Below are 144,179 nucleotides of genomic sequence, written 5' to 3'. Positions count from 1 at the left end.
ACACGTGTTGTTTCTTGTGTTACTGATTTTAGCCATTCTGACTGGTGTGAGGTGATGTCATTGCAGTTTTGAGTTGCATTTTCCTGATGATGAATGATGTTGAGCATCTTTTCATGTGTCGGCCATCTGGATGTCTTTTTTTTTTTTTTAAGATTTTATTTATTTATTCGACAGAGAGAGACACAAAAAGAAAGGGAACACAAGCAGGGGCAGTGGGAGAGGGAGAAGCAGGCTTCCTGGTGAGCAGGGAGCCCGATGCAGAGCTTGATCCCAGGACCCTGGGATTATGACCTGAGCTGAAGGCAGGTGCTTAACCGACTGAGCCACCCAAGCGCCCCTGGATGTCTTTTTTGGAAAAATGTCTGTGCATGTCTTCTGCCCATTTTTAATTGGATTATTTGGCTTTTGGGTGTTGAGTTGTAGCAGTTCTTTATATATTTTGGATACTAACCGTTTACCAGATATGTCATTTGCAAATATCTTCTTCCATTCAGTAGGTTGTCTTTTATGTTTTGTTGATTGTTTACTTTGCTCTGCAGAAGCTTTTTATTTTGATATAGTCCCAATACTTTGTTTTTGGTTTTATTTCACCTGAGATGGTATTTTAAAAAGAGAAGAGAGGCTTTTTTGAAATACAGACTGCTAAAAGTGCTGTTATGCCCAGACTAGCAGCTCTGATAAGAAGCCAGTATGTCCCAAAAAGTTCACCTTGAAGAAAACTTGGATTCTTCCTCTGTCTCTGTGATGTAAATTTTCTACCCCCATCTTCTCTGGGACCTAAAAGCCATTCTTTGAAATACAAGTTTAAAGAAGTTTCTCATCAGAAAAACAAAAAAAGAGAGGTTGGAAATCAGGCCTATAATGTCCTCACCACAAATATTAGTAAAAACAAAAGCTGTAAGATTTTTATTTGTATCTGTCTGTCTGTATGTCTATCTATCTAGCCAAAATTAGTTTTTTTTTTAAGATTTTATTTATTTATTTGAGAGAGAGAGAGAATGAGAGAGAGCACATGAGAGGGGGGAGGGTCAGAGGGAGAAGCAGACTCCCTGCCGAGCAGGGAGCCCGATGCGGGACTCGATCCAGGGACTCCAGGATCATGACCTGAGCCGAAGGCAGTCGCTTAACCAACTGAGCCACCCAGGCGCCCTAGCCAAAATTAGTTTGTAAAAGAGCTCTATTTAGTTGGTTTGAAGGCAAGCCCTCATAAGCATTGGGCATTCTAAAACTCTTAGAAAGAAACTAACCCAGATGTTTTTCAAGTTCTGAAAAACAGATGATCTGAAAAAATATTCTGTATTGAAGCTAATTTAAGGTTGCTGGTTTAAAATAGACGTGTTTTTAACGTTACCAGCATTAAAATTAAAACTTTTATTCTGCGTGGGTTTACTTAGAGTCAAATAAGCTGATGTTATCTGTTACAAAATGTTTAAAAAAATAATCATCATAGCTTGGGAGGATGACTGACTTTGCTATCTCTTGAAGTTTTTATGGGTGACTTAAGCATACTTGTTAAGAACAAGTAAATTGAATAGATGTAAATAAGAAAAAAGTTTTTAGGTCAACTTTCTAAACAGTTTCCCCCAGATCTTTTTGGTAACCCTGAAACTTTGAAGTTTTGCTAAGTTTAAGTGATGAATTATGTTGAATTCATTGAATATCTAGGTCATTTCCAAATTAAACAAAATAAGAAACATTAATTACTAAGCATAAGTTTATCTACTTTTGGCTTCCTTATTACAGAGAAACTAAAAATCAATTTGGGTCTGTTAGTAAACATGTTTTGTGCTTTATTAAAAGATTACACTATGAAGAAACTCATGTTCCTAGAAATTATAAAATGCATTCATAAATTTGCCAGTGTAAAAATTACTGGTGTAACAGTAATTCACAATTGCTTACTAGTTTTCCCTAGAAATTAAATTTTCTAAGGGTGAGGAATTCTAATATGTGGTATTAAATGTACTAGAAATAAGAGAAACAACTCTGTATGCAAGGAAAGTAAGATACATGTTTTTGGTAAGAAAAAGTATGAAATATAAAAAATACATTTTCGTTGAGGGAAAAGAAAAGAATTTTGTCCTAAAGTGAGGCTAATTATTTGAAGATGGAAAACTTAGGACAAAATCTGAATGTAAAAAAAGTTGTAGAAGGTTCATAGCAAAGGAGCCTTTGGAAAGGAATTTTATTCGTGGTCATTACTGGCTAAGATTAAATTTATTTAAGAATGAGTTTTATCAAAAGTACACTAGTACAAAATTAGAATTTGGTTTTTTTTTTTTTCTGTTAAAAGGAAAACATTTTCTTAGGTTATTGATTTGCTTTTTATAAGAGTTTGTAAACAGTTTTCCTTTACCTTTCATGTAAGCTGCCTAGAAACACAAAGATGCTATGTTTTGTCTCTGTTGGGTCTTTATCTAAAAAACCTGAGCCTTCTTGCTCACAACTATATAACCTTCTGTACTTGCTTTTGAAATCTTTTATCACTTTGGTTAAATAGATAAGTATTGTTTCAGAATGATCTGTGAGCCCATTTAATCAAATGTTCAAACCTTTTGATATTTTTTGAGAAACCTGCCAAATTCAAAGTCTAAAATGAAATCTTTTAACCACACTCTGGAATATTCCAGAGGGCCAATGGAACATTTCAAAAGATTTGTTCTCCTTATACAAAGGGAGGTATATTACACTCATTAGGCTTGTTATGTTCAATTACATGGGAAGCATTGGCAATAAGTGATACTAAACACTCTTAAATTATATTTCTATAGTTATGTTATTAAAATAAGTGTTTAGAAAATTGTATGAGATCTGATACGTCCTAGTATGTTGTTATCTCAGTGTTTTATGTGTCACAGAAACAACCAAATTTACTTGTCCACTGCATTATAATTCATTCTAATCAGCTATATCACTGTGGCCATTTTTAAGTCTTTAATCATTTACAGACACATATACTTTTACTCAGATGCTTTCACAAAAGCTTCCCTGCAGATGTGTTTCATCTTCAGTGAGACTCGTGGAAGGAACTCTGAGTACAGGTTTCTTTTGATGACCTTGATTATAAAACTGAACGGGGTAAGAATTTCTGAAACTAGTGGAAAAACTAGATTCAAGCAGAACAAGAATTAGTAACATGGGACTGAATGAACTGAAGAGGATGATTATAATTTCTGTGACATTTCTGTTGTAACCATTAATGATTTTTTTTAATATTTTGGTTTTTTTTCAGATTTAAGGGAAAGTTTTTCTCTTATGCTATGACTTACAGCAATTTGATAAATATTTCAATTTGTTCAAAGGTATATTTTACCTTTTTCTCCCTACCTGATCTTTCCAGAATTCCTAAACTTTCAGTGAGTATTCTTACATTTTCATAACAATTTTTTATTTGCATAAGTTCAATAAAAATTTGTTCTCCTTGTAACAGGACACAATTGGAAACACTGGTTATATTACCACGGTTTTCACCGGAATATTGTATTTGAGGGAGACATGAATAGACTCAGACATGGCCACACAACTTTAAGGTTGACTTTATGGAAAGTCTTGCTTACAGGGATCCAAGCAGACTTACTAGGTGAGTAAGCATGGTCACTACATTGTGGGTACAAGAACTTCAGGATATTCTGAGGACCTCAAGAAGAGAGGAATTAACCCCAACTATAGGTATTATAGGCAAAGTCTCATGGCAAGTATTTGGCTTGGCTTCTGAACTTCAGAGGCTATTAAAAATTCAGTCAGAAGATTCCTTACAAAAAGTTCAAGCAAAGCAGATTTAAAAGAGCCTTTAGGATCAATCACTATTCTTGCTGTACTTATATAAAATAATCAGGCCAAGTTTATTATTTATTTTGCAAACAAATTAGCCTTAATCTGGCTATCTTTGGTAAAAATAGGGGTGATTATAGAGAGAAAAATTTTGTTTCACTAACACACCTTTGTGGATATTAGATTCTAACACAGTTCATTATAAACTGGACTAGATCCTGATTTTAGTTTCCTCCAATGCCTGGCTACAACTCTCCAAATGAACATCTTTGATTTCTTTGCCATTCTTTTGACTTGCAATCATTTGAGAACTAAAACTGGCCTTTTTCCTGAAGCCCTGCAAACTGAATATGAACAACTTGGTGTAAAATTCAGAGAAATCACCACAACAGCTCATTTACAGACAATCTTCATGCCTGTTCTATGGGCCACTCAAAACGATCACCAGAAATACCCAAACTACAAAGAAAATCTGTCAGATTGCCATCACCACCCCTAAAAGCACTTATCTGAAGATGCTCTAACCCTGCATCTAGAAGTCCTCTCGACTAGCTACCCTCAGTACTCAGAAACTGGTTTATAAATTTGATCCAGTCCTTAACCATTGTTTTTTTTTATTTCCATAGAAATGCCTCTTACCTGATTATTTGAACCATAGGCTTAACTTTGAGAAGACACCTACATTACTATGTCCTGAAATGAGTTTAACTGAATTGACCTATTGTCAGAACTCAGAGATTCAACAAGAAGGAACAATCTACAGCTCAGTTTGTAATATGTGAAACTTCCAGGAAAGCTTCCGTGGTAGGGACTGTAGAGGCCAAGGGCAGGCCACCCCAAAATGTCCCCTTTGGCATATTGATTATTTTAAATAAAAGTTACTTAAGAGACAGACTATACAAGAGGGACACTCAGATCCCCTTCTGTCTTCCTGAAAGCAGGAAATAAATCTCCCATGTGAAAAGGTACTCTTTCTATACCACAAGGTAAAGAGACATCGTAACCAGAGATAGGAAATTTAAGAGCTAAGATGGTTACATAGACAACCCTGGTTACTTGTTATTAATTTACTACCTCAGTCCAGATTCTGTTTAGAATTCCTTACTAATTGAGGCTCCCAAAGTTAAGTTTTCTTTGTCCTGCCAATTCCTTATAGATTTATACTCTGTTTATAAAGTATAAAAACTGCCTGCCTTGGTCATTTCTTTGGGTCTCAACTGCATTATTAGGCCTCTCTGGTTTTTTTTCTCCTGTTAATCTGTCTCATATCAATTAAAGTCTTAGACCAGATGGAAGAACCTTGATGGGTAGAAGAAAATTTGAATTCCTCCCCTACAAATGATACGAATTTTGAAAGGCAAATGATGGCCACGTTTCCTGGATCACTTCTTCTTGCCTTGGGGAGGTACTCTACTGAATTTGATTATGGTACATACTGTGTTTACTTTTATAAATTAATTTAGGGCAATACTGGGTGCAAACTGTTAGAATTTCAGTTACATCACTATTCCATTTGCAGACACTTGGCTTTATCCATGAAGCACTATATTTTTATTTATAAAATTCGAATTAAGCAATATTAAGAGTTAATTTTATTCAGTTTAGCACAAATTTTGCAAATGTATACAAATCTCTACAAACACACTGAACACATTTTATATAGAAATGCAAACATTTATTTAAAAGTAGATATCAAAAAAGAATACTTGCTTGGAATGATAAGAAATAGTAAAGTTCCTCTAAACTGATAACATTTTCCCTACAATTTGCTTTCATTGCGATATATTATCTTTTTTACATCCTAAGTAGAAGGAATTTAGCAATAGAAAATGGTTGGTTGCACTACGTTCACAGTAATGAGAAATACAGAGGTGAGACCATCAATTTTTTTGTTTTGCTAAACACTTATTGATCCAATTACAGCATACACTAACTGAGTGTTTTTTACATTTTAGGGCTGAAACCCTGAGAAACCCGTGGAGGAAACTGTTTAGCACTGAGCAGAGTTCAGTGTATGCCTATGTTCCCAGAATTAAAGCATCTTTTAATTTTTGAGTATTGTAATTGCAGGCTTTCTCAAATATTAGACTACCTTATACCTTACTTATTTTACCAGAGTAATTATTTAGGCTATTAAGTATAGTCATTTTGTTTAGAATTTGGTATAAGCAGATTCTTTTTTCTTTTCAGAAATTATTAAGCTCTGTTGGTGCCACAGCTGACCCTTCCTCAGTTCCGGAGGCTTCTTCTGGCGTCTGTAGCTCTTGACAGTGGTACTTCACTTTAAGTGGTTTACCAGGGTACCAGACCAAGTGAATACGACAGGGAATGATTTCCTAGAAAATAAGAGTTCTAAAATATTATGATCTGCAGAAATTTCTGGTGAACACAGTTCTGTACTGTAGGAGTGCTGGCCATACTGACTCAGCCTCTGGCCCTCTGTCTTGTTCACGTCCGGGCGGTGACCTCCCTCAGGAACACGTTCCAGGCCCCTCGGAGGTAATGTGTGCCCTGTCCCGAATGCAGGGAGGCTTGTTTTGATCACTAGTAGAGATCTCCCCAACCCCGCACAGATGGTGCCATGGGGTCTGTTAAAATATCAGACCCCTGACCTCACCACAGTGACCGCTGCACATCCCCTTGTTCTATCAGATCTGTGAATGAACAGTCTGGACTTTGCAGAGAAGAGCTATGCAGCGCCTCGATCCCTGCCTGCCGACCCCCCTTGGCAACAAGTTACCCTGAATCAAACTCTATGTGAATGTGGAGCTGCCTGCTTCGCTTTTTGGTCTCAAGGGGCCTTCTCAGTTTGGACCATACTTTACTGCCCCCCCACCCCCCCGTAACATACATTCCATTTTGTTTTACCTGTGTCGAGAATTCATGGAGTAGAACGGTATAATCAAAATCAATTGCATCATCATTTGTTTTCTAGAGAAAGAAAAAAAGAGTGGGTGTAATAAATAGGGTAGATTTATATTAGTTCAGAGTTTGGAAGGCTTATATCTTAAATTCCTATTTGGATGAGTGCCTTGAATCTCCTGCTGCCTCTTCAATTTGAGCCTCAGTTCCTCTGGTAGAAGCCTGCATTGAGATATGAAAGTCATGGATTCTCACTGTTTTGTCACCGAGTTAGATGAAAATCTAGTTGAATATCTTTCCATCACTTTTGCTCTCTAATAAGTATGGTTTTGGTAGAGGCTAAGTTCTGTGGGAATAGGGAGAATCTTTTGACAACCTATGGAATCTAGATACTGTCTATGCACCTCCATTTGATATGTTAGCCCTGACATATATATATGTGTTTAAAAATTGGTTTTACTTATAAACTTGAAGTGTTTTTTTCAGGAGAGTGCCTTCTTACTCTGTTTTTGAAAATAGCATTTCTGGAGGAAATCATAGCAGTCCCTAGATTTTAGGCAAAAAAGAGGAAATCCTGAAACAAATGATGGGTTTCCAACTCCATTTGATAAACTACTTTGCTAAGTACACTGAGTGTTACATATTTTTTAATACAAAAACTTGGGTTATTATAATGTTTGTAAACCCTGTGCCATTTAATTAAGACCTTCCTCAATAACATTATTAAACCTTTCCATTTTTGTTTTTATAGATTCTTCCTCTTCCAGGAGGAAGCGCCCTTACACCAACCCAAAAAGCAGGGTTTATTACAAAACTGCAGCAGGGGACACTGCACACTCCGGCCTGGCAAAGTAGCCCAGGCTTGGGCTGCCCTCACCAACGCAAGCTCTGCCAAGTAGTAATTATTTTTAATGTTATTCAGAAATAATCTCCTTGGCTTCTGTTCAAATTATCACCAGTGCCAAATCCTTATAATCCAAATTGATGATTTACTGTTACATTTTCCAGTAACTCAGCACTTTAATCTTCCTAGAGACAGACTAGAAGTGTTTTGTTTGTGCCCTTTTATTACTCATGATCCCCACCAGAACCCGTGTGGTTTTAGTAGAGAGTAAGCAGGCTTAAATTATTAATATATACCATCCAAAGTAGACTTCCTAGTCGAATAAATAATAAGGTTGGTAAGAAGCCTTCTATAATGCACTGTTGGCGGCAGGGGGGGCCCTCCAGGCAGGGTAAGGCCTCAGGCTGATTGCTACAGGGTAATTTGGGGTGCTGACAGTGTCTGGTATTGATTCTTAAGAGTTGAAACAATGCTCACTTTTACTTTTCTCAATTCATATTAAAGGCTAAGGGTGTGAGGAAAGTCCTCATCTGTTTTTGTTTTTGTTTTTGTTTTCTCTCGCCAGCAAATATCTCCCTTGCCCTTGGTACAGTCCTCATGGCATTAGGAATGGCATCTATCTTCAGTTCTAAAGTGATAATTGTGCCGGTCAGTATTTTAGTCTTGTTTCTCCCAGGCCTTGTTCATTTGGAGCTATGAGTTTGTAACCCCGCCCTTCCTTACATTATTGCATTAAAAGGGGACTTTAACCCTGAGTGTAAAGAAAGTAATTCCCACTGAAAAAGTTTTTGGAAAAACTAATCTTTATACTTTCCTGAGCCACCTTGAGCCACAGAGCACCTCCCGTCACTTCCTGCTTCTGTACTGTCTTGGCTTTATCAGCCCTACTATCCTGTATCTAGTCTTCTAGAACAGTATATAGATCTGATCTTAGTGACTGACTTTTTAAACATAGTTTCTTGTTTTGCTTGTTGCTGGTTGCTTCTTTTGCTGAAAGATCATGCAAATCCTTAGTGGCTACACAGTAGCAGAATCCAGAAACCTATGTGGATATGTGCATAATTTTCTTTAAGGAAACTCTAAATTGTATCAACTTTGAGACCAAATTTACCAATTGCTTCAGTGATTTAGATTTATGTTAATTTCAAGGACTTCATTAAGTTTCTTAATCCTCATTTAATAGGCCCTAAGAGATGAAGTGATTTGCCTTAGGTGGCCCAGCAAGCCAGTTGTATATTCAATTTTTATTTATCTAAAACCCAAATTTCACAGGGTAAAAAAAGCTAAAGCTTCTACTTAAGTGACCATACTCCCTCTGCATTTTTGTTTTCTTAACTCTACAATTACTTTTATACCAATTTTCCCACTTGTAGGTTGGGTGAGTGATATTGATGGACAGATGAGAGACATCAAAGACTGGCTAGAACAAGACAGAAATGGAGCTGCTGTATTTGGACCATACTATGTCCTGGTGGTTGTTGGTTTGGTAATGTGTCATGTACAATTGCAAATGAAAAGAAAGCACTGACGTTAAGAGATCCTAAGGAGTAGGAAGAAGGAACAATAGGAAGATCCCAAGCTCATCTCATTCCGTGGACACAATGAAGCAACAACTGCATGGATTGCAACTAACTCTGAAAACAACCTGAAGACTGGCAGAGATCGTTGACAGCTGGTTGTAGAGAGAAGGCCACATCAGAAAGAGGTGGAGACACGGTGGAGAACCAGACCCCTGACAATGCCTAATCACAAATGGGAATGATATCACAAGCACAGAAGAGTGAGAGGATCAGACCTCACACCAGACCCCCTGGCCCTGGGGATCCACCCTGGAAAGAAGAGTCCCCATAATATTTAGCTATGAAATCAGTGGGGCTTAGCTCTGAGAGAGATGGAGGGCTACAGGAAATGAAGCCCTTCAAGAGCCAGGACACTAAATAATAAGGTCCAAGACAGCGCAGAAGGAGCACTTTGCAAAACACCTGGGGTATACTTGAAGGGGATTTAGTGACTAATTTTAGGACATGTGCCAAAGGGACAGGGATCTACAGGAGATTTCTCCAGGAACAAAAGTGGTGGATGCCATTTTCTTGCCCTCCCCAGCCTAGGTAGCCAGATGCTTATGGGAGCCAGTTCTAATACTTTCCATCTACCTTGCTAGGACCCTGTGCCCACCCTGGAGTTCCCCTGCAGACCCACCATACCCAGCAGGCAACACTGGTAAGAACTGGTGCCCCTCCTAAGCAACCCCTGCCCTGGGGACAGGAGGCAGAGATAACCCTACAAACCAGCATGCCCACAGTTCTTGGGGCTGGGCCTCTTTGCTGACTGTGCAGGGAGAAGGCCCTGTACTTTGGGGTGCCCACAGCTTTTGCAATGGCTAACTGCATCCAGCCATGCTGAGGACAGGCCCTGCCCACCAGTGATCCCACAGCTGCTGTAGACAGGACCCTCAACAGCACGGAGAGCAAATCCTGCCCTGTATGCCTGCAACAGATGCGCTGAGGGCCATCTGAGGGCCAACCAGTGGCATGCCCACAGCAATCACACCTTATCAAAAACAGGAGCGTACATGCAGCCCACACAGGGGACATCCCTGGAGCACCCAGTTCTGAAGACTCGGGTGGGGGGATTGTGTACAGGACACCACAGGACTGCTTCTGCACAAGGCCACTAATTTCAAGACCAGAAGACTTAGACAAAATGAGGAGACAGAGGAATATATCCCAAATGTAAGAAGAAGACAAAATCACAGAAAAAGAGATCAAAGTAATGGCCATAAAGAAACTCACTGTACTTGAAAAAAGTGGATGAACTCACTCAGTGAGAACTTCAACAAAAATGACAGAAAATATAAAAAAGAACCAGTCAGTCAGAGATGAAGAATTCAATACCTGAAATGAAAAATACCCTAAAGGGAAACAGCAGACTAGAGGAGGCAGAAGAACAGATCAGTGACCTGGAAGACCAGGTAATGGGAAGTACCCAAGCTGAACAGCAAAAAGAAAAAAAGACTAAAAAATAAGAGTAGGTTAAGGGACCTCTGTGACCTCATCAGGCATAATTACATTGGCATCACAGGGATCCCAGAAGGAGAAGAGAGGGAAAAGGGGGTAGAAAACTTATGAAAATAGCTGAAAACCTCCCTAATCTGAGGAAACAGACATCCAAATCCAGAAATCACAGAGAGCCCTAAATAAGATGAACAAAGAATGTCCACACCAAGACTCATAATAATTACAATGACAAAAAGTAATGATTAAGAGAATTTTTAAGGCAGCAAGAGAAAACAAATAGTTACACACAAGGAAAACCCCATTAGGCTGTCAGCTAATATTTCAGCAGGAACTTCGCAGACCAGAAGATGGTATGATGCACTGAACTGCTGAAAGGAAAAAAAAAAAAAAACCTATAACTAAGAATACCTGACAAGGTCATCATTCAGAATTGAAGGAAAGATAAAGAGTTTCCCGGACAAACAAAAATCAAAGGATTTCATTACCACTAGCCAGCCTTACAAAAAATGTTAAAGGGAATTCTTTAAAAAGAAAAGGCCATAACTAGGAGAAAATGATGAAAATTTCACTGGTAAAAACAAATAGTAAAGGTAATAGATTAGTCACTAATAAAACCAGTATGGAAGTTAAAATGCAGAAGTAGTAAATTCAATTTATCTACAAAAGTTAGTCAAGAGATACTAAAAAATATGCAAAATAAGAGTAAAAATTTAGTGCTTTTAGAATGTGTTCAAACTTAAGTGACCATCTACTTAATATAGATTGCTATACACATAGGATGTTATACATGAATACCATGGTAACCACATATCAAAAACCTGTAATAGATACACAAAATGTAGAGAGAAAGCAATTCAAGAATAACACTAAGGAAAGCCATTAAGCCACAGGGGAAGAGAGCAAGAAAAGGAAGGAACCCAGAGAACTGCAAAAATAACCAGAAAAAAAATTAACAAAATAGCAATAAGTATATGCCTATCAATAATTACTTTAAATTTAAACGCTCTAAAGGCTCCAGTCAAAAGGCAGAGGGTTACTGATGGATAAAAAAAACAAGACCCATCTATATGCTGCCTACAAGAGACTTGCTTCACACCTAAAGACACACGCAGACTGAAACTGAAGGAATGGAAAAAGACATTGCATGCAAATGGAAGTAACAAAAAAGCCAGGGTAGCAATACTTAGACAAGATAGACTTTAAAACAAAGACTGTAGCAAGAGACAAAGAAGGGCATTACATAATGATAAATCAATTCCACAAGAGCACAGAACATTGTAAACATCTATGCAACTAATATAGGAGCACATAAATACATGAAGCAAATATTAGCAGACATAAAGGGAGAAACACAATAATAGTAGGGAACTTTAACACCCCACTTACATCAATGAATGTATCATTCAGACAGAAAATCAATTAAGGAAACAAGGTTTTGATTAACATATTAGACCAGATGGGACTTAAATTTGTTGAAACCTGTTTTGTAGCCTAAAATGTGGTCTATCCTGGAGAATGTTTCATGCACCCCTTGAAAAATGTGTATTCTGCTGTTTTTGGATGGAATATACTTGTGTATACAGAACAAAGCTCAAAGTCATTAGAAGGAAATAAAGATTAGACAGAAATAAGACCAAAAAAAAAAAAAAAACCCCACCAAAACATAGAAAAGATCAATGAAGCCAAGACCTGGTTCTTTGAAAAGATAAAATTCATTAACCTTTAGCCAGACTCATTAACAAGGAGAGAAGACGCAAATAAAATTAGAAATGAAAGAGGAGAAATAACAACTGACACCACAGAAATACAAAGGTTTATAAGAGATAAGAAAAATTAAATGCCAACAAATTGGACAACCTAAATGTGCAAATTCCTAGAAAAATACAATCTCGCAAAACTGAATCAAAGAAAGAGAAATCAGAAGAGGCTGATTACCAGTAACAAAATTGAATCAGTTAAAAAAAAAAATCTCCCCACAAGCAAAAGTCCAGGACCAGAAGCCTTCACAGATGAATTCTACCAAACATTTAAAGAAGAATTAATATGAATTCTTTTCAAACTATTAAAAAAATAGAAGGGGAAGGAAAATTAGCAAGTTCACCTGAGTCCAGAATTACCCTGATGCCAAAACCAAAGGCACTACAAGAAAACTATATGCCAATATGCCTAATAAATATAGATGTGAAAATACTCAACAAAATATTAGCAAACTAAATTCAGCAATACATTAAAAGGATCATTCATCACAATCAAGTGGGATTTATTCCAGGGATGCAAGGGTGATTCAATATTTGCAAATCAATGTGATACCTCACATTAACATGAGGAAGGATAAAAACCATATGATCAGTTTAATAGATGCAGAGAAGATACTTAGTAAATTCAACATCTGGTCATGATAAAAAACTCTCAACAAAGTAGGCTTAAAGGGAATATATCTCAACATAATAAAGGCCACATATGAAAAACCCACAGCAAACATCAAACTGAATATTGAAAAACTGAAAAATTTTTCTTTAAGATCAGGAACAAGACAAGGATATGCAGTCTCACCACTTTTATTCAACATAAAGTCATATGAAGTCCTAGCTGCAGCAGTCAGAAAAGAAAAAAGAATAAAAGGCATCCAACTTAGTAAGGAGGAAGCAAAACTTTATACATTTTCAGGTGACATGATACTCTATATAATAAACCCTAAAGACGCCACCAAAAAACTATTGAACTTATAAATGACTTCAGTAAATTTGCAGGATACAAAAGTAATATACAGAAATATGTTGCATTTCTATACACTAATAATTAGCAGAAAGCAAAATTAAAACATTCCATCCAGTAAAAGAATAAAGTACCTAGGAATTGATTTAAACAAGGAAGTTAAAGATGTATAGTCTGAAATCTACAAGATATTGATGAAAGAAGTTGAAGATGACACAAATGGAAAGGTATACCATCCTCATGAATATTGGAAGAATGAGTATCATTAAAATGTCCCTACTACCCAAAGCAATCTACAAAATCAGTGCAATCCCTATCAAAATGCCAACAGTATTTTTCATAGTAGTAGACCAAATAATCTTAAATTTTGTTTGGAACTACAAAGGACTCCAAATAGCCAAAGCAGTCTTGAGAAAGAACAAAGCTGGAAGTATCCCAATTCCAGATTTCATGATATACTACAAAGCCATAGTATTCAAAACAGTATGATACTAGCACAAATATAGACAAATACATTGGTGGAATAGGATAAAGAGCCCAGAAATAAACCCACACTTCTATGGTCAATCTACAACAAAGAAAGCAAGAATATACAATGGGGAAAGAGAGTCTTTTCAAGAAGTGATGCTGGGAAAACGGAATAGCTACATGCAAAAGAATGAAACCTGGACTTTTTTACACCATAAACAAAAATAAACTCAAAATGGATTAAAGAGCCAAAAATGTGAGATGTTAAATCATAAAACTACTAAAAGAAAACATAACCATCAACAAAATGAAAAGGCAACTTACTGAATGGGAAAAGATATTTCTAAATGATTTATCCAATAAGGGGTTAATATCTAAAATATATAAAGGACTCATTCAATTCAACACCAAAACAACAACAACAACAGCAACAACAACAAAACAAAGATACCTCCAACAACCCAGTTAAAAAAATGGGCAGAGGACGTGAATAAACATTTTGCAAATAAGACCTATAGATGGCCAATGGACACACAAAAAGATGGTCAACATCACTAATCATCAGGGAAATGCAAATCAAAAGCACAATGAGACATCACCTCACACCTGTCAGAATGGCTAGTATCAAAATGACAAGTGTTGGCTAATATGTAAAGAAAAGGGAACCCTTGCACACTGTTGATGGGAATGTAAATTGGTGCAACCACTGTGGAAAACAGTATGGAAGTTCCTCAAAAAATTAAAAACAGAAATACCATAAGATCCAATAATTGCACTACCAGGTATTTACTTGAAGAATATGAAAACATTAATTTGAAAAGATGAATGTACCCCTATATTCATTACAGCATTATTTACAATAGCAAAGATATGGATTCAACCTAAACATCAATTTATAGATGAGTGGATAATAAAGATGTAGTGTATATATACCAGGAAGTTTTACTCAGCCGTAAAAAAGAATGCAATTGCCATTTGTAACAACATGGATGAGTCTAGAAGAGTACTATTTAAATAAGTCAGGCAGAGAAGGACACATACCATATGATTTCACTTATATATGGAATATAAAAAACAAAACAGACTCATAAAAACAGAACACACTGCTCATTGCTAGAGGGGAGGGAGGTGGGAAGGATGGGGAGGTGAGGAGGATTAAGTGGTACAAACTTCCAGTTATAAAATAAATAAGTCACAGAAATGGAAAATAGAGCATAAGCAATATAGTCAATAATATTAAATAATGTATTGTGAAGTGGTGACTATACTGTGATGAGCACTAATGTACAGTCTTGTTGAATCACTATATTGTTTACCTGAAACCAATGTAACATATTATGTCAACTATACTTGAATAATAAGATAAATCAATAAAATAATTAAAACAAAAAGTGTTTGAAAAAAATCCATTTTTTTCCTCTGTTGTGTCTGTATTGCTGTATTCTTACTGTGTTTTTCTCTCACATTCATTACAATTAGTTCTAAATTATCTTGACATCATTTTCTACACTGTAAACCAAGTTTCCCCTAAACTTTCAGTTAAGGTAAAAGTCTCTTGTGGATGTAATCATCTTGGTGGATAAAAGAGAGAGCCAGAAAGAGGTAGAGAAAGTTTTATGTGACATCCTGACTTGAACAATCTATTGTTCAACAAGTAACAATCAATTAAATGGTAGTTTCCAGGGGCGCCTGGGTGGCTCAGTCGTTAAGTGTCTGCCTTCGGCTCAGGTCATGATCCCAGTGTCCTGGGATCAAGCCCCGCATCGGGTTCCCTGCTCTGCGGGAAGCCTGCTTCTCCCTCTCCCACTCCCCCTGCTTGTGTTCCCTCTCTCACTGTGTCTCTCTCTGTCAAATAAATAAATAAAATCTTCAAAAAAAAAATAAAAAATAGGGGCACCTGGGTGGCTCAGCGGTTAAGCGTCTGCCTTCGGCTCAGGTCATGATCCCAGGGTCCTGGGATCGAGCCCCGCATCGGGCCCCCTGCTCAGCCAGGAGCCTGCTTCTCCCTCTCCTGCTCCCCCTGCTTGTATTCCCTCTCTAGCTGTCTCTCTCTCTGTGTCAAATAAATAAAATCTTTAAAAAAATTAAAAAATAAAATAAAAAATAAAATAAATGGTAGTTTCCATTAAAAGCATTCTATAAAGGGAAAGTAATGTGTTCATTTTGATAATTAATAAAAACCTATATTTCTCAGGGCGCCTAGGTGGCTCAGTTGTTAAGCATCTGCCTTCGGCTCAGGTCATGATCCCAGCGTCCTGGGATCGAGCCCCACATTGGGCTCCCTGCTCCACGGGGAAGCCTGCTTCACCCTCTCCTACTCCCCCTGCTTGTGTTCCCTCTCTCGCTGTGTCTCTCTCTGTCAAAAACCTATATTTCTCATCTATTTTACAAGTGGCTTTTGAACAACACACCAAACTTATTGGCATTAATAATGCTTACTTGACATGGTGTGAAGGTCAGAGACCCTGAACTCACCTCCTCCGTGGATACACTGAGTCAACACCTCCATATAGAACAGTTCCTCTTGGGCACCTGGGTGGCTCAGTTGGTTAAGCGACTGCCTTCGGCTCAGGTCATGATCCTGGAGTCCCTGGATCGAGTCCCGCATCGGGCTCCCTGCTCGGCAGGGAGCCTGCTTCTCCCTCTGACCCTCCCCCCTCTCATGTGCTCTCTCTCTCTCTCTCTCATTCTGTCTCAAATAAATAAATAAAATCTTTAAAAAAAAAAAAAAAAGAACAGTTCCTCTTAAAGAACTTTGAGAGCTGACTGAAAAGCTTCGGAATAACAAAGGATAAAGGGGTCACAGAGAGAATAGCAGGAAAGATGGAGACACAGTAACCGTGGGAACCCCAGCCTCAAGGCTGCAAAGTGCAGTGAGGCGGATGATACTGAGGGACTGGGAACAAATTCAGGTGCCCTGGGCCACAGAAAAACCACGGTTTAAAAGGACAACTAGAATTTAAAGAAACTAGCTCTTGAGTGTCTTCCAAACATCAGGGAACCCCTGGAATATTCTCTGGGGTTGGAGAGGTTGGTGAGAGTCATTTAGGCCCCCCCCCCCACCTTGATAGTGCAGATGGGAGTACTGTCCAGCACCCTAGTTGGCTGCACCATTGCAATCCCTCTGCCCGGTTGACAGAAAAAAAAGCCATGGATTAAAAAAACAAAAGAGTATAAAGGAAACTGCCCTAGAGGAGCTGCAGGAATGCTCTCCAGGGTCAGAGGGACTGGCACACACTAAAGTTTATATCCCCCCCCGCCCCCCGCCTTCCACCTTGATCATGGAAGGATGGGAGCAGGGTACAGTAACCCTGGCCAGCTGACTGCCTTTACTGAGCCCAGGGCTCCTAGCCACACCAGCCCCAGCTGTCCCCCCAAACAGGCTCCCCCCAACAGCCTGAGCTCCAGCCATCCCACCATGATGGCCCCAGTATAGCACATACCAGACACCTCAGGACAGCACCCACCACAGCTCCAGCCATATCACCAAGGTGACAAGGTGCAAAACACCCTGAAACATGCCAGGCCTGCACCTGCTTTGGCTCCAGATGACTTACTAGGGAACCCCTTGTGTAGAGCACCCACAGAACACACTGGCATGTGCCCCATCTTGGCTCTAGCCACCCAGCCAGAGCATTCCCTGCATGTAGCACCCTGGGACACCCTGGCCCACACCTACCTCAATTTCAGCTGCCCTGCCCGGGTGCCCTATGCTGAGCACCCTGGGACCACCCCCTGGCTTGTACCCACTTCATCTACAGCTGTCCTGCCAGGATGCCTTCTGTGCAGAAAGCCACTCCCCCTCCACTCCAGCTTGTCCCCAATTCAGCTGTAGGTGACCTGCCAGGGCACCCTCTCTGCAAAGAGCCCTGGGACCTCTCCAGCCCATGCCCACTTCAGCTCCAGCCATCCCACCAGGACAGCCTCAGCACAAAGGGCCTCACACCACAGTTCTAGCTGGCCAGCCAAAGTCACCAGGTACACAGTCTACACAGGGGAAGACCATATACAAGACTATCCCTTAAAGTTTAGAAGTAGCTGTTCTGACTAATTCACAGAAGCAAACACAGGAAGTCAAGCAAAATGGGAAGACAAAGGAATATACTCCAAATGAAAGAACAAGATAAAACCTCAGAAAAAGGACCAAATAAAATGGAGATAAGCATTCTATCTGATAAAGAGTTCAAAGTAATGATCATAAAGATGCTCGCCAGACTGAGGAGTGGATGAACTTAGTGAGATCTTCAACAAATAGAAAATATAAAAATAGAACAAATCATAGTTGAAGAATACAATAACTGAAATGAAAAATACACTAAAGAGAATCAACATTAGATTAGCAGATGCAGAAAAATGGATTGGTGACCTGGAAGACACAGAAATGGAAAGCATCTAAGCGAAACAGCAAAAAGAAAAAAGAATGAAAATAAAATCAGGATAGGTTAAGGGATTTCTGGGACAACATCAAGTATATTAACATTAGCATTATAGGGATTCCAGAAAAAGAAGACAGAGAATGGGGCAGAAAACTTATCTGAAGAAATAACAGGTGAAAACTTTGGTAATTTGAGAAAGGAAATGGATACCTAGTTCCAGGAAGCACAGAAAGACCAAAACAGGACGAAGCCAAGGAGGTACACCAAAACAAATAATTAAAATATCAAAGATTAAAGATAGAGAATCTTAAAAGCAGCAGGAGAAAAGGAACTAGTTATGTCCAAAGGAAATCCCATAAGGCTTCAGCAGAAAATTTGCAGGCCAGAAGGGAATGGGATGATATATTCAAAGTCCTGGAAAAAATACCTACAACAAAGAATACTCTATCTGGCAAGGTCACCAATCAGAATTAAAGGAGAAATAAACAGTTTTCCAAACAAAAATTAAAAGAGCTAAACCACTAAACTGGCCTTACAGGAAATGCTAAAGGGACTTCCTTAAGTGGAAAAGAAAAGGTCATAAGAAAAAAAGAAAAGAAAAGAAAAGAAAAAAGAGAAAATGTCATAAGTAGAAGAAAAAAATGAAAGGAAATATTTCATGATCAAAAGCAAACTTACAATATAGTAGACCAATCACATGTAGCACTAGTATGAAGGTTAAAAGAACAGTAGTAAAATTAATTACATCAAAAAAATTAGTTAAGGGACTCATAAAATAAAAACGTAAATTATGGCAACATATACATAAAATGTGGGGGGAGTAAAAATATAGTACTTTTAGAATGTGTAAGAAATAAACTGACCATCAACTAAATACAGACTGCTATATATTCAGATTATTATATACGAACTACATGGTAACCATACATGAAAAACCTATACTAGATAACCAAAAAAATAAAGAAAAAGGAATCCAAGCATAACAGTAAAGAAAGTTATCACAAAGGGAAAGAAAAAGACGAAGGAACGGAGAAGAAATATAAAACAACCAGTAAACAATTAACAAAATTGCAGTAAGTACATACCAATCAATAATAGCTTTAAATGTAAATGGTCTAATTGCTCCAAACAAAAGACACAGGATGAATAAATGGATTAAAAAAAAAAAAAAAGGGCGCCTGGGTGGCTCAGTTGGTTGGGCGACTGCCTTCAGCTCAGGTCATGATCCTGGAGTCCCAGGATCGAGTCCCGCATCGGGCTCCCTGCTCGGCGGGGAGTCTGCTTCTCCCTCTGACCCTCCTCCCTCTCATGCTCTCTGTCTCTCATTCTCTCTCTCTCAAGTAAATAAATAAAAAAATCTTAAAAAAAAAAAAAAAAAAAAAAGACCCATCTATATGTTGCCTATAAGAGACTCAATTCAGACCTAAAGACACATATAGACTGAAAGTGAAGGGATCAAAAAAAGATACTCCATGCAAATGGAAATAACAAAAAAGCCAGGGTAGCAATACTTTTATCAGACAAAATAGACTTTAAAACAAAGACTGTATAGCAAGAGACAAAGAAGGGCACAACATAATGACAAAGCGATCAATCATACAAGAGGAGATAATAATTATAAACACCTATGCAACACAGGACCATTTAAATACATTAAATATTAACAGACATAGAGGGAGAAACTGACAAATATTTAGATATAAGGTTAGAAATGCAATAACAGTTGGCCTGAGACACAACACAGAATCTGCAGTTTGAAAAGTCCCTGGAGCATATGTGAAAAACATTTATTTACTAATCCAAGAAAATGTCCTGGAGGAATAGGGATCTTCAAGAGATTTCTCCAGAAACAAAAGTGCTGGTGGGTGCCATTTCTCTTGCCCTCCCCCAGCCTAGACGGTTGGACACGTGGAAACCAGTGTTAGCACTCTCCATCTATCTGGCTAGCACGACAGGCCCTGCCCCATCCAAACACCTGCATCAGCAGGTGTCCCTCCAAAGCAGGTCTTGTCCTAACACACTCTGCAAGCAACTCTGAGCAGGGATGGGTATCACTCCAAAGTGACTCCTGCCTTGGAGAGGTGGGAGATAACCCCACAAACCTGCAAGCCCACAGTTCCTGCAGCCAATCCTTTTTGTTACCTGCCCAGGGATCAAATCTTGCCATGCTGGGTGTGCCTGCAGGTGTGACAGAAGCAGATTGCAGAGACCTAGTCTGACTGCTGGCCCCATTCATCAATATGCCTGTAGTGGCCTCAGAGAAGCCTCTCAACAGTACAGGAACTAAACCTTGTCCATAGCTGGCAAGGCAGGACATTGTAGTTGACTGGACTGAAGGCAAATGGGGTTCAGCCACGACACAGAGCCCTCATAAGGGACACTCCTGGAGTGCCTGATTCTGGTGACCGGGGGGGACTGCACTACAGGGCACCTAACATGTTCTACACAAGACCACTACTTTCAAAACTAGGAGATGTAGCTCACCTCCCTTCTACAGAAACAAGCACAGAGAGACAATGAGGGGACAGAAAAATATGTTCCAAAGGAAAGAACAACACGATCAAGGAAAAAAAGCTAAATAAAACAGAGATAAGTAATATGCCTGAAAAAGAATTTAAAGTAATGGTCATAAAGATTATTCACTGTTCTTGAGAAAAGAGTGGATAAAACGTCAACAAAGAGATAGAAAATATAAAAAAAGAACCAGTCAAGAGATGAAGAATTCAATGACAAAAAATAGACTAGTGGGAATCAACAGCAGATCAGAGAATGCAGAAGAATGTATCAACATTCTGGAAGACAGGGTAATGGAAAGCAAACAAGCAAAACAACAAAAAGAAAAAGAACAGTGAAAAATGAGAATAGGTTAAGGGGACTAAGTGACATCATTGAGCATACTACTTGCATTAAAGGGATCCCAGAAGGAGAAGACAGGATGAAAAGAGCAAAAAAATTTATTTGAAGAAATAATAGCTGAAAACTTCCCTAATCTAGGAAAAGAACTATATCTAGATAGAGGAAGCAGGAAGAACACTTAATAAGATGAATCTAAGGAGGTCCCCACCAAGATACATAACTACAATGCCAAAAAGTAATGATAAAGAGAGAATTTTAAAAACAGCAAGAGAAAAGAGTTACATACAAGGGAAACCCCATAAGGCGCTCTGCTGATTTTTCAGCACAAACTTTGTGGGCCACAGGGTGGTGGCATGATATATTCAAAGGGCTGAAAGGAAAAAATCTGCTACCAAGAATACTCTACTCAGCAATGTTATTGTTCAGAATAGGAGAGAGAGAATTTCCCAAACAAAAGTCAAAGGAGTTCATGACCACTAAACTAGCCTTACAAAAAAAGAAAAAAGTTAAAGAGGAAAAAAAGGCCATAACTAGAGTTAAGAAAATTATGAAAGGAAAAAAAAATTACAGGTAAAAATACAAAGAGTAAAGGTAGTAGATTAATTACTTAAAAAGCCACTATGGAGGTTAAAACACAAACATAGTAAAATCCATTATATCTGCAAAAATTAGTTGAGGGATACACAAAAATATGTAAAATATGACCTTAAGTACATAGAATGTGGAGAGGGGAGAAAAAAAAGTAGTGCTTTTAGGATGTGTTTGAACTTAAGTGACCATCAATTTAATATAGACTGAGAAACACAGAGGATTTTATATATGAACCAAACACTAACCACACATCAAAACCTATCATGGATACACAAAAAATAAACAGAAAGGAATCCAAGCGAACACTAAAGAAAGCCATCAAACCAGAAAGTAAGGGAACAAGCACAGAATAAAGGAACAGAGAGGAACTACAAAAACAACCAGACAACAGTTAACAAATGGCAATAAGTACATACTTCTTAATAATTACCTTAAATGTAAATGGACTAAATGTTCCACTCAAAAGACACTGGTTGAGTGGGTTTAAAAAAAAAAAAAAGAAAAGACCCATCTATATCCTAAAAAAGACTCACTTTAGACCTAAAGACACATAAAGACAATGTGAAGGGATGGAAAAACATTTCCAATTCAAATGGAAGCAAAAAAAAATGAAATAAAATAACAACAGCAATACTTAGACAAAAAAGACGTTAAAACAAAGACTTTAGTAAGAGACAAAGAAGGGCACTACAAAATGATAAAGAGATTGATCCCATAAGAGTAGATAAAAATTGTAAACATCTATGTACCCAACACAGGAGCACCTAAATACATAAAGCAAATATTAACAGACATAAAGGGAGAAATGGATAACAATAAAATAATAGTAGAGGACTTTTAACAGCTCACCTACATCCAAGAATAGTTCATAAAGACAGAAAATCAAGAAGGAAACAGTGGCTTCGAACAACACATTAGACTAGATGGATCTAACAGGTAAGTACAGAACATTCCATCCAAAAAGAGCAGAAAACACATTCTTTTCAAAGTGAACATGGAACATTCTCCAGGTCAGAACACATGTTAGGCCACAAAACAAGTGTCAATAAATTTAAGAAGACTGAAATCATATTAATTATCTTTTCTAACCACAATGGTATGAAATTAGAAATCAATACTAAGAAAAAAAAAAAACTGGAAAAAACCCACAAACAGAGAGAGGCTAAACAACATGCTATTAAAAAACCAGTCAATAAAGAAATCAAAACAAACCAACAACAAAAAAAACATATGGAGACAAATGAAAGTGAAAACACAATAGCCCAAATCTTTGGGACCCAGCAATAACAGTTCAAAGAGAGAAGTTTATAGTGATACAGGCCTACCTCAAGAAATAAGAAAAATCTTGGGACTTCTGGAAAAGATGGCAGAGTAGAAGGATCCTTAAGCTCAACTCATCCCAGGGATATAACACCCACATTAGTATAAATAACCCAGAAAATGACCTAAAGACTGGCAGAAGAGACTTTCCACAGCTAAATGTAGAGAACAGACTACACTGAGAGTAGAAAAGGTGGAGATGAGGTGCGGAGTCACACCCATGGGACTGTCCATGGGGAGGTATGCAGTGGACACGGAGAGGAGAGAGGAGTGGAGCAGATCCCCACACCAGGCACCCCAGGCATGGGGGACCCTCACAAGGAAGATGGATTCTCATAACATTTGGCTTTGAAAACTAGAGGGGCCTAAAAATTAGTGGGGCTTAAGACCTGGAACTTTAAAAATCAGCAGGCTTGGCTCTGGGAGAACTGGGAGGGTGGAGTCCCGGCCCTTAAAGAGACACCACAACAAACAGCCCCACTGCGATACGGCATGGAAGCAACAGTTTGAAAAATGCCTGGGGTATATGGGAAGAAGTATTTGCTAATCTCAGAACATGTGCTGGAGATGCAGGGATCACGGGGAGACTTCTCCAAGAAGAAAAGAGCTGGCAGGCACCATATCCCTCTCCTGCCCCCTAGCCTAGATATACAGACACCTGTGGGAACCAGCATAGTGCCAACACTCTCCATCTAGTTTGTTAACAGCACATCCCACTACCACATGTCTCCATGCATCTGCCCCCTCCAGCCAGGCTGGGCTCAGCAGGGGTTTTTACAGGTGGCTGCAAGACCCCGTCCACAGAACCACACAGACCTGGCTGGCACTGCATACCCTCATCCATGTTTTCTTGCAGACCTACCCCATCCAATGCGCCCTTTGCCAGAGCCCATCCAAAGTGGTGCCACAAGTCTGGCAGTGTGCAAGCAGCCCTCACAGGGGCCAGCACCACTCCAAGGTGACTCCTACCCTGGGAGGGAGGGGAAGATAACCACACACACCAGTCCAACTGCAGCCCCAGCAGCGGACTGGGGGCAGACATATGGTCTGACTACAGACCCCACCCACCAATGAAAGCTTCCCAGGGGACATCACAGGGAGTGCCCTGCAGTTCAGTGCTACTGCATCTTTGGTAAATGCCTGATCAGACTCAACTCAAGCCCACTAACAACACAGGGACAAAACCCTGCCCACAAACTGGCAAAGAGAGCTGTTGCATGATGTAACTGACTGGCAAGATGTAGCTGACTTTCCTAACATAAAAACAGAGAGTTAGACAAAATGAGAAGACAAGGAATAGGTCCCAAATGAAAGAATAGGACAAAATCACAGCAAAAGAGGTAAATGAAATGGAGATAAGTAATATGCCTCATAGAGAATTTAAAGTAATGGTCATAAAGATACTCACTGGACTTGAGAAAAGAGTGAAGAACCTCAATAAGACCTTCAACAAAAAGATAGGAAACATAAAAAAGAACCAGAGATGAAGAACTCAATAACTGATATTAAGAATACACTAGACAGAATAAATAGTAGACAAGAAGAAGCAGAAAAATGGATCAGCTCTGGAGGATGGAGTAATGGAAAGCAATCAAGCCTAACAGGAGAGAGAAAAAATAATAATAATAAATGAAAATAGACTTAGGGAACTCAGCGACACCATCTAGTATAGTAACATTTGCTTTATAGGGATCCTAGAAGAAGAAGAGAGAGAAAAGGGGGCAGAAAATTTATTTCAAGAAATAATAGGTGAAAACGTCCCTAATCTGGGGAAGGAAAAAGAAATCCAGATCTAGTAGGCACACAGAGCCTCTAACAATAACAACCCAAGGAGGTCCATGCCAAGACACATAGTAATTAAAATGGCAATAAGTAGTAAATAAGAGAGAATTTTAAAAGCAGCAATTAAAAAGAAAATAGTTATGTACAAGGGAAACTCCACAAGGGTATCAACTGAGTTTTTAGCAGAAACTCTGTAGGCCAGAACAGAGTGGCATGATGTATTCCAAATGCTGATGGAAAGAAACCTGCAAGCAAAGTACTCTATCCATGGGCGCCTGGGTGGCACAGTCAGTTGAGCATCTGATTCTTGGTTTTGGCTCAGGTCATGATCTCAGGGTAGTGAGATCGAGCCCCACCTTGGGCTCCACGCTCAGCCCGGAGTCCGCTTGGGATTCTCTCTCCCTCTCCCTCTCCCCACTGTGCACTCTCGCTCTCTCAAATAAATAAATAAATCTTTAAAAAATATATACTCTATCCAGCAAGGCTTTCATTCAGAATGAAGGAGAGATAAAGAGATAAAGAGTTTCCCAGACAAACAAAAGTCAAAGAAAAATCCATCACCATTAAACCAGCCCTATAGAAAATGTTAAAGGGGACACTTTGTGTAGAAAGGAAAGACCATAAGTAGGAGTAACAAAAGTAGGAAGCACAAAAGTGGTATTAAGTATATCTATAAAAATCAGTCAAGGATTCACAAAATAAAAGGATGTAAAATGTGACACCACATACCTAAAACGTGGGGGAAGAGGAGTAAAGAATGGGTTCAAACTTAAGTGACCATCAACTTAATATAGTAACCACTTAATATGGTAACCACAAATCAAAAATCAGTAATAGATATGCAAAAAATAAGGAGAAAGGAATCCAAGTATATCACCAAAGAGCAATGAGAGAAGAGATCAAGAGAAAAAAAAGGAACATAGACAAAATACAAAAACCATAGAGCAACAAAACAATAAGTACATACTTCAATAATCAATAATACTATGAATGTAAATAGAGTAAATACTCTAATCAAAAGACATCGGGTGATGGATGAATAAAAAAGCAAGACCCATCTCTATGCTGCCTACAAGGGGTTAGTTTCAGTCCTAGACAAAGGCAGACTGAAAGTGAAGATATAAAAAAAGTATCATACAAATGGAGGGGAAAAGAAAGCAGGATAGCAATACTTATATCAGACAAAATATATTTGAAAGCAAAGACTAACAGAGACAAAGAAGGACAGTATGTAATCATCGAGTGAACAATCCAACAGGAAGTATAAAAATTGTAAATATTTATGCACCAAACATGGGAGCACCAAAATACATAAACCAGCTAATAACAAACATAAAGGAAGTAATCGATAGTAATACAATAATAGTAGGGGACTTTAACATCTAACTTACATAAATGGATAGGTCATCCAAACAGATAACCAACAAGGAAACAGTGGCTTTGAATGATTCATTGAACCAGATGAATCTAACACATACATCCAGAGTATTTCATCAAAAACAGCAGAATACACATTCTTTTCAAGTACATTCTCCAGAATAGATTACATAATAGGCCACAAAACAAGTCTCAACAAATTCAAAAAGATCAAGGCCATACCATACATCTTTTCTGACCACAATGTTATGAAACTAGAAATCAATCATAAGAAAAATCTAGAAAGAGCACAAATACATGGAGGTTAGAGAACATGCTCCTAAACAACGAATGGGTTAATCAAGAAACCAAAGAGGAAATAAAAAAAATACATGGAGACAAATGAAAATGAAAACACAACAGTCCAGTATCTTTGGGATGCAGCAAAAGCTGTTCTAAGAGGGAATTTTATTGCTATACAGGCCCACCTCAAGAAGCAATAAAAATCTCAAACAACCTAACCTTACATCTAAAGAGCAAGAAAAAGAACAAAACCAAAAAACAGTAGAAGGAAGGAAATTATAAAGATTAGAGCAGAAATAAACAAAGTAGAAACTAAAAAAAACAATAGAACAGATCAATGAAACCAGAGCTGGTTCTTTGAAAAGATCAACAAAATTGATAAATCTTTAGTCAGACTCATTAAGAAAGAGAGAGAGAGATTGAGGGAGATTGAGAGAGATATATATATAGGACTCAAACAAAATGAAAACTGAAAGAGGAGGAATAACAACCGACACTACAGAAAGACAAGGATTGTAAGAGAATATTACGAAAAATTATATGCCAACAAATTGGACAACCTAGAATTAAATTCCTAGAAACAGAGAACCTCCCAAAACTGAATCAGGAAGAAATAGAAAATTTGAACAGACTGACCACCAGCAATGAAATCCAATCAGTGGTCAAAAAACTCCCAACAAACAGAAGTTCAGGACCAGAAGACTTCACAGGTGAATTCTACCAAACATTTAGAAGAGTTTATACCTATTCTTCTCCAACTATTCTGAAAAAACAGAAGGAAAGAAAGCTTATAAATTCATTTTATGAGCATTACCCTGATACCAAAACCAGATAAAGACACTACAAAGAAAGAGAACTACAGTAATACCTTTTAAAAAGCATTCATCACGATCAAGTGGGATTTATTCCTGGGATGTAAGGGTGGTTCAATATTTGCAAGTCAATCAAACTGATTCATTATATCAATAAGAGAAAGGACAAAAACTGTACGATCATTTCAATAGGTACAGAAAAAACATTTGACAAAGTACAACATCCATTCATGATTTAAAAAAACAAAACACCTCAACAAAGTAGGTTTACAGGGAATACACTGCAACATAATAAAGGCCATAAATGAAAACTCACAGTTAACATCATACTCAATGGTGAAAACCTGAGAGCTTTCCTCTTATGGTCAGGAATAAGACAGATGTCCACTATAACCACTTTCTTCAACATAGTACTGGAAGACCTAGCTGCAGCAATCAGACAAGAAATAAAAGGCACTCAAACTGGTAAGGAAGAAGTACAATGTTCACAATCTGCAGATGACATGATACTATATACACAGAAAATCCTAAAGCCTCCACCAAAAAAAAACTACCAGAACTGATAAATTAATGCCATAAGGCCACAGGATACAAAAATCAATGTACAGAAATCTGTTGCAGGGGCGCCTGGGTGGCTCAGATTGTTAAGCATCTGCCTTCGGCTCGGGTCATGATCCCAGGGTCCTGGGATTGAGCCCCACGGCCAGCTCCTGGCTCAGCGGGGAGCCTGCTTCTCCCTCTGCCTCTCCCCCTGCTCGTGCTCTCTCTCTCTCTGTATCTCTGTGTCTTGAATGAATAAATAAAATCTTAAAAAAAAAAAAATCTGTTGCATTTCTATACACTAATAATGAGGCAGCACAAAGAGAAATTAAGAAAACAATCCCATTCATAATTGCACCAAAAAGTATAAAATACCTAAGAATAAAGTTAATCAAGGACGGTAAAAGTCCTATTCTCTGAAAACTATAAAGAATAAGTGAATGAAATTGAGGACGCCAGATACAAAAGTAAGGATATTCCATGCTCACAGATTGGAAGAAACAATATTGTTGAAACGTCTATACTACCCACAGCAATCTACACACTTAATGCAACCCCTATCACAATACCAACAGCATTTTTCACAGAACTAGAACAAACAATCCTAAAATTTGTATGGAACTAAAAAAAAAAAAAAAAAAAAGACCTTGGATAGGCAAAGCAATCTTGGGGGAAAAAAAAAAACAAAACTGGAGGTATCACACTCCCATATTTCAAGATATACTACAAAGCTGTAGTAATCAAAACAGTATGGTATTGACACAAAAATAGACACATAAATCAATGGAACAGAACAGAGAGCCCAGAAATAAGCCCATGATTATATGGTCAATTAATCTTTTATAAAGGAGGCAAGAATATACAATGGGAAAAAGGCAGTTTCTTCAACAAATGGTGTTGGGAAAACTGGACAGCTATAGATAAGAAAGAAACTGGACCACTTTCTCACACTATACACAAAAGTAAATTAAAAATGGATTAAAGACCTAAATGTGAGACCTGAAACTATAAAAATCCTAGAAGAGAACACAGGCAGTAATCTCTGATGTTGGTTATAGCAACATATTTACGGGTATGTCTCCTGAGGCCAGGGAAACAAAAGCAACAATAAACTACTGGGACTACTTCAGAATAAAAAGCTTCTGCACAGTAAAGGAATCAATAAAACTAAAAGATAACTGAATGGGAGAAGATATTTGCAAATGACATATCTGACAAAGGGTTAGTATCAAAAATATATAAAGAACTTCTACAACTCAACACAAAAAAACAAACAATCCAGTTAAAAATGGGCAGAAAACATGAACAGACATTTCTCCAAAAAAGACACCCAGATGACCAACAGACACATGAAAAGATGTTCAACATCGGTAATTATCAGGGAAATGCTAATCAAAACCATAATGAGATGTTGCCTAATAACACCTCTCAGAATGGCTAAAATCAAAACGCCAAGAAACAACAAGTGTTGGCGAGCATGTGGAGAAAAGGAACTCTTGAGCACTATTGGTGGGAATGCAAACTGGTACAGCCACTATGGAAAACAGTATGCAGGTTCCTCAAAACGTTAAAAATAAAATTACCATATGATCCAGTAATTCCACTACTGGGGATTTACTCAAGAAATACAAAAAAACAACTAATTAAAAAAGATATATGCACCACTATGTTTACTGAAGCATTATTTACAATAGCCAAATTATATAAGCAGCCCAAGTGTCCATCAATAGATGAATGGTATATATACACAGTGGAGTATTATTCAGCCATAAAAAGGAATGAAATCTTGCCATTTGTAACAACATGGATAGACCTACAGGGTATAATGCTAAGTGAAGTAAGTCAATCAGAGAAAGACAAATACCATATAATTTCACTCATTTGTAGAATTTAAGACAAAGCAAAGGACCAAAAAATAAAATAGATGCACCAAAAATAAGACTCTTAACTCTAGAGAACAAAGTCATGGTTACCAGAGGGGAGGTGGGTGGGGGTGGGTGAAATAGGTGATGGGGATTAAGAGTATACTTATCATGATAAGCACTGAGTAATGTATAGAATTGTTGAATCACTACATTTTATACCTGAAACTCATATAACACTGTTAATTATACTAAAATTATAATTTAAAAAATACAAAGAGCTTTCAGAGTAAGCTAACTACAAAGAATACCTGCATAAACAAATATCTGAGATAAATTCAATTGGTATCTCTTGAGTAACTTCTCCTGAAAGAAATGATTTATTTTGGGGGTTAATAAAGATAAGTCTGTTTAGTGTTGTTATTAAATGGCATAAAGGAAATAACAAAATGACTGTACAAGGGAATGTCACACATTCTTTAAAAAGTTTTATTAAGTTTTATGACTCAATTTCCTACTGTCAATAAAATAACAGACCATCCTTTTTGATAAAAAAAGGAAATTCATATGGAAAATAATTTTTAAAACAATGATAAAAAAATAAGAAAAATCATAAACAACAAGCTTACCCCTACAGGAGCTAGAAAAAGAACAAACAGGGGCACCTGGGTGGCTCAGTCATTAAGCATCGGCCTTCAGCTCAGGTCATGATCCCAGGGTCCTGGGATCGAGTCCCACATCGGGCTCCCTGCTCAGCAGGAAGCCTGCTTCTCCCTCTCCCACTCCCCCTGCTTGTGTTCCTGCTCTCGCTATCTCTCTCTGTCAAATAAATAAATAAAATCTTCAAAAAAATTTTAAAAAAAGAAAAAGAACAAACAAAGCCAAAGCTAATAGAAGAAATAATAAGGATTAGAGCAGAAGGAAATGAAATAGAGACTAAAAGAAAAGCCCAGTGAAACCAAGGGCTGGTTCTTTGAAAAGATAAACAAAATTGATAACTCTTTAGATAAAGTTATCAATAGAGGACTCAAATAAATAAAACAAGAATAAAAATGTAAATTATTGCTGTAATAAATAAATAAATAAAACCAGAAATGAAGCAGAAACACTACTGACACCACAAAAACACAAAGAAATAGAAGAGAATATTACGAAAAAGTATGTGCCAAATATTAGACAACCTAGAAAAAATGGATAAATTTTTAGAAACATACAATCCTTCAAAACTGAACCAGGAAGAAACAGAAAATTTGAACAGACCAATTACTAGTAATAAAATTGAATCAGTAGTAATAAAAACTCCCTACAAAAGTCAGAACCAGGCCAGCATTACCCTGATGCCAAAACCAGATAAAGACTGTACAAAAAAAGAAAACCACAGGCCAATATTTCTAGTAAATATACATGCAAAAATAGTTAACAAAATATTAGCAAACTGGTATCAACTATATATTAAAAGGATCATTCAACATAATCAAGTGAGATTTATTCCAGGGATGCAACAGTGGTTCAACATTTGCAAATCAATCAACGTGATACATCATATCAACAAGGGAAAGGATAAAAACCATATGATCATCTCTGTAGATGTAGAAAAAGCATCCTACAAAATACAACATCCATTCATGATAAAAACTCTCAACAAAGTGGGTTTAGAGGAAATATCCCTTAAAAAAATCCACAGCTAACATCATACTCAATGGTGAAAAACTGAAATATTTTCTGTAAGATCAAGAGAAAGACAAGAATGTCTACTCTCACCACTTTTATTCAACATAGTACTGGAAGCTTTACTTGTAGCAATCAGACAAGAAATAAAATCATCCAAATTGGTAAGGAAGAAGTGAAACTTTCATTATTTGCAGATGACATGATACGATATATAGAAAACCCTAAAGATTCCACCAAAAAATGATTGGAATAAATGAATTCAGTAAATTTCCAGGATACAGAATTGATAGACAGAAATCTGTTGCATTTCTATACACTTATAATGGAGTAGCATAAAGAGAAATTTAAAAAACAATCCCATTAACAATTGTACCAAAAAGAATAAAATACCTAGGAATATATTTAACCAAGGATGTGAAAGACCTATACACTGAAATCTACAAGACACTGATGAAGGAAATTAAGGACAGCACAAACAAATGGAAAGGTATACCATGTTTCTGAATTGGAAGAATACTGTTAAAATGTCCCTACTGCCCAAAGCAATCTGCAGATTTAATGTAATCTCTATCAAAATACCAATAGACTTTTTCACAGAACTAGAACAAATAATCCTAAATTTCTATGGAACCACAAAAGACTTCAAATAGCCAAAGCAATCTTGACAAAGAAAAACAAAACTGAAGTATTACAATTCCAGATCTCAATATATACTACAAAGCTGTAGTAATCAGAACAGTATGGTACTGGCACAGAAATATAGACACATAGAGAATGAAACAAAATAGAGAGCCCAGTAATAAACCCATGCCTATATGGTCAGTTAATCTATGACAAAGGAATCAAGAATATACAATGGGGAAAAGGCAGTTTCTTCAACAAATGGTGTTGGGAAAACTGGACAGCTACATACAAGAAAGAAACTGGACCACTTTCTTACACCACACACAAAAATAAACTCAAAATAGATTAAAGACCTAAATGTGAGACCTGAAACCATGAAACTTCTAAAAAAAACATGGGCAGTATGTTTTGCACACTGCTTTTAGCAACATACTTATGGATATGTCTCCTGAGGCATGGGAAACAAAAGCAAAAACAAACTATTGGGACTACACCAATATAAAAAGGTTTTACACGGCAAAGGAAAACATCAACAAGACAAAAAGTCAACCTATGAATGGGAGAAGATGTTTAAAAATAATTTCTCAGATAAGAGGTTAATATCCAAAATGTATGAAGGATTCATTCAACTCAACACACACACACACACACACACACACACACACAATCTGGTTAAAATTGGACCTGAATAGACATTTCTTCAAAGAAGACATAACAGATGGCCAACAGACATTCAACATCACTAATCATCAGGGAAGTGCAAATCAAAACCACAATGAAATATCACCTTACAGCAGTCAGAATGACTAAAATGACTAAAATGACTAAAATCAAAAAGACAGGAAATAACATGGGCTGGCAAGGATGTGGAGAAAAGGGACCCCCACTGCTGGTGGGGGAATGTCAACTGGTGCAACCACTGTGGAAAACAGTATGGAGGTTCTTCAAAAAATTCAAAATAGAAATACCACACAATCCAGTAATCTCATTATTCCGTATTTACCCAGAGAAAATGAAAACACAAAGTGGAAAAGATAAACACACCTTTTGTTCACTGCAGCATAATTTACAATTAACCAAGATATGGAAGCCATCTAAGTGTCCATCAGTAGATGAATGGATAAGAAATATATGGCATGGAGTGGAATGGAATATTACTCAGCTATAAAAAAGAAGAAGATCTTGCCATTTACAACAACATGGATGAATCTAGAGGGTGCTACAATAAATGAAATAAGCCAGGCAGAGAAAGACACATATGATTTCACTTATACGTAGAATATAAAAAACAAAACAAACAAAACAGACTCATAAATCCAGATGGCTGATGTTTATCAGAGGGGGGAAATAGGGGAAATGGGTGAGTTAGGTGAAGGCAATTAAGAGGTACAAACTTCCAGTTATAATATAAATAAACCATGGAGATGAAAAGTACAGCACACGGCATATAGTGAATAATACTGTATTCACGTTGCACAGTGATGGATGATAACAACAGTTTTTGGTGAGCACTGGCTAATGTATAGAAGTGTCCAAGCACTATGTTGTGCATCTGAAACTAATATAACATTGACTATCAACTATACTTAAAGAATAAATTTTTTTTTTAAAAAAGTGATTACTTGATGATGGGCAAATCTTTGTACTCAGAAGATATTCACTAATGATCCATCCACAGGTGAATCCACTGTTTCACCCAACCATGAAGAAAACAGATTTTAGAAATTTGTACTTAAGGTTCTCTTAGAGCAATTGACTTTGTTTCCTGTGGAAATGCCCCTCTCTCTCTACATAATACTTTTCCTGACAAGAACCCCAACTTGGGCTACGTCCACCTCTCTGCCTACTCCACCCACACCCAGACAGCTTAGCATGACTGGTCCTCCTCTGTATACACAAGCACAGCTCCTTCTGGGAGGCTGCAGGGCTGCACAATGCCAGGTCCATGCACCCCCCCACACTTCCAACAGCTCCGCTCTTATCCTTACTCCCACATGATGACTTGGTCTTATTCTTCACTGAGAACACAGAAGCAGTGAGAACTTGCATGCCTCCTGTTGGCATCTGGGCCACTGCCCCACCATCTGGATGAACTCTCCATGTTCCTGTCTAAGAGCATCTCCTGGATGGATCCTATCCTTTTGCCTACTCAAAGATACGAGCTCCAGCAGTTCTTCCTTTGCTTTCCTACAAGTCCTCCTTTGCCCCTCTCTACTGGATTTTTCTCATCAACATATAAATATGCTGTTAAACCTTCCAACCTAAAAATACAACAGCAAACCAACTCTCTTTCAACACTGTGCTCACCCATCCTGCAGCTACAGCCCCTTACTTTCTTGTACTCCTCTTTACAGCTCAATTCCTTGAAAGAGATGGAGTGTCCACTTCCCTTCTCCCAGTCTTTCCCAACATACTTCACTCAGGTGTTTGCCCACACTGTACCAGTGAGACAGCTCTGGACAAGCTCTCCAGTGACTTCCAACCATCCTAAGCCAAATGCTCAATCTCAGGCCTCTTCGTACGTGATTCTCTGGCAGCACTGGATACAGTCAAGCTTCATCCTTGAAATACCTTCTTTTCTCATATCTGCAACCTCTGGAGTTACAAGTGTTGCAGGACTCCATACAGAACTTCTTTTCTCTATCTACACATTCTCTGTGATGTCATCCACTCTTGTGGCTTTAAATACCATCTACATGGTAATTTAGTAGAATTTAGTCTGCCCCAAATCAAGCTCATGTCTTCCCAAATCTGTTCCCCCCTGGAGTCTTCCCCAATCAGTAAATGAAAACTCTATCCTTCCAGTTACTCAGGTCAGAATCCTAAGATTCATCCCTGACTTTTCTCCTTCTTGGATAGATCTACATCCAACCCATCAACAAACAGTGTTGGTCTGACTTCAAACTATATGAAGATTGCAAACACTTCTCACCACCTCCACTTCTACCACCGGTCCCAGTCACCCCCAGGCCTTGTCTAGATTATTGCAACACTTCCCTGGTCTCCCTGCTTCCACTGTTGTCTCTCTCTGGTCTGTTCTCAAAACAGCAGCCAGAATGATGGTATTTTAAGTCAGATCATGTCACTCCTGTGCTAAAAACCCTCTAAAGAGTAAAAGACAAGGTTCTTCTACTGGCCTGTGAGGCCTTACAGGAACTGGTCCTCTCCATTTGATTTCATCTTCTGGTGCACTCCCCTTGCTGACTCTGTTCCGGTCACAGTAGCCCTATACCCCACTACTATTTCTCCAACCCATCAGCCACACTGCTGTCCTCAATTCCTTTTGCCTGAAATTGTCTTCCCTCATGGAGGAAGGGCTCACTCACTTCCCCTAGGTCTCTGCTCCACTGCCACCCCTGCTCAAATGAAAGGGGCCTTACCTGAGAAAATATAAGTAGCAATTCTATCAATCCTTTGCATTCCCTTCTCCCTGATTTTTTCCATAGCACTTACTACCACCATTTGATACCTATTAACTATTTATTAGTCCACTGTCTTTATCTTCTCTCACCAGAATTAATTTCAGTGAGGGCAGCTACACTGTGTTTTTTGTTCACTGCTAGGTCCACAGTCTCTAAAACTATACCTGGTCCATTGCAGGCATGGACATATTTACTGAATGAATGAAATGCAAGTAAAACTGTTTCCATAAAACTAAGAAATTCACATTAATTTACTCTTAGAACACTGCAATGGTTGTATCTCTTATGACATAAATTGACTTTCGGGGTTTTCTCTTACCCATTGGTTAACACTGCTGATCTGTGCCATGTAGTAGTGTAAAAACTGGGTTGTCTTTTCCCACATCACGTAAGAGCTGCCAAGAAAAGCCAAATCCCAAATGGGTCTCAGAGAGGGATCAATATGTCCATGACTGTCTGAGAGGAAGAAAAAAAAAAGGACATTTTCATTATGGCATTTTGGAGACACAATTTCGTATGTTTCAGGAACATAAGCTCAGCCACATCAGTCCTCTCTTACAGCAAGCCTTGTGCTGGACACGATTTGTTCTTATCTGTTTCTACATCATATGCTGATTTATGTGCTTCAACGTGTCCTGCTGAGTAAAGCTACTATAAAAAAAATTAAGGGCTCTTTGCTGTACCATATTAACGCAAAGTAACAGCTATAATGATACTCAAAGTTAATCTAAAGTCTTGTTAGTTGAGAAGCATTTTAAAATTAGGTTGAAAAGTCTATCAATTCTCTTCTCCACATTACCTTCTGGTCCGGGTCTGCAGTCCTTGCAATGGTCTTTACCAATTGCCAAATGTCTGTCCTTCTCTGATCATTGGCTTTAAAGCTAATCAATGAATTGGCAGTATCTCTGTTACTGATTTTGAACACATGAAGAAATCAAGTGAGTTTTTTCTGTGGTATTGTTTTTGGAACTGCAATCTTTTTATTTCAGCATACATTCATAAAAACCTACTTCATATCAGACACTGCTAGAGGTAGGGATACAATAATAAGAAATTACCTTTTGTGACTTTTAGGAACTCAAATTTTAGCACATAATTAATTTATGAGATAACTGTTCATGGACCATCATCATTTTATGCAATTTGGTGGAGATATCCTTAGTTTGTTTGTTTATTTATTTATTTATTTATTTATTTATTTATTTATTTTTATTTTTAAAGATTTTATTTATTTATTTGACAGAGAGAGACACAGTGAGAGAGGGAACACAAGCAGGGGGAGTGGGAGAGGGAGAAGCAGGCCTCCCGCCGAGCAGGGAGCCCGATGCGGGGCTCGATCCCAGGACCCTGGGATTATGACCTGAGCCGAAGGCAGACGCTTAACGACTGAGCCACCCAGGCGCCCCGTGAGCCACCCAGGTGCCCCGTGATATCCTTAGTTTAAATAAAGGCTAAATAATAGTATAATATGTGAAGAATAGGAACAAACTTATTAGGAAACTAATCCTTCTCAGAAAAATAATCTTTGGCACAAATTCTTCTCTGTACTGGTGGAACTTGACTTGGCTGGCTTATAATGATGGTCGATTCAAGGTGCCGCAAGAGACCCGAAGATGGGTCCCTACCCTCCACTTGTTGACACTGCAGAAACACAGCTGATACCTTCCTCAAGAGGAGAAGGATCAAAATGCTGACAGAGCACAGGGAAGGGAGAGGTTTCTTTGGGCTGGAGAAGTCTGGGGAAAGCTTCAGAGAGAGGAGGTTTGAGCTGAGCCTCGGACTCGTGTGGTGTATGAGAGGGTGGGAGTGAGAGAGAGTGAGAGCTTCCTTCATCCAGCTACCCATCACGGGCTTCACCTTACATGCCACTGTGAGCTCAACAAAGCCCACTGCTAGCAGGCGAATTCGTTACATGAAATGCTGGGAATAACGGGGACAGCTGAACGTAAAAATGTGGGCAGCACTGCTAGAGAATCACTCAGGTGGCTGGACTTGGGCTGGTTCTTCCCAGGTCTTCAGTCTTTTCCTCTGTAGTGTACTTGGGCTCATCTAAAGGAGGCTTGTAAATTCATTAGAAAAGTGAAAATTGTACTCATCATAAAAACCAAATGACCACTTTTTTAGGGGAAAAACAGTGTGGAGCAAGGATATCCTGAAACGGATTAAATGGTCTCACCTATCAATTGTAGAGAACGCTGCCCTACAGAGCCCAGAGCCCCAGACTGACTACATGCTGAACTGAGGCTGCTGAGATCCGAACTGGCCAATCCAAGGACAGCTCCACAGTTCCGACTCACTTTTGTCTAAAACCAAACCTTTCCAGTTTTAATAATTTTGTGTACACAGGCTATAAATAGTACCATTATATGCCTCCACTGAACTTAAAGTGACAACAGAACTTGTAAATTGTTAATAAAAAGGTGTCCTCTATTAAAGAAATTTTTGGAACTTCATGCCACACTAAGTTAGATTGTTACAGAATGATCCTTGTGGGCATGTAGGACTTACTAACTGAACATAAGGCAGTTTACCTTCACTATTAAAAAGTGTCCAAAATCTTGTGATCCTAAAGCAAATATTCAAAGAAAAGGTCTTATACAATTTCTAAATTTGTGTTTTAAGGAGACTATATAAAATCTTATTTCCCCAGCTAATGCAAAAGGGGGAAAAATTCCTAAATAACTGTAGATTGTAAGCATCAGTCATTATCCCATTTATTTCAGACAGTACTAAATATAAGCAAATTCTACTACAACGTAAGATTTTGAATTATCCCTCATAATTCTTTGGAACAGGATTTAAGCTGAGTTGTCAGAGAATTACTATGAGAAACATCCAAGCTTCTGAATTCTAGAAAGGCAAGGAGCAGTATTCTGCCTGCAGGTTTTTAAGACTACTTAGTCTCGACAAATGGAGGGGGCACAGATGCACTCAGGAGTGGAGACCACAGGTCCCGCCCTGTGGACATGGGTCCGTTACAGTCACTGGCAAACGTCCCTCGCAAATGAGGGAGCTGGAGAGAGTGTGGGATGTGGAGTGCTACAGTGGCCAGATGTCAAGTTTAATACCCAAGCACAAGTCCAGAGATGACTTTTGTGGTTTTGCAAATTGGATTTGCCAGTAAGTGCTGAGTCTCACTCTGCCCACACACGCACTCAATAGTACTGAGCATCAGAAAAAATGAGCCCTGCTTCACTTCAGCTGAGTCACTTGGGAGGACAGGGCTCATTTCTTATTAAAGACGGCACTGCTGCCCATTAGCTCTTGACCTAAATGAGACAAACTTGATTCCGCGGCAGCCTCCCAGCAAGGCCCCGAGACAGCTGGCTCGCCCAGCCCTGCACCCAAGTCTGCAGTGGGCCCCGTGGGGGTCTGGCGATGGTGTCTCATCACGTAAGTTTCCAAGGCCAACACCACAAATCTTTAGAAATGTCGCCTCAGGCTCTGGACTCAGCCCTGAAAACTGCCCCCCCTCCCCCGCCACGTTCTTATCCTGTGGCAACTCTACCTCTTCTTTGAAGGTTGAGCTCTTGCCCTGACCCTTGTCTGGGATGGGAAGTGGGGAGATTAAAAGGGCACAGAGAGCTCTTGATGGAGTTACCATACTGTCCTGGAGATGAAGAACAGGAAAATGAGACTTCTGAGTTCTGTTTGAATAATGAGGTGTACCGCACCGCATTCTATAGATGAATTAAAGTGCCACTTTGGGGATAAAAATGTAAATGATAATTCTATTTAAGATTCAGTCATTACATACATTTCCTAATACAGAAATTCCAGACACTAGTTCGTACCAGGTATGCTGACTACATCCAACGGGGTTTTAAGTTGCTTCATGTGCGTGTAAAGCAGGTAATCCTCTTGTTGTCTTTTGTTCTTCTCGATGAGCCGTGTACAAGTTACATTAATGGCCGGTCTGGGTTTCTGATTCCTGAAAAACACTCGAGCAGAACATTTCCCCAAACGTTCCTCACCATCCTGAAATAAAGATTTTGGAATTAAACAGAATGGCTACTTATCACTCCCCACCGACCCCAATTACATAGGTACACACAGGATTGAGAAGTTCCTCGTATGTGGCAGGATGCATTGGCATCAATAGAGAGGCAGTGGTCTTGGCTTTGTGGAAAGTGATTTTTGTGCTCACAGCTGAACACAACAGTCCTTCACTATTTGCTGTCATTTAAACTCCTGCTTTCTGACGATGCCCTTATACAGTAACGCTGGGCATATTCGAAAGAAAGATAAGATTGTTGATGTCTGTTGAGTACTGCTTGGTTCAAACCTCAAGGACAGTAGGTACTTTACTCTCTGCTGTGGACCAACATAATGCTCCGCTGGACCTCAAACTTGCTAACTTGAACCAAAAGATGAAGCTGGTTCCCATTAACAAAAGTGACAACATCCTCATACTGCCTTATGAATTCAGTTCTCTTATACCAACTTTACAGATTAAGATACTGAAGTCTAAAGAGGAACTTACTCCAAGGTCTCACAGCTAGTAAACGCTAAGCCAGGAATTGAGCTCACGTCTGTCTGATGCCAAAGCCCTGGCTCTATACTAACTCCATCTCTCTACTCCAAGATCTCATCTGGAAGGAATGGAGGCAGATGTCACCCAAAATAGACCAATCCAAGGGATGTTTGTTTGCATTTGTATTTAAATGCAGACATACTGAGTATTCTGGGATCACCCTCACTTTTCTTCCAATCCAGAGACACCTGGAGGTAGACAGCTGGATGCTTCAAGTAAACATTAAATGCATGACTCAACCATAGGATAGTGCTTCTCCATCCTCATAGGTCACAAATTCCTTACCCCAACAACAACAACAAAAAGCCAGAATCTATTCCCAGAAAGGCGCACGTATGCTCAGACCCTCACCACTGAGCCTAGAATTGGCGGAAGTTCGTGGGCCTCTAGTCATGGCCCCACCCAAACCCATCCATGGGCCCCTAGTTAAGAACTCCTGTTACCAAGTGGTTGATTGAGCAGTTCAGTTCTTTTCACTTTTACAGTCATTGAAACTGGATGACAACAACCAAAAAGAAACTTTAAACAAAAAAGCCCACAAGGAAACAAATTTTAATGAAAGTTGGATCTGCTTAGTAAGTCCATGTCTAGCACTAACTCAAAAAACTGAAGTATGCTTTCCAACGGGAGGCTCTTCCTCCTGTGAGTGCTACTTGGAATGAGAGGAAATTTCAGTAGTGCATTAAAATCCCAATTATCGGCCGCAACAAAGAAGGTGAAGGGTGCATCCCAGAAGAGGCTTTATCAAAGGCAGAATAGAGAGCTGGCACACAATCTCCTTTGATGTCTAAGCCGTTTCCAGGAAAGAGAAAAGGAACTGGGTATTGTCCCCTTTTGTTTTCCTTCCTTTTTGCCCCCCCACCCCAAAACAGCTCCGCAGAATCAAAGCAAAGCACTCTCCTCATCCTCTGAAATGGAACATTTCAATTAGCTAGCTGTGCTCTTCACAGAAACAGTTAGTCAAAATAATCTAGTAATTGTTTTCCCTTTAGCTTTAATCTAACACTTTCAGTCTGTAACACTAGAAATCAAAGGGGTCTTCCTTATGCTTTAAGAAAATGTTTAATTCTTAGGTGAAGTAGCAAAGTCAGAATACACCATTATCTTGTTAGCACTTGTTTCTGTGTACTGGTAAGCATTCTTCCAGAAGCCTCCCTCTGGGCTGGGGGGTGGGGGTCATGCCTTCCCCTCGGAAGCTCTGCCCCCCGAGATACTTGAATGCGATGCTGCCTGCTTTGACTCATGCACCACACAAAGAGCATCTGGGCTGCTCTCCACCCAGGTTCCAGCTACTGACTCCCAACTCAGCCCAGCACACGGCAGTTCATCTGGCTCTAATTTGTGTATGAGTCTTCTCTTTACTCTCTTCCTGAGAACGGGTAAAGGAAACTTGACAACCATGACCTGGCTTGGTCAGGATCGTAGAGACATTAATAATGCCTGTGGCATACATTGGTACTGCTCTGTGTTTTACAGAATACTTTTGTACGGGAGCTCCTGGAATCGGCCTCATAGGATGCCAGCCTGCTAACGAGAAATGTCAACAGCTGACAGGAAGAGGAACGGGTTGACATTTGGGAATGAGTCATTTTAAGCATTCAGAGGTGCTAGAAGGGGTACCAAAGGGACTGTGAAATTCCCTCCCAGGGACAAAGGAAGGAGGGGACGGTGGCTCTGGGGACTGTTTTAAATGCAACCCTGCATAAGGCCATGAAGTTGAAGGAGTTCCATCGTGGGTTCCTGTTAGTTCTGTTCTTCAAGTCTTGAGAAGAGAAAACAAAGCATAAAAAAACCAAACCAGAAGCTAACCTCCAGGTCACTATATATTCAGATTTTCACTTTTAAAAAAAATAAATCCACATGAGCTGCTAATTTGGATACTTCACCAATTATGGCAGCTTACCTCCGGGTTATAGTGATCTGTGGTAAACACCAGGTCAACTTGACATTCCTTCTTTGGATTAACCTGAGACATAGAAACAGAATCTTAGCCTAGTAGAAGCTCTGTTAACATCATCCTATTGAAGAATCACTCTCGTGGCATAGCATGGCATGCAAATGGTGGCTGTAGCATTTATACCGGAATAAAAGCAGTTCTTTTTTGCAAGGAGAAAAGATCTCAAATTTTGCTCTGATCATGATATTCTGCTTGCTAGTGGGACACATACTCACAAAGGGGAGTTCAGAAAGGGAAATGGTTGTATTGAGGGGGCCAGTTGGCTTTGTGAGAGCAGGCACGTGCAGGCCAGGCTGGCAGGGAGCGCCTCTCCCTGCCCCACCCCGGGCGCCCGTGCATCCGTGCATCCGGGAGGGCGCTGGCCCAGGAAAGCCCGCATGCTCACGGTCATGGTCAACAGGGAAGACGGCGGCAATGGTGCACCCCATTATAGATAATGGGTTTTCAGATGGTGGTAAATGAAGAAGGGGGGGATGGGCATTAGTGGCTACTTCCACTAAGGTGGCCGAGGAGAACACCTTGAGGAGGATGCCTCAGCTCCAACACACAGTAGGGAAGCAGCCACCCCCAGACCCTGGGGCAGAGGGGACCTGCCGCTGAGGCCGGAGGTCTAGGACAGGATGGAGTACCGACACTGAAGATCCTCAGATGTATGGCCTCTCCCTCCCTGGCAGCTTTCACCAGCGGGTGTACTTCTAAACTCTGGAAATGCACGTGTAGCCTTTTAAACTTGTCATCGATTCCAATGCATAGTTTTAGACTCGACAAAGCCATATCACTGAGGCAATTTCAACTGTTTAGAAGAACTTCATGCTATTTGCCATCAAGTTGGAAACATCAATTTTCTTTGAATCTTAGCCCAGGAACACAACAAACAAACAGGATAGTTATTTTTTTTTTTTAAAGATTTTATTTATTTATTTTGACAGAGAGAGACAGCAAGAGAGGGAACACAAGCAGGGGGAGTGGGAGAGGGAGAAGCAGGCTTCCTGCTGAGCAGGGAGCCTGATGCGGGGCTCGATCCCAGGACCCTGAGATCATGACCTGAGCCGAAGGCAGACGCTTAATGACTGAGCCACCCAGGCGCCCCACAGGATAGTTATTTTAAATAGGCCAGATACCATCCATTCCTATTTTAGATTCTTAAACAATTCTGAAAAGCTGGAGAATGGAGGGCTAGGATTCTCTGGCAATCATTTATGCAAAGAATATTTAAACATGTGAATGTAGAAATGTTACTGTGGTGGGGGAGGGGCTGAGGGGTGGGGAGCACCCAGAGCACAGCTCAGGGGTAGTTTGCTTAGGACTCATTTTCAATCTTGAAAAAGTTCTGGTGTAAGCTGAAACACAGATTTCAATTTACAGATTCACACACACCAGTCTGACTTCTCCCTCATTCACTGTTCACCACCCACCCTGCCAAGCACGGTGTGCGGGATGGGATACAGAGAAATAGAACATCCAGTCCAGCCTTACCAGAGACCCCCTTCTACTGTGGCAACAGGCAAGTCACTAGAGACAGAGTGTGTTCATCAGTGTGGCCGAAAGCTGCACATGTGCAGGGTGCTAAGTGTGGGGAGGCTATAGCAAGGGAGGCCTGAACTAGCTCTCTGAGGTGTGGGACTAGAGTACAGGGGCTGGCATTCCAGGGGAGGCAATGAAGCTAGAAAAAAGAATGTGGGGAGAATGGCACAAGGTCATGGAAAGCTTTTTTTTTTAAATGAAGAGGACTTGGAACTTGATCCTGAACTCAGAGGGGGAGGGAGGCCCCAGTAAACGTAACTACAATACTTAAGGTGTTGGAAGGATAAGATATGGCATTAAAAGGGCTTAGACAGGGTCAGGGTAAAAGTTCAATGTATGGTCACTATTTTTATCATTAGTAAAATCTATAGACCTGAGGGAGAGAAAGAACTATGCTGGAAATTTGAGTCTGGCCCAAGTTCCAGGTTAGGGAAGAAGGGCAACACAGACTCAAGTTTGCTTTTACTTTGGTTTACTCCTGCCTGAAGCTCCCAATGAGTGGTTAACGGGTTTGAGATCTGCTCCAGAGTCACTGGATAAGGCTCTCCATGGCCTCAGTCTCCGAGACTCCTGAAGTTTGGGGTCTTTGCTTCCCGAGTGAAAGGAATGCAAGGAATGATGGGCTTGCTGCCTGTGACTCCTGCACCACACTAGGACCCACCAAGAACTAGTACTCACAGAATGCAGCCCCTCTGCTTGCCAGTAGGTTCTAAGCCTTGAATCACTTGTTGCACCAGCCCTGGGGCCCTCTCACCTGCTACATGCAGGACCTTTGCTTGCATCCACTTCAAGGTCCCCCCTGAGTGTAGGCCTCCAACACAGGAGTCAGGGACACCCTCAGGCTGCTAGTTAGGGGGTGGGCAGGATGGGTATTGTGACCATTTGTGAGGAGAGAAGGGGGAAGCAGAGTTGGTAGGTACAATCTCTGGTGCCCAGGAACGAGGGAGAGAAGTCCAGAAGGCAGCTGGATGTTATAGGAGATTCAGTGGAGTAGAGTGGTTGAAGCCACAGAAATGGATGCAACCCCCCAGGGAAGATCTACTTGGACATAGAAAAGAATCCTGAGGACCACCAACCTTCATATCAATAATACATTGCGGAGGGGGGGGTGCTTACTTGCCATAGACAAAGATTCACAAAAGTCTTCCTCATCCTTAGATACAACTGGGCGTATTTTAAATAAACTACTTAGGATAGTATTTGAAAACAGTTTTTGAAAACACACAGAGGCAAAATGAAGCATCAGTATGTACTCTTTGTAGGGAAAGAAACAGAACCCGATTAACAAAGGCTGTGAGCTGAGTCAGAATGGAGCCTGGCCTTTTGAAGAGTTATTTTCCTTGCTGATTTGATTTCCTTATTTTAATCAGGCACCCTTAAAAGCATCTACACTTTGTCCAAAAGATTTTTGTATTTTGGGTTGTGCTTTATCAGTTATCAAGACGCAGAGCTTTTATCTCCCACAGGGGCCTCTCCCTTCTTCCTTGCCTGAGTCACAAGCCCCTGTGAGGCCGCTTTGCCGGTCGTCCGGAGATAAGGCCCGCGAGCCGCGCCAGCCAGAGTCCGCTCTGTCTGGGACGGTGTCTCGGTGCAGGACTGTGTTCCCCTCTGGCTATCTTTGATTACAACTGTTCTGCAGTAAAGAGGCCTCGGCGGTTGGACACCCCGCCGCAGTACTGGTGGAGCTCAGAGAGCTGTGCTAGGTGCTGGAACACGGGGCGACAGGACGGGGGTAGCCTGCACCCTCCGCACAGTGCGGGGGGAGGGGCGCGGGGAGAAGGACTTCAAAGAGATCCCTGTGGGACTGAAGATTTGATTACAGATGACTGAAGAGCTAGGAAAGGATAACTGGAGGACTGATCCAGTCTCAGGACCAGGGTCAGTGACCCCTAAACTGAACTGCGAAGATTAAGAAGGAATTGACTTGGGGGGTGGGGGGGTGGGGAGAGCGGTGCAGGCAAATCATTCCACAGGGAAGGAACAGTGGGGAGGAAGTTCCCCGAGGAGCTGCCAGTGGGGCCAGAGGGCGGAGAGACAGACCAGGATAAGGAGGGCCCGGCTCGCAGGCGATGGTGAGGATTTTATCATAAGAGAAATAGGAAGCCACAGACAGGAGAGATTTTTAAAAGATCCCTCTAGCTGCAGTGTGGAGAGCTGGAGCTGGAGTGAGGAGGTGTCCAGAGTGAGCACACGGCACAGAGACTGCAGGGGGCGAGCGGAGGGCCGTGGAAATGGAGAGAAGTATACGGTGGACAGATAGGAGGGCTACAGTAGAAGGTAACACTGAATGTAATTCAAGGGCAGAAATAACCGCTAGAATGTAAGTTTTATATTAGGACATTATTACACCAACCATCATTTAAATGATGCTTCTATTTAGAGAACAACAACAGATACCCTAGTGGGTCTGTGCTGGGTACAGTTCTGAGCACTCCACATGTCCTAACTATGCTAACAGAGCTCCGAAGGCCGGTTCAAACTCATGAGTAATCCTCTGACTAATGCAAATTAAAGAAGCCCTGAGGTATCGCTGTGCAACTATCAGAATGGCAATGAATTGGAAAGTGGTTACGGCCAACTGTGAGCCAGGTCTGGGGGCTGATGGAGAGTAGTCCGGTGCAGCCTGGCTGACGTGGTCACATCAAGCTTACATACGCCCTGCAAGCTAACAAACTCACCTCTGGGTACGTATCCCAGAGAAACCGTGACGCTGGTTCCAGGGGACTCATAGGAGGAGGTTCCTTGAGGCACCGTATGTGTAGTGGGAGTTGGAGGCAATCTGGTGTCCATCCCTGGAGGGTGGGCAGGTAAAATGGGGGTGCCGGCCACAGAGTGCCATGGGGGGGGGGGAGACAGGTAGCAAACTAGCTGACATACAGCAATGTACATAGATCCTAAAGGCTGTGAGTGAAAACAGAAACAGACAAAATGTATAGCATAAAACCATTTACAAAAACTTGTTTAAATAAAAGTTTGCACACAAACCCAACAGTATCTTTTATAAGAACACGGACAAACAGATGAATACACATCAGACTTTTTTGAGTGGTGGCCCATGGGAGGGTGGGGGGGAATGGGAATGGGGATAAAAGAATAAATTCCAGAAGGAGCCTCCATGGACCAAAGACAAAAATGGTCCCCGAAATGAGGCGTGGTCCTCCCTCAGCTTTGCACCTGGGACCAAGACCACATGAACAGGCTTTTAAAAAGATGAAAAGTCATTTAAAAATGTTAAGTCTAAAGTAACTGAGCATGGACGTCTTGACCCCATATCTTAGATTTAGGTCTTTGTTTTTTTCCCAGTTAGTGGGATTAGCTTTGAGGAGTGTGCTAAACAAATGAGACCTGGTTTCGAATCTAGACGTTCTACTTCCGGGATGGAGCCAAACTCTCCAGGTCAGGTGGCCCTCCCTCTGCGCTGGCTCTTGGTTTGCTACAGCCGCATGGTGCAGAGCTAATCCATCCATTCATAGCTATTAAAAAAAAAAACAAAACTAAGTAGATATTTTTTGAAAGAGCTTACTCTAGTTCTGGGAAAGGTGACAACAGTTCTGGCTTCCCTGAGGGAAGAAGTGTTCCTGGAATAGCAGGTCACGGTGCTTACACCCTTTCATCTCCCTTCCCCCCCCACTCCCAAAGTGTCCAAATGGGAGACAGATTAGGAAGTCTCATATCCGTTTCTTAAAACACAGCAAGAGGTACTGCACTGTTCTAATACTTTCCAGAATATTGGCGCTTTATATGAAAGAAAAGTCTGCAAACAAAGCAAATGACTGTGTGACTATATAACCTGAAGGGATGAATTAGTAGCTCTTTGCTACAGACTTCTTTTTAATTATGTATAAAAGAGGATTTATGGGCTATAGCCTCGAACACAATGCTTTACAATCAGGGACCACTAATCATACAGATTATATTCTAATCTGGCTTCTGTGTGTGTTTTGTTTTCCAGGTTTCTTGGTTTTGCTCCCACTGGCCGCGGGGGAAGGCAGCCCCCTCCCATGTGTGCTTTCCACACACCGAGCCTCACAAGGAACGGGCTCTTAGGGGAATGAGCAGCACTTTGATTGGGGCTTCCCCTGCAGTAGAGAGGGAAACAGGCTGCTTTTAAAGTCCTGTTTGAGAAAGTGTTCAAAGGGAAGTGTACAAAGGATGACTGAACTCAGTATATTAGATTTTGGGGGAGAGGGTAAGAAACATGCTCCTCACATCCTTAGCAAATCAATATCAAGCATTTATTTAATGCTTGTACATAAAGCATCCTGCTAACCACTGGGAAAGAACAAATGATGAAGTTAGAATACATATGATGGGCTCTTGCTACATGCTTCTTGTGGTTCTACACAGTGCCTGTGGATTAGCACATCCCCCCGAGAGCTGTTTGAGGTAGATACCATCATTGCCCCATTTTAAGGATGAAGAAGTGGAGTCAACCACCCCAAGTCACAGAGCTAGTAAGTAATAAAGCCTGGCTTCGGACGGCTGCTCGGCCCTTATACGGCACAGAAGCTGTAAGACAGAGCCAGCAGCCTCTGAGAGGGTGGAAAGAAAGCTGTTGAATGCGTGCATGGGGGGGTGGGGGAGGGGAAGGAGACTGACGGTGCTTATAACCATGGTACTGCAGACAGGACCACCCAAACCTTCTGGAAGGAACCGGCCAGGCCTGTGTATCAGTTTCCTAGGGCAGCTGTAACTAAGTACCACAAATCGGGTGCCTGAACAGAAACTGATACTCTCACAGGTGTGAAGGCTAGAAGTCCAAAATCGAGGTGTTACCAGGGCTGTGCCCCCTGGCGACTCTGGGTAGGATCCCTCCTTGCCTCTCCCTGCCTTCTGGTGATGGCTGGCAGTCCTGGACGTTTCCTTGGCTTGCAGCTGCAGCATTTCAACCTCTGCTCCGTCTTTAGGTGGCATTTTTCTCTCATGTGGTCTTCCTCTAAGGACATCAGTCATTGGATTTAGGGCCCAAGCTAACCCAGTATGGCCTCATCTTAACCTGACTACATCTGCAGAGACTATTTCCAGGCAAGGTCAGGATCACAGGTGCACGGGTTAGGACTTCGGTGTATCTTCTTTGATGGTTGATGGCACAACAACCCCCAACAGCATGAAAGTGAAGACGATCTGAGATTTTGTAAGGAGCCTCGGGTGTGTTATTTCAGGCGAGGCACAAAGGGGAGCATGACCCAGTGCCGGTGAGGAAATCTCCAGGGAGGACCGGGACTGAGAGAAGCCGAGAGAAAGGGAGAGGCGCCCGGCACAAGGAAGGAGGTGAGCAGCCAGGTTGGGAGGTCCGTGAGTTAGTGGAAGGATATACTTGGAGTGAAGGTTAAGAGGTGGATTGGGGCCAGATTTGAGAAGGCCTCTTACAGAGATGTTACTCTAGAGTGGTGGCTCTCAAACTTAAGTGGCAACAGAATCTCCTGGAGGGCTTGCTGAAACACAGTGTGGTGGGCCTTCCCTCCAGAGTTTGGGGTCAGCAAACTGGGGGCCGGCCCTGGGAATCTGCATTTTAAGGAGTTCCAAGGGGGCTCTTCTGCTGCTGGTCTGGGGACCACCATTTGAGACCTTCTCCTGAGGTGCTGGGTGGAACAGCTGAAGTTCTGAGGGAGGGGTAGAAGTGACAAGTAGCTCCAGTGACCGTCACTAGCATACAGCTGACTGAGAGTCCGAGGACACAATTCTGAGGGCCCAAGGCTTTCATGAGGACTGAATGAAATGGAGGAACGTAATTCAAAGTTTGGTTGACATAGTGTCTTTGGCAGTTAGTTCATGGGGCCTCAGGAGGTTAAGGTGGCAGGTCTAGCCCCTGCTTCAGGGAGGGCAGTCAATAAACTCCATGGCAACCCAGCATGGGCTCTTGTGCAAGCAGGAACATTTGAAGGCGGCACTCTGGACTGAAACAGTTCAAATACATACAATGTTGAAGAAAATTCACTCCTAGCTTCCTATTACACAGAGAGCTACTTTGCTAAGTAAAGACATTTATATATGCATCAAGAAGTTAAAACTGGGGCGCCTGGGTGGCTCAGTTGGTTGAGCATCCGACTCTTGGTTTCGGCTCAGGTCATGATCTCAGGGTCCTGGGATGGGGAACCCCACATCGGGCTCTACGCTCAGTGGGGAGTCTGTGTGAGGATTCTCTCGCTTGCTCGCTCTGTCCCTCTGTCCCTCCCCCCACTCATGCATGTGCTTTCTAAAATAAATGAATAAATAAAATCTTTCAAAAATTAAAACTAAATTTAAAAAGTAAGTTAAAACTGCCCATTCTAATAGCGCCTCTACAAAGTCATGGTTTATTTTCAGTAAAAAGCTGTGTACTGTAAAACGTAAAGGTTTCTTTTCATGTCAACGGGTCAAAGATTCTTCTTCCACCACATGTCTGGACTATATTTATATTAGATACGATACAATGTTTGTTTAAAGTCAAGTCACTGAAATATCGGTGTGAATATTGGAAATAAACCTGAGGACTTCATGAGGGAGAGACAATAGGTATTTATTTCATTTTAGAAACCTAACACCCCCTTTACACTCACTCAAAAATTGGGAGCCGACAAAAGAGCAGGAACAGCGTCCCCAAGAAGCCCTGCTGTCGGCTGTCACAGGGGGCCATGAAAATGCCGTGACTCTGGGGGGTTCCAAAGACACGATTCTGCCAAAAGCTAATCTACAGAAAGAAAACCCTGTGCTCTGGGGAAACGCTGTCTTTGCTTTTCCTCTCTTTGTGGATGGTTGCTCAGTACAGTCCCTTCATGTTGCCTTAGGGCTGGTGGTGACAACATTAAACTTCATGCTTTCAGCCTGAGGGGACGGGTGGTGGGGACAACTCCTGTTGTCATCGAGTTCCCAGGTGATTCTAATCTCCCTTCCCACACACACTGGGCCCCGCTGGTCTGACAGACTCAGCTTCTAAATGTCCCCTCCAGCCTTCACATTTGGTAAAAAAAACATAAATGTCATGCCATTTCAGTAAAAGCAAACTTCTTCATTTTGTAAGGTTAGCTTTATGAGTCAGGCTCGGTGGCAGAGAAGTAAAAGAATCATTTGTGGATAAAAATTGCTGTGCTGTTCTTATGCTCTGGACAGAGAGCTTCAGTGTATTACATTATACCCGGGAATTATCTTCCTGCGTTTTCCTTCTCTTCAGCAATGCCAGATAAAGCAAAGAGTCTATGGAACGAAAGTCCGTGACCTTTGGATCAGGCCCCATCCCGTGGGGTCCAAGGAGACCTTTGCACGTGGACACTCTGCTTTATTAGGTTAAGTAGGAGTGGACAGAAAGACACAGAGTGCTGTTTAGCCAACTCTAGTTTCAAGTTCTCGGCCCTTGGAAAGAAGCTAAAGTGGACATGGCCCGAGGCGGTGTTACCCTCGGCTTCCCCTCTAGCTCAGGGTGGGGCTAAGTAGAAAAGGCTGGTCGTGAGAGGGATAGGAGGTGTTGGGTCTGCTGCATTCCTCTAGAAGGGCTGGGCCCGGCCCAGCTTGTGTTCCAGATGCCCCATGGTCCCAGCACCCTTCCAGCTACCTTTACGTTCATTGAACAAATAGCATTTGTCTCTTACAGAGCCTGATGTTAGAGGAATGGAGGAACAAAGAGGTGCGAGCCCTTCCACGGTAGAGCAACAGACCTAGTCCTGTTGAGGAGCAAGCATAAAGCAGCCCCCAGTCAAGTACCGAGACGGTGTGTAGGGGGCAGACGTGTGTGGCGATGAGAAGGTTACCAAGGCTGCAGAGATCAGCCAGACAAGAGGTGTGGGCAAGAGCTGCTATTTCTTGGGCACAGTCACGTGTCCAGCAGTCTGGGGAGTACTTGCATGAGCCCATAGCTACCCCAGAAACTGGGTGAGGTAGGCCGATTAATAGCCCTCAAAGATGCCCACGTCCTAATTCCTGGAATCTCTAAGTATGTAGCCTAACAAGGCAAAGGGAATGTCCTCAGTGTGAAGACTGAGGATCCTCAAGTTAAGGATCTGGAGATTGGCAGACAGCCCGATGATCCAGGTAGGCTTAATGAACATATTTACAAGAGTCCTTCTGAGGACTCATTCAGGAGACTCTGTGCTGCTGACTTTGAAGATGGAAGATGGAAACAGGAGCCAAGAAACTGGAAAAGACAAGGAAACAGATTCTCCCCTAGAGTGTCTGGAAGAAAGGCAGCCCTTCCAACACGCTGATCTAGACTCATTTGGACCACTGACCTCCAGAACTGTAAGAGAATAAATCTGTGGGGTCTTTTAACCTATAAAGTCTGTGGTCATTTGTTACAGCAGTGAAACTAATTACAGATGTTAGTGATTCTTAATGTTGTACTCTGTGTGGGCCTTTTCAGCACGAGCAATGCCTGGGAAGGAAGGAGAGTGTATCTGTTTTGCACTCTCAGGATTGTTAGGTTCCATCCCCAGGGCAGTGTGAGGGCACATGGAGATACACCGTGTTCATCTTGCAAATCCCACCCCTGTTCTTCTGTGATGCCTGTAAAAGCAGCTGGGAGGCTTCCTTGAGTGAAAGTAAAGATTGGAAAGTGATAGAGGAAGAAGGTTTTTTTTAGTAGAGTAAGTGCTGTCCTAAATGCTTGTGGCTCAACAGACAGGCTCCGTTCCGCTGTTAGACACGTGGGCGAGTGCCCACAGTAGCCCAGCCTGTCTGCCCTGACGGTGGCCTGATGCTTGCCGGAAGTCCACTGTTTTGCTCCCAAACTCGCTCCTGCCAGGGGTGCCTATTGCCTAATTGCAAACTAACGGTCCCATAAACTGTGAAGAGTGGAAGCACACACAAAAAAGTATCATGGTATCATGTCCACAAAATCCAAGTTAAATTTGTAGAAGAAATTAAGTCTCTAAAACTCTTGCTGTTGAATTGGGTGTGGATGAGTCAAGACTGAGCAAGAAAGAAGAAAAAAGGGTAAAAGCAGAGGACTGTGCTGTATTCTTTGCAAGTGCTCCCAGCACTGTAAGTAAACCAAAATAGAAATCAGAGGATCCATAATGGCTGAGTTTTCTTGCCAGAAAACTGCAAGGGGTGGCAATGAAATGGCCTTGGCCCCATACCCAAAAATAGGTGATATATTTACATTTATTGATTTTAATTTAAATCGAAGCATTTTGAGGTATGGGTATATAACCTCCCTCCCCCAAACACAGGAGCCAAGAAGTGCAGCGGGCACTCACCTTAAGTGACCAATCCCCAAGCAATGGCTGATTCCGGAGTGGGTTGCCTTTCTCATAAAGTATGTGCATGCAAAGATCTCTAAATGTCAGGGGAGGGGCTGGCCTCTCATCGTCTGCTAGAGGCAGTGGTCTCAGGACTTGCTAGGACTCGTCTCAGTGTAAGGGGCAGCCTCTTAAGGGAAGAAGGAATTGGGAGTGGGGCTGATCCAGGATACCCTGGGTATCAACACCACCCAACATCTCCCACCACTCTGCACTGTGGGTCATGAGGCTGTGCCACATGCTAAATGGAGGGGAAAGCCAGGAAAAAAGATGGCACCGGGTAGGACAGTGAGGGAACACAAGCTGTGGTCTGCGATCTCTCCCTATTATTTAGTAAACAAAACGAAACAGAATGCTCACTTGGCTCTTTCAGCAGCTAGGACGGATTTCTTCCCAAAACTTGGCTACATTTACTACCACAGCTATTACTGGATTTCACCACAAGAGGGCGAAAGTGTTTCTAAAATGAGAGATTCTTGTACAACTAGGAAATCAAATCAATCAGGGCTGGGAGAGGTCTTAAAACACTTGGTTCACTGGTTTTCAAAACCTTTTTAACTGAAACCCACAGCAAGAACTGCATTCTTCATAGTGAACTAGTTCATGAAAATATATTTGAAACACATTTTAGGTACTAATTACTCTTATTTTTGAAACACACTCTACTAGTTTGTACTCCAACCAATTTTGTTAAAAATTAACCAACAAACCACAAAACATCTGCAACCTACTAACTTGATTTCCTACCCCACTAGTGGGCCATTACTTTGAAAACCCCTGACTTGGCTCCAGCCTCTCATCTTACAAAGGGGTGCATGGGCCCTTAGGGTGAAGAGGGCTCCCTATGAGCTACACTTTTCACACACACCCAGCCACCTGCTCACCCTAGGGGCAGTCCTGGATGAGTGACAGACATTGTGTAGCAACTGAGCACTCACCCTGGAAATGCACCGATTTCATAAAGAATGCAGACCCATTTTGGGGCTGTACCATTTTTCACTTCTTGTCAATACTATGTTCTTGTAAGTACAACAGAAATTCCTTAAGCCTCATCGTCTGCTGTCCACTGACAGCTCCACTCAGGTGATGTCTGCACTCCTCATTCAGGTAGCCAAGAAACTGCTTCAAAACTGAATGAATATCAAAGTCGCTTTCCCGATGATCCCATCCCAATCTGAATTAGGGCCATAATATCTAGCCCAGTGCCAGGCACATAGTAAGTGCTCAAGAAATAACTCATGGATAAATGGATCACCCCTCAGTATAATGGTAACTCACATTTTTTATATTTTACAACTGGTACTTATATCCTCTTATAGAACTCTTAAAAACACCTAGCATGGTTGGCAGAACATGGATTATTTCCACTCCAAATGAGGAAATAATCAGAAAAGACATGATCTTTCTTCTCTAGGTTGTGTGGCTCACTGGAGGCAAAGCAGGGGCTAGAATCTGGGTTCCCTACAACACCACACCACCCAGCCCATGGCAGCTCCCCAGTAGGAGACAGCACCCCACTCTCAGGGGCCCCCCCGGCTAGGCTTCTGCCAGCCCCAAGGATCCTGGCAGGCCACGGCCACAAATTAAGATATACCTTGCCCTAGGCTGCCTTGATCACCCTTGAAGGTGGGCCCCCATTTAGTGGTGATGTTTGAAAGTGGTAGAGGAATGGAGAAAAAATTTCACTGAATTCCTGGGAAAAACTGAAACCACTTTAGTCTCTAGAGTCTCTTGGTCCTGAAAGTCACTGAGCTCTTTTTCCTGGCTCCTTGATTTAAAAACATTTATAACTATTTTCAGGAGAAATGTAAAGGTAAACCAAATGACAATAGGTTATCCTTTCTTAGGGTCAATACCCTGCATTCCCCTACTTATTAACTACCACCCTCCCCCCCACCACTCCCCACATGCATATCTGCCTCCAACTTATTGATTTATTGCCCCACCCCGTTTTGGTTTTTTTGTGTGTGGTTTTTTTTGGTCACAAGGAGAATTCCTTTAAAATTCAGGAACATTATACTATTACAGATGAAAAACACTAACTGAGCTCTTTGTGGAAGAGCAGGGGAATTTTTACTTAACTCATTTGGGTTTTGAGAACTTAGTTATTTTGTGAAAGACGCCAAGTATTTAATGTTCTTTCAAGGGGATGACTAAATGCATAAAAAAAGCAAAGTATTATTATTTAGTTTTTTATGGTCTTGGAAGGAAGAAAAGAATTCCTGGAACTTGAAAACTGAGTTTTCTGTAGGGAATGCTCCTCAATGATAACCAGGGAGCAAATCTTCAGGGAGACTCTCTTTGGGCTCTGGGAGGTGGCTACTCTCCTACTTTGATAGAAAGTTCTCAAGCTCTGTTTCTGCACTTCTCTATTGAACTAGTAAAACTGAACTTTTCTCCGAGACAGCAAGGATCGTTTAAAAAGGTGAGAAGAGTAGGTGGCCTTTTTCTAGGAAAAATTTGATTTCATCAGTCAATAAATTTAGCCACCTTAGCTACAGGATTAAGTCTTTGAGGAACAAAGTCTGTGTTTCCAAAAGGCCCTCCCCACCCCTGTATCTGACACCAAGGCTAGAACAATCTTAAACAAAAATCCTACTGCCCCTCTTTAAAACTCTACACTCAATTCTAGATTTTGTGAGGCTGAGTCCGCAGGCTTTGTGGAATATTTGGGGGTTACTGGAAAGAGTGTCGCTGCTTTTGGGACAGAGTGGAGTTCTGTAATTTTGCAATCTTCTGTTTGATGAAGCAAGCAATGTAGCTCCACACACACAAATAAGGTTCCAACAGCCAGTGCCCGGAAATCAGCAACCAAATCAGGAGCTGCCAAATTCTCATTCATTCCATTCACATGGAAAACAGCCCTGGTCCATTCCCATTAAAGCAGACGCCAGTATTAGGAAGGTGCCTGCACCCTCGGCCAGCGCACCGATTCCAACCACTTTATCCGGAAGCCCTTGCAGGGTCGCCTGCGGTGGAGACAGTCCGTCTACGGTCCGCAGGAGAACGGGCGCAGATTTTAGAAATCCCGCCCAGGACTTCTGCTGGAGCCATGGTGGGTCGCGCAGTGACTACCTCTTTGGCAAGCACCTCTGGATACTCCCAAACAAGATCGAGCCTCGCCTTTGGGGCCTGTTCCTCAGTTTCCCCATGCACCTCTCTCCCAGGAATGGGAGCTGCCCTGTGAAAAATCTACGGCCTCGTAAACGCCGAAAGAGCCAGCCAGCTTCCTGTGCACTCTGCGCAACCATGGGCCGCTGCACGGCCTGACCACTTCGGAGGCGCCGAGGCACTAGCCCGATCTCCCCCAACGTCGTACTCCTCACAGACCCCGTCTCGGATCGGCCGCGGGGCGGACGGGCGCGCGCGCACAGGTGTCGCTGCCCACGCGGTGCGCGGCCGTGTCACTCGGGCACTCACCGTGGCGCGGCCCTCCAGCACGGTGGCCAGCACTCGCAGGGCGCTCGGCGAGCCCGCACGGAAGTTGAAGAAGTGCAGCGCCGCGCGCGCCGCCTGCTGCAGGAGTCCGCGCTGGAGCTCGGCGTCCTGGAGCCCAGGGGAGTCCTCGGGCCCCCCGGCCCCCGCGGGTGCCGCCGCCACCCCTTGGAGGGCCAGCAACAGCAGCGGCGCGAGCAGCAGGACGGCGGGGCGCGGGCCCTCAGGCCCAGACGCGGGTGGCGGTTGCCGGCGGGGCGGCATGGACGCGGGCGGGCAGGCGCGGGGTTCGACGGTTCGGGCTCCGGGCGGGCTGCGCTGGCGCTCGAGGAAATAAGGCCGCGGCGGGCCACTCCCCTCCGCTCCCGGGGCGGCCCGCCGCCGGGAGCCCGGGTCCCCGCTCGGCCGCGCCCTCTCAGCGCTTCCTCCAGCCCCGGGGCCCCTCCGCCCCGCCCCACTCCGCCTGGGCCCCAGCTGCTCCGGCTCGAAGCCGGGACGCGGCGGCGCCTCCGTGGCGCGGGGCCGGGGGTGTCTGGCCCAGGCTGCGCTGGCAGAGGGACGAGGGGGGCAGTGGAGACTCCTCCCCCGAGGGAGCGCAGCTTGCCCGCCGCCACCCTGCGCCGCGCCCCCAGACCAGTCGGGGACCCGGCTGGAATCCCTTGGAGACTTGAACCTGGGCCAGGGCTCAGAGTCCCATCCAGAGATGATGGAATCAGTGGGGTGGATGGAATATTTTGTAAAGGCCTGAGTACTCTATTGATAACTTAGTTTTCTCCCTTCCCGTTACCCCTGGTCTCTCCAGTGCAAGCACCCACATGGGGCTTGGAAAGCACAGATGGTAGCAATTATTAGAAAACCGGTAAAAACAACTATTTATACATGAGTGAGACCACACGCTGTAACACAACTCCCTTTCTACCTGCTGATGTTTGCACAGACCGTCTGGAGGGACAATCAGAAACCGGGAACAGTGGTTGCCTCTGAAGAGGGAGCTGGGGGTGGGAGGAGCTTACTCTAACTGCAAGTCTTTGATTCTTTGCTATCATCTCTTACTGGTAGTAACAGCAGCTGGGAGCGTGGGGGCGGAGCCAGACCGCAGGGGTTGAAGAGCAGCTTCACCAGTGTGTTACTAGACTGCTCTGCACTTTTGTGGTGCCTCCTAATGGTTTGCATGTGCTAATATCTATACATATGTAAAGCACACAGTAATGGCTATGTGAATGATTGCTTTTATTAACCTAAAAAATTAGATATAATCTTGAAAATAATGCAGTCAGCTGTGGATTTCTTTTCACAAATGATGAGGGGATGGCAGGGACTAAAACCTGCTGGGCCATTAAATAAAATCTTAGCTATTTACTTTTAGCCTTCTTAACCCAACCTTTTATCAGAGCTATTAGCAAGTCAGAAAATGTGAATCTATACCCCTTTTCTATTCTCCTTGGCAGGTGAAAGCAAAGGTAGGTGGGATTGGGAGAATATAGATATCAACCCTTGACTACTGAAACCTGATTAACGAAAGCTCAGGTGTGACTGAGATGATCCTTTTTCTCTGAGACTTGAACCAGGAACACCTGTGGAGAAAGTGCCGCTCACCTGGTTCCTTGGGTCTGAATCTTGCATGCTCTAAGGTGACTCGAGCTTTTGTTTCAGTTAAGCCCTGGAGACCTACATATTTTCCATGCTATGTCTCCAGGCCTGTAACGTCTGTCCTAAAACCCCTGGAGGAAGGCATTTTGCTGGTCATGGAAAGAACAGAAACCTTGCTTGACGGAGTGAGCTGTTTTCCTAGAACATTTGGCTTCCTGATCTCTTCCTTGAAGGTGCCTAGGACTCATGAGGAATTCGTTGTCCTCAACATTGGGCCCATAAGCTACCTGATGCTCACACTGTCTGCAGCAAGTCCCCAGAGATGGGAACAAGACCCAGGGCTTGGAGCATCACACCTACACCCCACCAGACTCTGAATAGCAAGGCAAACAGCAAGGGGCACCTGCAGCACCAAGGGCTCTAGAATGCAGGTCTGGGCTGTGAAGGGCTGTGATCGTTTTCTGAATTTGTGAGGTTAAGAAGGGCGACTTTCTAGCTGGAACCAGTGAGAATGAATCCTTTGAGATGCACAACTGGAGACAAGTTCTTTCTAAAAGAGATGTGATAGAAAACAGAGTAGTTAACATTTATTCCTGTCACCAAGGAAAGATTTCACATGACATAGTTTAGTTAGAGACTGACATGGGTGTGTTTGAAAAGCCTCACAATCCAAGTGGATAAGGTAACCAGCACTATCCAATAGAATTTTCTAATGAAAATGTTTCTATATTTGCATTGTCTATATGGCAGCCACTAGTTACATGGAGCTACTGACTGTTTGGAATGTGGTTAGTGCAATTGAAGAGCTGAATTTTTAATTGATTTAAATATACATAGTCACTTGTGGTTGATGATTGCCGTATTAGACAGCACAGTTATAGACAACTGACTTTTCACTACAGCAATGATTTGGGGAAAGAGGGAAAATAATATTTTGGGGAGCCATGTTTCAGATAGGATGCTACATGCTTTCTGTAACAGAATCTTCTCAATCTTCACAGTCTAGAGGAGTAAACTGGAGGCCAGAGAGAGGTTACATGACTTGCCCAAGGTTGCATTACTAGCATGGGTCAGGAAAGGGGTCCACACTCAGGTGTGGCCCACCTTTTCTCCAAGCACTATTTGGAGAAACAACCAGAGACTGTTTGTTTCCACAACCAGAGACTCGAGATGGAGGGGTTTAGATTACAACAACAAAGCTAAAGAAGGGCGAGAAAATACAACTGTGCAGTCAGAAGACTTGGGATTATTTTATATCAAGAGAAGAATACTGAAGGATCCATTCAATCTTCAGTGCTAAATTAAAAGATTTTTTAGAGGAGAGCAGTGGGCTGTCTCTATTACCACTAACGAAAATTTCATTTTATTCTGGTTATTCTCAGGGACATGGAGGGATTAATATAGCCTTGGTTCTGAGGTGTGGGCATCTCTCTTTATATCTCATGAGCCTGGTTGGACTTCAGGGCCCCAGAAGGAACTCAACAGCCTGAGCCTTAGGACGCTGTATGAGTGGCATTTGGGCTGACCAGAAACTGGTGGCTTCTAAAGAAGATAAGAAGTATCAGGATTCCTATATCCAAATTATTTGGTGATCACAACACTGGTTGTTAGCTAATGTACATAGTGAGTGAGGACAACCTATTTGCTTGATACTCTTGATTTGGAGTCATTGCTACATTTGAGCAGATCAATAGAACCGTTACCCAATTCTCTCTTCCACTTACCTGTGAGCATGAAACAATTCTTTTAAAATCCACCACGTGTTCACAGTTAAAACTGAAAGTAACTTAGATGGTGTGGCTTTGACAAAAATTTCTTCTCTTGCAAAGATCTGACAAGCCCGTTTTGACACATAATTGCCAACAGATGTTTTTAAAAATGTAATGAACACGGTCAGTACCCAATGTGTTGGATTTTGCAATTTTCCAAAGTAAGCCCTCATTTTTGTCATGTCATGCTAGTTAGGAATGCACCATCTTTATAGATCAATTATACATTTTCTGACGAATCTGGCATGGCATTTTGTTTTTCCATCAATTACTTAAGACAGGATATTTGCCATTCCAAGAATGAATTAACATTCTACTTGATTTATAAACTGTGATGTAAAGTAAATTACAAGTTGGGACTGTTTTAATTTTCCAAGCAAAGGATATTCAAGTAAAGCTTGAAATTGTAAAATTTCTTCTTTCTTATTTGAGAAGATGCTGTATTTGTTCAGAGTGAAATAAAAAATTTTAAAGTTTTTCCCCCCTGGCAGTAATACTTATAATTTTATGTTCTTCAAAGAAAAATCCCTAGTAATTGTTAATATTTGTATACCATGAACTTCCTGGAGTGACTGATTTACAAAACTCTGTTTAATGACACTAGTGTTCACCAATCAAACTTCATAGAGTATGTTATCAGGGCAAACTAAAATCAATTCCTCATACCGCAGAAGAATGCATCTGCCCACATACGGCAGCCTAGATAATAAGACAATGTGTTATAAAACCCACACTGTATTTTTTTCCTTCTCACCATTCTTTCCACAGACATGACAAGGCATGAATCGAATAGTGAGAACAAAATACTGATAAGTAAATCACCTGACTGATAAATAGATGACACAATCACCTAGACAACTTATATACATACAGAGTCGGTTGAGTTCCTTGTAATGATGCAGTGGGTGGATTTTCAGGTTGGGCAGTTATTCAAGAAAAGCTGCATTTGTGGTGGGTTTAGAAGTGTCAGCAAGTTGTGAGAATATCAAGGTAGGGGACTGTTCCAGGCAGGAGGGGTGGCCTGAATGAATGAACTGTAGGGAGGGCCAAGCACAGGACAGCAGTGAACTGGCTGGCGTGGTGCCAGAGGCTCCCTCAGGTAAAGGAAAAAAGGTGGGAGACCTTGAAGCCCAGAAACAGGCATTTTGTTCTTAGAGGTGCCCCAGAAGTTCCCACACACGTAGGCTGAAAAGAATGCACAATGCACAAGGTAAGATTGTATGAACGTTATTTTTTGGAAATAAATGCTAGTGTAAAAATGATTTTCTCTTCACTGGTAAATAACAAATATCAGACTTTAGGATAAGGAGGTACTAGTGTAGGCTGATATGAAATTCTATCTTTTGATTCTTAAAGAACTAACAAGTACAGAGGAGTGCAAAGGGCTCTGGTCTGAGAGGCAAGAGGAAAGAGTTCTAGCTCAGCTCAGCCGTCCTAACTGGCTTCAGTCTCCTCTGGGTAAGGTGCTGGGTTTCGGTTGAATTGGATGATAATCAGAAAGAAGAGCCAGTTTGGAACACTGTGGTTATATTCTCCTTTAGCTGTGCCTACCCAAGGCAGAGAGGCTTGCTGGATTGTCCTTTCTTTGGACTAGTCTCAGTGCTACTGTCCCATCTTCTCCAAGAAGCCCCGTTCTCTTTCACCAGCATGCAGCTATCATAGATAGACTTATTACCTGATATTTTATCTTATTTTCAGTATTTCTCTTTTATTTAATTTACATTTTATTTGTGTATTTCTCAGCTATTTTTGGATTTTTAAAAATCCAAACCAAAAAAAGATTCAGTTTAATTTTTATGCCTATTATCTGAATTAAATGAGACAATCGGATGTTTGGGATTCGGTAAATGAGATGCCGCACGTCTTAGATTGATGTAGCAGTCAGGATAGGCTAGGATATGCTGCAATAGTGAACGAGGCTTAAATCTCAGGACTTACAACAGCAAAGGTTTATTTTGTTGCTCTCACTACAAGTCCGTTAAGGTTTGGCTGGAGCCTATGCCTGTATCCCTCGTTCCAGGGAGCAAGCTGAGGGAACAGCCTCTTCAGGGGCAGGGCTCCTTGCTGCGGCTGAGGGGGAAAAGGAGCAAGGGGGAGTTGTGCTCAGGCTGTTAAAGTTCCCCTCACATTTCATTGGCCAAAGCATGTCACGTGGCCGTGCCTAACTTCTTCAGGGGGTGGAGAGGTACGATAACACTATGTTCCCCAGGAGGTGGCGAGCTGGGGATATCTGGAATAGTAACAAATGTCTACCACAACAGTAATTATCAGGCAAGGCCCTACTTAGTCCTAAGTCTTTTTGTATGTCATTTTCGTCTGCTAGTGCTGCCATCACAAGCTACTACAGACTGGGTGGATTAAACAGCAGAAGTTCATTGTCTCACAGTTCTGGAGGCTAGAAGTCTGAGATTAAGGTATTGGCAGGGTTGGTTTCATCTGAGGCCTCTCTCCTTGGTTTGCAGATGGCTGCCCTGTGTCTCCACGTGGTCCTCTCTCTCTGTGTGTCTATGTCTTAATCACCTCTTTTTATAGGGACACCAGTCATACTGGATTAGGGCCTACCCTAATGACTTCATTTTACCTCATTACCTCCTTAAAGGTCCTATGTCCAAATATAGTCAGAAGTACTAGGGGTTAGGACTTCAACATGAATTTTGGGGGACACGATTCAGCCCATAATAGTTACGATCTTAAAATTGGGGCCTGTCTCACTAAGTAAGGCTATAACAATGACAGGAATATGCAAAACTTTTCAGTACATTTTTATCCCTATACCTGGTGCCAAAACTCTAATGAGAGCAATTTTTTTTTTTTTTAAAGATTTTATTTATTTATTTGACAGAGAGAGATAGTGAGAGAAGGAACACAAGCAGGGGGAGAGGGAGAGGGAGAAGCAGGCTTCCCGCAGAGCAGGGAGCCAGATGTGGGGCTCGATCCCAGGACCCTGGGATCATGACCTGAGCCGAAGGCAGACGCTTAACGACTGAGCCACCCAGGCGCCCCTAATGAGAGCAATTTTTGTAAATAAATCACTTCTTACTACAACTTTCGAGACAGATATAAAGAGATGCTGTGATTAGAATAATAAAAAAACATTAAGAAATACAAATTTAATTACAGGTCTGTGGAGGGTTTCCTTCATTCTTCTCTACCCTAAACTCTCTGAATTGATTAGATAGTTCAGAGTCCTGATTTAACTTCTTACTGATTTTAATGAGTTTCTTACAAAATGTGTTAGAAAACCATAGACTGATTGTTCTTATTGAATACGTCCCTGCTATTGGACAATGACTTAGGCTAGTGGGTCTCAAACCTGTGTATGTCTCAGAATCCCAGTAGGCCTGGGATGGGCCTGAGCCTTTGCATTTCTGACCAGTTCCCAGGGGACTCGGATGCTGCTGGTACCAGCCCAGGGATCAGACATCAAACACCAGTGGTTCAGGAAGTTGCAGTTGGCATGATGGAGAACCGCCTTTGTATACATCTTGTCTCTGGGTGCCTGCGTGGGAGATGCCAAAAGGCAACCTGGTTAATGTAGGTACACCCATTGGCATCTTCCAGGCATGGGCAGGCAGTGAGCAAGAGAGTCAGAATTGTGAATCATCTAACCAGGACTAGCTCTTTTGCATTTTCTTTTGTATTTCTTAATCGCAATACAAGCCATATAATATTACCCACTCTGCACAAGGCTGCTTCCTCTTGGCCCACTCTTCAATCATTTTGTTTTTTGTTTTTAGAACAGAGGGTCCTGGTAGAACATTCTTTTTAATTGCTATGCCAATACCACCAAAGTCTTGAGGAAAAAAAAAGACTTACCTAATCCTTTTTCCATGTCCAACTGTCCAACTGCTACTTTTCTTAAAGGAAAATCCCAGGGCCCAGTGTTAACTGTGACCACCTCTGCTTTGGGAGGCACCGAGCTCCTTGCCAGAACACAGCACTAGGCCCACACTCCCTCTCTTCTTGATGTCCTCGTGCCCTCCTGTTTGGGGCTGCACACTCAGGCTGTGCCATTAGGGCTGGTGGTTTTTCAATTTCCCAAGGACAAGTGAGGTGGGAAGGTGACGAATGTATAGCCCAAAGGAGCTAGCTGGCGGGGGCGGGGGGTTACACTGCTCTCTGCCTACCCAATATCCATTCTCCTTTTCTTCCTTACTAACTGAACCCCAGTGTTGTTCAGAGTGGCTGTGTGTCCACCAAATACCGCGCCGGTGGCCTTGCAGCTGGGGTAGCTGTGGGACCTGATGCTGGCCAATGACATCCAAGGACTTCCCACACATGGCTTCTGGGAATGGCTTTGGCTTATCAGAGAAAGACAATTATCATATGATCTCATTCATATGTGGAGTTTAAGAAACAAAACAGAAGATCATAGGGGAAGAGAGGAAAAAATGAAACAAGACGAAACCAGAGAGGGAGACAAACCATAAGAGACTCTTCATCACAGGAAACAAACTGAGGGTTGCTGGAGGGGAGGGGGGAGGGGGATGGGGTGGCTGGGTGATGGACATCGGGGAGGGCACGTGATGTGATGAGCCCTGGGTGTTGTATGCAGCTGATGAATCACTGACCTCTGCCTCTGAAACCAATAAAATGTTGTATGTTAATTAATTGAATTTAAATTTTTAAAAAAGTAAAATTTAAACAAGGCGGGGTTTGGCTCAGCCAGGGTGTTCTTACGGGCCTTTACCCTTCAGCCCTTTCTTTTTCTTCTTTCTGGAATGCAGATGGCAGGCCTGGAGGTACAGCAGCCGCTCTGCCAGAGCAGACGCTATGCGCCGATATGCACCCAGGAAGCCGGAGCAGGAGCGAGAAGGAGGTGCCTCTTGAACGGGGTCCCTGAGCAGGTCCCTGAGCAGCTGCAGGACTCCAGACTCTCTTATGTGAGAAAACGAACCTCTGACTAGACAGAGCCTCTCTGTCAGGTTTTTGATACTTGTGAGGGCTCTGCCTGCCTCAGGAAGCATGAGGTCTGGGAAAGAAGAGAAGCCGTTGCGGGGGGCGGGTACAAGAGAGTGCTCCCTGGCACTGATGATGGTGATGGTGATGGTGATGGTGACAAGTGTTAACCACCTTCTCCGAGGACTTACTCTAGGTTGGGAACAATGCCATGCTCTAGACAGGTCATTTTGCAGATGACAAATCCTGAGGCTTAGAGGGTTTTAGTAACGAGCGCAAATAACACAGTCAGCAAGTGGTGGAGCTGGGATTCTGCCCTGGGCCTGTCTGACCTCCCCACGCCTCATCACGACACTTGACCCCTCCAACTCTGGTCCCAAGGCCTCTGCCTTCAGTGTCTGGAGTTGGGTCTCGAGGTTCATGACCCTGGCTCCCATAGCTTGTATCTCTCTGTTATGGACTGACGCTTCTGTCTCTCCCCTAACCCCCAATTATACGTTGAAGCCTTAATCCCCAATGTGATGATATTTGGAGGTGGAGCTTTTGGGAGATAATCAGGTTTAGATGAGGTTATGAGGGTGACACTATTCTCCATGATGGAATGGTATCTTTATAAGCAGAAGACAGACCAGAGCATGCTCCTTCTCTCCACCATGTGAAGACACAGTGAGAAGGTGGCCATCTGCAAGCCAGGCAGAGAGTCTGCACAGGTTTTAAACCTGAAAGTTCTGTGTCTGAAAACCCCCTCAGCCCCGGGCAAACCAAGATGGTTGGTCACCTACCCTGTACTCTTTACTCCTTTTCAGCCTAAACAATGCATTTCCTAGAACGTTTGTGGTAAAATGAGGTGTCTACTTCTACCTGATCCCCCTCTCTGGAGGACACTCCAGTTTGTCAATGTCATTCTTAAAATGCAGCACCTGTAAACCAAAGGAGATAATCAACGTTGAGTTTAGTAGACCTGTCAATGTGTTCAATTTTTCACCAACTGTACCCACCATTGACATAGAACTGCACGTGTGATCAGTGAAAACCACAGGGCTTTCTTCTGTCAAATCAGGTTCCCCACTCCCACCCTGGATTTGGCAATTGGCTTCTGGACCTAATGGCAGTTTACTTTTTAATTTATTCTAGTTTAACTTTTTGGCTTGGGCCCAATCAATGCTCCTGTTTAGGTGATGTGAATTGTGAGCCTGTGGCTCATCTTACTGGTCTCACCCCTGTGTGTGGCTTCTGAACATTTGGTAAATGCATCTTCTATGCCCTCATCCAAATTGTTGATTCAAATGTTTAAGAACCTTGAGGATCTGTCAGTCAATAATTTATAGTTTTCCTGTCCAGCCACCTAGGAATAGATAGAATTGTGTTTGGGCCCTCAGGGGTAACCCTAGAGGCTTTTGAGCACATGTTCATGAAAAATTGGGATCCTTTAGGGGTTGAAGCCTTTTCCAGAAAGCATAGGGTGTCATCGGGTCAACTCCACTCTGAATGAGCACAGATAATTGAGGCGTTGACCCTGTAATTATGTGGGCGGTATACTCCCAGCAAAGGCCTAATCTTCAGTTGACTCCCTTTACCACTCTGAGGTCTCTGAGTCACTCCTCTCACCTTCGACTATTTATCAAACTTCAAGATTTTATTCCATCATAAAGAAACTGGTGGGATATACCTTCAAGTGTAACCTTTTAGAGTTCGTGTTTTAACTTTTTTATTCCTCTACATGTTCCTGTAATGTCAATTAAAACTGAGTTAATACCGACAGAGAAATGCCCAGATCTTAAGTGTGTAGGTCCATGAGTTTTGACAAACGTAGAGATCCATGTAGCCAGCATCCTGATCAGATTACAGATCGTGTCCATCACCCTAGAAAGGTCCCCTTCCTTATCCCTCACATGTTCTATGGCTCTAACACTCTTAACAGGTCTTAGACCCTATGCAAATATAATGGGGGGGGGAGAGAATAAATATCCTATAAAAATAAAATGAAACAGATATACATGATTTACAAATACCTATAGTTTAAAACTCCCTATCCTCCTCCATGAGACAGGTAACCAAGTGTTAAGTATGCTGTTTTCCCACATTTCCCATTGCATAATTTTCTTTAAATAGTTCAGTATGTCATACCAATTAAAGCATTTATTCTGTGTTGTAACTTGTAGTATTTTTCAAATATGTATATAAAATTGAATTGAAATGGAGACCATCTCCCTGGTCATGAATGTCTTTAGGTATGTGAGGACCTTCATGGTAACTGATTGGCAGAACTGACCCATGAGGTCTATAGCTGGGACAGGTGCACACAGGTGCAGGAGTGGGCGCTGGCCAGCCTCCACCACTGGTTTGCGTTGGCTGCTGTTTGTGGAGACCTGCATTTCCAAGAGCATCCCTGACTGCTGGGCTGACGTACCTGCAGGTGTCTGTGGAATGTGAGTGATTGGTACTGACTGGTCTTGCAGATAATGAAGGCGGGAGATGAACTGGACTGGCCCATTCATCGTAGGTGGACAGAAGACAGCTCTCTGTAATTCCACTTGATAAAGAGTGAGTCCCATTTACTAGTACAACAGTGACTTTAGGAAAATCCTGAGACGTTCTCTAAGCCTGATAGCAAATTATGTTTTAGCTCTTCTGTGTAGGTTCAACTTTGGTGTTTTTGCCCAGCTATGCTTAGTTGATACTCAGATCACTAGGTGGCAAAGAAGAAATACTAGAAACAATAATAATAACTACCATCATCATGATAATAATAGTAACAATTTATTGACTGCTCATCATGCTGAAAACTGCACTGAGGAGTTTATGTAGATCATTTGAATTAATTCCCATGGTAGGACCATTTATAGATGAAGTAATTGGAGTCAGACAGGTTAAGTAACTTGCCTAATAGGTTATAAACAGAATTTGTGGGGCCCTGGGTGGCTCAGTTGTTAAGCGTCTGCCTTCAGCTCAGGTCATGATCCCAGGGTCCTGGGATCAAGCCCCGCATCGGGCTCCCTGCTCCTCGGGAAGCCTGCTTCTCCCTCTCCCACTTCCCCTGCTTGTGTTCCCTCCCTCGCTGTGTCTCTGTCAAATAAATAAAATCTTTTTTAAAAAAAAGAAGCAGAATTTGTACTAGGTATACCAGTCAGTGTCCAGGAAGAGAGCAGATGGCAAACTTAAGTTGAGCAATTAGAAGCGAGTATAGTAAAAGTGTGGGCAGGACTTAGGGAAACCATAAGGGCTCTTAATATGGGGGGTATTGTACCCCTAGGCTGACGGGACAGAGAAGGAACCTGGAGACAGTGAGGCTATGTGGAGAGGGCTCTTTCAGGAGCTGTGGTCTTTGGTTGACAGTCACAGTTATGGGGACATCCATGGATACTGGGAGATGCTCTGGCTTTGTAACGTTTGCCTGCCTCCAGTCTATTGAGCTCTTCACTGATAAACCCAATGGAAGCAAGAGAGTGGGGGACCCTGTTGATGTAGTCAATTATATGCCTATAACATATCTTCTCTCAGTCTGTGCATTGTTTTTTTTCACTTTATGTGTATTGACTTTTGTTCTACATATGTTTTACATTTTATTTTATTTTTTTATTTTTTATTTTTTTTAAAGATTTATTTATTTATTTGAGAGAGCGAGAATGAGAGAGAGAAGGAGTACATGAGAGGGGGGAGGGTTAGAGGGAGAAGCAGGCTCCTCGCCAAGCAGGGAGCCCGATGCGGGACTCGATCCAGGGACTCCAGGATCATGACCTGAGCCGAAGGCAGTCACTCAACCAACTGAGCCACCCAGGCGCCCCACATTTTATTTTTAAAAAAGATTTTATTTATTTATTTGTCAGAGAGAAAGAGAGCACAAACAGGGGGAGCAGCAGAGGGAGAGGGAGAAGCAGACTCCCCGCTGAGCAGGGAGCCCGATGCGGGGCTCAATCCCAGGCCCCTGAGATCATGACCTGAGCCGAAGGCAGACACTTAGCTGATTGAGCCACCCAGGTGTCCCATGTTTTACATTTCAATGTAATCAAAATTTTCTTTCATGGTTTATGCTTTTATATCCTATTCAGGAAATGTCATAAAAATTATCTCAATGTCATAAAAATTATCTCTTATTTTCTTATAAAGATATTAAGATGTTGTTTTCCCTATTGAGTCTCCATTATACATAATTTTGAATATGCGTGTGAAAGTGATTTTCTTCCCAAATCAATAGCCAGTTGTCCCAGTATCATTTAATGGTCTAAATTGTAATGCCACCTCTGTCATAAATGGCGTTTTCATATGTGTGAGGACCTGCATCTAGATGTGTTCTTGCTCCGTTTGTCTGGGCCAATACTTGGCACTCATTATTTTAGAGTTTCTAGCTTCATAGTCAGTCACATTATCCAGAAACATGAGTCTCCTTCTCCTTCCTCAGTTTTTTCTTAGCTGTCATTTTTCTATTCCTCACTGTTACTTTGAGGATGAACTTGACAAGTTCAATGAAAATAAGTCTGTTGGGGTTTTGTTTAAATTGCACTGCATTTATTAATTTGGAGAGAACTGACTTATTTAAGATATTAACTTTAACCATTTGTGATTGTGGTAAATAGGGCCACATGCTCAGGTTTCCTCTCAAGTCCTTCATTATAGTTTGAGAGTCTTCCCTAGATCTTGAACTGCTTTTGTTTTTAGTTTTGTTTTGTTTTTTCCTAGTTAGGTACCTGGTGGTTTTATTTTGTATTAATACTGAAATCTTGTTTTCTATTACATTTTTATTAGTTGATTCTGGTCTAAATACTTTGGCTTTTTGTCTGTTGATTGTGTATTTAGCAACCTGTTAAACTGTCACATTTCTTATAATAGTTTTAAAAAATCTCTTGGATTTACCATGTTGTGGTAGGCAAAACTCTAAGAAGGCCCCCAAGATTTTTACCTTCTGGTGTACACACCCCATCTAATCCCCTCCCCTGAGTGTGGGCAGGACCTGAGAATATGATAGAATGGTCACTCCCTTGGTTGGGTTATTTTGTGTGACAAAGGTGATGGGATAGTCACTCCCATTATTACGTTATATCATGTAAGACTCAGACATAGTCCACAGAAAGGAGAGATCCTCCTGGTGGCTTTAAATAAGTATGCTGTCACAGTGGGAACCATGTAGCAAGGGAATGTGGCCAGCTTCAGGGAGCTGAGAGCAGCTTTCAGATGACAGCCATCAAGGAAACAGAAACCTCAGTCCTACAATTACAAGGAACTGAATCCTGCCAACAACCATGTGAGCTTGAAAAAGGACCCTGTGATCCAGCTGAGAACAGAAGCAGAGCCCCACTTTGATTTCTGCCTCCTTCCATCCTGAGCAGAGAACAGAGTTCTGACCGACAGAACTGTGAGATAATAAATGTGTGCTGTTTGAAGCTGCTAAATTTGTGGTAATTTGTTATCTAGAAAGAGAAGACAGATACATACATAAACAATATATTGTCTACAATTAATGGCAAGGTTGTTTCTTCCTTTCCATTCCTTATACATTTTATATTCACCTCTGGGCTTCTTGTGTTGGCTAAAACCTTGCGTGAAATAGAAGTGATAATATTGGAAAATCCTTGAGTTTTTCTTGATTGTGAGGAAATGCTTCTAATATTTCATTCTTAAGTATAATGTTTGCTATTATTTTTTAGAGGACATCTTTTGTGGGGTCATGAGTTTCTCTTCTTTTTTTTTTAAGATTTTTAATTTATTTGTTTGACACAGAGAGACAGAGCAAGAGAGGGAACACAAGCAGGGGGAGTGGGAGAGGGAGAAGCAGGCTTCCCACTGAGCGGGAAGCCCGATGCGGGGCTCGATCCCAGGATCCTGGGATCATGACCTGAGCTGAAGGCAGACGCTTAACGACTGAGTCACCCAGGTGACCCATGAGTTTCTCTTCTATTCCTACTTTGCTAACAGTTTATTTTCTGATCATTAATGGGCTTTGAAGTTGTTAAATGAGTTTTTTTAGATCTATTGAAATATTTATATATTTTCTCTTTTTAAATTATTTATTTTTCTTTATTAGGCTGTCTCCTACATTGATAGATTTTCTGTAGTTAAACCATTGTTTCACTCTGGGAATAAGCCTTACGTGTGTGTGTGTGTGTGTGTGTGTGTGTGTGTTTAAGTTTCAATACATTGCTGGATTTAGTTTGCTAATGTTTTATTTAAATTTTTGTTACCTCTCTTCAAAAGTTTGATGAAACAATTGTGAAACCATCAAAGACTGTTGCTTTTTTCCTTTCATTTTAAATAGACTATTTTTTTTTTTAAGAGCAGTTTTAGGTTGACCGCAAAATTGAGCAGAAAGAACAGAAAGTTCCCCTATTGTCTCTCCCTGGAAACCCCTAGCACCCCCCCACAACTATCAACATCCCACATCAGAATGGTACATTTGTTACAAGTGATGAACCTACATGAGCACATCATTATCACCCAAAGGCCATAGTTTACATTAGGATTCACTTGTGTTGTCCTACATTTCTTTATGGGTTTTGATAAATGTATGATAACATGTATGCACCATTATAGTATTATACAGAACAGTTTCACTGCTCTAAAAATCCTCTGTGATCTGCCTGTTCAACACCTCCTATCCCTGGCCCCTGGCAATCACTGATATTTTTACTGTCTCCTTAGTTTTGCCCTTTCCAGAATGTCATATGGTTGGAATTGTACAGTATGTAGCCTTTTCAGATTGGCTTCTTTCGTTAGTAATATGCATTTAAATTTTTTCCATGACTTTTCATATCTGGATGCACCATTTTATTTATCCATTTGCCTACCAAGTTTTAATAATTGCCTCCAAGTTTTGGTAATAATAAATAAAACCACTATAAACAGCCATGAACATATTTTTGTGTAGCTAAAAGTTTTCAGCTCCTTTGGGTAAATACCAAGAAGCATGACTGCTGGATCATATGAGTATGTTTATAGCTTTGTAAGTAACCACCAAACTAACATCCAAAGTAGCTCTGCTATTTTGAAGGATTGTTATTTTCAGGAGTTGATTTATTTTTTTTTTTTTAAGATTTTATGTATTTATTTGTCAGAGAGAGAGAGCACAAGCAGGGGGAGCAGCAGGCAGAGGGAGAAGCAGGCTCCCTGCTGAGCAGGGAGCCCAAAGTGGGACTCAATCCCAGGACCCTGGGATCATGACCTGAGCCGAAGGCAGACGCTCAACCAACTGAGCCACCCAGGTATCCCTGATTTTTTTTAAATTACTGATTCAACTTGTTTTTAAATGCGTAAAGATCTTTTCAGGTTTTTTATTCTCCTTGAGTCAAGTTTGGTTTTTTATATTTTTCTAGAAAATTGTCTATTACATCCTAATGATTTAATGTCATATCGTTCATAGTATTCTTTAATGAAATTTAAAAAATTCCTATACCAGAAGAGTCCAAGATGGTGGAGGAGTAGGAGACCTTAGTTTTGTCTGGTCCCACGAATTTAGCTAGATAGCTATAAAATCACTCTGAACACTTGTGAACTCAACCGGAGATCTAAAAAAAAGAATTGCTGCAATTCTACAAATAGAAAAGCAACCACTTTCTGCAAGAATGACAAGACTGAAAAACTCACCTCAAAAAAGAGAACAAGAGGCAGTACTGACTGTCAGGGACCTAAACAGTATGGCTATAAGTAAGATGTCAGAACTAGAGTTCAGAATAACGATTATAAAGATACTACCTGGCTCTTTCCACAGTTTGGCTATTGTGGACATTGCTGCTATGAACATTGGGGTGCAGGTGCCCCTTCGGATCACTACATTTGTATCTTTGGGGTAAATACCTAGTAGTACAATTGCTGGATCGTCGGGTAGCTCTATTTTTAACTTCTTGAGGAACCTCCATACTGTTTCCCAGAGTGGCTGCACCAGCTTGCATTCCCACCAACAGTGTAGGAGGGTTCCCCTTTCTCTGCATCCTCGCCAACATCTGTCATTTCCTGACTTGTTAATTTTGGCCATTCTGACTGGTGTGAGGTGGTATGTCATTGTGGTTTAGATTTGTATCTCCCTGATGCCAAGTGATGTGGAGCATTTTTTCATGTGTCTGTTGGCCATTTGTATGTCTTACTTGGAGAAATCTGTGTTCGTGTCTTTTACCCATTTCTTGACAGGATTATTTGTTTTTTGCGTGTTGAGTTTGAGAAGTTCTTTATAGATCTTGGATACTAGCCCTTTATCTGCAATGTCATGTGCAAATATCCTCCCATTCTGTAGGTTTCCTTTTAGTTTTGTTGACTGTTTCCTTTGCTGTGCAGAAGCTTTTTATCTTGATGAAGTCCCAATAGTTCATTTTTGCCTTTGTTTCCCTTGCCTTTGGAGATGTGTCTAGCAAGAAGTTGCTGCGGCCAACATCGAAGAGGTTGCTGGCTGTGTTCTCCAGGATTTTGATGGATTCCTGTCTCACATTGAGGTCTTTCATCCATTTTGAGTTTATCTTTGTGTATAGCATAAGAAAATGGCCCAGTTTCATTCTTCTACATATGGCTGTCCAATTTTCCCAGCACCATTTATTGAAGAAACTGTCCTTTTCCCATTGGATATTCTTTCCTGCTTTGTCGAATATTAGTCAAACTCTCACTCTTCACAGATGACATGATACTTTATGTGGAAAACCCACAAGACTCCACCCCTAAATTGCTAGAACTCATATAGGAATTCAGCAATATGGCAAGATGCAAAATGAATGCATAGAAATCAGTTGAATTTCTATACACTAACAATGAGACAGAAGAAAGAGAAATTAAGGAATCGATCCCATTTACATTGCACCAAAACCCATAAGATACCTAGGAATAAACCTAGCCAAAAATGGTAAAGGATCTGTACTCTTAAAAACTATAGAACACTTATGAAGGAAATTGAGGAAGACACAAAGAGATAGAAAAACATTTCATGCTCATGGATTGAAAGAATAAATATTGTGAAAATATCTATTCTACCCAGAGAAATCTACACATTCAATGCAATCCCTATCAAAATACCATCGACATTTTTCACAGAGCTTGAACAAATAATCCTATAATTTGTATGGAACTGGAAAAGACCCCGAATAGTCAGAAAAATGTTGAAAAAGAAAACCAAAGGTGGTGGCATCACAATGCCAGACTTCAAACTATATTACAAAGCTGTGATCATCAAGACAGTATGGTACTGGCACAAAAACAGACAAATAGATCAATGGAACAGAATAGAGAACCCAGAAATGGACCCTCAACTCTATGGTCAACTAATCTTTGACAAAGCAGGAAAAGATATCCAATGGAAAAAGGACAGTATTTTTTTTTTAAGTAGATTTTTATAATTATGTGGAGCAGGGACTGTTCAATTTTCTCTACTATGGCATTACCACATCCTACTGAGCTGATTGCAATTTATTTGATTTGCCAACCCCACAGATGGAAGGCCATTGAAGACTTCAGTAGATCCCAATTTGGGGATATAATCACTCTGAATGAAGAAACCACAGTAAATAAATGTGCTGTATTTGGAAGAAGTAGGATTGGGGTGAGGTAAAGTCTTTTTTTATATGCTAAAAACAGATAGCCCTTTGATTTCTTGATGAAGACAAGTCATCTTAAATACTTAGACCATTCAACTTAATAAGATGTATATTTAGTTCACCTTACTCGATCATAGTTCTGAACTCAGTTACTTTTGGACTCATTTAGTTTTCTCAGGTTGTGAAAGATGGGTAGAAGCTCTCCACTGAAGCATGCCATGTGTATATCCCATTTCTCTGAGCTGACTTACCCCATCCTCTGCCAGCCCATCTTCTTCCTCTAACTCAAAACAGCACCTTGTGACTTTTATCAACATTTTTATCAATAAAATTAATCTTCAAAAAATTATTTTTATTGTTTGACAGGCAGGATTGTTTGTTTACACTAACCCCCAGTTTGCATCAGAATACACATGGTAGGTGATCCATAGAACTGGCTGTTTCAGAAAGAAGTAATACTATGAATGATCAACATTTTTGAGCATTTGCTCTATGACAAATACTTTAAATTGGCTCTTATTTGATCCTCATGCCAATTCTGTGAGGAAAGAGCAAATCTTTTATTCTTAAATTTAGAGCTCAGCAAGATTGGAATTCTCATTTACTGTAGCTCTGCTGGCTTGCATTGTTCAGAGAATTTCTTTTGTTGTACTTTACTCTTTATGCTGACCTTGACCTTGAAATGTAAGGTAATATGATTGCCTTGAAAGAATAGTTCTTGAAGGCATAAAAATAATTCTTAAAATAATTCTTTCTCACTTTGATGCAATTACAGGAGTTTTTCTTCCCTTGATCATTACCAGAATGTCCAGAATGGACAAGACATACTTAGATCACCCTATAACCACATGACAGAGGATGGAGAAGGAAAGACAAGTTCTAAGCTACAAGGGAGGACCAATTCATAGAGTAAATTAATAAATGACCAGAACTGTAGCTTCCATTTCACAAAGTACTGTGTAATGGAGAGAATATGAGCTTTGGGATTAGACCAGGTTTGAAATAGCATCTGCTGTTACTGATGTCCTCATCCTGGACACATTACATAAGCTCTCCCAGCCTCAGCTGCCTTGAAGAAACAAAGAGTAGAAAAGAAAAAACAGTTTTGGTGGTGAATGAAATCTCATACTCTAAGAAAAAGAGGTTACAACAGTATGATATGCTCGATTTGAGCATTATTGCAAGTACAAGTCTTTAAGACACTTCCCTCTGGTGCTAATGATGGAGAATAGTAGTGGGGGTACTTTTCCGACACTCACTGTCTTACGCAACTTTTCTGTCCAGAATTGATCTCTCTGAGGATCCAGGACCCCTAGAGGGTAGCTGATTCCTTGTGTTGGCCTGCAAAATCCTCAGGATTGATCTGGAGCAAAATAAGAATAATTTCCAGGACTTGAGGAGCTGTGCTGAAAGAACACAGAGGCTGACCTAGAGGGGTACTTTGGCAGTACGAGTATCACAAAGAAAATGGTAATTACAGTTAGTTGGAATTGTTGAATTTGTAAAAAGTGAGATTTGTAAACGAGAACAGTTAATATAAAGTGAACAAAAGGAAGTTATAGTAGAAGAGTGAATACAATCATGCATGTTTAATTTTGTGTTGATAGTTATAAATAGGAGAACAGTAATACATTTGGGCTTTCTATTTCTCCTCTTGGCTGCATTTCCTTACCAATACTGGATATGGATGTATGCTTGTTACTGACTGTGAGGAGAGAGGGTGAAGAACACCGCTGGGTTCAGCTCTAGCACTGATGGGGTGGGCTCTGTGTGTTGGTGGGAGAATGGACTTGGAATTTCCTGCCAGGCAGTGGTGGCAGCAGCAGTGCTCGGCAGCCTTGCACACGCAATGTTTGTGCACCCTGGTAACACCACTCTCCTCTTGCTCTTCCAGTGGCTTGAGGGTAATGGTGTGCTCATGCTGCTGCCAATCTCTGTGTTAAATTTCCGATGTCTGAAATATCCCGAGTGGGTTTGGTTTTCCCAGCTGGACACTGAGTGATTCTGCCAATCTTTTCTTTTGGCCTGGAATATTGAATAATACTTGGAAGGTATCGAAATAAGTAATACTGCGTTTTGTACAAACTTGACAAGGCATAAGAAGTATAGAAATGCTTAGGAAATAAGTTGGGTTGATATTTTAAAACAGTTTTAAGGCTTTTGTAGTCATGTTTATGTTTGAACTGTTCAGAAATTAGTTATGCTAAAATTTCATTGTACCTTAAATGAGGTAATTTAAGTAAATAATCAATGCTCAAATGTATGAGAAAATTTGATTTTCAAAGTTTTGTTTATTAAACTTGTAGGTTTTAATAAATTCAGCATTAAACAAAATACAAATAACAAGTGTTCTTTCTATGGGGAGTTCTTAAAAATAATGAATGTGATCACCTTTTTTGTGTGTGTGGATATGTTAGAGATATTTATGAGTATTAAATGGATTATGGTCTGAAAAGCAGGATATAAACTTTATCCTTAAACAAATACTCAAATTTTATTGTTTTTTTTCTTTCTGGGTGGTAAAGAGCTGCTTGGTCCATTCTGGGTGTGAGGGCAACTTTCTCCAGGGCTGAGAGGCAACATTTCTCTTCGTTCCTTGGAGTGAAGATTAGACAATTGGGTTTGATGAAGAATGAGCCCCACCAGCCCTTGAGGACTGACATGGTGATGTCAGTTGCTAGTAACTGGGGCTCAGCACTGATAGGCCGATTGAGAGTCTTCCCAATAATAGGCCAACCACAGATAATGTGAGGGAAGAGAAGAAATGAAGGCTTTGGCTCAGGGAATGAAAGAGGTAGTGGCCAGAAGAGGAGAGAGGCCACAGAAGTCAGGGGAAACCAGGCCCCCTCAAACTGTGGTTGTGATCCTTAAATGGGGGCCTTGGCCTAGAAGCAGCCTCAAGTGGGTCAAGTGAAGAACTACTTCTCAGGAGCCACAGTGGATTATAGCCTTGAACAGGCACTGTGCAGGATTTACATTATGGATTTCCCATTCTTGCTAGTTAGTCTGGTGCCCAGAGGACCACAGCTACTGACACAGAAGTCCTGGCACCTGTCACAGTTATCACAGTCTTATAATGTATCTAATCCCTGGCAGAGCTGGTTTATTCTTGCTATTCTTTTCTTTTCTTTTTTTTTTTTAAAGATTTTATTTATTTGACAGAGAGAGACACAGCGAGAGAAGGAACACAAGCAGGGGGAGTGGGAGAGGGAGAAGCAGGCTTCCCGCCGAGCAGAGAGCCCGATGTGGGGCTCGATCCCAGGACCCTGGGATCATGACCTGAGCCGAAGGCAGACGCTTAACGGCTGAGCCACCCAGGTGCCCCTGTTGCTATTCTTTTCAAACAACGTTTTCTTTTCCTTGACAGCTCCACAGCAGTTGAGAAGAAAAACCACTCTAGATAAATTAGCTAGAAATGGGAGTGGTTTATTTCAGGGAAGAGGGGGCACCTGGGTGGCTCAGTTGGTTGGGCGACTGCCTTCAGCTCAGGTCATGATCCTGGAGTCCCGGGATCGAGTCCGGCGTCAGGCTCCCTGCTCAGCAGGGAGTCTGCTTCTCCCTCTGACCCTCCCCCCTCTCATGCTCTCTCTATCTCATTCTCTCTCTCAAATAAATAAAATCTTTAAAAAAAAATTTATTTCAGGGAAGAGGGAACTTGGTATCCATCAGCTACACAGAGAGCTCTGAAGAATGAGGAATGCACCAGAGCTACACATGGTTGATCTTCATTTCCTAGACAATCATTCGAAGGGATAGTACATGAAAAGCAAGGAGATATTTCTTTGTCTATTAGGGTGAATAAAGATTCAAGTGGTATTCCACTAGACTTCTGGGGCATGAAGAGGATCTCTAACAGTAGAAAAAAATTAGGAAGCTCAGTTATCTTTTTTTTTTTTTTTAAAGATTTATTTATTTGACAGAGAGACACAGCGAGAGAGGGAACACAAGCAGGGGGAGTGGGAGAGGGAGAAGCAGGCTTCCTGTGGAGCAGGGAGCCCGATGCGGGGCTCGATCCCAGGACCCTGGGACCACGACCTGAGCCGAAGGCAGACACTTAATGACTGAGCCACCCAGGTGCCCCAGGAAGCTCAGTTATCTTAACTAGACTGTTCAACATTTGCCTAATGTTTAAAATGCCCGGTCAAAATAACTGAATCCCATTTAGTACCATGAGTCTATGATGATTTTCTTTCTTCTGAAGGATGGAGAAGCACGAATTGAAGTAATCAATAATATACTCTTAAATTCCAGAGACTAAGGTGTGAACAAACCTTTACTGGATTTTGGATAGAAGTTTGTATGCTCATTATGCCTTGTGCTGGAATGTTGGGGAGTGAACCCAAATATTACATTTATCAGGGATGGGGTAGCACTCTACCATTTGTTCATGCATCAAGCATTCATTAAGAGTCTATGATGTACCTCTGCCAGGCATTAGGAAAAAACAAGGTAAGCAAAACATACATGGGCCTTGCCCTTATGGAGATCACAGCTTAAGAGGAGGAAAAAGACGTTACTCAAATAATCACACACATGACTGCATAATCGCACATGTGATAAATTCTTGAGGGAAAGATACTTGGTTCTGGGAGAGGTAAACTAGTCTGGGGCAGGAAGTTTATTGAGGAACAGACTTTTAAGTTGAGATCTCAAGTACTAGTGTGAGCCAAAAGCCAAGGCAAAGGGTGGGTGGGGGTGGGAGGCAGGGAACAGCCTGGACAGAGCTCTGTGGCATGAAAGTGCCCTCGTGGAATGCTTGAGGAGCTTACAAGAGACCAGTGTGCAGGAGCAAAAAGTGGAAGATGACGGTGAAGTGGGCAAGAGTCAATACCAAATCCTGAAGACCATATTAGGATTTGGTCTTTGTTCTAAGACTGACGGGAGGCCTGAATGTTTAAGCAGAGGTGTGACACAATCAGACTGGGTCTGCAAAGAGTCACTCTGGCTGCCCTGCTGTGCACATACAGGAACAGGCACAGTGAGGAGTTCAGTGAGGAGGGTGTGACTGTAACATGTGGCGCTCAGTATTGGTTTCTTCCTCCCCCCAATGTGGACATCAGCGTGAAGGACATCAGGTTACATGATGCTTGTAGCAATAACCTTCCTCAGGCACTCGGTGCCCTGGGCCTATGGTGGGGCTTTGAAGGGCTTCCAAGGGTTCAAAAGCACCCCAGGAGTGCTAAATATTGTTATTACTGACTCAAGGGGCAGGAGGCCTCCTCAATCATAACTCCCATGTCCTACTATTACCCCATGTGCTTTTTGTCCCATTTGAGTTCTCTCCAATCCTAACTCTACTTTGCCTGAGAAAATGATCCTACAAAGCCCAAGGGGGCATGGCTTTGGGCCATACCTTGAGCAATCTTAATACTTTATGAAAATCATTTCTCTTTTCCTCTTTACTGACCTGCAGAACTTTTACTTACATCATTTTGGGATTAATTATGAATTTTGAGGCAATGCCAATGTAAAATGATATGCTCTTTCAAACTATAATATGGAGAAGTGAAGTTATTTTTCTCTGGCAGAATTATTAGTGGAACTATTACTTTTTTGTAGTGTTAATTTTTCATCACAAAATAATAAATAGTAACAACAAAATAATATGATATCAACCTCCTACAAATCAAAGCTAGTTTTAAGGAATCTGAGTAAGATTTAGGGCTACACTACGTCTTAGATTCAGCAATCAACACAGTTTATTTAGGGATCAATTGTATTGAAAAAGTACTTTGTCCTTCTCTAATTATAGAGAGATTCTCATGCTATCAAAAGAGATCCAGTCTACTCTGTCCATCATCTTGGAGCCTGTGGAAGCCCGCTGGGAACAGCACTTCTGAAGTGGTAACTACGTCAGGGAGGCTGTGGTCCAGGGCTCTTTTTGTTGGCAGTGTCTCCAGAACCAGAGAGAGAACTCTTTCTAAAATTGAAGGTGTTTGTTTATGCCTGACATGAAACTGAATTCTACTTGGGCAAGAGATGTGCTTATGAGCATAAAGCACAACACAGTGACTCCTGCTGACAAACCAAACCAAACCAGAGGGATCTGGAAAAAGATAACTCATGCCCTGTGAACAGTGGCAGGGTTCTTGCCAAACCATGAAGCAGCCTTCCTGCGAAGGCCACTGCACATAGAATCCTTGCAATGTTGTACCCCTCAAGGATTTAAATTTATCGAAAAGTAAATAAAATTGTTGCATTGGTTCTCTTGAAAAACAAAAGATATCAAATTCTGATGTGTAGGGAGGGACAAACAATGGAATATGGAGCTTTAAGGTGAGGGTAACACATTAGGGTACTTCCTTCTGACCTGCCCTTTATGTCACAAAGGCAGTCTGTCTGGAATGTCCTTCCACTTGCCCCATGCTCTACTTCCCTAGTGGATCACTGATAGGCTGCTCTGCTCTTCGCAAGGGGCCTTTCATAGGAGCTCAGGGGTTTCCTTTCTAAGGTGATGATCCAGGCAGAGGTAAGACCCATTCTTGAAGAGAAAACTAACCAGATGAAAATGTTGAGCAGCCTGAGGTCAGGACAGTGAGAGCAGGTCATGAATTTTATGAGGAATCATTAAAAGAGCTGCCATCTGCAAGCTGGAGACCCAGGAAAGCTGGTAGTGTAGTTCTAGTCTGAGTGCCCAAGTAGACCAATGTTCCAGCTGGAAAACAGCCAGATGGTTTAATAGGCCCCTTCAGTCTGATGGGCTGCAGCAAGCCCTACTGATAGAGTGAGCTGAGGTAACAGACCTTGGTCTGGTCAGCTCCGTGGTCAGTTTTGGGTAGACATATTTAAACTAGAGTATTCAAAAAACCGCCAGTAGGACCACCTCACAGTCATTACGATGGCTATTGGAAAGAAAAGAAAGAAAAGAAAGAAAGAAAGAAAGAAAGAAAGAAAGAAAGAAAGAAAGAAAGAAAGAAAGAAAGAGCTGGCAAAGATGTGGAGAAATTGGAACTCCTGTTGGTGGGAATGTAAAATAAGCAGTTGTGGAAAACAGTATAGCGGTTCCTCAAGAAATTAAAAAATAAAATTACCATATGACTCAGCAATTCCACTTTGCATATAGACCCAAAATAATTGAAAGCAGAGAATTGAAGAGATATTTGTACACCCACATTTATAGCAGCATTATTCACAATAGCTAAAACATGGAAACATCCCAAGTGTCCACCCATGGATGAATGGATAAGCAAAATGTGGTATATACATGCAGTGAAATCTTGTTCAGTTTCAAAATGGAAGGAAATTCTGCAATATGCTACAACATGGATGAACCTTGAGGATATTGTGCTAAGTGAAATAAGCCAGTCACAAAAACACAAATATTGTAGGATTTCACTTATATAAGGTACTTAGAGTGTCAAAATCATAAAGACAGAAATTATAATGGTGGTTGGCAGGGGCTAGGGGAAGGAGAAATGGGAAGTGATATGCATTCTCTTGCTGACCCTCCCCTATTCATCAAAACTGTACCATGTGACACTGTGGAGTTTGCACCAGCCCTTCACTTAACAACAATTTAACTCTGGGACAGCATTGTCCAGTTGATTTTTCTATGATGATGGAAATGTCCTATGATATCTGTGCTGCCTAATATGGTAGCCACTAGCCATTTGCGGCCATTGGACACGAAAGGTGGCAAGTGTGAGTGAGGAACTGAATTTTAAATTTTATTCAATTGTAATTATTTTAAATTTCAATTAGCACATGCACCCAGTGGCTACTTTATTGGAGAGTGCTGCTCTAGGGACCTGACCAGAATGGATGTGTTAGCTTGGTCTTGGTTAAACTCTAGCCTTGGAATGTTAAACTGACCTTCTTGAAGTGTGCTCTGACTCTTTAGTTAGAGAGCTATTAATGACTAGTTATATCACCTTAAAATCAACTAACGAATCCAACAACTAACTAGTCAACTCCCCTCCACTGACCCACAGCTTCCTCCAGGTATCACCCAGACCTGCCCTTTCCCTTCACAGACAGAATTTTGAAATCATTTCCTGTAATTGTTGGACATTTCCTCACACCTGCTCACTCCTTGGTTCCTGCCACCTGAACTCCCATTCATGCTACTCTCAAAGCATCTCCTCTCATCAAAGTCACCATGACTGCTGTGTTTGTTTGCAAGGGCTGCCACCACAACATACCACAGACTGGGTGGCTCACACAATAGAAATTTAGTTTCTCATAGTTCTGGAAGTTGGCAGTCTAAGATCAAGGTGTTGGAGGGGTCAGTTTCTTCCGAGACCTCTCTCCTTGGCTTATAGATGGCTGCCTTCTCCCTGTGTCTTCACATAGCCTTCCCTCTGTGTGTGTCTGTGTCCTAATATCTTTTTATAAGGAAAACAGCCATATTGGATTAAAGTCTACCCATATGACCTCATTTTAACTTATCTCTTTAAAGATCCTATTTCCAAACACAGTCAAATTCTGAGGCACTAGGGGTTAAACAACATATGAATTTGGGGGACACAATGCAACTCAAAACAACTGCTTTGCTGCTTAGTCCAACATATACTTTTCCACCTTTATGCTGCTTAATCTCTCAGCATCACTGGACAATGGTGTCCACCCACACCTACAACTCTAGCTCTCTTGTTTCTGTGACTCCACACTCCTGGATTTTCTCCCACCTCTCTGGCTGTTTCCTCTCAATCTATGCTATAGATCCCCCCCGCCTTTTTAATCTTGCTTTTAAATATGGGTGCTCCTCAGGGGTTTGTTCTTGTTTTCTTTTCTCCTTTTACACACTCTCATCCACTTCCATGGCTTTTGTTACCTAGGATATTCTCCTAGAACATGGAAGGGGCTACCCTCATGTGAATTGGGGGGGCTGGCAGTGAATGGGATGCCACAGGAGAACATAGGAGTTAAGACATAGAGTTCCAGAATTAGAAAACACCAAAAGGAGCCCAAAGCAGTGAAAATTCTCTTAGCTACTCCTGTATAATGGTTTGATCATTTGGGGCACCTGGGTGGCTCGGTCAGTAAAGCATCTGGCTTTGGCTCAGGTCATGATCCCAGGGTCCTGGGATTGAGCCCTGCATCGGGCTCCTTGCTCAGCAGGGAGTCTGCTTCTCCCTCTCCCTCTGCCTGCCGCTCCCCCTGCTTGTGTGCTCACTCTCAATCTGTGTCAAATAAATAAATACAGTCTTTTAAAAAAATGGTTTGATCATTGTTCCAGTGGGAAGAAATACCCAAATGAGGGAAATCAATTGACATCTGCAGTCATGGAGTGAGCAGAGCAGGCAAACAGTGGTCCCTCTCTCATGGCAGGAAAGAAAGGCTGGTGAGATTTCATCACCAGAGGAACTGCTATTTTTATTCTTTAGAGTGAAAGTACTAAAGCAAAGATGAGAATGCTTGTGGGATACCAACCAAATCTGTGCTTTGCTGACTTTTGTCAACAAGAGCGTTACTTGGTATGACACTTTCTTCCCATCTTCCCATCTTCACTGTGAGCAAAATGCTTGGAAACCACCCTAGGGACTTTGCACCCAGGACTGGGAAAGTCACACCTCCCTGAACCGGACCCATACTCAGGCTATGAGTTCAAATCCCATAGTAGCTTCTTTGCACCCACTGCTCAGCTATCTGTGACTGTACGTTTAAACTTGCTTATTCACATTTTGCCTCCCCAAACAGACTGTAATCTTTGAAGGAAGGAGTGTTCCTGGTACATTAGAGGTGCCCACTTCATATGTAACAAAACACACAACAGGCCATTAAATCTGAGTGAATCAGAAAGAAGCATTAGAGGCAAAATAGTGTTGGTCCTAGTTTATAGGCATTCACAATGTATGAAAAATAATGGGTTCATTTGTTGTTCATTCATTCAAACATGTACTGAGTGCCTGGTATTTGGGGTGGCTAGTGAAGCCACTCACAGTTCTTCATGTCGATAGGAAACATAGATGCAAGAGGCTCAGGGATTAGACCTGCTGTACTAACACCCCACCTATCTGTGTGGGCTCTGGCTCTTCCCCTATTTGTTTTGACACTTTTGGCTCAGAAAAAAAGGATGAACAAAGTTCAAATGAAGTTCATTGTGTGTGTTTGTGTGTTCCTTAGAGCTTACACTTGGCAAACCTCAAGGGAGGACTCTGGCTGAACCCAGTGAAATAGGGAGAAAGAATCACGAAAGTCTGGGATTTGTTGACCAGAAAAATTCCCTGTGGTCTGACAGACTACCATTTCCCACATGGCCCTACTCATCAGAGACACGGAAGTGTCACTTTCAACTGGCTAAGCTGCTTCTTCTGGATCTTTCTTCCATGTGTCTGAATAATATGCTTCCGTATTCTTTTCAGATTTAGATATAAACTCTTGACTTCTTATGAAAGATGAAGATTTAGCACCCTTGTTCTCCTCATTCTTCCAACATAAATATATCATAATATTTGGTTAAATCAGTATTCAAAGTTAACACTGTTGTGATTATTGTAAATATCATACCCAGCTAAGGCATGCAGCATGCACTAGTAATGTTTCCTTTGCTATACAACTTTTTTTCCTCCCTGGAGTTCAATATTATCTTAGGTTTTGATTTATACCTATCCTTAATGCTCCTCCAACTCTTTGCCAAAACTGTTAATCTTCTCTTAATAGTTCAAACTTGGGGTACCTGGATGGCTCAGTTGGTTAAGTGTCCAATTCTTGGTTTCAGCTCAGGTCATGGTCTCATGGGTCGTGGGATCGAGCCCATATTGGGCTCTGTGCTCAGTGGGGAGTCTGCTTGAAGAGTCTCTCCCACTGCCCCTCCCCCTACTCTCTGTCTCTCCCTCTAAAATAAATAAATCAATCTTTAAAAGAATAGTTCAAATATGTCAAGTACTCTGTTGATTTTTTAATTTTTAACATATCCCCTCTGGAGCCCACTGGCCTCCCCCTCTGATGTGTCATCCAATTTCCTTGCATTGGATTCCTTTTTCTTGAATCCTGTGTCTTCTTTTTTCCTGGTTTATTCCCTCATTTTGGTGGAGTACATCCTCAGGTAGTTCCCCTTAAAGCATGCTTGGATTCTATTGAAATTTTTTTTCTGTTTTTATATTTTTTAAAACTGAGAACTCATTTTTTTCTATGAGCCTGTCTATTTTTTTTTGTTGTTGATAAAATTATCTTTTATTACTTACCTGAAGATATTATGATTTTCCTGACAGTTTATGCTGCTCTTTGTGCTGTCTTGGTTTTCTCTGAATTTCTATGTTTGATTAGGATTCCCAATATTCATTGTCTATAAGTTTTTTCTTTGAAGAACTCAGTTCCCCTACAGAGGAAACTTCTAGGCTGCTGCCTCAGCTGTCTAAGCTAGGCCACCAGGATTCTCAGATGCATTGGGGGGAAAAGTTACTAGTGGTTCTCACCGTTCATTCAGCATGCTGACTGGCCCTCAATCTCCTTCTCAAGTATGTTTTCTTTTGGATGAGGGAGATGCCTCATGGGGTAGGGTGGGGAAGGAATCTAAGGATCTCCCTGCATTTAGTACAGGCTTTTACCCAACACCCCGGCTCTGGAGCAGTTCCTGGTGTCTCCAATCCTGTGCCTTTCAGGAGCTCTATGGGGCCAGTCTGTTAGCTTCCTGCATCCTCTCTGCACCCCACACCCAGTCTCTGAGTCACTCATCGCTGGCTATCTGTTTTCCAGTTGCCAAATCTGTGTTCACATCTCTCTTTCCATTCTTATTGCCTTTTCTTTTAGCATTGTCCTTGAGGATTTTGTTGTCTTTAACAAAATCTTTATATTGTAATGAGGTTTTGAGAGGAAATGGAGACAAAAAAGGGTGGTTAATACATCATGTTTACCTGGATGGTTACCCCATCTTTCCTCAATGGGAAAAAAAAGCACTTAATAGATTCTAGAAATTCTACGTACTTTGAGAATGTTAATAAATCTTCATGTTTCTAGGCCCAGTTCACAACTCTCATAGAGCTGGTGTCTGTCATATAAAAGGTGAGCAATTACTGTTTGTTGACCATTTGAATGAATAAATGAATCAGGTGTTCACTCGTAGTGCTGTTGACTCCATTGGAAGCTAAAGGACTCTGAAAACTGAGAAGAGGGGACAGCACATCAGGTGCAGTAAACTAGGGAAGACTGACTCCCACATTTGGTTGCAAATTAGGATCACTCGGGAAGATTCTAGAATTGCAGATCCGTGGAGATCATTCCAGAACTAAGTGAATCCTGTTCTCAGGATTCTTGGGGAATCTGCATTTTTACAAAGCAACTGCCCACCCCTACCCTTTTTGTTACATGAAAAAATAAACCTCTGATGTTCAAGGTACTGCTAATCATTTTTTTGTTGCTTGTAGCTGAAATCATTCCTAACATATACATGGGGCCCATGAGAATCTACTGAAGTGGAAAGGATGACTATTCAGGGGAGTATGGAAGGGGCTTGGCAAATATCTCCAGGGGTACACAGCCTGCTGAGGGCCTCCTGGGGGAAGCGGTGGTAATGGGAAATGCCCAAGGTGCTCCCCAGGCTCCCAGTGCTGACCTACTTTTCTCCATATGTTCCTCCCTGTTCCTCCCCTTGTCCACCCAGTAGACCTACACAGTGGTACCCCTGGAGACACTGGGATGTGGTTGTCTGGCAATTCCTCTAGTCTCTCTCCTTGCTCCATGTATCTTCATGTGCTTCATGCCTCAAACCTCACTTTTTGATTCTCAAAAGCTATTTCAGAGTCACGAAGCTCAGCATGAACTATTCTCAGCTCTTTTAATCCCTCTCTATCAACTTTATTCTTCCATGGGGCCACTTGCATACTGTACGAGGAAGTGGAGAAAAAACTCCACAGATTAGTATCTCAAGATAATATCTTGCCAGGTTTGTTAATGACAGTCTGCCCATTGTTGCCCCCCGCCCAGTCCTACCCTCAGCAAGAGAGGCTGAGTTTACTCCCTGAACCACTAGAGGCAGATTATGCAGGATCCTACAGAGATAGCAGAAATACAAAGAATTCTGGGGAGACAGCAGTGGCTAGAACCCAAGGGAGGTCCCAGGGCCTAAAGAAAAGTAAGGGGAAGCTTTTTTTCCTTTGGTGAAAGGAAATGGGTGAACTCCAGAGCCAAAGTCCCATGTCAGGGTGGCAATGGGAGAGGGGATACCCCAAAAGGATGGTGCACATCCTTTGAAGGTTAAAGTTGGGCAAAGGTAGCAGAGTAATTAGTTGTAACTCACTCTTCAGATCAGTTTCGAACTTGATCAATGATTTCCTTCAGTGGATTTCAGATAGGTCATTTTTTTACTTTTTGTGTTTTGAAGCTAAGTTATTGGGTATGCAAGGATTTGAGATTGTGCTATTTTTCTATTGGATTGACTCCCTGTGCTATTTTTCTATTGGATTGACTCCCTGATCATCATAAAGGGTCCTTCTTTTTCTTGGGTGAGAATTCTTGCCTCACAATTTACTCTGATATTAGGATAGCTATACTAGCTCCTTGTGGTGAATGTTTGCATGGTAACTCTTTTTCCAATCTCTCAATTTCAATCTTTCTGTGTTTTTATATTTAAAATGTGTCTATGGTTGAGTGGGAGGGTCCAACACAGTGATGTAGGAAGACCCTGAACTTACCACCTCCATGGACACACCAAATCTACACCTATTTATAGAGCATTTCCTCCTGAAAAAGAACTGAAAGCTGACTGAACAGCTTGTGCACACACACAAAAAAAGAGACAGAGACCACATAGAGAATGGCAAAGGAGGTGGAGACACAGTAATGAAGGGAACCCCATGCCTGATGCTGTGAACTGCAGTGGGGAGGGACAGTACCTAGGGACCATGAGTAAATACATCTGCCTTGCAGCACAGAAAAAAAGCTGCAATATAAAGGAACCAGCCCTAGAACCTTGCCAAACGACAGGGGAGATGCTGGAACTCTTTCAGGTTCAGAGGGGCTGGAGTGCACCACAGTTTATGTTCCCTCTGCACCTTGACAGTGCAGATGGGAGCAGGGTCCAGGTGCCATAGCCAGCCTGTCACCTCAGCAACCCCTGAGTCCCCAGCCCATACTAGCCCTGGTCACCTTGGGGCACAGAAAAAAAAACAACCATGTTTAAAAGAGCATCTAGATCCAAAGCAATCTACAGATTCGATGCAATCTCTATCGAAATATCAACAGTATTTTTCACAGATTTAGAAAAAATAATTCTAAAATTTGTATGGAATCACAAAAGACCCCAAAGAACTAAAGCAATCCTCAGAAAGAAGAAGAAAACTGGAGGTATCACAATCCCAGATTTCAAGATACACTAGAAAGCTACAGTAATCAAAGCAGTATGGTACTGACATGAAAAGAGACACATAGATGCAGGAACAGAACAGACAGTCCAGACATAAACCCACACTTAACGTGGTCAGTTAATTTATGACAAAGGAGGCAAGAATATACAATGGGGGGAAAGACAATCTCTTCAATAAATGGTGTTGAGAAAACTGGACAGCTACATGCAAAATAATGAAACTGGACCACTTTTTTACACCATACACAAAAATAAGTGCAAATAAAATGGTTTAAGAACCTAAATGTGAGACCAGAAACGATAAAACTTCTAGAACAAAACATAGTAATCTCTCTGACATTGGCCTTAGCAACATTTTCTAGCTATGTCTCCTCAGGCAAGGGAAAGCAAAGCTAAAATAAACAAATGGGACTAAGTTAAACTGAAAAGCTTTTGCCCAGAGAAGAAATCAATCAACAAAGCAAAAAGCCAACATACTGATTGGGAGAAGATATTTGTAAATGAGATAATCAATAAGGGGTTAATATCCAAAATATATAAAAAACTTACACAACTCAACACCAAAAAACCAAATAATCCCATTAAAAAATGGGCCGAACACCTGAATAGACATTTTTCCAAAGAAGACATTATTATGCAGATGGCAAACAGACTCAAGAAAAGATGCTCAACATCACTCATCATCAGGTAAATGCACATCAAAACCACAATGAGATATCACCTCACACCTGTCAGAATGGTTAGAATCAATAAAACAAGATATAACAAGTGTCAGTGAGGATGTGAAGAAAAAGGAACTCTGGTGCATTGTTGGTGGCAATGTAAATTGGTACAGCTACTGCGGAGAAGAGTATGGAAGTTTACCCCAAAATTAAAAATAGAAATACCATATGATCCAGGAATTCCACTACTGGGTATTCGCCCAAAGAAAAAGAGAACATTAATTCAAGAAGATATATACACCCTTATATTCACTGCAGCATTATTTGCAATAGCCAATATATGGAAGCAACCTAAGTGTCCATATGATGTCCATAGATGAATGGATAAAAAAGAGTGGTGTATACATATATATATACAGAATATCATATTACTCAGACATCAAAAAGAATGAGATCTTGTCATTTGCAAAAACATAAATGGACCTAGAAGGTATCATGCTAAGTGAAATAAGTCAAACAGAGAAAAACAAATATCATATGATTTCAGTTATATGTGGAAATTAAAAAAAACAAAGGAACAAACAAAACAGAAACAGACCCATAAATGCAGAAAACAAACTGGTGTCTGCCAGAGACAGGGAGTTAGGGGGGTGAACAAAATGGGTAAAGGGTAGTGGGAGGTACAAGATTCCAGTTATGGAATGAATAAGTCATGGGGATGAAAGGCACAGCATAGGGAATATAGTCAATGGTACTGTAATGATGTTTTATGATGACAGATGGTAGCTGTACTTGTGCTGAGCACAGCATAACATAGCATAACAAATCACTATGTTGAACACCTGAAACTAATGTAACATTGTGTGTCAACTGTACTTAAAAAAAAAAGAATATCTATTGTTTTTTTTATCCAGTATTGCAGTTTTAGTTTTTTACTTGGATTAGTCAATTTATATTAATTATTGACTTAGTTGAGTTTATAGTGACTCTTACTGTCTTCTAATTAACCCACCTACTTTGTGTTATATTTTTAGTTTTTCTTTTCATTTTTTGGATTAATACATTTTATATTATTCCACTTTGCCCCTTTACTAACTTGTCGTAGACTTTTTTACTGACTGTTCTCATTTCTTCAGTGCTGATCTCTGACAACATACTAAGGCATGACCTTCAGTTCTGGATTCCATAGATTGAAGAGGAAAAGCAGGCTTTCTAAGTTCTAAAAGGTGAGCAATACATGGTTTAAGCTTAAAAATTAATGGCTGGATGGATAAAGATAGAGGGCTGAATCAGGTAATTCTTTGAAGTGATCCATGAGATACATGGTTTTATAATGGAAGGGACTACATTTACAACAACAACTATCAGTGGTGTTTACTACAGTTGGTTCCTTTTAATTTGTATTTTCATCTTGATCCATATAGCCAATTGCTATTGGAAACTGTCACCAGATTACCTATGAGTATCTCAAACTCAATGTATCCTCCCTTCCTCACTGCCCTAACTCCTTTCTCTGCACGCTTCTCTCAGGTAACAGCACCACCATCCACGCAGTGGCCAAGCCAAGAACATGGACATCATCTCTGACTTCTCTTTTTCACCTGCTTTCCTCACCAAGTCTGATTGCCTCTATACCTTAAAGGTTCCTCATATCCATTCACATCTCTCCATCTTCACTTCCTCACTGACTCTACCTCTTCTCCATTGCTTAACCACAGAACAATGCGTAAAATGGAGGAATAACTCAATTTGCTGAATGAATGTGCATCCATTACTGGCAGAAACAAACATTTTAAGATAAGGAATGAATACCTTCTTGCTATATAAATTAGCCTCTTTTCAGATGCTAAAGAGGTGCCCACAAGGGGCTTGGGTGGAGGGGTGGGGGTGAGGCCAGGATCAGCAAGATGGAATAACCGAAGAGCACCTTAAAGGATATAATGTTTTAAGTCTGTGGGTCCTACACTAGCCTTCCTATGCTTCTCTCCTCATATTAGGAAACAGAACATGCTGTCTCTGGAGGTCATAATAACCAAAGTGAGTAAAACTCTGAAAGCCAATTTGCAATTCCCAAGCGTATTGGCTATCTGGAATTTTAAGTGGACTTGATGGATCAGAGTAATGCAAAAAAGCGGGACCTCCAGCCTCAGGATTTTATAGCACCTATAAAACATGTTTTACAGTTTCGGCTCAATTTTATGCTGTTAAGCTAAACATTTGATATCATATGGCACTTTAAGCACATTGATTTATGGTAAGTCAGCAATTGCATCTGTAATAAAAAGTCCAAAGTATGGGTTTTAAAAGTAATCTACTGTATTTATTATTGACATAAACAGTTACCTGCAGTCCATTTGAACATCATCTTAGATTTAACTCATGAATTAAAGATATTATGTTTCCCACCCAGCAAGGTCATCACCAAGGTGAAAACTATATATGGTTGGAAATGAAAAAGATCAAATGTGTAATGATAAATATTTTAAAAATAAGTGGCATATAGGATTTCATCTTTCTACATTACTGATTAATAATCATATTCTGTTTATCTTTTATACCCACCTCCTTCCCCCAGGTCCCAACTCTGGCAACCTCTATTCTTTTCTTCATCTCTATAATTTTGTTATTTCAAGAATGCTGTATAAATGGAATCATACAGTTTGTAATCTTTTGATATTGGCTTTTTAAAAAAAAATTCAACATAATTCCTATGAGTTCTGTTTAATCTTATGTGGATTATCTCATGCTTATTTCACCAGCATGGTTACAACTAGGGTGGCATAATTCAATTAAGAACTACTGCAATATATACCAAACTAAGAGAGTCTAAATACAAAGTAATTTCACAAAAGGGAACATTATTTATAACTGAGTCCATATTAATGAGTGAGTGATGTTTATTTTTAGACAGTGTTAGAGCAAGTCTGGCCAAATTGCATCTAGTTCATCTAAAGGATGGTTGGCAGCATAATTAAAAAGCATCCAATTTCCCTAATGCTAATTTAAAAGCTGTTTTAATTACACATTTGGAAAAATTATGAAAAATTTGGAAACTATTCCATTTTCATTTTACATTTGTAGACTGTATGTTATTTAGTTTGTAAGCATTTATTTAGTTCATCATGTGTACACAGTAAGCTCAAAAGTCATGGAAAAACAAAACTTGCATGGGTATTATAATAGCACAGATCTGTATCGCCTTATTTGGATATTGTTCTTAAGATACTGCATGTGGCCTTATTTTTGTTTTCACAGATAAATTAAAGTTTGACAAAGGCTCTTTCTTTTCAAATAACTCAACAAAGGGAGGTCTACAATTTGGGTTAAGTTTATGTCAAGAACTGTTAGCAGGCCATGTCACAAGGTCCCCAAGACCACCCCAGGTTAAATTACTCTAGGAGGATCCATAGGACTCAGCGTGTCAGAGTCATGGTTTTGATTTATTACAGAGAAAGGATACACAGCGCAATCAGCAAAGGGAAAAGGAGCATTGGGTGAAGTCTTGAGGAAACCAGGCACTGGCTTCTAAAACTCCCCTCCCAGCACAGTCACACAGGACACTCTGAATTCCCCCAACATTGAGTTGTGACAATACATTTATAATGTGGCCAACCAGGGAAGTACATTAGAGAGTCAATGCCCAGAATTTTTCTTGAGGGCTGATCACTTAACACTCTTTATCTAGCATATACCCAAAGTCCAGACTCCCAGAAGGAGAGCAGATGTTCAGCCTAAACTACATTATTTGCACAGTTTGGCACAGTGAGCCACATTTATCAGCTAATGGGTGGGAACCCTCTTGAAATCTAAGTTCCCAGATACCAGTCAAGGGCCAACCTTGCAAGTAGGTGTTCTCAAGGATAGCAGCTTAGGCCTGTTAACTCTTTTCAATACATAGGCCCATTTAGTGTACTACTTATCATTCTGATCTCTATCTCTCTGACTACTATGTCTTAGAACACAGGTGGGTAAAAGACAAAGGTAATTTTTGACTCTCAGCTAAATAATACAGTGAGACAATGAACATGGAAATGGCCAGGCAGACATGCCTCTTTCTCCTAGCATGAGAAAAAAGAAAACCCAACAACAAAAACCAATACACAAATCTTTAAGATTAAGAATACTAATACTACCTGAAAAATGGATTCACATTCATTATCCTTATTGACAAAGTCTATATTGTGACTTGAGATACTAATGATGCATGAAGTATCCAATTAATCAGACATTTAAACTATTGTTTATTTCATTTTAAAATCTCATCCTTTAAATTTTTCATATGTGTGTTCATTACTATAAGATAGTTGTACTGTGTACATATGTACATTTTGAAACTAAGTAGGTATACATATATTAGGGATGGGTTTGCAAACTGCTTTACTAATAGGGACTTACCACTCCTGCCTTTGGGTCATAAAATTTTAGAAGTGGAAGGAATCATATAGACTTAGTTAAATTTCCTCTTTTATATTGCAGCATTGTTCACAGTAGCCAAGATATGGAAACAACCTAAGTATCTATTGACAGATGAATAGATAGGTAAATGCAGTAAATATATATAAATATATACAATGGGATATTATTCAGCCTTAAAAAAGAAAATCCTGCCATTTGCAACTACATGGATGAGCCTGGAGGATATTATGCTAAGTGAAATAAGCTAGATACAGGAAGATAAATATCACACGATCTCACCTATATGTGGAATTAAGAAAAAGTGGAACTCATAGTAACAGAGTAGAAAGGTGGTTATCAGAGGCTGGTGTGGGGGTGGGAGAAAATGGGAGATATTGACCAAAGGGTATAAACTTTCAGCTATAAGATGAATAAGTTCTGAAGACCTAAGATACAGCATGGTGATTATAGTTAATAATAATGTATTGTATACGTGAGATTTGTTAAAAGAGTAGATCTCAAGTGTTCTCACTACACACACACAAAATGAAAACTATGTGAAGTGACAGATATATTAATTAGCTTGATATTGTAATAATTTTACCATGTATATATAATGCAAAATATCACATTATATTCCTTAAATATATATAATTTTTATATGTAAGCCACACAGTAATTAAGCTTGGAAAAAAATAAGGAAATTGAAGCCCAAAGAGGTGAAGTTGACTTGTCCAAGGTGATGTAGAAGTTAGTGGTAGGGACAGGCTAGAACCTGGATCATCGTGAGCCATCTAGAAATATTTGACAAGATCTGGAAAGCTTGGGAGCCACAGTTCTTTGGGGGGAAGGAATGAATGAGCTACATTTCCTCGCCTCTATTTCCCTTCTATCATCTCGCCTTGACATCTTTTTCATATTCTTCTTCCCGGGGGGACTGACTTGCCACAGTTTGCCTTATCTGGAGAGAAGGGAGGGACATTTATGCCCTTTTGTTTATCTGTTGAGTGATTTCACACCTTAGAGTGTACATGGGATATTGATGGTTAGACATTGGCCAGGAATACAATAGCTCAGATCTCTGCCATTAGTGCATTGTTAGACACTATTTTACTCCTTTCTAATTTAATAGGCTAGAATTAGAAAAAAATTAAATTAGCCTGGAACATCAGTAGTAGTAATGTCTTATGTTTTCACAAGGCTTCCCCAGTTATAAGGTATTTCCCCTTATAAATTGGTAGTATATAGTATATATATATTTTATATACATAGTATATATATGTACTATATACTCTATATACTATATACAAATTATAGTATAAATTGGTTATTGCTTAAACTACTAAATTTTGGGGTAGTTTATATAACCAGAAAAGAATGGATAAAATTATTAATTCTGTCCAGGAGAAATCAAGACTCAGGGATTTTAAATGATGAATGTGGTGCAACTGAGTCCCAAACAAGGGCTTCAGATTCTCCCCCCCACCCCCGGCCCCATTACACCAAAATACTATGATTCTGCAGTTTTAGTCACATCTTTATACAGAAATTTACAGAAAGGGTGAAGGATTGATTCCAGGTTAATGATTTTATATCCCTCCTATCTGTAATTTTGGTTTGAATTTAATGGTATTCTTACACCATAGGCCTCCTTTGTATAATTTAATGAGCTGATTCTAAAATGTATGTGGACATTTGTGCTCTCTCCATAGTCTGGCTATTGTTGATAATGCTGCTATATCAACTGATGAATGGATAAAGAAGAGGTGGTGGTATATATATATATAAGAATATTATTCAGCCATCAAAAAGAATGAAATCTTGCCATTTGCAATGACATGGATGGAGCTAGAGTGTATTATACTAAGTGAAATAAGTCAGAAAGAAAACAGATGAACATATGGGAAGGGGGAAAAGAAAAAAGGGGATAGAGGGAAACAAGCCATAAGTGACTATTAATGATAGAGAACAAACTGAGGGTTGAGGATGTGGGTGGGGGCATGGGCTAGATGGGTGATGGGCTGTTCTGCCCATCACTGTTCTGATGAGCACTGGGTGTTGTATGTAAGTGATGAATCACTGAATTCTACTCCAGAAACCAATATTGCACTGTATGTTAACTAACAAAATTTAAATTAAAAAAAAAGGTAAAAAGAAATTCTTTTAGAATCTAAAAAAATAAAAATAAAAAAATAAAATGTATGGAATATCAAAGGATGCAGAATAGCCAAAATGGTTTTGAAAAAGGAGAATAAAGTTGTAGAATTTATATTCTTAATTTTAAGATATATAACAAAGTTACATTAGTCAAGACAGAATGGTTTTAGCATAAGGATAGACATACAAATAAATGGGATACAATAGAGAATCCAGATGTAGACCCATACATATTTATTTAATTAATTTTTTTAATACATGTACTAGGGTAATTCAATGGGGAAAGGATTGTATTTCCAATAAAAATACTGGAGCAACTGGATGTATAAAAAGAAAAAAATTAACTTTGACTCTTACCTCAAACACATATACAAAAGTTAACTAGAAATAACCTAGATTGATCTAAATATGGAGGCTAAAATGGTAAAACCTATAAAAACAAAGAACAAGAGGAAGTTTTTGTAATCTTGAGTAAGGAAAAGATGTCCTAGGTAAGATACAAAAAAGCAGAAAACATTAAAGAAAAAATAGGTTAAATGGCCTTTATCAAAATTAAAAGTATATATATTCTTCAAAAGACAGATGATGAGACTTCTGGAAAGGCCATGTGATGAAGGGAGAAATAAACAATTTAATAATTATAGTTGGAGACTTTAATGCCCTACTTTCAATAATGGATAGAAGAACTAGGCAGAAAATCAAGAATGACATAAAAGACTTGAATAACACTATAAATCAACTAGATCTAACAGATACCTCTAAAACACTCCACTCAACAACAGCAGAATATACTTTCTTCTTAAGTGCGTATGGAACATTCCCCAGGACAGACTATATAGTAAGCTATAAAGAAACTGTCAGTAAATTTAAAAAGATTTAAATCAAACAAAGCATGTTTTCAACCACAATGGAGTAAATTAGAAAGTGATAATAGATGGGAAGCTGGGGAATTTACAAATATGTGGAAATTAAACAACATACACCTAAATAACTAGTAGGTCAAAGAAGAAATCACAAGGGAAATTAGAAAGCACTTTGAAATAAATGAAAACAAAATACAACATACTAAAACTTTTATGAAATCAGTTAATGTGATATATCGCATCAACAAGAGAAAGGACAAAAACCATATAATCATTTCAATAGATGCAGAAAAAGCAGTTGACAAAGTACAGCATCCATTCATGATAAAAACCTCAACAAAGTAGGTTTAGAGGGAACATATCTCAACATAATAAAGGCCTTGTATGAAAACCCACAGGGAACATCATACTCAATGGGGAAAAACTGAGAGCTTTTCCCCGAAGGTCAGGAGCAGGACAAGGATGTCCACTCTCGCCACTTTTATTCAACATGGTACTAGAAGTTCTAGCTACAGCTATCAGACAACAAAAGGAAATAAAAGGTATCTAAATTGGTAAGGAAGAAGTAAAACTTTCACTATTTGCAGTTGACATGATACTATATATAGAAAACCCTAAAGACTCCACCAAAAAACTACTAGAACTGATAAATGAATTCAGTAAAGTTGCAGGATACAAAATCAACATACAGAAATCTGTTGCATTGAGGGGCCCCTCGCTGGCTCAGTCAGAGGAGCATGTGACTCTTGATCTCGGGGTTATGAGTTCAAGTCCCACGTTGGGTGTAGAGATTACTTAAGAATAAAAAAAATCTTAAAAAAAAATCTGTTGCATTCCTATACACTAATAATAATGAAGCAGCAGAAAGGGAAATTAAGAAAACAATCTGATTTACAAGTGCACCCAAAACAATAAAACACTTAGGAATAAACCTAACCAAAGAGGTGTAAGACCTGTACTCTGAAAACTATTAAACACTGATGAAAGAAATTCAAGACAATGTAAAGAAATAGAAAGACATCCCATGCTCATGGGTTGGAAGAACAAATATCATTAAAATGTCTATACTGCCCAAGGCAATCTACACATTTAATGCAATTGCTATCAAAATACCAACAGAATTTTTCACAGAACTAGAACAGACAATCCTAAAATTTGTATGGAACCACAAAAGACCCCAAATAGCCAAAGCAATCTTGAAAAAGAAAAACAAAACTGGAGGTATCATAATTCCAGACTGCAAGTTATATTACAAAGCTGTAGGAATCACTTCCATAAATAAAATAGTTATTACATGGTGTAAATTTAACATCAACAATTCTATTATCTTCCATAGAGCTCATATGCAAATTACGTGCTGAAAGATATTGGTGTGTACTTAAATGCTAAAACAAAACAAAACAAAACCCCCCCAAAACACAAGACTCAACTACCTGCTGTCCAAAGAAATACAAATCCAGGTGTGATTATTTTTTCAATATAGGTCTCTCAATTACTTAGGCTTGGCGTGTTCTGACCCTATAGGTTTTGACTACTGTGGTACATATTACATGTTTTCTTCACTCAATCAAAGAAAATACCTTTTTGTTGATAAGTTAACATTGTTTTCTCAATAATAACTCTATCTTGATGAAAAAGAAGGCATTGTGAACCAAAAAGATTGAAATTATCTTTTTTTAATAGAAAAAATGTATTTCATTATGTTCTGTAGCAAATTATGAAGGGCATAATATCCCACCAAAGACATATATACGTTATTTAAAAAAATAATTTAATAACAATTTTTCTAAAAATTTTGGTGACTGAAATTTCCAAATTAAGCATTACTGTTCTGTTCAAAAAGATTACTTAAAATTGTGCTTTTTGTACCACATGCTTAAAACAAAATATTAAAATATTTAACTTTTTAGCATACATGAGATATTCTGTATCTGAATAAATTTGGAATATTTAAATTTTATTCATGTCATTCTTTTTATTTTAAAGTTTACTTGAAAAGATTAGAGGTTGCAAAACATGTTTTTTTTTATTTGATATCTACATAACATAATTATTGCTCACAAAGGATTGAATTTTATGAATAATGTGATTTTAAATATGAACTTCTTTCTTTAACACTAATAATTTAAGAATCTGATTTTTGGGAATGGTGGCATTTGCTGAAAGATTAAATGATTACAAACTTTCTAAGTTAAAAAAAAACAAAGCTGTAGTAATCAAAACAGTATGGTACTGTCACAAAAACAGACACTTAGATCAATGGAACAGAATAGAAAATCTAGAAATAAACCCACAAGTATACAGTCAAATAATCTTTCACAAAGGAGGAAAGACTATCTAATGGAAAAAAGACAGCCTCTTCAAGAAATGGTGTTGGAAAACTGGCCAGCTACATGCAAAAGAAGGAAATGGGACCACTTTCTTACACCATACACAAAAATAAACTCGAAATGGATTAAAGACCTAAATGTGAGACCTGAAACTATAAAACTCCTAGAAGAGAGCACAGTCAGCAATTTCTCTGACATTGGTTGTAGCAACAGTTTTCTAGACATCTCCCCTGAGGCAAGGGAAACAAAAGCAAAAATAAACTATTGGGACTACATAAAAATAAAAAGGCCCTGCACAGTGAAGGAAACAATCAACAAAACTAAAAGACAACCTACTGAATGGGAGAAGATCTTTGTAAGTGACATATAAAATAAAGGCTTAGTATCCAAAATATATAAAGAACTTATAAAACTCAACACCAAAAACCAAATAATTCAATTTAAAATGGACAGAAGACATGAGCAGACATTTCTCCAAAGAAGACATCCAGCTGACCAACAGACAGAAAAGATGCTCAACATCACTCATCATCAGGGAAATGCAAATCAAAGCTACAATGAGACATCACCTCACACCTGTCAGAATGGTTAAAATAAAAAACACAAGAAACAAGTGTTGGCGAGTATGTAAAGGAAAAGGAACCCTGTGCACTCTTGGTGGGAATGTAAATTGGTGCAGCCACTGTGGAAAACAGTATGGATGTTCCTCAAAGTTAAAAATAGAACTACTCTATGATCCAGTAATCACACTACTGATATTTACCCAAAAAATACAAAAACACTAATTCAAAGGGACACATGCACCCCTGTGTTTATTGCAGCATTATTTACAATAGCCAGACTATGGAAGCAGCCCATGTGTCCACCGATTGATGATAGTATAAAGAAGAATGTGTGTGTATAAATGGAATATTCAGTCATAAAAAGAATGAAACTATGCCATTTGCAACAAGATGGATGGAGCTAGAGAGTATAATGCTAAATGAAATGAGTCAGTCAGAGAAAGACAAATACCACATGATTTCACTCATACATGAAATTTAAGAAACAAATGAGCAAAGGGGAAAAAAGTGAGATAGAGAGATAAACCAAGGAACAGACTCTTAGCTATAGGGAACAAACTGATGGTGACCAGAGGGGAGGTGGGTGGGAGGATGGGTTAGATAGGTGAAGGGAATTAAAGAGTATATTTATTGTGATGAGCACTGAGAAATGTATAGAACTGTTGAATCATCATATTGTAGACCTGAAAATAATATAACACTATATGTTAACTATACTGGAATTAAAACACTTAATAAAAAAATAAACTGTGAAGTGTTAAGCAAAAGAAAACTTATATGATATAGCTAAAGTAGTGCCTAGAGGGAAATTTATGGAGGTTCTAGCCAGGGCAATTAGGCATGAAAAAGAAAAGGTATTCAGATTAGGAAGGAATAGGTAAAATGATCTCTATTTGCAGATGACATGATCTTGTGCATAGTAAATCCTAAGGAATCCAGTAATACACACTAGAACTAGCAAATGAGTTCAGCAAGGCTGCAGAATAAAGGATCATTTCTATATATAAAAATTATACTTGTATATATTAGAAACAATCTGAAAATGAAATTAAGAAAACAGTTCCATTTACAATATCATCAAAAAGAACAGATTAGTAAGAAATACATTTAACAAGAGTACAAGATTTGTATAATAAAAAGTGTAAAACATTGTTGAAAAAATTAAATACAATCTAAATAAATAGAAAGACATCCCATAATCATGGATCAGAAGACAATAATACATGGCTGATTACCTTGGACCTTTCTGAGTTGCTTCCTTTGTTTCCATTTGGCATATGCTACGTAAATAAAATACAACCCCCCCCCCCAAAGAAGACAATGTTGTTTAGATGGCAATATTCCCCAAGTTGATCTACAGATTCAGTGAAACCACTACTAAAAATCCCAGTTGGCTATTTTTTTTTCTTTAGAGAAACTGACAAGCTAATATTAAAATTCATACAGAAATGCAAAAGACCTAGATAGCTAAAACATTTTGAAAAAGAACCAAATTGGAGGACTCACACCTCTTGATTTCAAAATTTACTATAAAGACAGTATAGTATTAGCATAAGGATAGAAATGCATATCATTGGAATAGAATTTAGAGTCCAAAAATAAAACTTTACATTTACAATCAATTGATTTTTGACAAGGGTACCAAGACAATTCAATGGAAAAAGAGTAGCCGTTAACAAATGGTACTAAATAGGGGCGCCTGGGTGGCTCAGTGGTTAAGCTTCTGCCTTTGGCTCAGGTCATGATCCCAGGGTCCTGGGATTGAGCCCCGCATCGGGCTCCCTGCTCCACGGGAAGCCTCCTTCTCCCTCTCCCACTCTCCCTGCTTGTGTTCCTTCTCTTGCTGTGTCTCTCTCTGTCAAATAAATTTTAAAAAAATCTTAAAAAAAACCAAAACAAATGGTACTAAATAAACTACATATACACATCCAAAAAAAAATATGCTCCTTTCTTGTATCACACACAAAAGTTAACTCAAAATAGATCAAACACACAAATTTAAGGAGTAAAATTATAACTCATAGAAGAAAACCAGAGTAAATCTTTGTGACCTCGCATTAGGTAATGGTTTCTTACATATGACAAAACTTTAAGGGTTTTGGGTGCAATTGCAAATGGGTTCCACTCCTTAATTTCTCTTTCTTCTGTCTTGTTGTTGGTGTATAGGAATGCCACTGATTTCCGTGCATTGATTTTATATCCTGCCACTTTACTGAATTCCTGTATGAGTTCTAGCAGTTTTGGGGTGGAGTCTTTTGGGTTTTCCACATAAAGTATCAAACCATAAGATACCTAGGAATAAATCTAACCAAAGAGGCAAAGAATCTGTACTCAGAAAACTATAAAATACTCATGAGAGAAATTGAGGAAGACACAAAGAAATGGAAAAACATTGCATGCTTAGGGATTGGAAGAACAAATATTGTGAAGATGTCAATGCTGCCTAGAGCAATCTACACATTTAATGCAATCCCTATCAAAATACCCTCCACTTTTTTCAAAGAAATGGAACAAATAATCCTAAAATTTGTATGGAACCAGAAAAGACCCTGAATAGCCAGAGGAATGTTGAAAAAGAAAAGCAAAGCTCACAATTCCGGACTTCAAGCTCTATTACAAAGCTGTCATCATCAAGACAGTATGGTACTGGCACAAAAACAGACACATAGATCAATGGAACAGAATAGAGAGCCCAGAAATGGACCCTCAACTCTATGGTCAACTAATCTTCAACAAAGCAGGAAAGAATGTCTAATGGAAAAAAGACAGTCTCTTCAACAAATGGTGTTGGGAAATCGGACAGCGCATGCAGAAGAATGAAACTGGACCATTTCCTTACACCACACACAAAAATAGACTCAAAATGATCGAAAGACCTATATGTGAGACAGAAGTCCATCAAAATCCTAAAGGAGAACACGGGCAGCAACCTCTTCGACCTCAGCCGCAGCAACTTCTTCCTAGAAACATCGCTGAAGGCAAGGGAAGCAAGAGCAAAAATGAACTATTGGGACTTCATCAAGATAAAAAGCTTTTTTTTTTTTTTAAAGATTTTATTTATTTATTTGACAGAGAAAGACACAGCAAGAGAGGGAACACAAGCAGGGGGAGTAGGAGAGGGAGAAGCAGGCTTCCCGCTGAGCAGGGAGCCCGATGCAGGGCCCGATCCCAGGACCCTGGGATCGTGACCTGAGCCAAAGGCAGACACTTAATGACTGAGCCACCCAGGCACCCCAAGATAAAAAGCTTTTGCACAGCAAAAGAAACAGTCAACAAAACCAAAAGACAACCAACAGAACGAGAGAAGATATTTGCAAATGACATATCAGATAAAGGGCTAGTATCCAAAATCTATAAAGAACTTATCAAATTCAACACCCAAAGACCAAATGATCCAATCAAGAAATGGACAGAAGACATGAACAGACATTTTTCCAAAGAAGACATCCAAATGGCCAACAGACACATGAAAAAGTGCTCAACATTGCTTGGCATCAGGGAAATCCAAATCAAAACCTCAATGAGATATCACCTCACACCAGTCAGAATGGCTAAAATTAACAAGTCAGGAAATGACAGATATTGGCGAGGATGCGGAGAAAGGGGAACCCTCCTACACTGTTGGTGGGAATGCAAGCTGGTGCAGCCACTCTGGAAAACAGTATGGAGGTTCCTCAAAAAGATGAAAACAGAGCTACCCTACGATCCAACAATCGCACTACTGGGTGTTTACCCCAAAGATACAAATGTAGGGATCCAAAGGGGTATGTGCACCCCAGTGTTTATAGCAGCAATGTCCACAATAGCCAAACTATGGAAAGAGCCAAGATGTCCATCGACAGATGAATGGATAAAGAAGATGTGGTATATATATACAATGGAATATTATGAAGCCATCAAAAGGAACGAAATCTTGCCATTTGCAATGACATGGATGGAACTGGAGGGTATTATGCTGAGCGAAGTAAGTCAATCAGAGAAAGACATGTATCATATGATCTCACTGATATGAGGAATTCTTAATCTCAGGAAACAAACTGAGGGTTGCTGGAGTGGTGGGGGGTGGGAGGGTTGGGGTGGCTGGGTGATAGACATTGGGGAGGGTATGGCTATGGTGAGTACTGTGAATTGTGTGAGACTGTTGAATCACAGACCTGTACCTCTGAAACAAATAATACATTATATGTTAAAAAAAAAAAAGAAGATTGTAGGAACGGAAAAATGAAGGGGGGGGAATCAGAGGGTGAGATGAACCATGAAAGACTATGGACTCTGAGAAACAAACTGAGGGTTCTAGAGGGGAGGGGGATGGGAGGGAGGGGTTAGCCTGGTGATGGGTATTGAAGAGGGCACGTATTTAATGGAGCACTGGGTGTTATACGCAAACAATGAATCATGGAACACTACATCAGAAACTAATGATGTAATGTATGGTGATTAACATAACATAATAAAATTAAAAAAAAAACTTTATGGGAAAAAAGAAAAAGTTTATAAATTGAATTTCATCAAAATTTAAAACTTTTGTTCTGCAAACAATATGAGTAAAACCTAGAGAATGGGAGAAAATATTTGCAGATTATGTATCTGATAAGGGTTTTATGTCCAGAATAGGTAAAGAACTTTTATATATAATCATATATATATTAAGACAATCCAATTAAAAATGGGAAAACGAGGAGCGCCTGGGTGGCTCAGTCAGTTAAGCGTCCGATTCTTGATTTTGGCTCAGGTCATGCCCTCAGGGTTGTAAGACTGAGCTCCCTGTTGGGCTCTATGCTGGGCATGGAGCCTGCTTAAGATTCTCTCTCTTCCTCTCCCTCTACCCCTCCCCCACCGACCCCCCCCTTTAAAAAAATGGGAAAAGATAAGAAAAGACATTTCTCCAAAGAAGATTTACAAAGGCTAATTAGCACATGAAAAATGCTCACTTTCATTTGTCATTAGGAAATGTAAAGCAAAGAAATATGACTTCACACCCACTAAGATGGCTAAAATAAAAAAGACAAGATAATAAGTATTGGCAAGGATGTGGAGAAATTAGAACCCTTATACATTATTAGTGATAAGTGAAAACATATGTCCACAAAAACTCATTTATATAAGAATGTTCATAGCAGGCTTTATTCATTATAGCCAAAAAGTGGAAACAATCCAAATGCCCATCAACTGATGGATAAAGAAAATGTAGTACGTTCACACAATGGACTATTATTTGGCAGTTAAAAGAAATGAAGTACTTATATGTGCTCTAACATGGATGAAACTTGAAAACATTTTACAAAATCAAAGGAGCTAATCACAACATATCCATATTATATGATTCCATTTGTATGAACTGTTCCAAATAGGCAAATCCAGAGATACAGGAAATAGTTTAGTGGTTACAGAGGCCTGGGTGGGTAATGAGGGCTCAATAAGAGGATATGGAGAGTGAATGCTAATGAGTACAAGGTGTATTTTTGGAGTGTTGATATGTTCTAAAATTAGATTGCACTGATGGTTGCACAACTCTATAAATACACTAAAATTCATTGACTTGTATACTTTAAATGGTGAATGGTAGGATATGTGAGTTATATTTCATTAAAGTTATTTTATTTTATTTTATTTATTTTTTAAAAGGTTTTATTTATTTATTTGACAGAGAGAGACATAGCGAGAGAGGGGACACAAGCAGGGGGAGTGGGAGAGGGAGAAGCAGGCTTCCTGCCAAGCAGGGAGCCCGATGTGGGGCTTGATCTCAGGACCCTGGGATCATGACCTGAGCCGAAGGCAGACGCTTAATGACTGAGACACCCAGGTGCCCCAATAAAGCTATTTTAAAAGGACTTCATTAAGAAAATAAAAATGCAAGCTACAGATTGGGAAACATTATTTACAAAATATAATCTGATGAAAGACTTGTATCTTAAATGAATAAAGAACTCTTACAATATTGGGAACACAACTCAATATTTAAAAATGGGGAAAAGAGGGTGCCTGGGTGGCTCAGTTGTTAAGCGTCTGCCTTCGGCTCGGGTCATGATCCCAGGGTCCTGGGATCGAGTCCCATATCGGGCTCCCTGCTACGCGGGAAGCCTGCTTCTCCCTCTCCTTTTTTTTTTTTTTTTTTTTTTTTTTTAAGATTTTATTTATTTGCAAGAGAGAGAATGAGAGACAGAGAGCATGAGAGGGAGGAGGGTCAGAGGGAGAAGCAGACTCCCCGCTGAGCAGGGAGCCCGATGTGGGACTCGATCCCGGGACTCCAGGATCATGACCCGAGCCGAAGGCAGTCGCTCAACCAACTGAGCCACCCAGGCGCCCCCTTCTCCCTCTCCTACTCCGCCTGCTTGTGTTCCTGCTTCACTATGTCTCTCTCTGTCAAATAAATAAATAAAATCTTTAAAAAAATAAATAAATAAATAAATAAATAAAAATGGGGAAAAGATTTGAACAGACACTTCACCAAAGAAGTTATATTATATGCATGTCAAATAAACACATGAAAAGTTGTTCAATCAACATGGATAGTCATCAGGGAAATATAAGGTAAAACTACCATGAGCTATTAGTACACATCCATTGGAATGGCTAAAACTAAAAGAAAAACATCTGACAATATACCACGTCCATAAGGATATGGAACAACTGTATTTCTCACACATTTCTTTTGGGAATGCATAAGGCATAGCTAGGTTGCATAGAAGTCCTGCAGTTCTTAAAAAATTAAACATACACTTACCACACAACTCAGCAATCCTGCTCATCAATATTTACTCAAGAAAAATAAAAACATGTTTTACAAAGTTTTTTCCATGAATGTCCTTAGCAATTTTATTCATAACAGCCCAAACAGAAGAAACTCAAGTGTTCATCAACAGGTGAATGGATAAACAGACCATTCTATATTCATTCAAAGGAATACTGCTCAGCAACAAAAAGGAATAAACTACTGGTGCTCACAACAATATGGATGAATTTCAAGTGGCTTATGCCAAGTGAAAGAAGATAGAAAAGACTACATTCTATGATTCCTATCACATGAAAATCTAGAAAAGGCAAACTACAATGAAGGAAAAACCAGATCAATAAATGTCTAGTATTTGGGTTAGGGGAGAGGAAAAGATTGAATGTAATGGGCCATGAAGGAACTTTTTGGGGTGACATCTATTTTGTCTAGATTGGGGTGGTGATTATATAGTGGTATAAATTTATCATGTATCATTGATTTGCACAATTACAAGGGATAAATTTTACTGAATGTAAATTATACCTCAATAAAGGTGATTAAAGTTTCTAGAAAAAAATCAAAGAAATGGGGGGTTTATGGTGGTAGGGAATTGCTATTGATTGAATGTTTGCTTTTCCCCTAAAATTCATATGTTGAAATCTAATCCCCAATGTGATGATGGTAGGAGGTAGAGGGCCTTTGCGAGGTGCTCAGGTCATGAGGGCAGAACCCCCATAAATGGGAATAGTACTTTTACAAAAGATAACTAAGAGGGCTCCCTTGCCCCTTCTTTCATGTTAAGGACACAGTGAAAAGAACCAGGAAGTGGACTCCCACCAAATACCGAATCTGCTGGTATCTTGATCTTAGACTTCCCAGCTTCCAGAATTCTAAGAAATAAATTTATGTTATTTCTAAGCTATTCAGTCTATGGCATTTTGTTATAATAGCCCAAATGAATGAAAAGAGGAATTTACAAGGGATTATTGGTAGAAACAAACTGAAATCCGTTGATGTTAGCCAATCCTTACGTGAGGTATAAAAGGACTGAAGTCCAGGTCCCTGACTCCCAGCTAGCCACTCTACCACATTCTCAGTTCTTTTTGGTGTGTGTAATATTACTGTCTATGAATCCAAAGCATTTTGAAAAAGAGTGAAACATTAATAAGTTTCAAAATCAAATATATTGAGTTTCTGACATGATTACTAGCCAGTAATCTCAGAGGAGGAGCATACTCCAGGATTAGTCTGGGTTAAGTGAACCCTGACAAAAAGATCTGAGGGCAAGAAATTTATTTGCGGTATTTTTTATGTGGCTAAAAGCATGAACACACCAGGCCTAATGCTATCCTGAGGCCTGTTGCAAGGTTGGCCCTTGGCTGGCTTCAGGGAACTCGGATTTTGAGAGGGTTCCCAAAACACTCATATGAATGGCTCACTGTGCCTAAACCTCATGCAAACAATGTGGTTTGCGCTAAATACCTACTTTCCTTTTGGGAGTCTGGGATTTGGGCACACGCCGAGCAGATGGTGTCTATAAGACCAACTGTCGTTAAAGACTTCGGGGACTGAGTCTCTAATGAGCTCCCCTAGTAGACAGCTTTTCAAACATGCTGTCACAACTTGTTGCTGTACGAAGAAACCACATCCTGTGTGATTTACTGGAGGAGAACATTTTGGAAGCTTGTTCCTGGTTTCTTTAGGGCTTCATCCCACGCACCTTTTCTTTTTGCTTTTTGTCCCTTAGCTGTAATAAATCATAACCATGAGTATGACTTTATACTGAGTTGTGTGAATCCTGGTAGTGAATCACTGAACCTGGGGGAGGGGAGTCTTGGAGACCCCCCCAACACAGGAGGTGAGCCCAGAAGACACTAAGAAGGGAAGGAATGATGGCCCTTAAGAGGATGTATTATTCAGTAAGTTACCAGAGTGGGCAATCAGGGCAAAATTCTTCTGGGGAACATGCACTTCAGAGTTATCTGCTCAAGTGGCAAGAGGGATGTGGTATTTATCATCCCACTATAGAGTTGGTATTCATTGTCTGGAACTTTCAGCCCACCCTGTGCACAGGCCCAGTGGGCTCTGGTGGCCATAGCTAGCCCTGAAGCAAGGAGCTGCAGTTGGAAGTTGGGCTTGCTTGTATGGAAATTATAAATGCCTGTGGAGGATATGGTGGGGGCACTTCTCCCATAGCCTCTAAAAGGCATAAAATCAAACATGAACACAGAACTATTGTCCAGCCATTTCACATGCTACCCATTGCCTTCCTTAAGATGAATTACTTGCAACTTATTCCCACCAGGGAGCCCTTGCCTCCCAGGAGAGTCCTCTAAAAGCTGCAGTCTGGCGCAGTGCAGTGAGAGCGTAAGGGGGAGTTTGCCCTATCCATACAAGATGGAAATAAGGTCTTTGTTCTCTCTCTGCTCTCAAGTCCTGGTCACAGGAAGCCCTGCCAGGGTCTATTGTTTCTTTTGTTTTACCTCTTTACTAGCCCAGTCTAATTAGGAGGGTCAATAGCTTCCTGTCCCACAGAATGGGCACCCAATCTGAGCCTCTGGCTCTCTCTCCTCAGGACATAGGCTCCGTCATCAGGCTACATTACTGAGGGATACTCTATCTGGGCATTGTGTAGGTCCACTGGGGATGATTTACTCTGCCTGCTCTTGGTAGAGTGCCTATATTCCCCAGACCCTCTGGCTTACTTACAGTTTCCTCATTCTACCTTTTCCTACTTACATAGCTAGAATTTCACCATTTATTTAAAATTTTTTTAAAATTCAAGATTAACACTTATATATAATTTTTCAACAATTCTATATATTTCTTAGTGTTCATCAAGATAAGTATACTCTCAATCTACAGCAAGCGTACTCCTTTGTCTATTTCATCCATCCCTCCACCCACCTCTCCTCTGGCAACCAAAGCTTCTTCTCTGTATTTAAGAGTCTGTTTTTTTTCTTTTTAAAAAATTTTGTTCATTTGTTTTGTTTCTTAAATTCCCACATATGAGTGAAATCATGTGATATTTCTTTCTGACTTGTTTCACTTAGCATTGTACTCTCTAGGTCCATCCATGTTGTTGCAAATGGCAAGATTTCATTATTTTTTATGGCTGAATATTGTATATGTATAACACATCTTATTTCTCCATTTATTTGTAGATGGACACTTGGGTTGCTTACATAATTTGGCTATTGTAAATAATGCTGCAAGAACATAGGGGTGCATGTGTTTTTTTGAATTAGTGTTTTTTTTAAATTTAATTTTATTTAAATTCTAGTGTTTTCATTTTCTTTGGGTAAATACCCTGTAATGGAATTACTAGATCATATAATAATCTTATTTTTATTTTTTTGATACAACTCCATGCTGTTTTCCATGGTGGCTGCACCAGTTTGCATTCCCACCAACAGTGCATGAGGGTTCCTTTTTACCCACATCTTCACCAATATTTGTTATTTCTTGTGTTTTTAATTTCCGGCATTCTGACAGGTGTAAAATGTTATTTCATTGTGTTTTAATTTGCATTTCTCTGATGAATACTAGAAATTCATCATTTATAAGATGTGGATATTCAGAGTACCTATCTCATAGGGTTGTTGTGAAGATTATGTCAGATAATACCAGGAAAGTGCTTAAAACTGCCTGGGACACAGGAAGCAGTCAATTTTATTATGTATGTATAAATAGTTGGCAGATGCATATTTATTAGAAAAAAAATGGAATGCCCAGATTGCTTCAACCTGCTCATTGAAATGCACAGGCAGACTAGAAAGGTAATAGATTCTTCAGGAACACTTGGCTGATTTTCAGTTTCAGCTTCTGAAAATTTTCAAAAGTTCTAGGTAAAATACTATTCCTCTCACAGTTGTGAGTGATTTACCAGTTCAACTCCTATATTCAAGGTTGCTAGGTAGACTTAGTGAAATTCTTGTTCAAGAAATGGAAGGTAATAAAATGGTAACTCTTATAAGCTCACTGTCATCTTCTATTACTCATATAGTTTAATCTTCCCTTTAGAAAAAAAAAAAGCTCAATATTTATAGAGCAGATTTGAAAACCCCTCCTTCTATAACTGCTTGTGAGGAAAACAGAGAGGCCATGGCCAGAAAACTTAGAATGCTCAAATTAGAGACACACAGAAGCCACAGGGCCTCACACACACACAATGAGATGAGCCACTCCTGTGGTCATACATGATTAGCAACAGACATTGAGCAAGCATGGTGAAAGGAAGAAGACATTCCTGGGAATTCCTTTATGAAGACTGCACTTCAGGTGACCTTCGAACAAGAGCATAAGCAAGAACTCAGGACTGTCTGGCAACTGGAACAAAGTCTGTAAGACCCAAATAGGACTGAGCCAGCAGGTGACAATGTGTGGCAGAACTTCCACAGTGCAGAGAAAGAAATTCAGAACGGAGATGATTTCTTAGCCACACTTGGCTAAAGGTTGTCGTAAGGAGTGATTTAACTGTTGGTATCAGAACTCAGTGTGTATCATGTTGCCAGTTTTATTGATCATGGTAATGTTTACTGAATATTGATTGTGCTTATTCTAGAATGGGAGTTTGGCTATTCTCAACTAATCTTTTGTGGTCTTTATTAAAGCTCTTAGGACCTTTTTTTGATATATCCCATTTTGATGTATCCTACTCCTATGCTCTCATTTTTCTGCTAGGACTCTGCTGATAAAATATTTTAAGATATAATCTATATGACATTTAATTAATTTTGATAATGAATATGCCTGATACTGAAGATAAACAACACAGCTCTATTCTGTGAACTCAACCTTCTTTCTCTTTGATTTGAAAATTACCTGCTTTTTGAAGTAAGTAATGAATATTCAAGACCTATAGTTTAATACTCTAGGTTTGCTAAGATTTCCGTCTCCCTTTAGCCCACAAAGTAATCAGTGTAAGGATTCTCTGGTCCTTAAGATCATCTTTGTCAATTTTTCTCAATGCAAAAATGCTCTAGGAATTCATGTCAAGATCAGTTTTGTGAAGGTAACATTAGGAAATGGACTGCAAGAGCTAAGCAGAGACATCTGCATTTCTGTTTGGAGACTGGAGTAAGGGAGAGGGGTGTCTGTAGAGTGCAGGTAAGGCCGCCTTCCAGTTTTTCTGGACCTGTGTAGGTCATTTCATCAAGGACAAAAATGCAAATCTGTTAATATTTACATATATTAAAGAGCCACATGATCACGGTTTAGTTCTCATGGCCCATGAATTTGGTTCTTAATTTAGTTAATTTTCGGTATCAGATCAAAACTACCACATGCTGTTTAAATCAGAACATGCTACATTGTTTTTCTTTAGCCCTTCAGAAAACTCTTTCCTGCTAAGCATATTAGTCTTGGGTTTTTTAAAAAAAGACTTATCCCTTGGAAACTCTTGCCTAGTTTACCTAGTGAACACAGGCAGTGGATTTTTAAAGAGTTATTGTCCTAAGATATGTGACCTGAGAGGGCTAGTCTGGAATCTACACCTTAAAGTAGCACGAGAGTGCCACCCACTGGCCAAACAGCTTTAGCGTTTGTGTGAGAGAGAGCTTACCTCTGATAGTAACAAAGAAAGAGCATCTGGAGACTGATGCTCTCAATAGGTGAATATGCCAATCCAAAAGCAAATGATTTCTGCCTTGAAAAATTTATATCCACTATTGTACATATTTCTTCATGTTATTTTTATCACTCTGTGCTGCCTATGCCAACCCAAATAGGTCAAAATTCAGAAGCTTGACAATACAGTCTCTTGGTAAGGCTGTGGGAAAACAGGTATTTTCACAACACAAAATGTTACACCCCTCTAAGGGGAAATTTGGAATATCTAACAAAACCATATATGCACTTATCCTTTGACTCAGCAATTGCACGTTAGCCTGAACACACTTCCAGCAACATAAAAATACATATGCAGATTATTCATTGCAACATGATTTGTAATTGCAAAATATTGAAAGCTTAATAAACACCCAAGTATAGGAAAGTGGTTGAATAAACTACAGTACGTATATATGATATAGTATTATGCAGATATAAAAAAAAGCATAAGTAAGATCTGTAGGAACTGATAAGGAGGATTTTTCAGGATATGTTGTTAGGCAGACAGAAACAACTTTTAACAACTGACATCTGCATCAATGCTGTTTTTTGACCTAATCCAGGAGATAATTTAAATTTTTAGTACTAGAAATTTGTGGTGAATCAGGAATGGTAGAGATGGATGAGGAAGGCATTTTAAGACAGGTACACCTGTCTTTGCCTTCCCCAGGCCAGCCCTCCTGACATATTCACTAATGCACTGTGTGTGCGGCAGGTCGCTTCTCGCAATAGATAGACACGTAGATAGAGACATATATACATAGGGATCTGAAACAGTGAATAAATTGTGTTTAGGTTTAGAAATATGAATTGAATCACACATTGACTCTGCCATGTTGCAGTATTCACAGACAAATCATGCCGAATAGATGACAGCAGGCGGACCAGAGTCTAGTAAGTTTGTTCACTTCAAGATTTTACTATGATCTGTTTGACATAGGTGTGTGTTGATTTAAATTTCAAGCTTAGCATAGTAAGCTTGTCTTATGTCTGTTCCTCCAATAGCTTAATTTTTCTTTTTCTCATTCTTTGTCTTGCTCTTCCTCAACATGTAATTCACAAGTATGTGCACAACTTTTGTTGCTTAATATGTATATATGTATGTATACATATATATTTTCCTTTAAATTTTTCCAATTAGAAAATTCAATATTACATATTCTTTCCTGAGCCCCTTCACCTGTTATGAGGGAGGAAAAATATGGTGAGTTTATTTTTGCAATTAATCTATAAAACAGAATTCCATAACCATAGTAGATAAATAGATAGATAAATGTATAGATAGAGGTAGGCATACGGATGAATGCATAGATGGACACATAAAGAGAATATAGAAATAGATTGAAAGAGGGATGCATACATATATTAAAAATTATCACAGTAAGAGAGACAGCTCTTTATTAAAAATTGAAGTCTGTAGGGCATAAATGTAGTCATTGGCATTAGAAATTTAGGGGCATTTGGGATGGCATTTCATCTTGGGCACGGTACCTATCTTTGTTCCGAATATACCAGCCTTCCTCCTTTTCCTCCTGACATACTCACCAATTTCCTATCTTTGGGGGAAGGTTGCTTCTCTTTAATTAATTTTCGAAACAGATAATAAGGCTGTGCCAATCTGGGGGTCTGTGTATGAATAGAAACACACATACTTACTCTTACACTTTACACTCATGCACGTTTTGGTTCTAAGTGTCTAACTGGGATCTGAGGTCAGTGGCTCTGACCTCTGAGGTGTAAGAGCTCTCTCTTTCCCAGTTCCCACTTTTCCCAGTAAGAAATCTCTTGTACTTCCTTAGGGGCATGCTTATATTTACTTTCTCATGCTGTTTTTCCAAGGGGTTGGTTTTGGTGTTGTTAATTTTTTCTTATCTTTTCCTCCTCATCTTCTAATTCTTAATTGTGTATCTCTTTATTATTGTTTTGTCATATTACCTCATATATTTCCAACAGGTCTGTAATTTTTGTAATTTTAATAAGTTTTTTCATTCAGTGGAACGGTCATATATATTAACACAGTATCTTTTGCAATCTCTTTCCTTCTTTTAACCAGTCCTTCCAAGTAGGTCATACAGCAATTTATGGTCTAATTTTTGTTTACTCACTAATTTGTATTGAAACCCCAGTGAATTATTTATTCTGCTCCTTCAGGACTCAAATTTGCCACAAACAAATGAGGAAAACACAGAATTATTCCATTGGAGGTGAATAAAATAAATCTAAATGCGTCTTAGGTATTTTTCTATACAATAAAAAGCATTATTTATTGAGCATGCAAACATTCTTTTAGATCTTTATAAAAAATGTTTGGCCATAGAGGGTCAGATCCATAAAGACCGCTCTTTGGCTTTAATTATTTTAGATGCAAAATTTTTATCTAAAACACATTAAGACTAGTACTTCTTGCTCACTGTCATTCATATTTTTTCCATATGAAGAACATTAATATGCTTAAAAATCCCACAATCACCTTGGCATCCCAATAAAGTATGCAGTCACAAATATGATTTTTACTGATGGAAAAATTAAGGTGCAGAAATGTGCAATGAGTCCAAGTCATATACTAAGTATCTTTTCTTACTGAAAAATCACTTCTGGAGTGCCTGGGTGGCTCAGTTGGTTAAGTGTCTGCCTTCGGCTCAGGTCATGATTCCAGGGTCCTGGGATCGAGCCCCATGTCCTCGGGCTTCCTGCTCAACAGGGAGTTTGTTTCTCCCTCTGCCCCCCTTCACCCCTGCTCATGCTCACTCCCACTCTCTCTCTTTCTCTTTCTCCCAAATAAATAAAATCTTAAAAAAAAAGAAAAATCACTTCTACTTCAACTTTTAAATCATGCTTAATGAAGACAACATTTCAACTTTATGTCATGCTATAGTTCTTTATAAAAGAGTGAATTTTATATTCTGGGCAAAGGGAGCAGATATTCGGAGTGGACTTCCTTGCAAACATATTGCTGAGAGAAATGTTAAGGAATAAAAAATATCATTACCTGAGTCCCAGAGCTGAGAGGTGAGGGAAGAGCTTTCTCCACACTGGAGACAGTCAAAGGCAAGGTACCAGGCAAAATGTGTGGGAGACATAGATTCTCAGGTCACGATGGTAATGCCAAAAAATACACCAAAAAAATGAAAATGAAAAAAAAAATGAAAAAACTAAAGGAGGCAGTTAAAGAATGATTAGTAGATGAATTAGCCAAAACTCCCCAGACCTCCTGGTGGATGCCTTCTTCCCATTATCTGGGCCACCAGTTTTGCCAATTCAGTTCTAAAATATAAGGGCAATCTTATCTTCCACTACTTAATCCCATGATTTAAATCAAGCTAGTTATTTTTACCAGACTTCCAAAGCTTTCCTTTGCACATCTTCCACATAGAGTTGGATGAAGCTGATAGGGCAGTTGATGCAATTTTGTATCCCTTTCTAAGCTTTTGTATATGGTAGTTTTTTTGTTTTTGTTTTGCCTTAAATACCTTAACCCCTTCCTCCCCAGCCCATTCCCCCTCAATCTTCTCCATTCTTGGAGATCAAGCTCACTTATTACTGCTTCTGGGATCCCAAGAAGAACCAGACACTCCTCACTCTTGTCCCACATTAGAAACTGGCAGGGCTGGTGGGGAGAGGTGGGATGGATGTGGACCAGAGAGGGAAAGAAGGCACTGAAAAGGACTATGAGGTTTTCAGCTTGGCTTCTGCATAGGATGGGGATAAGGGGAATGTTCTGACCCACACAGCCCTCTGGAGGAGTGGTAGTAAGTAAAGGCATGTGAAGGCTGAATCTAGACCTTAAGGTTTTCAAGAGAACTCTGCCCTCTTTTCTGTGTATGGGGCTAACTTTGCTTCACAGGCTGCAGCCATCCCCACACCAATGAAAATGGCTGGTCAATCCAACGGCCTTGTGTCCCAGATGATGGAGTCTATACCTATGCCCTCATTCCTATTTTTTCATCACTTGGTAATTATAAAGTAAGTCAATTTGCTTGATTAGCAATAGGCCATACAGTAACAGGACTCATAGAAAAGTTGAAAGACTAGTACAAAGATTTCCATATACCTGGAACCCAGATCCCCTAAATGTTAACATTTTACCACATTTTTCTCTCTCTCTCTGTAGACATTTATACAAGTATGTATGTATGTAAGCCACATACACAATTTTAAAATTTGCTAGCAGCCACATTAATAAAGCAGGTAAAATTAATTGTAATATCTTGTTTGCCCCAATATCTGTATGTTATCATTTTAACATGTAATCAGTATAAAAATTAACACAGTATTTTCTTTTTTCATACTAAGTTTCTGAAATCTGGTGTGTATTTTATACATACAGTACATCTCAATTAGTAGCCACGCTTCAAGTGCTCAATAGCACAGTGATGGCTACTAGTGGACAGCACAGAGAGTGTGATGATCTTTCAAGCTATGGGACTGGATGAGTGAAAGAGAGCCCAGGACTGGGTCTTGGAGCACTTGAACATTTAGAATTCAAGTCAAAGAAGAGGAGCTGACAAATGAGACAAGTGACAGCCTAGTAGACTAGGAGGAAAACAAGGCAAACGTACTGTCAAGGGGACCATGAAGGAGGAGACTGTCAACTGCATCAACTGATGCTGAGAAGTCGAGTAAGATGAGGACAGAGAAGTGATCACTGTAATTGGGAAGATGGAGTTGTTAGTCATCTTGGCAAAACAGTTTCATTAGACCCAGGGCTACTCTCTTGGAACCGAAGAGAGAATGGGAGGTGGAAAGTGGAGACCTCATGTGCAGACATCTCAAAGGCAACAAGTTCCAAACTAATTTATCTCCTCTGACACTCTCCCCCACTCTCCTCTCTTCCTTTATTCTTCCTAGACCTCTATTTGAGGCCTATGCTAGATATCTGGGACACATTCTCGAGTCCTTTTCGTTCAGACCTTATATGCTATTATTCACAAAGTCATCCCCATTTCACCTCCTAAATACTTATTGTCTCCTTTGCTCCATCCCTATTTCCCCATTGTAGGCTCCTGCCACCTCTGATCTTCCTAACACCTAGTAATCATCACTGTAATTAGGCCTCTAGGATTGTCACCCTCAAAATTCTTTTCGTAAAGCTTGGAGACACGCAGAAAGGCGGGGATCGAGTGGTGTTGCCAGATTGAATTTTTAAAAACACAAATCTTGTATTTTTGCTATTCTGCTAAAAATCCTTGCACGGATCTTCATGGAACAGCTTTAGTGTTCCTACTCTTGAGTTTCTTCTCTTGCAATCCCAAATCAACACACACACACACACACACACACACACACACACACAGAGTCCAGTTCTGTTTCATGCTTGCCTCTTTATTATCCCTCCTACCCACCCCTCCCCTTCTCCCAGTAACTCATCCCCTGAAACAGGCAGCACGACCAGCTCATTTGTAAATTCTTGCTTAGATACCAACCTCAAGTACCTTCAGCATTTCCCACCCCCCTCTATGGCTACTTTACTGCAACGCTATCAAAACTGTGCATCTGTTCTCCGTTTCCCAAATGCCCTGCCCTGGCTTTTCAATAAAATTCAGTGCTTTTTTAAGTCACAGTTCTCACCACATTCATCATAGTTTTTTTAAAGTACAAGTTTCTGTCAATGTCTCCAACTAAGCCGTAAACTCTTTGAGGTCCGAGAGCTCGTCTCATTACATTTGTGTTCCCAGTACCTGGCACGTCACTTGACACATCATTAGGTGTTCAAGCAAATGTGTTAATATTAGGAGCAGTCAAAGAGGCCGAGGAGAGCAACGCTGCGAGAAGGGCGGCCCGTCTTTTCCTGTCTCCAGCCCACAGCGGATCACGCAGGAGGAGCCCAGCGTCGAACCGGACGCGAGGCCCGCACTTCTCCTGCTGGAGCTGCGCGAGTCTGCAACGAGGGCAGGGCAGGAAACAAAAGGACAGTGCTCTCCACGGTGGAAGGCCGAAGGAGGGAAGCTTAAAAGTCCCCCCAAACAGAACGAATGGCGAAACTCCGCCTCCTCCTTACCTACCCGGCCGGTCCTGCTTGCCACGTGATCAAGGCCACCCACGTGAGCTCGGCTCTGCGTGATCCGCCGGGGCGTCACGTGAGCTACAGCGGCCACGTGAGCACATTCTTCCCCGGGCTCCGGCAGCATAGTTTTCTCTCCAAGTCAACATTCTCGCGTCCCGGTCTTCCCCCGACCCAATGGAAGAGGACGATGAGGAAGCTCGGGCACTGCTGGAAGGCGGCCCCGATGAGGCTGGCAGAGGTGCCCCTGCCATCTCGGCTGTCCCCGGAGCGCTGCCGGCCCTTTGCGACCCTAGTCGCCTGGCGCACCGGCTTTTGGTGCTTTTGCTGATGTGCTTCCTAGGCTTCGGTGAGCATCTGGCCTGGTGGGGTGGGGTGGGGTGGGGTGGGGTAGGGTGGGGCTGATAATCCAGAAATTTCTGATTTTCTCTGGGATTTCCGAGATCCGCACTGAGCTCAGAGCTGCCACGCGGCCTCCGTGCAGCTTCTGATTTAAGCTCCTGAGCTTCCTTTTTTTCCCCCTTTCGGGACTCCATTGAAGCCTGTGGACGTTGCTAGCCCTTCGGCGTCTTGGAGGTGGAGGTCAGGGGACTGAGCTGGGCGAGTTTTGTTCCTCTCTTTTGCCCTCCAAGAAGTCCCGGAGGCTAGCAGCTCGCCGCCTGGGGCCATAGAGGTGAAGGAATTCCTATTTCTTAAAGCGCCTGTCGATATATTGTTAAGAAGGAATTCAGAAAGATTGAACTACCCACCTCTAAGCACTACCCCCCCCCCCCCCTTAAATGACTAATACGTAAGCAGTCTATTATGTTTCTCATCGTCTTTGGGTAAATACATCAATGTGTCTTGCTGATAGCTTCAGTGAGTAGATGTGTTCTCTTACTCTTCCGCTCTGCCACTAGTGAAGTAACCATACTGGACTCGTGGTAGTCTTGGCGGTATTTGGTTTGTTAGGAAATCTGATGACTCCGCAAACAGTTTCGTGAGGTAATTTCTAAAACATCTGCTTGTATTCCTGCAACTGATGTATTCAGCAGCAATTTAATGTCAGTTTGGTATGGTATGGAGGTCACAATGAGTTTTTCAGGGCGCTCACTAGAACCTGTGTAATCAACAAGTTTAGGAACATTATGGTGGATAACTTTATGCTGCTGCTGGAATATGTAAACAGGCATGAAGGATGCTTTGGGCTTAGTTTCTTTGCAACTCTTTGTTCACTCCTTCCCCCACACTTTGTGGAAAGATGATGCCTATCCAATAGCTTTATGCATGGCATAAATATAACTGACAGGCGTCCCTGTCAGTTAAATTACTTTAAATGTCAGTGCATGGGGCGCCTGGGTGGCTCAGTCAGTTAAGCATCTGCCTTCTGCTCAGGTCATGATCCCGGGGTCCTGGGATGGAGCTCCGCATTGGGCTCCCTGCTCATCGGGAAGCCTGCTTCACCCTCTCACACTCCCCTTGTTTGTGTTCCCTCTCTCACTGTCTCTCTCTGTCAAATAAATAAAATCTTAAAAAAAATATGAGTGCATGAATGTCAAACCTCTCTACATTTCTTTCTTACCCCCAACAGACATTATCATCATGTTTTAATCTTTTAGAACTCTGTTTTTTTCAGTCCTGATGCTGTATTCACTACAGTATTTGATCTTGGGTATTCCGTTTGTAGAGCTAGATTATTGTTTCAAATATTCATTCAGAGTAGTTAAACTCTGTTCCTGTGCTCTCATGGTAAGTGGTGACCTCAGGTTACGTTATTAGGAAACTGCTGGGGATGTTTGTGAAATCTTTAGTGTGTGTGTGTTTTGGTAGCTTCAAATAAGGAAAATATAGCTGCATGAAGATGCTAAAAAAAAAAAAAAGACCTATGAAGCATAATGAAAGTGAAATGACAATTAGTTGTTGATTAACTTCTTTATTTAATTTTTATTATGTTCAGTTAGCCACTGTATAGTACATCATTAGTATTTGATGTAGTGTTCAGTGATTCATTAGTTATGTATAACACCCAGTGTACATCACAACATGTACCCTCCTTAATACCCATCACCCTGTTACCCTCACCCCCCACTGCGCTCCCCTCTGAAACCCTCAGTTTGTTTCCTGGGGTCCATAGTCTCTCATGGTTCCTCTCCCTCTCTCATTTCTCCCCCTTCAGATTTCCCTCCCTTCCCCAATGGTCCTCCGTGCTATTCCTTATGTTCCACATGTGAGTGAAACCATGTGATAATTGTCTTTCTCTGCTTGACTGACTTCACTTAGCATAATCCCTTCCAGTTCCACCCATGTCGATGCAAATGGTGGGTATTCATCCTTTCTGATGGCTGAATAATATTCCATTGTATAAATGTACCACATCTTCTTTATCTGTTCATCTGTTGAAGACATCTCGGCTCCTTCCACAGTTTGGCTATTGTGGACTTTGCTGCTATGAACATTGGGGTGCATGTGGCCCTTCTTCTCACTACATCTGTATCTTTGGGGTAAATACCTAGTAGTGCAATTGCTGGATCATCGGGTAGCTCTATTTTTAACATCTTGAGGAACCTCCATACTGTTTTCCAGAGTGGCTGTACCAGCTTGCATTCCCACCAATAGTGTAAGAGGGTTGCCCTTTCTCCACATCCTTGCCAACATTTGTTGTTTCCTGTTTTGTTAATTTTTGCCATTCTGATTGGTGTAAGGTGGTATCTCATTGTGGTTTTGATTTGTATTTCCATGATGGCTAATGATGTTGAGCATTTTTTCATGTGTCTGTTAGCCATTTGTATGTCTTCTGCCCATTTTTTGACTGGCTTATTTGTTTTTTGAGTGTTGGGTTTGAAAAGTTCTATATAGATTTTGGATATCAGCCCTTTATCTGTAATGCCATTTGCAAATATCTTCTCCCATTCCGTGGGCTGCCTCTTAGTTTTGTTGACTGTTTCCTTTGCTGTGCAGAAGCTTTTTATCTTGACGAAGTCCCAAAAGTTCATTTTTGCTTTTGTTTCTCTTGCTTCTGGAGACGTGTCTTGAAAGAAGTTACTGTGGCTGATGTCGAAGAGGTTACTGCCTATGTTCTCCTCTAGGATTTTGATGGATTCCTGTCTCACATTGAGGTCTTTCATCCATTTTGAGTTTATCTTTGTGTATGGTGTAAGGGAATGGTCCAGTTTCATTCTTCTATATGTAGCTGTCCAATTTTCTCAGCACCATTTATTGAAAAGACTGTCTTTTTTCCATTGGATATTTTTTCCTGATTTGTGAAAGATTAGTTGACCATAGAGTTGAGGGTCCATTTCTGGAGTCTCTATTCTGTTCCATTGGTCTTTGTGTCTGTTTTTGTGCCAATACCATGCTGTCTTGGTGATCACAGCTTTGTAATATAGCTTGAAATCAGACAATGTGATGCCCCCAGCTTTGTTTTTCTTTTTCATCATTCCCTTGGTGGTTGGGGTCTTTTCTGGTGTCATACAAATTTTAGGATTGTTCGTTCCAGCTATTTGAAAAATGCCAATGGTATTTTAATAGGGATTGCATTGAAAGTGTAAATTGCTCTGGGCAGGATAGACATTTTAACAATGTTTATTCTTAATCTAGGTTCCCAGTATTTGCTGTATATGCACAAAAGTAATTTGTAAATGATATGGCATCTTTTCTCTGCATTATTTGGCTACAACTTAGAAAATATTAGTGGAAGGGAGGTGGTCCATGGGTGTCAGTCCTGGAGCGCCTCCTATAAACATTGAAAATCACCAATTGAATAATATTTGTAACCTGAAACTTCTATATGGGCAGTATTATCACTTATAAAATGTTTGTTCTTCCTTATCCTAGGCAGCTATTTTTGCTATGATAATCCTGCTGCCCTTCAGACTCAGGTTAAAAGGGTAAGTTGATTTTTTACTTTCTCTGGAGTAGGGATAGCTGTTGAGGGAGGCATCATCAGGTCTCAGATTGCCTAGTCTGAAATACTGTCCGTTGAATCCATTTTAACATCTGTAGTAAAATCCATATGTAGTAAGGAGTGTTCTTGAGTTGGAATGAGTGACCACAAAGAATTCATTTATAGCACTTGTGACTAGTGTTTTACACTTTAAATAATTGCTATTTCCACAGAATTACCAAAAAGTATTAGCAGATTTTTGTTTGCAATTCACTCCAATTGTGTAATCATCTGAATGACAAATGATTCTGTAGGATAGCTTTTTGCTTTTTAAAATATGTCTTTTTTATTGTTTTTCCATTTTTTAAATGTGAATGCTGACTGCTGAGGATTCTCCATGTCAGTATTTTTAGTCTGGTTTTGTAAAAATATATTTGATATTTATAGTTTCTTGTGTATTTAGTTTTTGTTTTTTAAGGTTTTTACCTTTGGACAGGAAGAAACAGATTGGCCCTTCACATTCTAGAATGAAAGGGAAAGAAGGTAGGATTTAGTGGGGGGGACGTAGGGATGGGCTAAGATTATCTTTTGCCATGTGGGGGGAACACCAATGCACATGGTATAATGGGAATAAGAATGTAGAAGATACAGGTAAGTGCAGAGGGAGATGGTTCCAGTAATGGGGGATCTAATTGATCCTGGACTCCATGAAGCCTCTGAAAGGCATGTGGACCCAGGAAGTTCCCAGGGATCCCAGGTGTGACCATTTTTCTGGGGCAGGGGCCATAGCTGTCATGAAATTCTCAAAGCATTTAGTGACCACAAATGATTAAGAAACTCCTGTCCTACACAAAAAGAATGTTTTGATTTGTTGCTAAACTTAACTGTTTGGAAAAAAAATAGTTTTATTTTCTTCCCATATAGGATATGCAGGTGAATACGACGAAATTCATGCTGCTGTATGCCTGGTATTCTTGGCCCAATGTAGTTTTGTGTTTTTTTGGTGGCTTTTTGATAGACCGAGTATTTGGAATACGGTAAGCTTGAAAAACATCTCACCTATGGGTAAAATATTATTAGGAAAGCACAGAACTAGATTAAGGTATTTCTATAAAGAACTGAATAAAACTCTGTGTTGACTGTAATAATCTACATTAGTTTTTTTTTTTTTTTATGGTTTTTATATATTCCTGGAATTGGCTTTTGAAACTTGGTTGGTATTTCAGTTAAGGTTGGGACTAGTAAATGCTATTCATGGAATATGGTAACTCAGTTATCTAAAAGTGTAAATAATGTCCTCACTTGGGATCAGGCAAACCAGGGTCTGAATCCCATTGCTGCCACTTACTCAACGTCCTATTCTGAGCTGTTCCTAGCTTCCTGAGCTTTAGTTTCTTTGTTGGTAAAGTATGGTAATAATTCTTGCCTTACAAGGTAGTTACAAGGATTGAAAGAGATAGATGTGTAGTATTTGGCACATATATAGTATTTATCTCTCTCAGCCCCAGTGAGATTTTCTCTTTCTACCCTTGGGCATTGAACTTTTTGTGGCCACTTCTGTGAGAGCCTGAGGGAGGAATAACATTATAAGCTTTGTCATTTTTTATCCTTATGGTTGTGTATGTATTGTTAGTGGAGACTTAAAGAGGGATGCAGTCTGGGAATATTTTCAGAAGGCAGAGGGAAAAATGATGAAGCATCTTCCAGCCATGTCTGATGGAAAAGGATTGAAGAAACTGAAAGTGTTTAGACTTGGGGACTTAAAAATTTGAAGGGTTAAGTATAAAAGAGGAATTAAATTTATTTTGCTTGGTCTGAAGGGATGGGATTAGCTTGAAACTTCAGCGGGGCAGATTCTACTTAGTATGATGAAGACTTTGCTTGGTCAGTTTGATGAGGGGCCATGATTTGCCTTGGGACCACAGGAAGTTTTCTAGTTGCTAGAGAACATTTCAGTAGAATGAGGGATGGCCATTTCATAAGGATCTTGAGAGGGATTTGAGTTTCAGAAGTATGGTTTACTCGTAGAATCTTTAAGGACTCTTTTAATACTGGCATTTTATTACTCTGGGGAAACATTAATCAGATATTTGAAGTATAGAATGTGTGAGTAGGCAGATAACTTGGTTGATATTTGTCCTTTTAAAAATAGTTATTATGTTAAGTGAAATAAGTTCAGACAAAGACAAATACAATATGATTTCACTCATATGTGGAATCTAAAAACAAAACAAAAGAATAAGCAAAAAACAGAATCTGACCTATAAATATACAGAATGAACTGATGGTTGCTAGAGGAAAGGGCATACGGGGATGGGCAAAATGGTTGAAGGGGATTGGGAAATATAGGCTTCCAGTTATGGAATGAATGAGTCACAGGAATACAAGGCACAGCACAGGGAATATAGGTAATGATATTGTAATAGTGTTGTATGATGACAGATGGCAGCCACACTTGTGGTGTGGTATATGTATGTATACATAAATATAAGTGTATGTATACACTTATACATAGCATAGCGTATAAACTTGTCAAATAACTATGTTGTGTACTTGAAAGTATTATAACACTGTATCAACTATAGTAAAAAAAAAAAAACCCAAAATCAATAAAATAAAAAGTTTTTAGTTATCGGGAATTATAACCACTTAAAATTATTTAATCTTGGAATAAATGCTAAACTCTTAATAGTAATTTTATAAAGAGTGTCCATGTGCATGCGGGGGAGGGGCAGAAGGAGAGAGAGAGCACCTCCAGCAGACTCCCCACTGAGCTCAGAGCCTGATGTCGGGCTCCGTCTCACCACACTGAGATCATGATGAGCTGAAACCAAGAGTTGGACGCTTAACTGACTGAGCCACCCAGGCGCCCCAAGAATGTCGGTTTTTGAGTAGGAACCCTGGGAACTTCTTGAAGATTATTTAACAAGTTTTGTTTGTTTAAGAGATGATAATGGTTTAAGCTAAAATATGCCATTACTGAAGCCTCTGGAATCCCCTCAGAAGTCAGGACTTCTACTGATTAACGTTTAGCCTGGGAAAGCTGCTGCCTTTAGAGGCAGACCGGCACTTCATTTTTCTTTCCTTGGAGGGAATATATAGGCGTCAAAGACCGAGGTCTAGGGGTCAAAGACTGAGGTCTAGGGGTCAAAGAAGACTAAAGAATTACTGAAGGATTTGGTGACATAGTCTTAATTCATTCTCTCTCTCTCTCTCACAGATGGGGCACCATTATTTTTAGCTGCTTTGTTTGCATTGGACAGGTAAGAAAGTCCAAAACATTCATTGATTATGTAACAGCGACTTTTGAATTCTTGTCTGATTCCACCAGCAAAAATGTGTTTATTGAATGCCTGACTTAATTAAGCAGGGTCCACAAATGCCCAGGTAGCTAATGTATAGTCCATTTTAAGCCTTGAGATAGATGAACATTAATATTTAAATTTCACAGATTTACTAAGAAGGAATGTTCAAACTATTATAGAAGTTGTGATTCATTGTAAGTTACTTATTTCTCTTGAATACTTTTTAAGTTTACTTTTTCATTGATTCTACATTTATATTCTACATTGTAGGTGATTTTTGCTCTGGGTGGAATATTTAATGCTTTTTGGCTGATGGAATTTGGAAGGTTTGTGTTTGGGTAAGTTATACATAATTTCATTCATCCTAATATATTACTGTTTACCTATCAATTTATTAAAGATTCACAAAAATATATTACTGTCTCTTCTGGAGAATTATCTCAAATCCTTGAAATCTAGCTATATACACAAGACTGTTTATTGTCTTACTTTTCCTTTAAAGTAAGCAACAATTTTGAGTGGTCATAGTTAACTCCATTTGGGGTTTGAATATTAAGTAGTTCTCCAAAAATATTTTTCCTGGGTGTTTTTTGTTGTTGTTGTATTGAAGGTTGATTTAAACCTCATTTGGAAAAGTGTAGACCAACCATTTTTAGGTTGGTGATTTATGGACATTTTGCTGTTTCTTAGTAGATAATGTACAGGTCCTTTTGAACCCTGTTAAAGAGGCTTGAATGAGCAAAATACCAATAGACTGATGATTCTTCATGAATTTCAGTGTCTGTTCAGTAAGTCCATTCTGAGTCCAGCCTTGGGCTTCCTGCCCTGAGAAATGCAGATGACATAACTTATTTAAGCTTTTTTATAAGTACTAGGGACATGTAGATATATATGATACACCCTAAAAAATGCTCTAAGTGAGAGAGAAGGAAACAAAATGGATATAACAATGTGAAAGGGATCCAGGGATGGAGGGGTGGTCAGAAAAGACCAGAAATGGTCTTGACATCAGTATAGGGTTTGGATTAGTAGAAGAGAAGGGGAATATTTTTGGATTAGGACAGAGTGAGGAGGGCTCAGTGTTAGGATATGGAGGAGAATCTCCTGACTGAAGGCCTAGAGGAGGAATGGTCAATATGTAGAACTTACAGAATGAAAGTTAAAATCTAGGAAGTAGGAAAATGTGGAATATGAAAGGTATTGGGCTGAAAAATGTGAATTTTATGTTTCCACAAAGTAGGAACCATTCTTCCCACATGAACATTTTATATAGCATAGGTGGTGATTTAACCCAGATTCCTTTTATTATAGGTCATGGTTATAAACCACAATCCCCAAAACTTAGCAGTGTCATGCAGCTGTTACGGTGTGCTTGTGGAGTTTTTGGGTCAGGAATTTGAAAAGGGTACAGCATGGATGGCTTGTCTGTGCACCAGATGTCTGGAGCCTCAGCTCAAAAGATTCATGGAAGGTTGGGTGCGGGAATCATCTGAAAGCTTGTTGACTCATATGTCTCGTTCTGGGGTTGGGACAACTTGAAGACTAGCGCTGCTGGATGGAGTGCCTAAATGTGGCCTCTCTCTGTGGCTTGGCTTTCTCATAGCATGGTGTACTGAGGGTAGTTGGACTTCTTACAAGATGGCTCAAGGCTTCAAGTGTGAATGTTTGAGTGAAAAGGCAGATTTCAGCTTTGATTACACAGCACCACTTCCACAATATTACATTGATTGAAGCAGTCTCAATCCCACCTAGAGTCGGGGGGGGGGTACATAGATCCCACCTTTTGATAGGAGGGGTGTCAAAATTTTAACTGTGGTATTTCTGTAAAAGCAGTAATTTTTCTTCTTTTTCTCATTTTTAGGATTGGTGGGGAGTCCTTAGCAGTTGCCCAGAATACATACGCTGTGAGTTGGTTTAAAGGCAAAGAATTAAACTTGGTATTTGGACTCCAACTTAGTATGGCTAGAATTGTAAGTATGACAAACCTAATGAAGCCAAACAGGAAGTAAGAGATTTAATCTTGTAATTATCTCTTAAAAATAATGGGATGAAGTGTGTTTTGGTTTGCTGTATTAGGTATTGATTTTTTATGTATATCTGTTGACCATAGTATAGCATTTACCTTATTACTTTAAGGCATTTTTAATCTTATTTCACTTAGGAAACAGTCTAAAAAGACTAATTGAGCATTCATTAGTTCAAAGAATCTGAGCATTGGGAGGGATCTTACAGGCTTTTTCATCTGATTTCTTTGCCCATCCCTGGTATGAAAGTCTTCCAGACTCTGCTTGCACATTTCTAGTGATCGGAAGCTCACCGTGCGTGTGATAGGACAGCTCCTGTACTTCAGCTAGCTTTATGAAGTGCAGCCTCACATAGAGATGAAATCTGCCTCCACAAGTAGCTTTTTCTCATTGCTCCCACTTGTGCCCTCCAATTAACATTTGTTTTCTCTTTCATGTGCCAGCACTTTGCTTATAAAGACAGCTTTTAAGTTCTTCATCAGACATGCTCATTTCCTGTGGTTGTCTAAGCCATATGACATGGGTTTCAGTTCCCTGGTCAGTGTGCTCCCACCTGTCTGGGCTTACTGCAGGTGCTCAGTACTTTTCCCCAGCATTTGGAACCTGGAAGTGTTTGTGGTATTTCGGGTTTGGTCTGATAGAGGGTACTCAGGGTAACAACATTATACTTTTATTAATGCAACCTGTGAGGTGTTTGGCCATCCCAAACCCTGTTAGATTTTTTTTCCTCATAAACTATGAATAGAGGTGTTTTATTTTTTTATTATTTATTTATTTATTTATTTATAAAAATATTTTATTTATTTATTTTGACAGAGAGAGAGACAGCGAGAGAGGGAACACAAGCAGGGGGAATGGCAGAGGGAGAAGCAGGCTTCCCCCTGAGCAGGGAGCCCGATATGGGGCTCGATCCCAGGACCCTGGGATCATGACCTGAGCTGAAGGCAGATGCTTAACAACTGAGCCACCCAGGCGCCCCTGAATAGAGGTTTTTTTAAAAAAAATCCTTGCCATTGAAAATCAAGGTTCTAAAGACTAGTTAACGGCCTGAAAATGCTTGTAACATATTCTTAGGGAAGAAGAAATCCAGTACAAAAAGTTTTTAAAGTACTATTTCATTATATAAAATATATAATGTATAATTGTAATCTATATGACACTTCTGTGATTTTTATACACGTAGGTTCTTTCTAATTTTTCAACCATTATAGATAGCGCTATTGTGTAACACTATAAAACTTGTCTGCATCTCTGATTGTTTCCTGAAGCTAGATCACCAGGAATGGAATTGAGTCAAGAGGATTTGTTAGGGTTTCTTAGGATAGTAGTCTCATATTATCCTCTCAGCGATGTTTACATCCCCATCTGTGGGATATGAAAGGATCATTTTTATTATAGCTTTGATAGCAGAGACTATTATTGCTTAAAAAATCATTTTTGATTGGAAACACCTAAATATGACTTTAATTTGTAATTCTTAGCTAGTATGGTTTTGCATATTGTCTAAATTTTATCCACAAGGATATTCTGAGTACCTCATTATGTATCTTGTGCAAGTCAAGATATGTCTGTGGCAGTTTGTGGGTCTCATTGTCTAATAACTTACCGAAGAAGGAAATAAGATGTAATCTTGTTGACGTCATTGTAGCTACTGGTGGATTCTTTTCTGTGTGGTCACAAATTAGCTCTAATCCATTGAGCTGCGTTCTGAAAGCCCTTGAAAGCCCTAAGTTTTTAGAAAGGAATCTCAGCAGCTTCGAGGATGCAGGGTGGAGGTTACTGGGGTGATGGGAGGACCTGAGGAGGAGGTAGAGTGAGCTGGACCTCAAGCAGCCACCTCTTCTTCAGCTAGGGCGGCTCAGCTTTGACCTGATTTCTGTGCTTAGGGTCTTTGTAAGATGCATGAGACCAAAGGATTCCATTACAGAGCTGCTGGGGTAGATGGAGTTTCAGTGTTTTTGCACTTTCCTTGTCCCTGTGCATATTCAGAATGGTCAATAGAGATTCTGGCTTTACCTCTACATGATTTTTCTGTAGCCTGAGCTGTGAGTTTGTCTATTTTGGACAGTTGATCTGTTACCATTACACCTTTAGGCAGTGGACTTCTCACTTATTATTTATATCTTCCTGGGGGTTGGAAGTCCAGCACCCTTTTGATTGTCATTTGTAATTTGTTACTTTTAAACTCATTATTTCAGTGAATATTTATTGAGGACTTGCTAAGCCATGTCATGTTAGGCATTTTAGAATTAAAGGATTTTTAAGGCAACATCCCTGTCTTTGAGAAGCTTTTATTTTCAATGATAGTGAGGAAAGTTATCAGTAGGTCTCCATTTATACCTTATTGCTCATTTGAGTAAAGCCATAGGTTAACATTTTGTAAGAAATAGCTGTGTGAAATGTGCTCCTGTGTTTGCTGTGAGAATATTGTTGAGGACGTGTTCATTTGTCAGTCTTTAGTGTCTGACCTGTCAGTAATAGTATTTAGCACAGTTGACATTCCCCCCACCTTGATTTCTTCTCTTGGGTTCCAGGACACTACAGTCTTATAGAAGTTTCCCTCTTGCCTTTCTGTTTACTCCTTTGGCCTATTTTGCTAGTTCCATCTCAGTCTTTTGAACTTGTAAATGTGGGGGTGCCCTAGGGCATGGTTATTGAACATCTTCTCTTTTCTTTTGACACTTAACCTCCTTGGTGATCTTATCTAGTTTTGAAGTTTTAAATAGTATATCTTTGCTCCTGAATTTGTATCACTTGTCCAGGCCTTTCTCCTGAATTCCACATCCCTATAATGCAGCTTCCTACTTGACATTTCCACTTGGATGTCTAGTAGGCACATCAGACCTGACATGGCCAAAAGCCAGCTCTTGATTTTCTACCTATGGCCCCCCAAACCAGCTTATGCTGTAGTTTTCTCATCCTCAGTTACAGGCAACTCTTTTCTTCCATTTGCTCAGGCAAAACCTTAGGTGTCATCTTAAATTACTCCTCCCCCCGCCACAACATGTGTTTTCCATTTCAAGTCCTATTAGCTTTATCATCAAAATATATCCATATTCTAGGGGCGCCTGGGTGGCTCAGTCGTCGGGCATCGGCCTTCGGCTCAGGTCATGATCCCAGGGTCCTGGGATTGAGCCCCGCATCAGGCTCCCTGCTCAGCGGGGAGCCTGCTTCTCCCTTTCCCTCTGCCTGCTACTCCCCCTGCTTGTGCTCTCTCTCTCTCTCTGTCAAATAAATAAATTAAAAAATATGACCACTTCTCACCATGCCCCCTGCTAGCCACTTTCATCCAAGACCCATCATCTCCGTTCTGGATTTTTGCAGTAGCCGCCTCATGCATGTCCTCGCTTCTGCCTTTATCCCCGCTTACAGTCTCTTTTGAATATAGCAGCCAGAGCAAATCTGTTAAAGTGTATGGAGTCCTGCCACTTCCATATGCTTCTTCGCGTCCCATCTCACAAAGAATAAAAGCCAGAAGTCCATATTATTACCTGTAGCCTGCTTCCCCACCATTTCCTCTCCAGGGGTCGCATCTCATGTTCTGGCTTCTTCCTTTACACCGTTCCAGACTCTGCCATCCCTGCTGTTCCTTGAGCACGCCGCCGTATGCACTCTCAGGGCCTGTGCACCAGCTGTTCCTTCTGCCTCAGGGCTCTGTCCTTCCCCCAGATCACCTCGTGGCTAGCCTCCTTCACGTTTTTACTCAAAGGCACAATCTCAGTGAGTCCTCCACCCCTTTATGTTCTCCTTCCCTGCTTTTTTTTTTTTCTTATTTTTAAAAGTACTTACCACAATTTAATATTTCTTCTTTTCTTCTACTCCACTGAAATGTAGGCTTTATGAAAGCTGGAGATTTTTCTGTTTTGTTCTTTGTTATATTCCCAGTACCTAGAACAGCGACTGGTTCAATGAGGGCTCAATAATTGCTGAATGAATAAGTGAATGAGGATATTATCTTCTGTAACTTTTATTGTCTTCTTATGGATAGGATGAATTTTTTTTAAGATGTAAGTATAAGCAAAGGCTGTGCTTTTTCTGAGTGAAAGTTTATTTTATTCTTAGGTACGCTGTGAATTTTGTCACTCATTTCGTTTTTGCTTTTGTTGCTAGAAAATTCTAAATGTACTGTGCTGTTTTCAATACTAGCATTTTCTATAAATTAGCATTTTTTTGTGTGTGTGGGTGCAGTAATCTTATCTGTGGCTTTATCTTAGTTTGTTAGTTTTTTCCGAGAGTGTTTTTAAAAAAATGTATCTCTTGTTTAATCTGGATCCTGTTTTACCTGTTTCTACTAGCCACCTCACATCCTTTATTGAATAAGGCAGAGTATATATAAATGAAATGTTTTTTCCTTTTCTTTCAGGGAAGTACGGTAAACATGAATCTCATGGGATGGCTGTATTCTAAGGTTGAAGCTTCGTTGGGTTCTGCTGGTCACACAACCCTTGGGGTCACACTTATGATTGGTTAGTGGATCCTGATGTCCCTTGTTTTGTATCTTCTGAAAGCATGTCATAGGAAGTATTGTGGCAGAGAGGAAAGAACACTGGAATCAGGGTTAGACCACTTTGGTTATAGTTTTGCCTGAACAGTTCACAAGTTCTTGGACAAGCTAACTAGAAATAGTGAATCTTTTACCCGGTTTGTGTTACTATTTCCATTTTCTTAAAATGGAGGATTTTGTCCCACCTTGTCTACTTCAGCGTTGTCATGATAAGCAAATAAGAGATTGTGTTTGAAAATTCTGAAAACAGAGACTATACATGTAAGGTGTTACTAGTCTATAGCAGAGGGATAATTATTTCCTTTTGATCAAATTCAATTAGTATACCTATGGAGCTAAGACATTACAGAAATTAGAGGTGATATGATGTAGGAAATCCACTAAGTTGGGAGTCAGGAGTCTGCGTTCTAGTCCTGGCTCTAACTAGTTCTGTCATCTTGGACAAGGAAGTTAACCTCTGTGTCGTAGTTCTCTGTAAAATTTCAGGTGTTTGATTAAAAGTGTATAGGTCCCTTCTGGCCCTAAGTTCTGTTAGGTAAGACTTGGTTGTGCTGGTTGCTGGGTGGATCACTGAGAAACATATGAGGCCTTCTGGAGTTCCCACCTGTGCTTTTCTCTGAGCAGTGGATTTTTGTAACTGAGCCCCCATAGTGGGTAAAAGGACCACTTGCAGAGCCCTACAAAGACCTGTGGGATGGTGAGTTGAACATTCTGTGCCATCTTTTATTCCTTATAATTCCTTGGTATAGTTTGGTTAGAGGGCAGTGGAGAGGAAATCTTGAACAGGTAACCTGTATCTAGAGCTTTCTCCTTTCCTCCCTGACCTCTCAAATCCCTTGCCTTATTTAAAACCTCTTTTTCTTACTCTTAGATGCTCTTCAGTATTCCTTCCAGTCTTCTCCACAATGGAGAATTTGGGAATTTTAAAGAATTTTAGCACCAGAAAAGATCTGTGCCATCAAGTCAAAGCCTCTAATTTTACAGATGGAGAAGTTGAAGCCCTGAGAGGTTAAGTTCTGTGTTCAGCATCATTCAGCTTGTGGCAGAAGTAGAACCCACATCTGCTGACTTTTATTTTAGCAATTTTCAGCTAGGCCACATTATGAAATTAAAAATTCATGTTTTTACTGAGCTTCTTTTAAAAATCTTGAGAAGTGTAAACTTTATTTACTCTTTATCCTGATTTGCTTTAATGATATGAGATCAGCATTAGTGAGTAATGCTGATTACACAAAGGAAGGAGAGCCTGGCTGGGCTGTGCTGTGGGAGGGTGGGGCTCTTTGGGCTGCTAAAGGGTAGGAGCAAGGGTTACAGACTTCGGGAAGGAATCAAGAGGAAGATTTGATGATCGCAGAATCAGACTTTGCTTTTATAATTTTTTTCCCTCTAGCATCTGTCAATAATCAGTGCTTAGATTTAGTTAAGAAATTAGTACAGATTTGCTAGCGGGTCATCCACTTTCTTAAAGTCTGTATTTGCATTACAAGACTAGACTAGTATGTTCTAGTCTTTTCCCTCTAGTCTCCAACCTTCTACTGGGAAATAATATAGTAAGAGTGACTGTTGTTTGTTGAGTACTTATCACATGCTATTTCTTTCCTTCTGTCCTGATTTAGTAATTGTAGTATTTTCTTAAATGTGTCTAGATGCCAACCATTTCATTTGCTAAGTTTTCTGCTGTTACTGTAAGGTACTGCCTCTTGGGAACCTTCAGTCGTTCTCTTTTAAAAATCTCTCTCTCGGGCACCTGGGTGGCTCAGTTGGTTAAGCGACTGCCTTCGGCTCAGGTCCATGATCCTGGAGTCCCGGGATCGAGGCCTGCATCGGGCTCCCTGCTCGGCAGGGAGTCTGCTTCTCCCTCTGACCCTCCCCCCTCTCATGTGCTCTCTCTCTCTCTCCTTCTCTCTCAAATAAATAAAATCTTAAAAAAAAAAATCTTTCTCTCTCTTTTTTATTATAGGGGGTATAACATGTATTCTTTCACTAATCTGTGCCTTGGTTCTTGCTTACTTGGATCAGAGAGCAGAGAGAATCCTTCATAAAGCACAAGGAAAAACAGGTAGGTCTAAATTCAAATAAAGTGGGGCTTTGGGAAATTGCAGACCTTTGAAGGTAATTTCAATGAGATAAGTTCCTAATGTAGTGTTGTAAGCCCAGTGAGGCTTAATACATGTTTTTTTATCTTTTATTTTCCAGTCTGTTTCTACTTGTCTAAATTTTAAGTTTTCCCAGAAGCTATGTTCCAGTAATTTACTGAGAAAAGTATTTTGTACACTGAATGCAAAGTTTAATCACATGATAAAAGAAAAATAATCTTGACCTAGGTATGCAAAATTATGCTGATAGCTTGTTCCCTTTCTTTTCAAGGTGAAGTTATTAAGTTAACTGATGTAAAGGACTTCTCCTTACCCCTGTGGCTGATATTTATCATCTGCGTCTGTTACTATGTGGCAGTGTTCCCTTTTATCGGACTCGGGAAGTGAGTATTCTCGTGCATCCCATTTTTCTTGACTAAATTATAGTGAGACTTTAATCACACAAATGTAATTTTTTTAGCTATAAATCTTGCTTTTCTGGTTATAGTTTATATTTACACAGGAATTATTTTACATCCTGGTATATAACTGATTTTCTTAGCTTAAGGTTTAGTATTTGGCTTAATACTTTTATTATTTTTTTGATGAAATACCTAATAGTTTTTTATTCATAATATGGATTTATTTTAATGCTTTGAATTGGATTAGTATTCTTTTTTCTTTCCTCTTTATTCTTTTGTTTGGAAGCCTATTCTTGAGAATGGAAACAGTGCTTTGGCTCATTTTGCCTGGGCACATTTCCATTTGCTAGGACTATAATTATGCTAGGGTTCAAAATCAAATTCTTTTTTGTGTTATCACTAACCTCTCCCTTTCCACTGGCAGCTGCTTGAAGTGTGTGAGTGTTTTTATCGGGGTGTGTCTTTGTTATCAGAACCTTTAAATTCAGACTGTTTTCAGTAATTTGAAATGAACTCTAGGCATTATCTTGCAAAGAACTTATCCAGTCCCACTTTAAGGAAAAGAAGCACTCTTAACGTCATGTAGTAATTCATTTGGTTTTCTGAAAAGTTATGCGTACTGTTTGCTGTTTATTTAGAATGGAGAAAATCAGGGTACCTGGGTGGCTCAGTCAGATAAGCGTCTGTCTTCAGCTCAGGTCATGATCCCCGGGTCCTGGCATTGAGCCCTGCATCAGGCTCCATGCTTAGCGGGAGCCTGCCTCTCCCATTCCCTCTGTCCTTCCCCTCTGCTCTTGCTCTCTGTGTCCCTCTCTCTCTCTCTCAAATAAATAAATAAATAAAATCTTTTAAGAAATAATAATAAAATGAAAAAAATCAACATCAGTGTATTTTATTTAGTGAAATATTTACATAAACCCTAAAGCTTTAGCGCCAGTTGTTTAAAGATGACGGTTACATAAGGGGGGAAAACAGTATCAAGAAGGAAAAGTTGACTAAATTTAAGAGTTATTTTTATTTAGTTTTATTTTGCCTTTAATTATTAAAAACAGAGTAGTTCTCTCTAACGTGCTTATTTCTTTCTCTCTCTCTCTTTATTTTAGAGTTTTCTTTATAGAAAAATTTGGATTTTCTTCCCAGGCAGCAAGTGCTATTAACAGGTATTTCATTAATTCTGTGAGTGCTTATTGTGTGCATAGTGTGGGTCTTTAATTATAACCAAATGTTCTGAGACAAAAAAGACATGTGACTTAACATCCATAGTGTGAAACCAAGATTATATGGGTGCTTGATCCTGAGAGACCATCTTTGCATTAATGGAAAACTGAAGAAACCTTGGACTACTCTTTAATCTTTAAATTTCTGTTTACTGATGACCGTTTTAGAAGAATGCTACATTAAATGAGCTAGGATTTGCTTTGCCTAATGGTTTTAGGGACTTTTTGGATTTTTTTTTTTTTTTTTGGTAGCTGTGATACATTTCATTAAATATCTTTTATATTCTCTGGGCAGTGTTGTATATGTCATATCAGCTCCCATGTCCCCGATATTTGGGCTCCTGGTGGATAAAACAGGAAAGAACATCATCTGGGTTCTTTGTGCTGTGGTGACCACTCTTGCTGCCCATGTCATGCTGGCCTTCACGCTGTGGAACCCTTGGATTGCTATGGTAATGTCACTGTGGATGCTTGCAGGGCACAGGGCTTCAGGGAGGACTCTGGAAAGTGCACGTCAGGAGCCACACTCCACTCCTCTGATAGCAGAGCTCGTGCCAGTGGGAAAAACAATGTCTTAATTGCAGTTTCTACAAAAGAACTATTTTTAAAGTAAATAAATGTTAATTATTAATGAATAAGGTATCTTTAATTGTATTTGGCTTATTTAATACAGTAATCTCATTGCTGAAATTGAATTTGAAATAAAGTAGTCTTATAAAAGCCATAATGCTTATTAATTCCATTTATTTTCCTCTACTTCTTTAAAAAATTCTTCCATCATAGGTGGCGAAAAAAAAAAAAGTCTATCAGCCCAGGATTCATGATTTTGCATTCTTTTGTCTTTGACCCTTAGAAGGTTAAAAAGTGATAATGAATTCATCAGGTTTTTTCTTTAGAATGTCATTTTATTTTTATTTATTTATTTATTTTAGAATTTTTTATTTATTCATTTGAGACAGAGAGATACAGAGAGAGAGAGAGAGAGCAGGAGCAGTGGGGAGAGGCAGAGAAAGAGGGAGAAGCAGACTCCCTGCTGAGCAGGGAGCCTGACATGGGGCTCGATCCCAGGAGATCATGACCTGAGCCCAAGGCAGACGCTTAACCATCTGAGCCACCCAAGTGCGCCTAGAATGTCATTTTAAAGATCACAGGCTTAAGTGCTGCATTTCTTACCTATTAACAAAAGAATATCTTGGGCATAGATGTTTGTTCTACACTCAGTGAGATTTCTGTAGGACAGATTCCTGGAAGTATAAATGCTATAGCAGAGGCTTTGTACATTGAACATCTTAAGAGACATTGTGAAACTTCTCTAAGAAGTTCTTACCCATTTATAGTTTTACCAATAATACACAAATGTGTGTTTTTAGTATCCTAGCCATGTTGGGCATTGGGCCTATTTCAGTCTTTGCCAATATGATACGTGTAGATGATCTTATTTAAACTTAAATCATAAAGTTTCTTTTTTAACTAAAGAGAAAGTCAGCATTAGGTGATAGTTTTTTGCGCTGCCCTCCAGTTAGGTGTTGATGACCCTAGGTAAGATAATGGACTGTTGGCGTGATGTTGCCTTGATTACTTAATTTGTAGTTAATAAATATTGGAAAATTAGCTTGCCTGAAACATTGGTAGTAACTTTTGCAAAATAGCTTTATTTTCTTGTTTAGTCCTTGATTGTACCCTGGGCCCAGTCAGTTACATGTGCATATAATATAACATGGTTAAGACAGTGTGTGTGTAATTTGTCACTAGAGGGATACCGTTAAGGTCAGGACTTTTTTGTGTCAAACGTGAGTTTTAGCATAATTGCAATAGGATTTGCATGGATGTTCATATATTTGCTATTATGCCTCTCTGGCTAGTCTGTGTCAAAGGAAAATCACCTTATGGTCAATGTTAAGACTCCGCCCCTTTTCTGCGTCACTTTCTACAGTGTCTGCTGGGACTCTCCTATTCGTTGCTTGCCTGTGCATTGTGGCCAATGGTGGCGTTCGTGGTTCCTGAACATCAACTGGGAACTGCGTATGGCTTGTAAGTGTTTACACCATCATGTCTCTCTCTGCTCTAGCAATTTAATTATCATATAAAACTCCAGGTCTCCTGAATCTAGTCATCTTCAGGCTTCTGGGACAGCTCTGAGCCTGGAAACCACCAGAAAATCAGTTAACCTATTTGTGATATTAGTGTGGCGACAGAAGTGCTCCAAGCCTCCAGGAAGAGAGCTGGTGTTAAGTTAACCCCGAAGAAGTGATTTCTGACCTTGCCATTGACTGCCTGTTTATCTGAGGGCTTCTTAGTGAGAAGTTGGGTTCTGGTCTCTGGCCCGAAGGGCAAAAGGGGGAAACTGCACCCATGGTTGGTATTCACTTAGCTCTTACTTTCATTCCACAGGAAAATGTTGAGCTTATATTGCACTTAATAAGACAGGCTCCCTTACCTTTGAGCATAACATCTAGTAGCAGAAAGAGTCATGGAATGAAAATACCTATTCAGGTCGTCCATAGTTAAAAACACCTTTTAACACTAATAGTATGTCGTTTATAGATACTAATATTTAAAGTGAATTGTTACTGTGAGCAGTAACTGTAAAAAGATAAACAGTCAGGGGGGCTGGCAGGAGTTTTTGGAAGTACCAAGAGGACTAACACTTAAACGGGAGAGTAAAGAGCAGCAGGGATGATCTGTGGGTGCATCAGCCCCTTCTTCTGTCTCAGCTTCTTTGTTTCTGATCCTGCTATCCCTGGGCTCATGTAGCCCATGCAAAAAGAGTGGTGTGTAAATAATTTTTAGTGCTTTTTGGAAAATAATGTGAGTAGTGTTTTTATTTTTAAATGCCAATCAATAAAGATTTATCTAAGTTTTACTTCGTAATTATGATTACATAATTGTGTGAAGTCTTTAGAAATTGAGGGGCGCCTGGATGACTCAGTCATTAAGCGTCTGCCTTCAGCTCAGGTCGTGATCCCAGGGGCCTGGGATCGAGCCCACATTGGGCTCCCTGCTCGGCGGGAAGCCTGCTTCTCCCTCTCCCACTCCCCCTGCTTGTGTTCCCTCTCTCTCTGTGTCTCTGTCAAATAAATGAATAAAATCTTAAAAAAAGACTTCTGAAATTGAAATGTGTTTTTGTATTTCTTGAATTGTAGCATGCAGTCCATTCAGAATCTTGGGTTGGCGATCATTTCCATCATTGCTGGCATGATACTGGATACTCGGGGCTATTTGTTTTTAGAAGTTTTCTTCATTGCCTGTGTTTCTTGTAAGTATGTGATGTGGCTACATTCAGTTTTTTTGAATGTGTAACAAAATGTTTTCATTTATACTTTCAGGTTTAGGTTTGTTGTTATTGTTCCCTTTTTTCCTCTTTTAAACCAAATCCCTAAGATGTATCTCTCAGATTTGACTATTTCTTAGTCTGTGCATCAGAGTTTCCCACCTGGTGGCTTTCTGGTTCTCTGAGGATTTACAGGCATTTTTTTAGGAGATTCCTATTTTTAAAAGTAGTAGTAGAGGGGCGCCTGGGTGGCTCAGTTGGTTAAGCGACTGCCTTCAGCTCAGGTCATGATCCCGGAGTCCTGGGATCGAGTCCCACATCGGGCTCCCGGCTCAGCGGGGAGCCTGCTTCTCCCTCTGACCCTATCCCCTCTCATGCTGTTTCTCTCTCTCTCTCTCTCAAATAAATAAATAAAATCTTTAAAAAATAAAAATAAAAAAAATAAAAGTAGTAGAATCTGCTTCATATTCTATTTTAAATATTTATGGTTTTTAGAAAACATTATCCTCTTTATAAAGTGAAACCATTTTAAAGGGTGGTGAGTGTGTCCCTCTTGTGAAGTGTGGACATTGGTATGATTCAGGTGTGAGTGCTCATGGTTTATTCATTAGGCAACTTTAAATTACTTTTATTCTTGGTCCTGTTATTTAATGTTTACCTGTAATGGTTTATTGGTTAAAAATAGGAAGTATTAGGAAATTGTTGAAAACTACAAAAATAAATTAGCATTTTTCCTCCAGTAGGCTTCACCATATAGATAGTTGTGTTCATCTGAAAAAAAATCTTATATAACATATCAAGATGCCTTTTATGCTTTAACTTGTGTTTAAAATGGCAAACCCCAGTGATGATTTAATCATTTACATTTACAGGGATAAAAGACAATTTATACTTGAAATGTATTTGTAAATAATTGTTATGAGATGCCTGAATGCATTTTATTATCTCATGATTTTAGAAGCAAGCACATCAAATTTTAAAAATATTTGTTTTTAAAAAGTAGGTCGTGTAGATTCAAAATACTAGGTCATGAAAGTGTTTTTGTTTTTGATGCTGCAACATGTGGTTTAATTTCAATCCACAATTCCATATATATTTGGTTCTTAAACCAAACACTATGCCATTTAAAAATGTTTTTGTTGCCATTTTAACTTAAAGTAAATTTAGTGTGCCTTACTTGTTAAGGAAGCCTTGACTTTGAGTTTTTCACTGGCTCTGGGCTTCTGGGAGTCACGATGACCACAGTCTAATGTTGGGTTAATTTGTAAAATGAACAATGGTGTTTTCAGACTTAAAATCCTCAAAGGATTATTTCTGTTTGGTTCTCTGTAAAAAGATAAACAGTCAGGGGGCTGGCAGGAGTTTTTGGAAGTACCAAGAGGACTAACACTTAAACGGGAGAGTAAAGAGCAGCAGGGATGATCTGTGGGTGCATCAGCCCCTTCTTCTGTCTCAGCTTCTTTGTTTCTGGTCCTGCTATCCCTGGGCTCATGTAGCCCATGCAAAAAGAGTGGTGTGTAAATAATTTTTAGTGCTTTTTGGAAAATAATGTGAGTAGTGTTTTTATTTTTAAATGCCAATCAATAAAGATTTATCTAAGTTTTACTTCGTAATTATGATTACATAGGAATCATTGGGAAGAAGTACATGTTTTTTAAGGACCCTGTGTTTTTTTTACTTCCAGTGTCACTTTTATCTGTGGTCTTACTTTATGTGGTGAATCGTGCCCGAGGTAAGTAGAATTCAGACATTTTCTTCTTAAACCACTCTGGATCATCTTGTGGGGTCCCTGGATTGTCTGCATTCTTCTTTAGAGGCCAGTGCTTTAGTTCGTGTAATGACGACATTCAGTTCATAGTGATGGAAACACATTTCATTATGTAACATACAATTATGTATTTTGGAACTTCAGATTTATTAAAATCGTTGTCGTGTTCTTTCTGGCCAGTTCAACTTAAGTTTTGTAACACAAAATTTTAGATGTTCTTTTTATGTTAGCATAAAGAAGTATGGCATTTTTATAATAACCTAAAGCCATTACTGTGTTATTGTCTCATGTTTTAAAAAAATAAGTAAACAGATTTATAGTTATAGTTTGCATTTTAAGGTTGAAAGTGTTTGATACAGAATGAGGTGTTACAGATTTTTTTCTTTTGCTAGTGTATTTGTACTTTTTTCTTTCTTCTGTATAAGATTTTGATGTTAGCCTTATTAATTTTTCTAAGTAGCTTGCCCCTAAAGGTTGTTATGTACTTAGTAAAATGTATATACCTGCTGTTTAAGTGATTTTAGGTCATTTCCTTTAATTTCTCTTAATTTTCACTATTATTAAATATTAATACAGTGTCCCAGTTAGTAAGATGTAAAGCAGTACATAAGTCCAAACTTAAAAACTGCTCACATTAAGGAGTGATTATTTGTATTTGTATCATATAAAGATTCTTAAAAAACAGTTTAGTCCCTTGGGACGGTCCCAGGAGATAAACTATTTCTTTCTCATCTTCCATAGCTTTTTCTGTTACTTTAAGGTATACCAGTGCAAGTGTTGTGTGTGTGTGTGTGTGTGTGTGAATTTTACTTTTAATAGTTGTGCAGAAAATGTTCTATGCTTATTTGTGTTTTAGGGGGGAACCTAAATTATTCTGCAAGGCAAAGGGAAGAAATAAAACTTTCTCATGCTGAGTAAGTATTAAAAGAGAAAAGTTATCTTCTTTTGCAAATCTCTAACATTAGCATTTTATTTCAAAGTATTAGGTTTGGACTTTTAAGAAATTAATCTTCTTGAGATTCGAGAGCTAGCGATTATCTTGGAACTACCATAACAAAATTCTTGTTTAGAAAATTTAAATAGGATGTATATCAAGGGTTAAAGTGAAGGGGGAAAATAATTGGGTTTTAAATTGCTTTCTGAGAGAAAGCGAGACCTGTAGTATTTGTAATTTATTAGAGGAAAGGTCTTTGTCCTAAGCTTCTGTGCTGGGCTTACCCTTCCATTCTCTGATCTTTTCATTTTCTTAACTATTTGAGATAATTTTTCATCTTCTCCTGGTACTAACATTCTGTGTTCTCTGACTCACTTGAAACAAATTAAGTATATAGTGTGGTATTAAGTTAAACTTATTTTTTCCATGAGTGTATGCTAAAACGTAATAGTGTTTCTATTTCCTGTTATGATTTCTGATTTTTTAGATATTTAGTTTTTTACGATTTAAAAAATTTATTTGTAAATATATACCATGTAACTATAAGTTTTGTGAATTTTGTATAGGTTAAAATCTTGTAGAACAAAGCATTTTTTGGGAGGTGATTCTTGGCCATTTCAAATTTCCTTTTAACATAGTAATTCTAGAAATACATCTTGAGAAGATAATCAGAAGTGTTACAAGTTTTAAGTATCTTTATGACAGGCTTACGTCAAAAAATTGGAAACAACTTGAATATATCTATATATAATATGTTGTTAAAATCATGTCTGAGGATTTTAAAAGTCAGAAATAGTTCCCTCCCTGCACCAAGTCAGAGGTACTTACCATGCCACATGTTAAGTAGACAAAAGATTAAAATGCAAATGTAATATCCTAATTTTGTTCAAGAAAAAGTATGCAGGCACATGTATTTTTTACTTACCTACTTGTATATAATAGAAGAAATACTGAAAGGAAAAACCCCAAATACTAACAATTCCATTTGAATGGTAAGGTTACAGGCATACTTTTTCCTTTGTTTTTCTATATTTTCCAGATCTTCTATGTTGATCTTAATGTTACTTTTACAATCAAGAGGATTTAAGAGATTATCAGCAAAGTGTGCAACCTTTAATATGTGGTAGTACATGCTTTGTAATGCTAATGGTTTTTATATTGTAAACCAGATGAGGCCTCCTCTTTTTCCCCCCTTTTTGATAATTCATTGCATTGTGTTTTGCAGATGAGAAGCTTAAATGACTGTGTCATGAGAATGGGCTGCACACATCATTGGTTTGAAAACCTCACTTTTTTTTTTTAATTTTAATCTAGAATTTAGTCAGGAAAAATAATGGTCTGGAAATATATATTTATATTTCAAAAGCACCTATTTCAAAGTATATTTGTGAGGACTGTTTTAGCTTGTGTCTTATGTACTGTGTATTGCTAAAGAATTCTACTTTGGAGTAGGCTAATCAGTGAAGTTTAGAAAGTTTCTCTGGAATATGCAGGTGAATTTCAGTAAGGACAGTAAATAATGGAAAACTTGGATCTTGTATTGAGATAATTTTCAGAAGGTGTTTCTTAAGGATATCTTTGGCTTTTTTTTTTAATCTTAAAGCAAAAAAAAAAAGCTTTTGAAGGTGTAGAAGGGATATTTTATACAGAATAAACAATGGCATTTTAATAGGCATTCCCTGTTTTTATAGGGAATATTTGAAAGATATTTTTTATGCAGTTTCTTCGTTTTCACAAATAGCAGATTGTATTCTGCTATCTTTAGTTATGAGAGGTTGCCGAGCAGTGACCCTTTTGAGCTTCTTTATCTCTCCATTACTGAGGACCTTGATAACTTAGGGATTTAATTTTATAATACAAACTTTCTGTACACTTTTTTCTTACAGTCTAATTAATTAACTAAAAAGTGTCCTTTAAATTATGATAGTTGCATATCTACATGGATAAAAACACTGCAGAAGGAATACTCGATGTCTTCTAAAACTTTTGATTTTTAAAAGAATATTAAAATACTGATTTTAACTCTTATTTATTTGGAAGACTGTTTCTGTAAGAAAATTGAAGTTGGAATAAAGAAAATTTGCCTTTGAAAGTCAGTGGAGTACCTTTTTCTCCAGAGTAGAACCTAAGTAACATTTATGTTTTCCAAATTAAATAAAATATAATTATAAAATTTCTTTTGACAAACTTAAAAACTTTTTAATTGACTTAGTCTTAGCATATTACATATTAAAGTCAAGGACTTTTTCATGTTTTGCTCTCCAGGAGTATGCAGATATTTTAGACAACTGTTAAACTGTTGTATTTAGCTACTTGTATTGTTCAAAATACAGGACATAACACTGTATGCTTGAAAGTTCTGGACCAGATTGAAAGTACATTCCTTACTCAGGTCAAGTTTATTTATATCCATTTTTCTGATTGACATTTATTGTGTCATTATTCAGTTGTTCTTTCGGCTTTGACGGCCATGTGACTGTTGTAGCCCAGATTATTGAATGTTGGCTTTAGCAGTTGGTGAGAGTGGAGGAAGCCAGTTGCTACTGCTGCTGGAGGGCTTGTGTGGTCCGGCCCCTGCCTTACTCTTTCCACCACCTCCGTGCCTCAGCCACAGTGAGCTGTTTCGTTATGTTTTTTCAGATGGGTCCTGTTTCTTGCCTTTTCAGGGGCTTTGTCCATGCTGCTCCCTTTGCCTAGAATATTTTATCCAGGATTCTCTACAGCCTGATTTACATCAGAAAACCTTAGCCCCAGCTCAGAAGCATTCTTCCTGTGGAAACCCTTCCAGACCTTCAGGCTATACCAAGTTCTTCTAAAATTTTTGTGATCTTGAAAAGCCCTGTATTTTTTCTTCTTTGTTTACCTCAGCTTATAATGAAGAATTTGTGATAGTGTGGGTGTGGGTGTCTTTCTCTTCCTTTAGACTGTAAGCTCCATGAGGGCAGGGATTGTGTCTATTACGTTAATTATGATTGTGTGGATAGTGCCTAGCACAAAGTAGGCACAAAATAAGTATTTTTTTGAATGATGCATAAATAAAAAGGAGAGTAAAATGGCATAACCTTTTTGGAGGATAAATTGGCAATATGAATAAAAAGACCTAAAAAGGGGTTGATGGTGGGCCACATGCCTTTTGGCTTAGCGATTTCATTTCTAATAATTTATCTCAAGGAAACCATCAGACATATACACATAAATGTATTTTAAGAAAGTATTTTCATTGCAAGATTGCTTTGTAATAGCCTAAAATAGGAAACCACCCACGTTTACAAGAATAGGAGATTTGTTAAGTACATCATATCTTATGCTTAAAGTGAAATATTAAAGTCATTAAATGGTTTCATTAGAGAGCATTGACATGGAATTTGATGGCATTATTATATGAAGATTCAGAATGCTGCTTTGTTTTTTTTTAAGATTTATTTATGAGAGGGAGAGAGAGCATGCATGGGAGAGAAACCCAAGCAGACTCTGCACTGAACATGGAGCCCAGTATGGGGCTCAGTCCCATAACTCTGAGATCACGACCTGAGGCAAAATCAAGAGTCAGATGCTCAACTGACTGAGCCACCTGGGCAACCCCAGAATGCTGCTATTTTTATAAAAACAAATGTGTCTGAAGGATATGTATGTAAATGCCTCTGGGT

At 40.0% G+C, this 144,179-nt stretch overlaps 3 protein-coding genes and 1 long non-coding RNA gene across 6 annotated transcripts; 2 read left to right on the top strand and 2 right to left on the bottom strand.

The window, feature by feature from the left end:
- Nucleotides 1-5,424: 5,424 nt before the first annotated feature.
- Nucleotides 5,425-56,274, bottom strand: RARRES1 (retinoic acid receptor responder 1). Its single transcript, XM_036122413.2, has 6 exons — nt 55,840-56,274; nt 41,630-41,692; nt 38,987-39,170; nt 35,512-35,648; nt 6,640-6,702; nt 5,425-6,107 (listed from the first exon to the last, which is right to left on the bottom strand). Exons 1-6 carry the CDS (start codon nt 56,116-56,118, stop codon nt 5,958-5,960), a joined length of 876 nt encoding a protein of 291 aa, XP_035978306.2. The 5' UTR covers nt 56,119-56,274; the 3' UTR covers nt 5,425-5,957.
- Nucleotides 6,245-12,150, top strand: LOC118554684 (uncharacterized). Its single transcript, XR_004926599.2, has 3 exons — nt 6,245-6,270; nt 8,043-8,125; nt 8,851-12,150. It is a non-coding gene; the product is annotated as an uncharacterized LOC118554684 (long non-coding RNA).
- A 5,525-nt stretch (nt 56,275-61,799) lies between the features above and the next one.
- LOC118554676 (uncharacterized) lies at nt 61,800-117,191 on the bottom strand. Of its 2 annotated transcripts, XM_078069962.1 has the most exons (8): nt 117,148-117,191; nt 116,828-117,027; nt 115,709-115,794; nt 114,139-114,234; nt 71,688-71,728; nt 64,974-65,032; nt 63,894-64,185; nt 61,800-63,792 (listed from the first exon to the last, which is right to left on the bottom strand). In XM_078069962.1, exons 3-8 carry the CDS (start codon nt 115,745-115,747, stop codon nt 63,777-63,779), a joined length of 543 nt encoding a protein of 180 aa, XP_077926088.1. In that variant the 5' UTR covers nt 115,748-115,794; nt 116,828-117,027; nt 117,148-117,191; the 3' UTR covers nt 61,800-63,776. The 2 variants fall into 2 exon arrangements, 1 of the variants encoding a protein (XP_077926088.1); XR_013446711.1 differs by lacking the exons at nt 71,688-71,728; nt 115,709-115,794; nt 116,828-117,027; nt 117,148-117,191 and having other exon boundaries at nt 63,904-64,185; nt 114,139-114,644.
- Nucleotides 117,192-117,228: 37 nt separating this feature from the next.
- MFSD1 (major facilitator superfamily domain containing 1) lies at nt 117,229-143,593 on the top strand. 2 transcript variants are annotated; one of them, XM_036122407.2, is made up of 16 exons: nt 117,229-117,499; nt 120,964-121,016; nt 121,937-122,049; nt 124,233-124,275; nt 124,588-124,655; nt 126,179-126,287; nt 130,705-130,807; nt 132,806-132,904; nt 133,213-133,324; nt 134,446-134,502; nt 134,855-135,011; nt 136,493-136,590; nt 137,703-137,815; nt 139,515-139,562; nt 140,455-140,512; nt 141,758-143,593. In XM_036122407.2, exons 1-16 carry the CDS (start codon nt 117,328-117,330, stop codon nt 141,759-141,761), a joined length of 1,407 nt encoding a protein of 468 aa, XP_035978300.2. In that variant the 5' UTR covers nt 117,229-117,327; the 3' UTR covers nt 141,762-143,593. The 2 variants fall into 2 exon arrangements, with proteins under 2 accessions (XP_035978300.2, XP_035978301.2); XM_036122408.2 differs by lacking the exon at nt 141,758-143,593 and having other exon boundaries at nt 140,455-140,516.
- Nucleotides 143,594-144,179: the final 586 nt, after the last annotated feature.

Source organism: Halichoerus grypus, chromosome 1 (genome assembly GCF_964656455.1).
Source record: "Halichoerus grypus chromosome 1, mHalGry1.hap1.1, whole genome shotgun sequence".
Taxonomy (NCBI): Eukaryota; Metazoa; Chordata; class Mammalia; order Carnivora; family Phocidae; genus Halichoerus; species Halichoerus grypus.
This window is presented reverse-complemented; position numbering and strand designations above follow the sequence as displayed.

Bases quoted from the DNA above. Each gene is read 5' to 3' on its own strand.
- RARRES1 (XM_036122413.2), bottom strand. From the start codon at position 56,118: ATGCCGCCCCGCCGGCAACCGCCACCCGCGTCTGGGCCTGAGGGCCCG. The intron at 35,649-38,986 runs GTACGAACTAGT...TCTTCCTCTCAG, and splicing joins GGATGTAGTCAGCATACCTG to ACAGTCATGGACATATTGAT. The intron at 6,703-35,511 runs GTAAGAGAAAAC...TTCTTTCTCTAG, and splicing joins TCAGCAGTGTTAACCAATGG to AAAACAAATGATGATGCAAT.
- LOC118554676 (XM_078069962.1), bottom strand. From the start codon at position 115,747: ATGCAGTTGACAGTCTCCTCCTTCATGGTCCCCTTGACA. The intron at 65,033-71,687 runs GTGAGTTTTTCA...TTTGGTTTACAG, and splicing joins CTCTTGTTCTCTTTTTTGAG to GTGCTGCATTTTAAGAATGA. The intron at 64,186-64,973 runs GTAGAAGTAGAC...CTTCTTTCCCAG, and splicing joins CCTCCAGAGAGGGGGATCAG to ACCTCATGCTTCCTGAGGCA.
- MFSD1 (XM_036122407.2), top strand. From the start codon at position 117,328: ATGGAAGAGGACGATGAGGAAGCTCGGGCACTGCTGGAAGGCGGCCCC. The intron at 136,591-137,702 runs GTAAGTGTTTAC...CTTGAATTGTAG, and splicing joins CTGGGAACTGCGTATGGCTT to CATGCAGTCCATTCAGAATC. The intron at 137,816-139,514 runs GTAAGTATGTGA...TTTTACTTCCAG, and splicing joins CTTCATTGCCTGTGTTTCTT to TGTCACTTTTATCTGTGGTC.